This window comes from Trachurus japonicus, chromosome 21, assembly GCF_045865225.1.
Source record: "Trachurus japonicus isolate A0001 chromosome 21, Traja_1.0".
NCBI lineage: Eukaryota > Metazoa > Chordata > Actinopteri > Carangiformes > Carangidae > Trachurus > Trachurus japonicus.
In genome coordinates, this window is record NC_140927.1 from 23,797,304 (window position 1) to 23,941,482 (window position 144,179).

At 40.5% G+C, this 144,179-nt stretch overlaps 5 protein-coding genes across 9 annotated transcripts in view; 3 read left to right on the forward strand and 2 right to left on the reverse strand.

Moving 5' to 3' along the window:
• Positions 1-7,063: 7,063 nt before the first annotated feature.
• Positions 7,064-39,226, forward strand: itga4 (integrin alpha 4). The gene is made up of 29 exons (XM_085765445.1): positions 7,064-7,463; positions 8,564-8,764; positions 9,287-9,405; positions 10,240-10,337; positions 12,187-12,319; positions 12,726-12,793; positions 13,165-13,297; positions 14,809-14,894; positions 15,086-15,148; positions 15,559-15,699; positions 15,873-15,981; positions 17,530-17,624; positions 18,840-18,930; positions 19,023-19,068; positions 19,204-19,358; positions 19,508-19,662; positions 20,778-20,930; positions 22,061-22,137; positions 24,976-25,117; positions 25,239-25,340; positions 27,154-27,230; positions 27,438-27,527; positions 28,896-28,983; positions 30,568-30,675; positions 32,783-32,908; positions 34,433-34,558; positions 34,727-34,825; positions 35,114-35,233; positions 36,409-39,226. The coding sequence occupies exons 2-29, from the start codon at positions 8,577-8,579 to the stop codon at positions 36,508-36,510; spliced, it is 3,090 nt and encodes a 1,029-aa protein (XP_085621571.1). The 5' UTR covers positions 7,064-7,463; positions 8,564-8,576; the 3' UTR covers positions 36,511-39,226.
• A 9-nt stretch (positions 39,227-39,235) lies between these two features.
• Positions 39,236-72,767, reverse strand: cerkl (CERK like autophagy regulator). The gene is made up of 14 exons (XM_085765446.1): positions 72,559-72,767; positions 68,205-68,314; positions 60,456-60,686; positions 51,753-51,884; positions 50,998-51,061; positions 47,933-48,063; positions 47,415-47,489; positions 43,658-43,835; positions 43,422-43,487; positions 42,843-42,874; positions 42,613-42,721; positions 42,415-42,511; positions 40,242-40,438; positions 39,236-39,369 (listed from the first exon to the last, which is right to left on the reverse strand). The coding sequence occupies exons 1-14, from the start codon at positions 72,714-72,716 to the stop codon at positions 39,291-39,293; spliced, it is 1,659 nt and encodes a 552-aa protein (XP_085621572.1). The 5' UTR covers positions 72,717-72,767; the 3' UTR covers positions 39,236-39,290.
• Positions 72,768-76,759: 3,992 nt separating this feature from the next.
• Positions 76,760-82,591, reverse strand: neurod1 (neuronal differentiation 1). The gene is made up of 4 exons (XM_085765317.1): positions 82,472-82,591; positions 80,480-80,799; positions 78,744-78,973; positions 76,760-77,851 (listed from the first exon to the last, which is right to left on the reverse strand). Exons 2-4 carry the CDS (start codon positions 80,785-80,787, stop codon positions 77,289-77,291), a joined length of 1,101 nt encoding a protein of 366 aa, XP_085621443.1. The 5' UTR covers positions 80,788-80,799; positions 82,472-82,591; the 3' UTR covers positions 76,760-77,288.
• A 6,636-nt stretch (positions 82,592-89,227) lies between these two features.
• Positions 89,228-131,441, forward strand: itprid2 (ITPR interacting domain containing 2). Of its 5 annotated transcripts, XM_085764680.1 has the most exons (23): positions 89,228-89,403; positions 95,210-95,337; positions 96,171-96,335; positions 97,486-97,528; positions 99,885-99,934; positions 100,147-100,200; positions 104,322-104,361; positions 104,808-104,903; positions 106,616-106,675; positions 106,791-106,938; positions 107,533-107,593; positions 116,636-116,743; positions 118,159-118,528; positions 119,729-119,933; positions 121,275-121,326; positions 123,612-123,694; positions 124,240-126,102; positions 126,866-126,925; positions 127,213-127,337; positions 127,448-127,559; positions 128,752-128,817; positions 128,909-129,241; positions 130,952-131,257. In XM_085764680.1, the coding sequence occupies exons 2-23, from the start codon at positions 95,295-95,297 to the stop codon at positions 131,057-131,059; spliced, it is 4,245 nt and encodes a 1,414-aa protein (XP_085620806.1). In that variant the 5' UTR covers positions 89,228-89,403; positions 95,210-95,294; the 3' UTR covers positions 131,060-131,257. The 5 variants fall into 5 exon arrangements, with proteins under 5 accessions (XP_085620806.1, XP_085620802.1, XP_085620804.1 ...); XM_085764676.1 differs by lacking the exon at positions 106,616-106,675 and having other exon boundaries at positions 130,952-131,441; XM_085764678.1 differs by lacking the exon at positions 106,616-106,675 and having other exon boundaries at positions 119,741-119,933.
• Positions 131,442-138,980: 7,539 nt separating this feature from the next.
• Positions 138,981-144,179, forward strand: part of cwc22 (CWC22 spliceosome associated protein) — a 19,569-nt gene continuing 14,370 nt past the window's right edge. Inside the window, exons 1-7 of the mRNA XM_085766404.1 lie at positions 138,981-139,052; positions 140,181-140,237; positions 140,340-140,560; positions 141,362-141,603; positions 142,041-142,295; positions 143,417-143,545; positions 143,662-143,830. Coding sequence (XP_085622530.1) covers positions 140,183-140,237; positions 140,340-140,560; positions 141,362-141,603; positions 142,041-142,295; positions 143,417-143,545; positions 143,662-143,830 — 1,071 coding nt within the window. The 5' untranslated portion in view covers positions 138,981-139,052; positions 140,181-140,182. The remainder of the gene's footprint in view (positions 139,053-140,180; positions 140,238-140,339; positions 140,561-141,361; positions 141,604-142,040; positions 142,296-143,416; positions 143,546-143,661; positions 143,831-144,179) is intronic.

Consider the following 144,179-nt stretch of genomic DNA (forward strand, 5'->3'; position numbering starts at 1 on the left):
CAGAGGAAACGTCTAAATCTATTATTAAACTAAAAAAAAGTGGACAGAACCGTCCTGTGATTTGCTGAGTCTCGGTTGTATTAAATTACGAACACGTTCTCACTGTAGATTTCGTCATAATTGGACCACTCATGTGATGGCAGCTCATAAAAGCCTCTTGTTTACAAGGTCAACAGTAACTGACCGCTCACTGTTACCACTCCTCTGAACTGTAATCGTCACGTCGGATCGGATCGTTAAAGCTGTAATATATCATCGTAAAAACCAAAAACACAAGAGCAGAAATGCAGAAATGTAAAGAATCGATTTAGCACGCCCAGCTAACTAGATTACTAACTGCAGTTGTGACTGATCAGTACTTCACAGGCCATGGCGGACATCATTAACTAACTACATTAGCATGTGGGGCGCCAAGTTACTAAAAAAAAAAAAAAAAAAAACTAATCACAATGATAACGTCCACTGTGGTTCACATTAACAGCTCGATCCTGCTGTTTATTGGATTTGGGAAAGTTTACACCTCAGCAACTCCGACTAACGATACCAGAGATTTCCTACTGTACAGTACATCAGTCAAACACAGAAGAAAGTTTATGTCTGCTGCCAAAAAGATATTATAAATATTTAGTCCATGTTTCAGGTGATAAGGAACCACATTTGATTTGAACGACAGAAGCGTATCATGGCAACAAACCCCTTTGCCCACTTGTTTGTATAATGAGGTATCCTCCTTTTCTTTTCCTGGGACTTCCTCATTCCTTCTGATAGCACCAGCCAACTTTAAAACCAATATTATCCCCCATCCACATTACCATTTTCTATATGTCAACGTGCTGCCTGCATCTCATTGTATTTTTTCCATTATCTAATTCTTGAGTAATTACAGTGAACGAAAGTACTAGTCTAAAACCAAGTGTCCACCACCAAGACAGTTGTTGTAGTCTCCGCACCCATTTCCATTTTCCACAAATGCAAATGATTAATGCCTAATTACATTGAATTTCAAAGCAGAGCCTCAGAGAAAGTTTCCTATCTCGTCCCAGAAACTCTGTAGCTGCTTATTGTTTAATTATTGGTCCAGTATAAATCAAGTTAGTTGTCAAAATACAGAGTGTAACTGAATACTAGATGCCTCTTATTAACATTAGAGCAACAACTAAATTATCTACAGAAAGAAATCCTCTTAGGTGGTGGAGGAGAGATTGTTGAATTAAGGCCCTTACACATTACGTCGTGCCTTAAATCCGTCTATCGCACAAATACTCGTTGATTATCCCTCACGTATTCAAGCTATTCGGCGATGCTTCACAATGCATCGTCCTTCATTTCGTTGTCTTTCAAACGAGACAAGGCGGTGAGCATGGGCTATAATAGAAATGGTGGGAGACACAAGTTGTTAACATTGTTTTCATGGTGTTGTGATGTGGGATTGTGACGTACCTCCTTTTCACGCTACAGGGGTGGTTGATGCGTTTGTTCGCCAGGTGAAATATCAGAAAAATTTAAATGTCGAATTTGCCACGTAACATTCGTGGTTGGTGTGAAAGGACTTGTGATGAAAACCAGATATTGACACGTGAATTATTTGCACGAAAAATATGTCCCCAGTGTGAAAGGGTCTTAAAACTTTGCTAGCACTAATGCATACTGCCCCCAAGAGCCTGAGTGGCATGTCATTATATTACGCATTAATGTTTTTAGTTTTCTCTGAGCTACAGTGGTCAAATACAACTGTATAGACAAGTATAGTAACATGTTGCAGAATCCAACGGATACACTAGACAGAACTTAAAAACATGCATTATTCACAAGAAAATACTGTTTATTTTATCTGCAGTTTTGCACATTGTAACTTATTACAGCTATTAAAGTGGTGCAAATGGTCAAACATTGACAATAGCTTAGTGTATTGGTGGTGTCTCGGCAGTGGGGGGCAAATCAAACATCAAACACTTCCCAAGGCCCCATAAAGGCTCTGATCAGCCTCCATTATTCATCCTAGTTAGTGGACATGATTTAAAAGACAAAATGGACGACCAGGTGTCATGATAATGAGACAGTTACCAGCTGAGAGGAGGAAACACGTCCCTGCTTCATGTATTATTATTTTTTTTAAAACAATATAAGGACATTGAGTGTGTGGGAGTCTGGGAACGGTAGCTGGTCAGATTCCAACATAATAACTGCAGGGTCAGTAACAGGAAATACCAACAAACACCCAGCGAATGTGTATGTGTATATGTAGTGCAGAGTTCCTGTCCGACATTTACCCAAACAGTCTGTCTGCTCCACAACTGTCGCTCTGTCTGCATCTATTTTTTACCACTTTTGGGTAAAATCAGACTCATAGCTGATTCAGTAGTTGAGAATGAGAGATTCTTTAGATAACAAGTGTTTTTTTTGTTGTTTCTTTTAACCCACTCAAGAGTGTTGAAGTTTTAACAGAAATAATCCGCCTTGTTGTTTTTCTTGGTGTTGCTGGTTTATTTACTGATTGAATGTCTGGGATAACTCAAGGGGCTGTTTGAGTTCTTCACTGACTTTTTTTTTTTTTTTTTCCAGGACAAAGTTTACATCACCTCACAGTTCAAACGACATATAAAGCCACTGTTTATTGAGTCCAGTAACGTTGGGAGTAAACAGTCTGACTGTCTTCTTCTTATGAAGAGAATATATACAGCTCGAAAGATCGGTTTGGTTCATTAACACATTAAGTTTTTTTTTTTTTACATACTACAGTAGCTATCACTGATCTGTTCAGCTTAACACTCAATTATATAATCGTCTCACTTCCCCATTTTTCTTTCCTGTCTGTTGAACTTTCTTGAGCGCTTTTTTTTTCTTTTTTGCTTTGGTAACCAACTGACAAAACAACACAACTGACAGTCTATTGTACATGCTGGTGGCCATGAGGCTGTACATGCTTGAGGTTCGGCTAAATGAGGAGGTTTGTGGTGCATCCTTTTATTTAGTTAATGAGGGAAACCCATGAGATCAGAGTGAGATCAAGAACACACTCAAACAAACCTGACACTGACAAATACATACAATCAACATGGCATCATAAACGGCCACTGACATTGGTAACTACATGCTGATGTTTAAAGGGATAGTTCAACATTTTGGTAAATTGGCCCATTGCCATAATCCCTATAGTCATAGCAGTAGGTTTGTTTCCTTTAATTGTCATTAACAGAACGTTATGAGCCAGAGTTGTTTTAGAGGTAAAGTCATGCAAAACTGCTGATGCACGTTCCCGTCAGGCGCAGTTTTTCAGCAAGCAAGTCTCCGCATTTGCCTCTAAAACAACTCCGTCTCGTAACGTTCTGTTATTATCTCATAGCGTGGTGAATGTGCAGGTCACAACTTGTCCGCGAGAGTGTGTTGGAGTTGAGCTCTGAGCAGCTCGCGGCTCTGCTCCGCCATTCTAAAAATAGCTTGCACTGACAATTAAAGGTAACGAACCTACTGCTAAAACTACCGGGATTATGGCAATGGGCCAATTTGCCAAAATGTTGAACTATCCCTTTAACACATTCACCATTGCAGCTTGGACACAGTTAAACAATTTGATTTCCACTGGTATCTCAAACTACCGCCCTCAAGCACATTGTTACACAATGGAATAAGAGGATCTATTGTATAAACATTTTACTATGTAGCCCACTATTATTGTTTCAATCTGTCAATGATTTAAAAGTAATAAATGCAATGATTTTTATAAGCGTGATGATGCAAAATGACAGTTGTCCATACATAACGTCTCTCAAGTCTGTCCAAGCTTTTACTGTACGTTCAGATATCTCTTGGATGACTTGGGTGTTTTTATTTTCTGTGTCTTTGATGTTCTGTGCGTTGCTAACGATGGTCTGACCACCGCAGCCTTTCTTATACTTTGTGCCGCCACAAGTGTGACTTCAGATGACCGGCGTTAAGGTGACCACATGACAGCTGTGACGTCACATGTCCTCATGACCTCCTAATTTATGATCCGGTAGTGATGTACTCGGATGTATGTGCTTGTAATAAACAATGCTTCTAAACAAGTAATCACTTTAGATATTGATTTGCCTTGCTTTGCCTTTATGATTGGTTTTCAAAGTAACAATTTTATTATTTTACAATTGGATACAGTGATTATTGTCCTCTGCTCAGGGTGCAATGAAGTGGTAAATTAAGTTTTATTTTTTCAGTGTGAGCTCTAACAGATTGAAATCCTTTGGTAGCACTAGCATTAGTTAAAGTCATCATTTATAAAGCATTCCTCAAACATAATCTATAAACACTGTTATAAACGTTTAACTCTTATCTATAAACTCATCTATAATGTGTTTAACAATTGTATTTTTATACTTGCAAATGATGGATTCAGCATTTATAAACCCTGTCACGTACAAACCAGTTATTTAGAAGATGTCAGTGGTTCACAAGATGATTTTTGAAGTGTAAATAAAGGATAAACAAACTTTTTAATCGTATATTTGTGCTACACTTTTATATAGCCTACAGTGATTAAGACATGTACTAACTAATGGTTAATGTTGATCTATGTTTTATGATTAATGAGTGTATAAATCGAGAGTTAAACATCTATAACTGTTTATAAGTGACAATAATTGGTACCAATGTAGGAAGAATGCGTTATAAATGATACAATAAGCAGAAGCGATCCGGTGGTTTTGGCTAACTTCCTGTCAGCCGATGGAGTTAGCAGTCCCCGCCCTCGTCCCTACGTCACCACATTCACGCGCATCCCTCGGCTGCACACACAGAGAGGACTGCCCCTTTATGCCGTTCTCTCTCCTCATTGGATAAAGGTTGTAGGATACAAGGAAAGTTTTCTCCTGGGCTCAGAGCAGAGTGACTGACAGACCCGTGTTTCGGACCAAATACTCTATGTAAGTGATTGCTGTCGGAAGATATAACTATTTAAAGCAGATATCAGTGGAATGTTTTTGTTAATATAAGTCCTAAATAGTCCTATTTTCCGTCAGCAATCACTTACATGAAGTATTTCAGCCTAAACACGAGTCTCTCCGTCACTCTGCTCTGCTGTAATGAAAATTTTCCTTGTGGGATACAAGTGTTATCCAATGAGGGGAGAGAACGGCATGAAGGGCTGTGTGTGCAGCCAAGGGATGCGCGTGAATGTGGTGACGTAGCACGAGGACCAATTGATGCCTGACAAGGGCGGGGGCTGCTAACTCATGGTGCGTTCAAGGAAACTCGTACTTTGTGTTTTTCCTTCCTGTGAAGTCATACCAGTTCGATCTGGTACGAGTTCACGGGTCGGAAGTTACGAGTGGCCGTTATAGCAAAGACGGTTTATAAACCAAGACCTTTCATGACGAGTCAGCTTCCTGTATGCATGTCACGTGGGCTTCTGCACGGCCACGCCCCTTTAGAGAGACCAGAGGCAGTTTGGAGTGTATTGATTCCTATGGGACAATTTAATGTGAACACCGATTATGATCGGGCCTTTCTCCCCACGGTCACTGAAGCAAATTTTGGACTCATTTTTCACAAGCCACATCTCTTCTGAACAGTTTGACACCAAAATGGTAATTTTCAGACGGGGAGATCCGGAGAAAATCCACTTTGTTCAAGACCTGTCTCTGTCTCTACGACACACTCTCGCGAGATTTGGCACAGATCTCCTAGGCAACGTCAAACAAACGGCCGCGAAATCCCGTGAAAATGATTTAAATTATTTTTGGCATGCTAAATATTACTGTTAGTAGTGTAAATATTTAATGTTATCATAAGAAAATATAAATATCTCACTTTCATCTACCTAAAAATTGTATAAATCCACACACGCGTTCACAGACGAGGTGGGGTGACGGTTGGCCACGCCCATTTAGAGAGACAGGAAGTGTATACCATTTCATATCATTGGAGCAGCCGCTCATGGAGTATCTTTCCATTTATTGAATATCTTTGGTTATAGGGAACTTTCACAGACAACAGGACGGTAAAAACACGAGCTACGGGTTACCTGGAACGCTACCAAGTCGTAGTTGTGACTTGAAGCTGTAACTTACGGTTTCAAAAGCCTGCCTTGAACACAGCATTAGCCGAAACGGCCGTGCCGATGATATCTGCTTTAAGACTTATATTAAAGCAGAAGTAAGTGGTCCGGTCGTTTTCGCTAATGCTGCGTTCCAGGCAGGCTTTTGAAATCGTAAATTACAGCTTCAAGTCACAACTTACGACTTTGTAGCGTTTCAGGCAACCCACTCGTGTTTTTCTGACCTGTTTTACCGGTGAAAGTCACTATAACGGCCACTCGTAACCTCCGACCGGTGAACTCGTACCAGATCGAACTGGTACGACTTCACGGTCGGAAAAATACGAGTTTCCTTGAACGCACCATAACAGTCCTCGTCCCTACGTCACCACATTCACGGCGTCCCTTGGCTGCACACACAGCCCTGCATGCCGTTCTCTCTCCTCATTGGATAAAAACTGTAGGATACGATAAATGTTTTCTCCTCGGCTCAGAGCAGAGTAGAGGGACTGACAGACCCGTGTTTCAGACCAAACACTCTATGTAAGTGATTGCTGTCGGAAGATATAACTATTTAAGACTTATATTAACACAAATATATCGCTTACTTCTGCTATAACTATGCTCAATAGTTACTTTAAAGTGTCACCACTTTACAAAAACGGTAGAGAGGGGTCTGCTGAGACTTGATAATACAGGACCTAGATGTTTGTGCCACACCTTACCCTACCCACTATTTATTTATTTGTGATGCTGCTGCTGCTTGTCTTGTTGTGTAGTTGTTTGTGAAGTGGTGTGTGTGTGTGTGTCCTGTGGTCGTTGAGCGTGTCTCTTGTCTGTCTCCGTGCGCAGACAGTAAAATCAGATTACAGACATGAGCTCCATTCACACTCAAGTGATAACTGAAGAGGAAACACCCCGAACACACACACTCAGCCGCGTGCACACCTTCGCGCGCTTAGTTAGGTCGAAGAGGAAACACACAGACTCACATGTAGAGACACACGCGCGCACACACACACAGGGGGAGGGAGGTGCTCCGCGCGCTCTTCTCAGTTGACTACATCTCAAACTCGATGAAAGTTAAGTTTCTTCTCCCGAGTTACTTTGATTTTTTTTTTATTTTTAAACTTACGTCACTTGTCAAGTCACTCGGAGGATCCCGGAGCCTCGTGCGCTGCCGCTCGCGATGATGGAAGAGCCGGTCCACGCGCATTATTAACGGACCCAGAGGGGGAGCAGAGCAACAGGAGATATTTCAAGACCACCACCAACAAGTGACACCGGGACTGAAGAGGAGGAAGAGGATTTAACACGACTTTTTCTTCTGAGATAAAAAACAAACAAACAAACAAAAAACTGCGGCTGTTTTGTTTCCGTGAGTCCGGTTCTGTGTCCACTCCACATCTGCCCGGTACCGACTGGATCAACAGCTGGATCTGCTGTCCTGACGGTACCGTTACGTTTACTCCCTGGCTGCTGGCAAACCTCTTACTAGAGAGTTTAGTCGGATAATAAGAAGTCATGAAAAGTTTCCCAAGTTAACATTTTCTTCTGTTTTCGTCCGTTTCTGTCCTGTTCAATAGTTAAAAAGTTTATATTTAGTGTTATTGTACTCATTTAAAAGGCTGAAACATTGAATGATTAATCGAAATAATCAGTTAAATGAACAGATAATTAATAATCTTTTCTCTCACTATGTAAAAATGCTCAATATCCAGAAAACCTATTCTTAGTAGACTTTCACTACTTTTAAAAATACTTTCTTACACTGCCCTACCCAAAAACTATGGGTGACACTATTGTGACAGAGTGAATCTGTCTGGATTAATTTAAACGCATGTTGAGAATATTGACCTGAAAGAAACACATAAATATGCACTAATTAGATACTTTTAGATTCAACTCTTTAGCTTTGTACCCTAAATTTAAACTTTTACTGATAATAATGTAATAATAATAACTCACTTTGTGTTACATCTATCATGCTCGGAAGTTATTCTAAAAGTCGGCACAAGACAATAAATGATTGATAATAATAATAAACAAATGGCAATTGATAAAATGTTTATCAAAGTTAAGCAATACTGAAACATTTTGATGGTGTTATCTATGAATAGAGCATGGCCAACTGTTTCCACCCTAAGTTTAACCTAATTGGCTGCTGATGTTAGCTTCATGTTGGTGTACCCATTTCAGCGTGGTGTCAGTCTTGAAAGAAGCTTTTTGTATTATTTAGAATTATCACTAATGCTAAAACAAAAATAAAATGCTCGCTGTTATTCCTTACATTAAGAGATTTGTTCAAATACTTTCCCAACAGTCTAAAACTCCAGTTGACACTCATCAACGACAAAGAAACTTGTCAAATACTCACATGTAAGGATATGGAACAACTAAACATTGGTCATTTTTGCGTGAATGGGACTGACATACAACTTCATGCACTGTCACAAATGTTGATGAGCAATTTTGGAGAAGTAGATGCTTCTTGTTCTTCCATTGGATCTACAGTTTTCAGTTTTTGATTTTTGTCTCTTTGGTGTCCCACAGTTTGACCTCCATCATGTTTCCCTCTGCGGTCACCGTCTGTGGGCGTCGCAGTCTCGTACCGGTCCTTGTTCTGGTCCTGGCTCTTCTCTGTTCTGCAGCTGGATACAATTTGGATCAAGACCACAGTCTGGACTTCAGGGGCTCGCCCTCCTCCATGTTTGGATACTCAGTGGTGATGCATCGCCACGGAAATCATAACTGGTGTGGATATTTTCTGTTTCATCTGATAACGATCTGTAATTGATCCATCGTTGATCTCTAGTTCTTCCACCACTGATCCTCCTCCCTGTTAGATCTGCTAGGAATAGATTTTTGGATCTTTTTTAATCAGCTTTTTGTTCCTTTGATATGAATACTACATCTCTTGTTTCCTTGGATGGCAGGAATTGCTCCATAGCATCTTAAAGTTGACATGGTGGTCTCTAAAACAGGGGCATTTGAACATATATAATAGCAATAATATATAATATTATGTTATCATAATGGGATGATGTACATTTCAGAGTATTATGGGTGTTTATAGTGTCGTTGTTGAGCCTCCTCATGATTTTTGACCTTGAAAACCCTGTGCATGTGTGTGCATGCTAATTATGCTGTTTTTGTTTGTGACAGACGCTCTTTGAGGCTTCAACACACAGATCCCATTCAGACGCTGAACAGACAGACAGATCCTCTAACTCACTCTCTGTCTAACACACATCTCTCCTCTCCTCTCCCCTTCAGGTTGGTGGTTGGAGCTCCAGTAGAAAACTCAACCTCCAATCCGTCGATCCAATCGCCAGGAGCTGTTTATCGCTGCAACATCAGTGCTGTGTCCCGACGCTGCCACCGGATGTCCGCTGGTGTGTTTCAATTCAAACGCTGTGTTTTCTGTGTTGTTTAAATCATTTCTTTAGCATCTATGGTGTTCAATCAAGGTTCATTTATTGTCATTCAACTTCATGTTGCACATGACAGCATGAAATGTGTTCTCAAGAAAGTACAACAGATAAAAAGATAAAAAGTAAACAGATCTTAAAACAGGCACAATCTAAAAAAGAGGACAATCTAAGAACAGACACATAAAAAAATACATTCACCTAAAATGACAAGGGGTCAGTGCAAGATAAGTCAAAAACTAATGTCCACAAGATGACAGCGGATAGCAGCAGAGCTATAAAGTGCATGCAGGATGTGAAGTGCAGCATATATGTGATGTCATGATCATTATAAATAACATTAGTTCTCTGTGGGGGAAAAAACCGCCACCTCCTCACTGCCATTTATTTAATGGAGCTAAAGGTTGTCTGACAAAAAGGTCAGTTCTTATCTGTCATTGGAGATGTGTGGTTTTGGGGAAACAGTGTTAAAATGACAACATAGATAGACAGATGGATAAACAGTTAATAACCACGCAGTCCTAAAGATGAAAGATGATTTGACTGTTGCTGAAGTACTTTTCTTGATCTTAGGGGATTTTATAAAGCGATGTGTCCACACACCACAAACCCTTTTGAGTTCGTTGGAAACAGTGTTGTTGTTGGTCTGACAACGACTAAGTTCTTCCTATGAGCTGTATCCACGGAAGCTGCCTGCCATGTATCACTATCAGCTGGTCACTGAACAACCTGTGAGAGCTGCATCTGTGAAACTTTGCAAACAATTGAAATAATTTCTGTGTTTGTGTGTGTGTGCAGATGTGCCGTACTGTGGGAAGACATGTGAACCAGAGAGTGATCACCAGTGGCTGGGAGTCAGTCTGTCCAGGCAGCCTGGAGACAATGGAGGTGTCATGGTAAGACACACACACCCACACACACACAAACCTCCAGATGAGTAAAAGTGTGACAGACAGACAGACAGAGAGAGAGATTACGATTGAATTGGTTCGTCCATCGGTCCATCTGTCTCGTTCTCCTGAACTTGATAGCTCAGTGAGACCATAAAGGAATTTCCTCTTGGCACAAACATTCACTTGGACTCAAGAAGGACGACCTGACCTGGTGGTTAAAGGTCACTGTGGCTTTTTGGGGAATTCATCCTGCTCCTTTTTTTTTATTTTGTTGACATTGACAAGCAGCTATTCTGTGTCACATCACTGTCAAGAAGAGCTTCCTTATTTTTGTTCTAATGAAGATACACAGAGTCATTTGAGCGGTACAAAGTCTGTGTGGGTGGGCACCAATAATGGTTTGTAATCGAGTGCCAATAAGACATTTTATACAATCGTTAATGCAAAACTCAGGCTCCAATAGTGTTAGATGACTTTCAGACAACTGTCAGTTCATCCTGTTGTTGCTTGTGGTTCTGCAGGTTGAACAGGTGTGTTTTCTGTTTTTTTACTTGCAAAGTTAGATAGATAGATAGATAGATAGATAGATAGATAGATAGATAGATAGATAGATAGATAGATAGATAGATAGATAGATAGATAGATAGATAGATAGATAGATAGATAGATAGATAGATAATACTTTATTAATCTCCTATTGCAACTAACCACAAGTGTGATTCATAGTTTCCTTTGACTTGATGTCTGAGGTCTAGATGTTAACTGTGACTTCTGATTATTCGGCTAATGTTACCACTAATAATAATAATAACTTCAATTTATATAGCGCTTTTCAAGAAACCCAGTGTCGCATTTCAGTGAAAAATAAATAAATGAATAAAGGCGAGAACTAAATGATTAATTTGGAAAGGCCATGGAGAAAAGGTGAGTCTTGAGGGCTGATGTGAAAGTGTCGAGGGTTGGGGCGTCTCTGGTCCCATTGATGCCTCAGTGGGTCATGACTCTTATAGAAACACAGACCTCTTAACCTCAAACGGGGTTATCATGTTCTCCATCAGTAGAGCAGCATAAAAACAACACCAGTCCTTAAATGTCAGTCGACCATAGGAAGAGAAAATACCAGAAGCTTCATGCATCGATGCAGTTGCTACTAATGTGCCCAAAAATGGTTTTATTGTCCTTCATACCAAAACACAAAACAAGAAAAACAAGAATAAATCTTTAATGTGAATTTATAAATAGGCCAAAGAAGACAAACCTGTGAGAGAACTGAGATGTTTTCTTCCTTCTTACTCACATGTTACAACTCAGTGACACTGCATATATTTCACACTGTCCATACTGCTCCCGCCTTGTGTGATAAACGTATTATTGACGTCTTCATATAACAGAGAGTTTATGTTTTACAGCCCAAAAGGCAAAAGCCTGAGATGTTTAAGATTTCCATCTCTGAGAAGGAGGCCTGGCGCTTTTTAATTTAGTGATTGTCTGCAGCTCCAACTCCAGCCTCCTCGGTGTGATTGTCTCTAATACTCAGTGAGTGAGAAATTACTGCAGGGGTAAAATAAATAGACAACAGGGCGGATGTTCAACACACACACACACACACACACACACACACGCACACACACACACACACACACACACACGCACACGCTCCCTCACACAGAGAGTCTGTGTCATGGGAACAACGACAGTCTGCTGCTAACTTGTGATTGTGTTATTGACAGTAATGAGTTCATGTCACATGTTGTTTGTGTGTTGTGTGCTGTGTGTGTGTGTGTGTGTGTGTGTGTGTGTGTGTGTGTGTGTGTGTGTGTGTGTGTGTGTGTGTGTGTGTGTGTCTGTTCAGGCATGTGCACACCGCTGGAAGAACGTCTTCTACTCAAAGAAAGACAGTCAGAACCACAAACTGCCTGTGGGAATCTGCTACCACTACGGCAACGACCTGAGTTACGGCCGACCCCTAATCCCCTGTTATGCAGGTACGCACACACGCGCACACACGCACACACACAGTACAATAAATATGATTTAATATTATATATCTACTGTGTTGTTCTTGCTGCTGTTGACACTGAAGCTGTGAACATGTAAACAGCTGCTAGTTCTCTGTTGCTTCATCACCACTTCACTTTAGGAAACCCCCTCAACATTGTCACGTGACTCACTGTTATTATTATATAAAATATTATATTATATTATATTATATTATACTTTGTTAACTATTCAGTCCCTGGAGAATGCAAAAATAGTCCTCACTTTTTTTTTACATCTGTGGGAAAGTAGCAGCTGTTGAGCTGCAGGAGGAAATCATTTTGGGTTTATCTTTGTATTTGTTTGTTCACCTTCACCTCTCAACATATCTGTCTGCCTGTCTGTCTGTTGCAGACCACCAGCGGAAGTTCGGTGAGGATTACGGTTCATGTCAGGCCGGTATTTCCAATTTCCAGACAGAGGTCAGTAACACAAAAGCAACAAACCTCTTTAAAAGCCTGTCTTGTTCCCTGTTTGTGTTGTCACCGCTGCCTAATTTATAGCTCCAGAAGTCGTGTATTATGTTTTTTAACGGTTGGACCCTTCAGAGGACACGTGCACTTTCCTTGTTCCCCCTAATGTTGTCAAAACAAAGTGTGGAAATTCATTTTGACCACTGTAGAGAAAAGAGAACAAGACCTGTCAGTTCCCTGTGTCTAAAATTAAGCAACATGTGACAAAAAACTTGAGTGTGTGATGTGTTGGACACAATGTCACAGTGATAAAAAGCTTAAGTAGAGATGTGAGGCTCGTTGTGGTGATGGAGACTCTGAAATCTGCCTTTGTCTCTTAGGATCTGATGATCATGGGGGCCCCGGGGACGTCGTACTGGATGGGCTCAATTCTGGTTTACGACCCGACCAAAAAAATGATGTCAGTGTACATTGAGGATGACAAGGGATCAGTCACCTTCGGAAGCTACCTTGGTAAATGACACACCTACTATTTCTACTACTATACTACTGTATTTGTCCTTCTTTTTTACTGGTACTGCAAAATACTGTGTAGTTACCAACCCTCGCACCAAAATGCAGCCAAAACCTATGTATAAAAAAAATGCTGTGGTTGCAGCTGGATGAAGGGATGGTGGGATTTCTTCAGGTGGTTGCAGCAGTTCATAACACTGTCAGGCATTTAACCACAGTGATTGTGAAGCAGCCAAAAGACTCCTGAACCCTGTACAGTCAAGTTTTGATACAGCTCAGCTCCACAAACCGTAGCAACGTTGGTTTTTCCCTTCACTTCACTTGACCGTATTTTCAACCAGAGCCTATATATATAGTATATATATGAGTCATGGTGCAAGGAGAGGATAGAAATGAGAACAGAAAGAACAGGGTCTTTCTTACTGTGCAATGTGCATGAGTTAGCCTACTTATCTCAGTTTCAATCGAAACCTCTGGCTTTATGGGAAGTCATTTTTAGAAACAGCTGCAGCTGCAATATATATATTAATAACAGGGTTCCTATGCAAGTATGGAAAGTATGGAATTTGATTTTATACTTTTTGAATTGCAATTTTGAAATGTCAAATGTGTAGGAACCCTGTAATAAGTTAATCCATCCATTCATTTTGTACTGCTTATATAGATTAATGAACAGAGCAGAAACCTTGCCTATAAACTGATATAGTATGAAGCTTCAACTTGTCAGTGTTTGTTCCAAGGAGCAGGAAACTGAGCAGAGGTGTGATGTTCTCATGCTCAACAACACGTTTGAGACTTTCTGCCTCTGCTGAAAAAAACATTTGGCGGCACGTCTGAAACTGACTCTGAAAATCAGATACAGCAACAGCACATGAAGCTGCATGGTAGTTTAAAGCTTTAACCATGTGTGTGTGTGCGTGTGTGTGTGTGTCTGTGTGTGTGTGAGAGAGTGAGATCAACCAAACCAAAGTTTGGGTTTCATGAAAGCTGTGGTTGTGTTGTGCTACTTTCCCTCATAACCACATCGTCTTCATTTCCTGGCAACTTAACCTAACCATATCTGCCTCACATCAAACCCTTTAACCTATTAACAAACCAAGTTAGCCACACTTTAGCAGTTTCCAGTTGGATGTCCAGTACTAGAGTGAAACCTGTGTGATCTGTTCTCACACTTTGCATCCATCATAATGCAATTTTTTTTAATTTGATTGATTCATTTGGGTTGCATTCACTTATGTGCTCAAAGCTGATTCACTTTCTTGCTGTTTCATGTTTGTGTGTAAGCAGTGTTTCATGTCTGTGCAGTAAATAAAAAGCTACTATTAGCAGCAGGTTAGCTTGGCTCTGTTGAAGGGTGAAAGTTCACCTTATGTGTTAGATCCTGTTTGTTTATTCATACATTTATTCTTAAATATAAGAATGAGAAACTCTATTTTTTGTGAGGAGCTATGGTCACGATTATAATACATATACACTGCGTAAGTCTGACGATGCATCTCTCTGTTGATCAGGTTACTCTGTTGGAGCCGGTCACTTCATGAGTCCTGAAACTACGGAGGTGGTGGGTGGAGCTCCACAGTACAACCAGAGAGGGAAGGTGAGACCTGTTCACCTGTCTGACTGTTTACTAACTGGACTTAAAGTGCACTCTGACTTGCAGACAGTTTTGCAATTTCCAGATTCCTTACTTGTGATAAAAGCTGTTATTGAGTTTGTTGTGATATCGTGTGTTATGTAATTGTTATACTTGAGCTCCGTGTCTGTCTGTCTGTGTGTGTGTCTGTTCAGGTCTTCATCTTCACAGTGGTCGAGAAGTTGTTGCATGTCGTCTCTGAAGTGTCTGGAAAAGAGGTAAGAAACCACTTAGTGTTTGCTGTAAATAACACATATATACATATATTTATACAGTATTCATTATTTATTATTTATCTCATTGAAATTCTACCTCACTGTTTCTACCTTTAATCCACCGGCCACTTTACTTGATTATATTTGTACTTATATGTGTTCTCCGTTGTATTGTGTTATTGCTCAGTTGTTGGCGTCCTCATTCTGTGCGTCTTTATACATATACATATACAGTTATGTGTGTACAAGCGAGTGGATAAACCGGAGTCAGATTCCTAGTCTGTCTGCACATACTTGGAAAATAAATGTGATTCTGATTCTGATTGTTTCCGCCATTCAAAACAGTGCAATACTTAGCCTTTAATGTGTGTGTGTGTGTGTGTGTGTGTGTGTGTGTGTGTGTGTGTGTGTAGCTGGGATCTTACTTTGGCTCCAGTCTGTGTTCGGTGGATCTGAATGCAGATGGTCTGTCAGATCTGTTGGTGGGTGCTCCCATGACAACAGGCGTCACCAGGGAGGAGGGACGAGTTCATGTGTACATCAACCAGGGCCAGGTGAGTGGTACCAGTGGGCCGGCAACACCAGGGCTGTGAAACCTTAAAAGCAGCTGAACAGACTGTGCAGCTGCTGCCATTGAAGCCGCTCAACATCTGTGATTATTCCCACATGTGAAATGTCAACAACGTTTCCTCTGGCGTTCTCTCTGAAAACTTCACTCTTGTCTCAGGCGAGGATGTTGGAGGCAGAGTTTCAGCTGACTGGCAGCGATGCCTATGCTGCACGCTTTGGAGAGACCATTGCTGACTTGGGAGACCTGGACGACGACGGTTACCATGGTAGCAATCACACCTGCACAGCCCGACCTTATCAGCTTTTTTAATTTAGTGGCAATTTAGTGCAATTAATAGTAGGTCTCCAGACAGCCCCTATGCAGGCATTTTGCCCCCAAATTTTGAGACAGTGCAAGTAAGTTTGTTATCTTCTTGCACATGTGCAACCAGTAAATTTGCAAAAATATACAGTGTATGTATATATATTGTAACAAAGACTCTGGAATCGGTCATTACAGAGGATCATGAATGAAAGGGAAATGTGAACATTTCCTTTGCAAGTCGATTTACACCCCTAAATTTTCTACTTGTGCTCATAAAATTTTAAGTTTGAGGGGAAACTGTGTTCCTAGTAAAAAAAAAGTTAGTCTGGAGCCCTGAATAGCCTATAACTACTGCTGATACCACTTGCCAATACCTGCTATCGCTTCTGCTAACTGATTGTTACTGCTGCTAAAACGTGAATAAAACATGAATAATACTAAAACTCCCATAATACTTGCATGACTGCTACTGCACTGAACAACTGAAAACAGATAGCCCGTCAGTACAACCCACTCAGGACCGACAGTAACTGCCACTTTATGATAAACGAGTAACTGTGACTACCCGTCGCCCTCACATAACGAGACCCCTCAGTCTGTCTGTGTGTGTGTGGTGTGAGGGGTGGAGGGTGTTATTAAGTCCATTAAAGCTGTAATGACAAACTCTTGTCACTGTTTAACCGAAGCCTGAACCTACCCTCTAATCTGCCACGGCTAGATAAAGGACTGTGTGTGTGTGTGTGTGTGCGCGTGTGTGCGTATGTTCCAGTAGCTCGCCCCTTTGAAAAAAACTAAAATTTACTTTCAGACCTTCACATCTTCAAAGGCTTTTAGGTTAAATATTAAAGGACAATGCCGGTGTTTTCCTGGCGTTATGTACTTATCCTGAGCACTTTCATCCTGCTGAACGTTTTCCAACAGGGTGGAGACACAGTTTTAGGAGCACATGGTCTTTAAACCATCAGGTCTTTAGATTTCATTATTAACTTGTTGATTTATTTTTATTTTATTGCACTCACTTAACTGCGCTAAATTTGTCCTTAGATATAAAATACATATAAAACTAATAACATTCTCATCAGTTTTTTGTATTTTTGGTGCTAAGATGCTAAATTAAGATGCTGACAATGGTAAATATTGTTAAAGTACAAAACAAAGCTGCTTTACAGGTCTTGAAAAGTAAAGAAGTGAATTAGTAGAAAGAAAAAAATTAGCAGCATCTCCGGAAGCATGCTTATGTGCTTTCTTTCCACAAGTTAGATGAGAAACTTGATAACACTTTGATGTCTGCATGCAAACCATGAAACCACAGCCATGAGACGGTTATCTTAATTTACCATAAAGACTGCAAACATAAACAATCAGGCCTTTTAGATCTGGTCATGAATGCAAGTAAAAAAAAAACGATTTACGAAAGAAGGAAGTCAGTTTGTATGTTAAAGGTTGAGGTGTGGTCGACGGGTTGCTCAAGAGTCCTCACTGATACAGAAACCTGCGTCTGTGTTTGTAGATGTGGCGATCGGTGCACCACAGGAAGACGACCTGAAAGGAGCCGTGTACATCTATAATGGCAGGAAGGAAGGCATCTCACCAACTCCATCTCAGGTACACACACTGACACTGAAGACATGTACATGCCAGTAATATGAGTAATACAAGGCTACTTGTATCCAACAATAATGATAATAACAACATCATTTTAAGATCGAAGCAGTTTAGTACAACTTATTTCCGTTTCTTTCATTCAGTTCTAATTTAGGACAAAGAAAAGCCACAAATGAAATGTTTGGTAAATTACTAAATCAGTGTGTTTACATGGACTTCAGTATCCTGGTTTTGATGGTTATCCTGATTTTGATCAAATTCAGTATATGGTGTTTACATTAAAGCAGATATCAGTGGAATGTTTTTGTTAATATAAGTCCTAAATAGTCCTATTTTCCGTCAGCAATCACTTACATGAAGTATTTCAGCCTAAACACGAGTCTCTCCGTCACTCTGCTCTGCTGTAACCCGAGGAGAAAATTTTCCTTGTGGGATACAAGTGTTATCCAATGAGGGGAGAGAACGGCATGAAGGGCTGTGTGTGCAGCCAAGGGATGCGCGTGAATGTGGTGACGTAGCACGAGGACCAATTGATGCCTGACAAGGGCGGGGGCTGCTAACTCATGGTGCGTTCAAGGAAACTCGTACTTTGTGTTTTTCCTTCCTGTGAAGTCATACCAGTTCGATCTGGTACGAGTTCACGGGTCGGAAGTTACGAGTGGCCGTTATAGGGAACTTTCACAGACAACAGGACGGTAAAAACACGAGCTACGGGTTACCTGGAACGCTACCAAGTCGTAGTTGTGACTTGAAGCTGTAACTTACGGTTTCAAAAGCCTGCCTTGAACACAGCATTAGCCGAAACGGCCGTGCCGCTGTTATCTGCTTTAACTTGGAGAAACCTGGTTATTCAGTATCCCCGTATACATGATAAATACCAATATCCCGGTTTCTGATTACTGCGTCTTGTGTGCGCATGCGCGTTTAATGTTTATTATTTACAGGAAGCGCGGCAAATTGGAAATCTTGGAAATTTTTCTGCAAGCATTCTCTGCATTTGCCTCGAAAACAACTCGTTCTGTTATTATCTCATAGCGTGGTGAATGTGCAGGTCACAACTTGTCCACCAGAGCGTTTTGGAGTTGTTGGATTGTGTATTTGATGAGTCATTAATGAGGGAAACCAAGAAATCCCATGAGCCACTTTAACATGCGCTTTAATATGTTCCACCAGTGGTTCAGACATTTCCAACATGGTGTACATGTGTGTTTTCAGAGAATTACTGGATCCACCTTGGGTCATAACCTCAAGATGTTCGGTCAGTCACTGAGCTCTGGCATTGACATCGACGATAACGGCTACCAAGGTGACCCCATCTCACATAACTACTTTCTGTGCCCATATTGTTTATCTCTGCACACACAAGAGCTGTTTTAAACTCTCTCTCTCTCTCTACAGATGTTGCAGTTGGAGCATTCCTCTCCGACTCGGCCGTGGTTCTCAGGTAAAATGATGCTAAAAGCTTAAAAACAAGAAAGAAATGTTCAAGCCGTACTGTGCGTCACCTTCCCCGTCCAGTCACGATGCTGTACAGTACAGTGATAACTTTTTTGAACACGTCTTGTCATGTTCGCTGCAGGACACGTCCAGTGATTCAGGTGAAGGCGTTTCTGTCTCTGCCTGAGCAGATCGACCAGCGACTGGCGCTGTGTGAGGAACACAAGACGCCGACCGTCTGCCTCAACGTCACCGTCTGCTTCAGTGTCAAGTCGAGACGGTACACAGGAGTCATAGGTACGGTCACCTGTTGAGTATGAGACTGATCTTACACCTGCTCATGTTTAACAGTAACGGCCGCTCACAGTTGATCTGAATGGTCAGTTATGTATAAACGTGCATGATTGTCCCTCTGATATTTAACTTTTTTTTTCTCTCTATTTCAGAGCTTCAATATAATTTGACCTCCGACCTTCTCCATAAACCATCCTTCCCTCATCGCTTCTACTTCCATGGCAACGGGTCGTCCAATAGCACAAAGGGGCGTGTGAGAGCGCGACAAGGCCATCTCACTTGTACAACACACGTGGCTTATCAAAGGGTAACATATACAAAACACACACAAAAAAATCCATGCAACAATTAAATAGATTTTCATTCATTTCACTGTTTATTTCACACCAGACCACAGCAACCAGACAGAACAAACTACAGACACCAACATACCAATACAACAACAGCACAGTTAGAAAACAACAACACCTGGTGTGAAAAGGGGATGGACGAAGCATAGCTTTTAAATTTCCATCCCCCACATAAAGACACCATCGAGACATACATAACAACAACAAAAAAAAAAAAACAAAAAAAAAACAAGCGAGCAAACAAACAAAAAGCATTGAAGTAAGAGCATTGCGAGCTCCCTCAACAGTCCTACATTTGTCCTATATTATTTATGTATTTATTTAATCAATTTAATTTAGTTTAATTTAACCACCACCGTCTTCCCTACTGTACACATCAAACATCTGCTGTTTAAACTTTCTTTTAAACTCACTCAGGCTTTTACTATTTCTAATGTTTTCAGCCAAACCATTCCACATAATTACTCCACAAACTGAGACACACATAGATTTAAGGGTTGTTCTTGTGAGCTGCTGTGCCAGTTTATGTTTACCCCGAAGATCATATCTCTTGGCACTTTCCCTTTCACAGAAGAGACCTTGTATAGTATCAGGTAATTGATTATGTTTGGCCATACAGGCAATTTGTACAGTTTTTAGTTTAATCAGGTCCAGGAATTTCAATACTGCTGCCCTCAAGAACAAGTCATTTGTATGATCATTGTACTTTACATTACAAACATTACGAATAGCTCTTTTCTGTAGAATAATCAATGGGTGCAAATTAGTGTTGTATGTATTGCCCCAGACCTCCACACAGTAGTTCAGATAAGGAAAAACAAAAGCATAATATAGTGAAAGTAAAGACTTATGATTTAGTATATACTTAACTCTTCGGATGACACCCACACTCCTTGCAACTTTAGAACAAACATGTTTTATCTGAGGTTTCCAGCACATTTTTTCATGAATGATCACTCCAAGAAATGTAGTTTCTTCTACTTTTTCAATTATTACATTATCAATTTTAATTTGAACTGGGACATTTGATACAGGTCAGATAACAATATGTACCTTTTGCTTCCTTCTACAGAAAGACGTGAGGGACATTTTTACCCCGGTCCAGTTTGAGGTTTCCTACGGTCTTAGAGAAACAAAATCACACAGAACGTCGCCCAAATCCTTCCCTCCGTTAAAACCCATCCTGCAGCAGAGAGGTGGACAACAGAACGTCATCACGAACCAGGTACCGACTCTTTAAACAATTATCTAGATGAAACACATGGACATATTATCAATGGCAAGATTTTTTAACAATAAGTGCAGCAAACACTGGCTTGCAACACACTGGTCAATGTGCTCAACATGATTGTGATTTGTTATTGCGTTAACATAGATAGAAACACTCCTCAGTCTGCTTTCTCTCTGCATACGTTACATCAGTGAAGATCCAGTGAAAGAAAAGTGTCGTAATGCTGTAAAAGTGTACAGTAATTAGCTCTTTGATTTGATTTTGATTTTGATTTTGATTTTATTTAGGGACATTGTTAATCATTTTAAAAAACGAAAAGATGGGTGCACCAGATTTAACACAGAGCTAATTTCCGTCTGTAGTCCATAAAACATAAAGTACACACAATGTTTTGTACATTCACACTCATCACATAATATACACTATCCTATATATCTATATTTATTTAAGAAATCTACTAATTACATGTGCAAATAGCATCAAAATTGCACTGAAGACTAGTATAGTAATTGAAATATGTATCATAGTTTTAATATGACAAATTATACAAGTAAGTGCCTCAATTAACAATTAATCAATTAACACACAAAAAAAAGAACAAACGAACAATAAGAAAAAAAAATCTAACTAGATTTAACTTTTACTTTTTTATTTATATTAATATATACAACTATAAGTGAGACACAGTATCTGTCAGTTTCCTGTCAGAGCAGCTTCGTTGTGAAACCTGTCTGTCCATCACCAGGCCAATCTGTGTTAAAGGGAAGGAAACAGCTAATCTGATGTCAGCTCCGCCACACACACACACACACGCACACGCACACACACACACACGCACACACACACACACTCATGATGACTTCCTGCTATTCCAGATGTGTTTACAGCTGCAACACATTAACCAACATCGGTCCACTCATCCCGCGTCCACACACCAACGTCCCACTGGCTCATGAAAAACAGAGCGGAGCAAGTTAACATGTAGGAATTTACAGCTGGAGTTAGTCATGAGGGAAATGTTAATCATCTGGTAATCATCCGTCTGGGGGTCAAAGGTCACCGACGACTCCCCCTCCTCTTCATTAGTATCTTCCTCTCCTCACCTCTTTCTCTCTCTCTTTCAGACTTGGTTTGCTCGTTCCTGTTCTCTGGTGAACTGTTCAACCAACATGCAGCTGTCGGCTCAACTAGTGCTGCCACAGTAAGAACACACACTCACACACACTCACACACACACACACACACACACACACACACACACACACAGTAGGGAGTTGTGAATCACAAAGAAATAGTCAGAGAGAGAGAGAGACTGTTTGAAACAACAGCAATTTTGTTTTCTTAATGATTCAGTCGGTCGTTCAGTCTGTTATAATAGCTGGGTTCACATGGAGCCAAATATTCAGATTAGAATCGGTTTAGATGTTCAAAACCAAAACCGACTGGAAATGCTGCATATAAACAGCTCAATCAGAATAAACAAGCCCAAAACAGAGGTGGAAGAAACCTTTTCTTCAACCGAAAGAAATGAAAATTGACCTATGGCTAAGCCCCGCCCCCTCCACTCACTCGGACAAACAGTCAACATTCAGTGACAGTTGCTATGGCAGCTGTCACAGTAGGAGACATTTCACAGGAGGCAATTGATGATTTTTGGAGACAGAAAGATTAAATATCATCTCGAAGTCACCAAAACTTAACTTAACTTTACTGCTATGGCTGCCGTTTGCCGCGAAACGCCGATAGCGACGGGCTAACTTATGTTAGCCTGTCTATGGAGTTTTGCATTATACGTTAGCATTAAGCTAGCGGGCTTTATGCTTAGTTGTGATGCTGGCTAACATCCAAACATCTCTCACAATATGTTGCCTCAAATACGTTGTTGACTTAACTTAGAACAGATGTAGACATCCTTGTTAAGTTTATCCACGTTTAGTTGGTGTTGTGGTCTACTGCATAACTTTATCCAGAGCAGACACTTCTCTTGGTTGAGATGTGGCTTGGGAAAGGGTTAAAAAAATCCACCCCGTCGCCCAGCCTCTCGGGATACCTAGTGTCGGAGTTGCATGTACCCCATGCACACCGTTTGACCATTTTAAACTGAAAATGTCAAGAAAAAACATAAAAACGAATGAAAACTGACTAACTGCAATGCATTTCAATTGACGTGGAAGCAGAGAATGTCCGAGTGTATGGGCTAGCTATGCGCACTGTGATTGGCTCATCGTGTTTGGGGGCGTGGCTTAGCCATAGGTCAATTGTGTCATGTAAACGGTGAAACCATAGACTGTAAAAGGAATGGACGTAGCGTCCGTGACGTCACCCATTGGTTTTGGGGAGTCGTTTTTGTGACTCAAATATGGCGGCCTGAACAGCGCCATGTTGGATTGGCCGGCCGAGTTCCCGCCCACTGGCCTCGAAGCAGCTGTCCACGGAGCTGCTCAGACCTGTCACTCAACGTTTCCGCGCCCTGATTGGCCAGAATTTTAACCTAATAACAGTAAAACTGTAGAGTTAAAAAAAAATTCACCCCCCTCAGAGTGTGTGCGGGGGTAGAAACTATCGATTGAGACGAAAAAACGTTCTGACACCAGGCTTTTAACATGTTTACTGAGGATGTAAAGTCGGCGATTTTAACACGGGGGTCTATGGGGAATGCTCCCTTCTGACACCAGCCCCCACAGGAATCCGAGGGGATTGCAGTTTTTTGAACGCGGAAGTGAGCTTCACTTCTCAGACCGACAACTGCCCCCTTGGGTGAAACTGAATGTCGTCTGGTTACGTTCTTTCTTTTCCGTGTCGACGTAAATGCGTAGTGACGTTTCTTCACTTGCAAATGCTTGAATGAAAGTGTCAAAACAATGAACAACTACTGCACTGATCAGACCATAGATATCCATCTTTGATTAGTTGCAGGATGTTTTGATCTTTAGAGTTCTCAACAAACGTGAAAATTGGCTCACTGGCATTTATAGCTGGACACGACCAAAAGAAAGAGGAAAAATGACCCGGGTCATTTCTATATAATTTCGACAGGCCCGTTACGCTCGGCACGTGTCACGCGGCTGTAAAACATCCGCTCTGAATAAATGCAGTGGCTCATGTAAACATCCGATTGGATTAGATCATATCACATGGAAACAGCGTTGTAAACAATGAGTCTTTCGGGTTACGAAAGACTCATTGGGAATGAATTCAGTCAGAACGAGGAAAAAGTGTTCATGTAAACCCACCTAGTGATGATGATGACCTTTATTAAACCGTGTTTTAGTGTAAAAATAACATAGAGGTTGTTCCGATCAGATGATGCTAATTAGCTTCTGGCTAATTCAGGAGTATTCATTCAGCACAACATCTGTCAGCAGCAGCAGCGCTTTTATCTTGGTTCTACTTGGACCTGCTGTTGTTTTGTTCTTCTGTAATACTGCAGTAACATGATACTGATATATCAATATATAAATTGGGTCGACTGTTTGACACTGTTTTGCAAATATATGCTTATTCAGTTTTCTTGGCCAACGTGAGATGAGAAGACTGATACCACTCGTGTCTGTGTTGCTTGTACAGAGGATGTGGTTTAGCCTAACTTGGTATAAACAATGAAAACGTAGGAAACAGCTGTTTTCACCCTTCACAAACCTGTAGATATTTCTTTTTTACATTTCATTTCCATGTCTCGGTCCAACAGATATAATATAATTTGTTAACTTGTTCTTGCTAGACTAACCATGCAGCGTAATGTTGAACATACAGAGATTAGAATTATATCAATATATTTGTGTTTATTCCATAATATCTCGCACTTATCGTACTTATCACTATCTCAGATTTTCAGATTTCACTGTATTGTCATTTTTATGTAAGGGCATAAACACGACATACTGTGCAGCGATTCAAAAACAGTTTAAGAGAAACAGAGCAGCAATAGAAATAAGTCAAATTGTCAAAAAGATGTACTAGTAAGTGGTTAAATCCACATCTATGTTTCAATATTGGCTGTGACTGGAACAGTGCTGATGTTGTTGTTTCCTCTCCTCAGTCAGCAGCAGTACTTCGCTCTCGGCTCCGGACAGACAATCACATTAAAAACCTCGCTGCTGAATTCTGGAGACGACGCCTTCTTGCCGCGTCTGACGCTGCGGTTCCCAAACAACATCCACTACATCAAAGTACTGCAGAATGTGAGTTTAACAGAACGATCATCGGGGTTTCGAGCACAAAAGTCTCTGACATACAGTATATTAAAATGTGATTTAATCTATATATGTCATCCTATGTCATTTGCCGTTGATCTGTGTGCAGGAGGACAACGTCGTCAGCTGTGACGTCACCGAGGAAGTCAACAGCACAATGGTGACTGTCGACTGCGGCGTCACCAGCCTCGTCCTCCCGGCCCGCAACCAGGTGAGCATCAGTCAGTCACACGTTGACTGAAGATGTTGTATGACAAGACCAATCAGCCGTGTTCGCTGCTCTGTCAGCCTGCACTCATAGATGGTTGTGCTTTGAGCTAAATGCTAATGTCAGCATAGTAATAGAAGACGTACTGTAAGACTTTTTATTGATCTCATGAGCGGGAAATTCACTTGCAACGGTAGTAGAGAAATACAGGATACGTAAAGAAAATATAAAGAAGGAATTCACTATGTACAAAACTATATATAAAAAACAAAGGGTAAAACTTTATAATAAATACACACTATTAAGCATTAGTTAAGCATTAATAAATACTGAATTCTTAATTTATAACGCATGAATACTCATATGTAGTTTATAAATACAGTTAGTGCTTATCAATGATGAGAAAAACATTTTTAACTGTTTATACTGTAAACTACATACTCATGAGTATTCATGTGTTATAAATGATGAATTCAGTATTGATTAATGCTTAACTGATTCTCAATAATGTGTACTTATTATAAAGTGTTACCAAACAAACATATGTACTGTTACGTAAGAAAATACTACAGTATATACAACTGTATTATATACAGTACACGTTGTTTGGTCTGAGATATTGCACAGTGTGGGTGGACATGGAAAAATAAATAAATGTACTTATATTTACTACACTTGTATGAATGAGCAAGGTAAAAAGAATGATCATCTACATTAATGATTTGGGAGCTGTGAGTGTTTGTACAAGATTTCCCATTGAATCCCTTGATCATCCCCTGAACCACGGCACTAATGGTTCGTTAGCACCGGACCTCAGCTTAGTCTTAGATCAAACTGTCTTTAGGTCAGGAGTGACTGTACTTTCTGTTCTCCGGCTTTTGTCTCATCAGCAGATACTTGCTGTATTTCCTTTGTCTCGTTTTCTTTTATTTTTATCGTGAATATTGCGAAAGACGCTGTTGAAATGTCTGAGTTTCCCCAGAATTGCACACCCTGCACATTCACCACGCTATGAGATAATAACAGAACGTTACGAGACCGAGTTGTTTTTGAGGTAAATTCATGCAAAACCGCTGATGCACGTTCCTGTCAGGGGCAGTTTTTCAGCAAGCAGACTCTGCATTTACCTCGAAAAAACGTTCCGTTATTATCTCATAGCGTGGTGAATGTGCAGGTCACAACTTGTCCACCAGAGCGTTTTGGAGTTGTTGGATTGTGTATTTGATGAGTTTGATGAGGGAAACCAAGAAATCCCATGAGCCTCTGTAGCGTAGCTCTGAGCAGCTCGCGGCTCTGCTCCGCTGTTCTAAAAAGAGCTTGCACCGACAATTAAAGGTAACGAACCTACTGCTATGACTATAGGGATTGTGGCAATGGGCCAATTTACCAAAATGTTGAACTATCCCTTTAAAGATACTGTTATCGATTCATGAACTCCTTAGATCGATCTTTTGACACGCCATTACACTGTTGCACTGTTTACTTCTGGAGTGTGCATTAATGTAACTGCTTTTCAGTCAATTTAATGTAAACATGAATATTTTTGATAATCCACCAGGTTAGAGAGTTCCGACTTTGTACTGTACAATTTGCAACATTAGTTTTGTGAAAATCTCTTTCATAACCAAGCAAATTGGTATTAAAACTGAAATATCTCTAAATGAATCAATATCGACTCGTAGTGTAGTGATACCCAGCCCCAATTAACAAGAATGCAACAGTTGAACTTAATTGGAGACAAGACAATAAAAAATAGACTTGAGTTGAGAGTGAAGGAGTGAAGTGAGTGATCACAGACATTTCCTGTTTCTTATAGATGAATATCAGCTTCCTGTTGGATGTGAACCACAACAGCACACCTGCCAACATCAGCATCCACGTCAACACCAGCAGGTAAAGGACACACACAACCTGGGTATCAAAGGCTTTTCATCCATAGTGTCACATTATTGATCCAGTTTAGTTAAGCAGCAGACTGATTATTACAAAACATTACAGTAACGTGAGCTCTCCAAAGTGGCACAGTAAGTTCTGTAAGTTTAAGATTACATGTTTACACGTTAGTTATGTATTAATGTGTTTAATCCGTTTTCTGTTCAGCGACAACTACGAGAGAGTGGAGTATCTCCATGACAACGCCCACAGTCTCCTCCTTCCTCTTAAATATGGCGTCAACATCAACATCCATGGGTGAGTCACATTAGCACACCTTACTATTGCTCTCTTAGAATTAATAATAATTATGACAATAAAAACAATTGAACTATAAATAATAACAATAATCCATGTATTAAAACAAATATAGCTTGTGCATTTTCATTCTGTAATAAAATATTATTATTAGTTCATTATTAGTATTTAACTCATTGAGTGCCAACCACGTAATTTCTCGTTTTTCGTTCCCATGCGTTGAGTGCCAAAAACGTTTTTTGCTTTTTTTTTAAATTATGAAAATAGACACTTTAATACACATTATATGTAAATTTGGGGACTCTACGACGAGGAGAACTGAAATAGATGACGATCAAAGTCACATGACAGCTCATGATCTGGAAGTTTTTATCATAACTCAGCTTCTGCAAACGGAGTTCTGCATGTGGATGCAGCAGCTGCTCCGCTGCTGCTCCGCTCTCACCCGCGAGGCTGCAGCAGCTGGGAGCGGAACCAGGAAGCTCTCAGCCGACAGTCCCGCCCGGTCTTCATCTGGAGCAACACCGTGTCCTCCCCAAAGTCCTCCCGCGGTAAAATCTGATGGTCTCTGGACCAAAGCAGACAGGCACCACCGACCCGTACCACAGACGGACCGCGACCACCGGCGGGACCGGTGTTCGCGAGCCGCTGTGGCCGGCAGAGCCTCACGTTCCGCGGCGAGAGGCTGTGACACGGCACGGTGCGTCTGTGTTATTGCTGTTTAGTGGCGCCCCCCCGCCCCCGATGGTGGTTTTGTGAATAGAACAACAATTGTTGTGTATATTTATCTTATACGAGCCCTTTGATCCAGAAATGCGAGTGTCTGAAGAGCGACAGACACAAACAGCGCACCTTTCATAAAAGACGCTCTATCTCCTTTTCTAGAAAAAAAGGAGGGATTTTGGTGAAACCCAGCCATGTTTAGCTTGACTTTTCTCAGGAACGGAGGCACGTAGAAACAAACGGTTTGTGGCCATTTGAAGGATAAAGTTAAACCTTTCAAATGAGCTACAGTATGTGTTGGTGGCAATAATATAGAATACACTATGGCTCTAAAATAAAAAGTCAAATATGGTCTAATTTGCCGGTACACTTGACTAAAACTTTGGAAAGGAGCGCGGCACTCAATGAGTTAAAAAAACATCCAATCTACTCCTTATTTATATTGCACATTTCCAAAACATAAAAGTTTACCAAAGTGCTGCACAGTGATTTACATACAGGACGTAGAGCACAAAATGGTTAAGAAAAACGTAATGAAAATTAAAAGTAAAGATAAAAAAGAATTTAAAAAAGAATAAATAGGAACATTAGACATGTTTGACACGATCTAGATGCTAAAACTGTAACTTTTCTATCTCTCTTCAGTTTTGTGACTCCAACCTCTTTTGTGTTTGGAGATGAAGACCTGACTCCAGTCGACTGCTACAGTGAAAGATTCAACTACACATACAAGGTAAACATCAGTCAAGGTTCCCACACGTCCTTTAAAATCCTGGAAAATCCAGTCCTGGAAAATGTTAAATGTCCTGGAAAAGCCTGAGTTGTACCGGAATATTATTTATCACACTTTTTCAGACCCACCAAGGATTTATTTTCCAAAGAAGAGACTAGTGAGAAAACTAGAGAGTTTGTGTTGATAGTGTTGCCAATGTTGGACCCGGAGCATGAGGGTTTTCTCTCCCGCAGCAGCAGAGAGGTGTGGGCGTGGATTAAAAACAAAAACAACATGTTTGCGTTGTTCTATGATAAATTTGTCATAATTTCTAAGCAGCATGTAAGATATTATTTCATAAGTTAGAGCCACAGACTGCACATCTTTAAACCAGACTTCTGGGAGAGGAATAAACATAGAAACAAAGTGGCTAAATGTAAACTTCTCCAAAGCATGAATGGGATGGGGGATGAATTTATTAGTGTATGGCGTAAAAACTAATGTCCGTAATACAGTAGCAGCTGAAAATGTCCTGGAAAAGAGTGGGAACCCTGATCAGTGTGGGCTTGAGGAGTTTCTCCAGGTGTGTTTGGACAGAGAACCAACTTCTACATTTACATTTACAGTTACAATTAGTCATTTGGCAGACGCTGTCATCCAGAGCAGCTTACAAGTGAGTAACATCAGTGACCTGCTGAACTGGGAGTGACCTGGGTGTGCTCCCCGGTCACTCCCAGGTCGGCAGGTCACTCCTTTGCTGTTAATAACAACCTGACAAGATCCTGCCTCCACTGAGTTCTCTGTTTTTCTTAAAACCTCCGAGGGCGACGGGAGGGGCCTCCGAGGTCTCTTGAACTCCTTTAAGTTTTTGCCTCTAGTTCAACCTGAGCTGGAGAGGGGAGTTATTTACTTGTTTTAATCGGCCGCCGCCCCACAGAAGCTGCAACAATAATCTTTCATAAATCCACTCATACGATGGGAAATGGGATTGTGGCAACAGAGAGCCTTGTTATTTATATATAATTTCACCTTTGTTTTTGCTGCTGTTGTTGTTTTCTTTTCTTTTCTTTTTGTTGTCCTCCTTTTTGTTTTAATTTTGAATTTATTTATTCAGGATAGCCCCTTGAGATGAATCGTCTCGTTTTCAAGAGGGTCCTTCCACAAAATGATACAAATAATACAAAGTTGAGGGGAAAAAAAGAAATACAGTGAAACACATTACAGGATTTATACACACACTCTCTCCTCTCCTAACCCCAGCTAATCCACAGACAGCCAAATCTCAATTTACTAATCAACTTAGTGATATCCATGCTTACAAATGGGAAAAAAGAGAGTCACAAAAATTTCGGTTTATACCATAAATATATAAGATGCAACAAAAATATGAACGAGAAATCGAATCAGAAACAAGAACAAGGAGTTCTATTGTGCATGTATACCACGATTATATATATTTACTTACATAACTATGGATTTGTATTTATGATTTAGTGATTTTGTGAAAATAAAATAAAAAAAAGTTTTCTTCAGTATAAAGATGATTGAGTGCGCTGCTTCTATCTGATTTCTGGCTTTTATATGTGTTGTTCTGTTTGTCTGCAGGTTTTAAACTCTGGTCCCAGCAAGTCAGTAGATACTGTGGTCGACATTGCGCTACCGAAGATGCTCGTTCCGTACCCACACCGGCTGCTGCAGGTGGTCGACGTGCAGGTACGTGAACCAACCAACAGCGATGCAGGAGTGTGAGAAGAAGCAGAAACAGCACGGACGGTATAAAACCTGTCGGCGGTGTCTGTGGAGGTTTTTCACAGGTTTCTGAATATAGATTTCAAATGTGGGTGTCTGTGTTTACCGCTTGCCGCCACACTTCTCAGTTACAGGGGCCAGAGAAATGTAGTTTAGGGAGGTGTGAGCATGAGGTGACAGCTGAGTGTTATACTGTAGGTAGACGCCTCTAGCTAAATACCTCCTATAAAGTTTGAATATCATCTTCATGGTACAGTGGTTCTCCGCTCAGGCGCACGTTAGAGGAAATAACTTAACCAACTGAAACCTGAAGTAGTTGTAGAACAAAATGTACTCACGTTCTATGTGTCTACAGAGACGCTGGGGGATCTTTCCATTTACATATTGTAGATTTTTTTGCCACAGCATCTAGTGGCCATGAGAGGAACAGCTTCTCTAAAAGGTCGTTGAACTCCAGACGGAGGGAATCAACAGTTGACAGACGGTACAGGAGATAGAAACAGGTACAGGTAAATAGAAATAATACATATATTATATGCATCACTTACTATACATATTAAAATTATATATAACAATAAAATTAAAACAAAACAGATTAATAAATTGATGGATTGATGGATTTTGGGGAAAAAATGGTATAATACATAAATAAATCAAAAATAGTCCTTATGGGTTTTTAAATTATAGACAATACAGGTTCATATAAATAACACCAAAATAAGTGACGTCTAATTTCTCTGTATAACTAAAGGAAGGTTTCGATATGGCATAAAATGTTTGAGTACATCCTCTTGTAGAATAGCGAATCTTTGGTAATCCTTTAATTTACAGGCCGTTAACTGCATCATAATGTCTAGAAATAGACTAGAAGTAACGGTCAATTGCAAGGACTTGGTGGAGAAAAATTTTTGCCTCTCCCAAACAAGCATGAAAAGCATCTTTATGAAAAACATGACTTTGCTCTGAAATTGGCCGTTATTTTTAGGCGACTTCTTGACATTATCACATAATTAACGGCCTGTAAATTAAAGGGTTACCCGAATCTTCTGTGTAGAAGGTCATTGATCCACATCTTATGCCCTCTACACACTGTGCGATTTTAGCAGTCTTATAAGACTGTTGCATGACACACTATGCGACGTGGAATTTACAATCTTTGCTACGACGTCAAGTTTGACGTGTGCAGACTGTACGATGATCGTTCTACTGAATCGCAGGTCGCCCGCTCCCCCTCCTCCCGTCCTCCCCCTCCTCCCGTCCTCCCCCCCTCCCTCCCTCTCTCCCTCCTCACACACAGACACAAGTCACCGGCACCAGTGGAGCAGTAGCTACCGCCAGTTGTCCGTTATTTAAAAATGAAATCACGGCCTGTATTGGCAGAGAACATCACAGCAGTACCGTCACGTAATGAGAGCACATCTAAACGAGGACGAAGTCACCTCTCCCGGCGTAAACACCTCAATATTCTCCGGTAGGCGACCGCTTCTCATCATAGTCCGCACATGGGTTTTTTTTTTTTTTGGACAGAGTTTCACACACAACTTTTCTGATGGCTGTATGAGTCTGTCCATGTTCCTCCTCTTTCTGCGACAGTAAAAAGGAATATACACCTCTCCAGTCATGACAAGATAAACTAGGCTATTCGTTTTTTAATTTAATGACTATTTACTCGAAAATCAGTGCTCGTCCCTGTCACCTGCGCCACTGATAGACGTCCATCAGCTGATTAGTAGACGTAGGTCGTAGCAGTTTTCTGACACTGTCAGAATTTAATTGCAGGTCGTCTTTGGTCGCAAGACGCTGACAACGGCCGTCGTAGAACCTGTCTCACTGTGCGACGTAAGACGGCCGATTTAGAGCTACGACCAAAGATTTCGCCACGATTCTCCTACGATCGGCCGTCTTTCGTCTGCGACGGCCAAAATCGCACTGTGTGTACAGGGCATTAAAGGTTGGGGGGAGTTTCTCCTTCCACTGAAAGATTATTAATCACATTATCACAGTAATAATAAACATCAGTGTTAGAACAGTATGTGTTTAATGTTAATATGTTTTTATTCTCTGTGTGCAGACGTCTCATGGTGTGTGTTCGATCAGCGGTGAGACGGTTTCAGTCAACGACGACTGTGACGTCCCCGATGCTTCCTTCATCAAACAACTCATCTTCTTCTTCTCCTCCACCTCCTCCCGCAGAATGGTACACACAACCACACAAACACACACATGAACATACACACTAAACCTAATCTAAACTTACTTCTTCACATAGAGTAGTAAATCTAGTAGTCAGGTGCAAATATGACTTGACCCTAAAAAAATTCTAACAAAAGGTTTCTCAGTTGTTTTTTATAGTATTAGATGTCCTTAATAACATACTAAAAGTTTACCAAAATTTGACCACTAGAAAGGCGTTATTTTCAAGATGGCGTCCAAGATGGATAGGAAGCCTGAGGAGACACCACAGGTGAATAGGGTAAAATTTTTAACTAACAGATATCACCATGAAACTTCCCAAGTTTATCACTTACATTAAGACAAATATTTTTTGTATTACAAGTTTTGTCAAATTGTATGTTTAAATATGTAAATGAGGCAATATCTCATTAAATATGCGCTAATTTGCATACATTTCCAGAACTAGAGTCAGAAGTTTTTACAGAGGGGATTTTGGATATCTCTCTTTATCACTCTGTAAATGAGAAAATACTGTCACCAGCCCTAAAAATTCAAGTTGGTCGTGTTTTTAGGAGTTAAATGTTGTATAAATCAGGCTATGAATGATATATCAACAATCCCCTCTGTAAAAACCTTCAGAATATAGAAAGGGATCAAACTGGAAGGTTTGGTGTCTGTAAGTGCTGCTGAAGTGGAGATTTCGGGCTCTTATACAACATTTTACTCCGAAAAACACGACGATAATTGAATTTTTAGGGCTGGTGACAGTATTTTCTCATTTACAGAGTGATAAAGAGATATATCCAAAATCCCCTCTGTAAAAACTTCTGACTCTAGTATGTCAACAATATAAAACAAGAATTTTGAAAGTGGCTTTTATCCATTGTTCAGATTTCGGTTCTGGAAATGTATGCAAATTAGCGCATATTTAATGAGATATTGCCTAATTTACATATTTAAACATACAATTTGACAAAACTTGTAGTACAAAAAATATTTGTCTTAATGTAAGTGATAAACTTGGGAAGTTTCATGGTGATATCTGTTAGTTAAAAATTTTACCCTATTCACCTGTGGTGTCTCCTCAGGCTTCCTATCCATCTTGGACGCCATCTTGAAAATAGCACCTTTCTAGTGGTCAAACTTTGGTAAACTTTTAGTATGTTATTAAGGACATCTAATACTATAAAAAACAGCTGAGAAACCTTTTGTTAGAATTTTTTTAGGGTTAGGTGTTTTTTTTTCATATATGCACCCGCCTATAGTTCTATTTTCATTATATTACGCATTATTCCCCCGAAATGTTCACTGCCAGTTAAATCATCACACACTGAGCCTGAAAGTCCCAGAGAGCATTGCTGCAGGAAACCAGCCAATCAGAGAGCAGCTTTAAATTATGTGACCATACACCAGTTCTTATATTATAGAATTTAATGGAGGTGTTGAGAAACGTCCATTCACCAACCTCATCGTGTCAGTAGGTTCACATTTCTGGTGCCCACTGTATAGAGCTGGTAAGATATTTTCATTTTGCATGTGTGCGCAGTTTTGTGGCCGCGGTGATAAGCTGTGTGAGCGGCTGGTGTGTCGTCTTGGCAACCTGGAGGCAGGGAGAGACGCCACCATCCAACTGGAGACCAGACTGAACCCTGCTGTACTACTGCAAGCTCCGGTAACACACACACACACACACGAAAAATACACTTAAGCAACAGTGTGAAGTGTAAATGGATTTTCAATCAGTTTGTGTCAACTGTATTTGATGAAACAGAACCATTATTTAAACATTTAATCATCGGGACGTACTGTACGTGTGTGTTTGTTTGTTTGTGTGTTTCAGGGTCGTCACAGCATCATGATGTTGGAGAGCGCAGCGATGATATCGTCCCCCAGAGACGATCCTCACACCATCCTCCTCCAGAAACAACCTCTAGCACAGGTACAGTCACTTTAGAGTGTATGCAAGAACAGTTTTGAGGTAACTTGATGCTAATTTTTTTTTTTTTTAAACTCTGCTACCTTAAAGGGATAGTTCAACTTTTTTTTTTTTACTATTGCCATAATCCCTATAGTCATAGCAGTAGGTTCATTACCTTTAATTGTTGGTGCAAGAGACAAATCAAAGTCTTATGGGAGTTGGAAGTGACCTCAGTGACATTTGCTGTACTGTATGTTCTATGTGTGAGAAATAATCCTATATATATTTTATACTGTGTTGCGTTTCCAGGTGGTTGTTGAAGCTCATTTTACCCAGAAACCTTCAACGTTAGTGAAAACCTTCATCATCGTCAGCAGTTTAGTTGTGGGTCTTCTGATCCTCTCCGCTCTCATCTGGTGTCTCTGGATGGTAAATTATTATTATTATTTAACACAAACAACTCTGTTACTCACTGTCCTACATGAACACATGACAATGGACCGTGCACTATTACACTGTTCATTTTGCTTTTGAAATAACATCACATGTCACACTTCTACTCATGAACTACAAGGTCTTGTACTTAAAGCAGATATCAGTGGAATGTTTTTGTTAATATAAGTCCTAAATAGTCCTATTTTCCGTCAGCAATCACTTACATGAAGTATTTCAGCCTAAACACGAGTCTCTCCGTCACTCTGCTCTGCTGTAACCCGAGGAGAAAATTTTCCTTGTGGGATACAAGTGTTATCCAATGAGGGGAGAGAACGGCATGAAGGGCTGTGTGTGCAGCCAAGGGATGCGCGTGAATGTGGTGACGTAGCACGAGGACCAATTGATGCCTGACAAGGGCGGGGGCTGCTAACTCATGGTGCGTTCAAGGAAACTCGTACTTTGTGTTTTTCCTTCCTGTGAAGTCATACCAGTTCGATCTGGTACGAGTTCACGGGTCGGAAGTTACGAGTGGCCGTTATAGGGAACTTTCACAGACAACAGGACGGTAAAAACACGAGCTACGGGTTACCTGGAACGCTACCAAGTCGTAGTTGTGACTTGAAGCTGTAACTTACGGTTTCAAAAGCCTGCCTTGAACACAGCATTAGCCGAAACGGCCGTGCCACTGATATCTGCTTTAAGTAGTAAACTGCAGTATTTTACTATTTAAAGTGCTGACAAGCTGCAGTATATAAAAATACAACGGCACTGATGAACTGCACTATGTTGCAAGAGTACTATACTGATGAACTGCTGTGTATGGCAAAATATTTAAGCAATATATCACGACAGGCCGTGGTATACACTCATTATACCACGGCTAAGGGGCACCTACAACAACTACTGTATATCACAATAAAATGATTAATTTAAGTATATCCCAATGTAATACTGTATATATATTGACAGTAATCTACAGAAAAACCACAATATAATGCAATAAGATACGGCAAAACTGTTTTATGTCACAAGACAATGGTACTTACAAACAGCAGCATATCACAATATAATGTGACGGGTGACGAACTGTAGTACGGTATATCCCAATGTTACTGTTGTCATGGTGACACCAGCTTCCTGTTTTCACCGTGTCTCCGTCCGTCTCTCAGGCCGGTTTCTTCAAGAGGGACCTCAAGAAGAAGGAGGAGGAGTTCAGGAGACACAGCTGGGACTACGTTCCTAAGAGCAGCGACAGGGAAAGCTTCTCCTAACCGGCCGTCGCCTCGACCTTTGACCTCTGACGACACGGCGGCGGTGCCCACATTGTGAGTACGCAGCAGAGTTTTGTGTTGTTTTGTGCCAACGGACGGACGGGCGATGAAATCTGTCCAGACGGCGTCAGAGGTTTGAAGTCGGAAGACGGACCTGTGTGGGTGTGGAGGCGGAGGACGTTTGACGACATGCGAACGCCTCCTGGACGCCGCACCCGACTGACTGACTGTGAGCTTTTTAAATTATTTTACCTGATGTGCCTTCACAAGAGCCGAGAGACTGTGAGACGTGTAAGAGACTGCAGCGACGGACGGACGGACGGACGGACGGACGGACGGACGGAGGATTTATTTTTATTTTTATTTTTAAAAAAGGGAAGTGAATCAATCATGAATCTATCATATCTGGACCAAGTGGAAAGTCTCAGCTTCCTGGGATCATGACGCTGTTGTTGACAGATTGACGGCTCTTTTTTTTTTTTTTTTTTCTTGACTCTTCTAAGATTAAACAAACCAAAGGTAGAGAGAGACCTTCAGTCTTGGGCGGGGGAGGGGGGTGGAAACCTGGCCTCTGATTGGCTCGTAACTCTCTGGAAGAAACTTCATCTTTGTCTGTACATCACCTTCTTACATCTTTGACCAACACTTTATGCACTGGAGACACACAAAGACCAGACTCAGACTCACTGATGTGAAGTGCTGGTGGCAGCGCTCGAGTTTGAGTGGATGCTGCGGAACATCTTAACTGCTTTTAGCACTTTTGTCTGTTTGTTTTTACATCCGCAGCAAAAATGTGGCAAAGTGGATTCACCCATGTGGTCAAGTTCAAAGTACAAGGAGAGGTTTGTATTTAACCCTCTTCTGTGGGAGGATGAACTGCTCCAGTGAAGAGGGGCAGCAGACCGCTCACCTTTCGCCTTAAATCATCATTGAGACAGGTCGTGTTTGTTTTTCAGCTTGTAGAGTTTTTTATTCCACTTGGATACGTTTTTTTTTTAAGGTTAGATGAAGAGCAATAATGAGACCAAAACACAGGTGTTGGGGTAAACAGAGCAGGGAAGATAGACAAGTTCAGAGAGCGAAGGTTGATTTTCACTCACTGGATAGAGGGATAGATACAAAAAACAAAACACTGTGTGGTGAAGAGCTGGTGGGTGATGACAGATATATGTTGGTGTCGGGGCTGAGGAGGATGTGAGTGAAGGAGCAGAGTGGAGGTGAAGAAGCAATAAAAACCAGATTTAAACGTCCAGATGTTGATCCACTAGGCTGTGAGAGTCCAGGTACAGTGAAGTCTGAAGCCTCTTTCAGCCCCTTTTTCAGTCGATGTTTTATAATTTAATGAAAATAACCATGACTTTATAGCTGCGATTTTCTCCCTAAATGAACAAAGCTGCACTTGGAAGATAAAATAAGATTATGTGACATTTATGTGGTGCAGCAGAAGAAAAAAAATCTGTCTCCTTCTGAAACTATCATGAGGATCCACGGATTCATGATTAATTTCTTGTTTTCTGATTTGTCGCCTGCTCGTGTCGTCCACTGTGTGACTGTTGCTGCCAGGAAAACAGTTGAGGGAAATGAATGCACCAGGAAACACCTCCTGTGAACACATATCAGCCCTTATTATTTATATATTTTATATGTTTAATCCATAGAGCACATTTAAAGATGCTTTATGTGACTTATTAAATAGGAAATACACAGTTGACTGATCTCAGACCAGGTAGATTTAGCAGTTTCTTGGTCGACACCTGGTTTGTATCATTCATAAAAGTAAAAAAACAAGCAGCCTGGACAACACAGAAACTGACACACACACATTGAGCCGCAGGTTTGAGCAAAGAAAGAAGACTACTTGAAAATCAGCATTTAAAAATGTTTTAGGTCTTAAAAAAGTATTAAAAAGTTGTGTTTTAACTGTCTCCATTCTGTGAATGAGGACAACTGAAATCTGTTTCCCTCCCCACTCTTTATCTATTTAGTACAAATGCACAGCACACAGAAGTTATAAATATTTTAATAAATTAGTTTGTTATTGTTGTGTTTTGTTTATGTGAACGTGTTCTGCACTGGAGAGTCTCACTGCTTTTATCAACACTTTTTCTATTAAAATGAAAGATTTTCTATTTAAACAACAACTCATGCGTGTTATTTCCTCATCGTCATCACAAATGTTTCTCTAAAAAAATCAGCATTAAAGAGCTGCAACGTAAAAACTGCCAACTTGGATACAAACTGTTCTGTTTCAAATATAAAAACTTTTATAATCCGCGGACACAGTGAAGTCTGTCTGTCTGGTTCTGCAGCAGTGAACCAGACACAAAAATAAAAAATATAGATATTATGATATTTTAAAAAAAGAAAGAAAAATGCCACAAATATTAAAAACATTTGAGAAAAGCTGGTTTTTAAAATATGGTAAAATGTAAACATTAATTTGAATATAAAATATTAATCTTAATTTTCATTTAATTCAGATAATAAACTAATAAAGCACGGTTAATTTGAAGTAACGGCAGTGTATACGTTCACGTTGTGGTTATTAAAACTGCAATAATCAATTAAGTGGAAAAAGTCCAAGTCAGTACATGCAGCAGAAACAGGAAGCTGCAAAACCTGCTGTTCTGTCTTTTCAGTTCCTTAAATGAAAGTTCAGTGTTTACATCACCGATGAATCTGTAGTGACCACCGATGAGTCATTTTGGTTACCACAGCGACACACACACACACACAGAGACACAGGCAGGGACACACACGGAGAGCGCCTCCAGCTGGACTCAGATGCAGCTGCAGGATGTTGTCGACTCGGCCTCGTCCACCTCCTCCCCGTACAGAGTGATGAGTCTCGGGTGAACCCTGAACACACACGCACACACACACACACACACACAGAGTCAGACGTTTGTTTAGAGGTTGGAAACAGGTGCAGTTTGAATCCTGTTCTCTCATTTTCAATATAAAAGACATAATGAGATGTAAAAATAACGTGACATCATCATCAGCATTATCTGAATTTCTTCTCTGTGAGGGACGGACAGAGTTTAGAGCAACATTTTCTAAGTGGCTCAGGAAAAACTTCTACAAAGTCTGAAGGGACGGATTTGAAAATTAATAAATAAATAAATAATGATAATTTAAATTAAAGAAGCAGAGAAACATATGTCCTGACTGTTCACACTTCAGGACTCAAAAACTGAGGCTGTTTGTTGTTTCTGGGAACTTGGTGTTGCTGTGCCGTCACGGCATACACTGTCATACCAAATCAGCAAAGAAGATAAATGTGGAATATGGAAGATAAATAACCACATATTAAATAATTATGAGCATTTAATTCATTTTCCTGTATATTAGTTCATTTATTTCAGTGTATACTTATGTATTTATAACATTTGAGTCTTTGCATGTTTCATTTTCTGTATATTTTAATATAATGCGTCCCAATATTCATACTGACTCTTATTCCCAGTGGTTCTACTTTTTCCTGTTGAGTTTTTTCTTCAATTTATTAATATACAATATTGTGCAATATGAAATTTTATAAGTGCTTTTTTACCATTTTCTGACCTGGGTCAGTAACTTGAATCTTGACCAAGAATCACATTAATGATTTATTAACTTAATGCTCAGTGTGACATTGTTAATAACTGTATTTTTTAATTTTAATTACATATTATAAAGTTATTATTAGATTTTTTTCTCCCGTTCAGGAGTCGTGGCCCTGATCGTACCTGACGAGCACTTCGTTAGCGATCTCCACCAGCTCTCCGTCGATGTTCCAGGGGAAGGCGGCTCCCTCCGATTGGATGATGGGCGTCGTTTTGGAGTTGCCCTCCTCCTCGCTCTCCTCCTCTGATTGGCTGATGGCGGAACACGGGCGGATCCTCACCGCTGACACGGCGTGCGTTTCCACGAAGGAGAAGCTGAACTGCAGACGGAAGATCAGACAGTCAAGACAGACAAACCGTGTGTGTGTGTGTGTGTGTGTGTGTGTGTGTGTGTGAGGGTCAAACAGAGCAGGTCAGAGAAGCTCGTTAAGATCCTGGTCGTTAAGCAGCTTGTTGTTGATCTGCAGCGGTGACTGAGTTTCTTCCTGTTTGTTGTCCTGTTTTCTCCACTCTGAGGTCATGAAGCTCCAACAGGGGGCAGCAGAGACACACGGACATGGACACACACACACACACGGTCTGTCCATCCTGTCTCCGTCCTGTCTCACTGCTCTACACCGACCTTGTGACCAAATTTCCAGTGTTGGATAACAGATACGCAAATAAACACAGTTGAGCACTGTCACTGTAGAAACCTGACGACCCAATTAACATGAGAACTTCCATTTTTTGGCACTTTTTACTTCTCCTGTATGTTCCTGAACACATCATACACGTTGTACTTCTTACTCCATCATAAAAACAACCGGAGGTATATAAAATCTGCTTCATTATGAACAATAATTAGTACCTACACATCATGGTTTCAAGTTTCTCGAGTGTTTTCTCATCTTTAATTACAGTGAACTGGTTCATTTTGAGGTTTGGACTGTGGACAAAATCAGGCAGCGATGGTTTCACTTCTCAGCTCTGGTAAGAAACCAAACTAACAAACCTATTAATTCCTATTTAAAACGATTATTACTCATATCCATTCTTAATATAGTTAAAGATAAATCTCATGTAGAAGCAGGAGTTCAGGAAATTAATCAACAATAACCAGAGAATACAGTTTACTAGATAAAACACTCTGCATTCAGTGTTTTTCTTTAAGTATATTTACTTGATGATACCTTTTTGGATATTTTTGCAGGTTGGTGATATTACTATGCTGCTAATTGAGTAAAATATCTAAAACAACATTATGGATTATTAAGGATTCTAATGAAACATAAGCGAAGACGTGTCTGAGTCTGGTTCTCACAATCATGCGGTTTTCTTTTTTTTTCCACACAGGACATTTTTTTCACCTGGTGAAACTGACTCGGGTGAGGCTCAGACGGTGGTTGCCACGGTTACGTGTTTCCTGCTCCACCAGGATGCCCTGTCCCTATCCTGTCGTGTTTGACGTTGAGCCGTCCGTCCAGATGTAGGTCGGTGAATAAACAGCCTGTTTACTCTGCAGGACGGTGAACGCCTCACCGTCAGTATATTTAGTAAGTGGGTTAGTGTGTGGTCTGCCAGGCCGGGCCGAACCAGGCTAATCTACTCATTAACTAGTTTGAGTTTAGGTCAAGAGTGAGAAATACGTTGTTACATGAGCTGCTGAAGGTGATTTTTAATTACTTTAATCTGCTGTGAGGTAACTCAGTTTCCCTCTGGGATCAATAAAGTCTGATCTCTTATAAAATGCTTTTCCGCTGTGTTGCTAACCCTCCTCGTGGCCATGTGCATTTGTTTTTAACGAAGCCGGCGAGAAATCAATCCATGGAGCAATGGATAACGTTATATATCATATAATGTTACAATGTGTATATTTGTGTAGTTTAATGTGTCATAACCAAGAGTTTACGGGTTACAGGGCGCGTTTGTGTGGCGGTGCCGCAGAGACGAGAGCTGGGACACGGTGTCAGAGGCGCTGATCTTACAAGGTGGGTTTTCAGCCAAGAGACGCTAGGTGGAAGGCAGAGAGCCTCCACTCTCCCTGGAACTAGTTACAAGTAATTTACTTACTTATACTACTTATATTATACTTTTGTACTTTATATATATATATATTACTCCAGTAAAAGTAAAAGGAACCCCAATTATTAATAATAATAGAAAGTGTTTTTTTTCTTCCACTTTCTATTGTCCCGTCATTGTGAGTTCATTTCATTTTTACTTTGCCACCTTGTGGACATTGAATTTTCCCCTGATTTGATTACGTTACTGTAACTTTGACCTGAAGTAAAGTTTGATTGACAGCTGCCCTCACCTGTCCACTGGAGCCGCTGTATCTCTTCAGGTGTTTGATGAACTCTGACCTGGAGGTGTTTCCCACGGCGATGAGCGCTGCGCTGCCATTGGCCAAACTGCCACAAACAGGAAGAAGAGGAGGAAGAGGAAGGTTACACTGGGATCACACAGCACAGGTGACATCATCACACATCGTCTCATCGTTACACCTGTGTACCTGGTGTTGGGGGCGAGTCCTCGCGGCGCATGTGGGCTCAGACAGGGGATGGACATGACGCTGACGCTCAGGTACAGACCCTGATTGGTCACCCAGGACTCCTCCCCCTCTGCATCAGCAAATCACAGAGAGATACAGTAGATCGTAAATACGGACGAGTTGATCACGAACAAAAAACCTGAAACGGCTTCGACTTTCTAACTAAAAACACTTTAACTACAGACGCTCACCTGAATCTGGGTCCTGGTCCTGATCCTGGCGTCTGAGAAACAAGATCAAACTTTGTTTTAATCTTCACTGAGAGACATAACTACAAGTGTGTAATACAACACTTTTATCTTTGTTTGACTGATCAACACGGAGCTGTAGACAAAAAACTGGCAACACCTCAGTTTTTGTATTGATTTAACAAAAGAGAGAAAGAGAAAATATGTTAATTAGTGAACTGGGCTGATTCCCTTTCATGTCTTTATGCTAAGCTAATCTAACTGGCTTCACCCTCAAGCTATATACTTACCGTACAAATGTCGGAGAGTTTGAACAGTTTAGTTTAGTTTATTATTTTTTCATTCACTGAAAAAAGAAAATAAAAATGGTTTAATACAAAAAATAATGCAACTCCTGAATGAAAGGGGGCAGAAAGAAGCAAACGTATGTAGTCTAACCCCTTTATTCCAAGAAATCCTTTTATAAATTAAATATCAAGGTAATCAAAGGAAAAGAAGAAAAAAATTTGAATAAAATAAATTTAAATAATGGCTGCAAATCAGCCATCAGCTCATCATCCTTGTAAATTTACAGTTTCTTACCGACGTTCAAACAGATTCTTGGCCGATTTCTTTGCTGGGAGGAAAGACAGCTGACAGTCCTCCGGTCTGAGAGAGACAGAAAAGGAATATGAATAAATTTTATTTTTTTTAAGTCAAAATCAAAATTAAAAAGCTGCTTTTTGAACCTGAATTCAGGTAAATCACTGATTTATTTAAGAAAAGCTTACAAATTAACTTATTGTAACTTTAGATGTGTCTGTGTGTGTGTGTGTCACCTTAGTCGAGCTAGCGTCTTCACCAGAGCGTATTCCCGTCTCCGTGACGATGGCATCCACCTCTTCTTCTCTGCCCGCGCTAAGCTCCGCCCACCGAAGCCGAACATGGCGGAGAAACCGAACCGCACCAACTGACCGAGAGACGAGAAGCTGCACATGTCGACCTGCTGTAGGTGACCTGTAGGGGGGGCGAAGAAGAAGAAGATCCTGGTGATGATGAATAATTATTAAAAACATTAGGATCACGCACACGCACACACACACACACACACACACACACACACACACACACAGGCACACACAAACACACAGCCTGTAAGGAGGCCAAGTGGTCTTATGGTGAGAAGCTCATTAATATTCATGAGAAGCAGCACTCCAAATACGGGCGACAGAAGGAGGTCAGGAATATGTGTGTGTGTGGTTGTGTGTGTGTGTGTGGTTGTGTGTGTGTGTGTGTGTTTGTATCCATATCCATAGACGTCCATCAGTGGACTCACATTGCAGGAGTGGGACCGGTCTCTGGCTGAACATCTGTCCAGTCCGACTCCGAGAACTCAGGCAACATTTCTGTCATTTATTATTATTTTTAGATATTTTCAAGATTTCTTTTGAATTTCCGTCGTTTCCGTTCTGATTTTCTCATGTGCAAAATCAAAAATATGCATAAAAACAGGTGGATGGAAACTGAGCTTTGTTTGTGTTGTTGTAACTCTTCACTAAACAGTTGGACAGATCTCAATTTGGCGGGAAATGTTTCTTTGCGTTTGACGAAATCAATAAATGTTCAGTTTACGTCTGTCCCATAGAAACATCATAGAACCAAGATTATGAATAAATAAATCAATAAATAGTGTTATGCAACATCGGAGATCGTTTTTTTTGTGACTTCTTGTTTACGTCACATGTTTCCGAGGGTTTCTGATTGGCTGTATTTCGTTACAGATTTTTAAATATGCGAGGATCAGTAAGAGAAGCTGTCTTCTCCTGCAGAGTTGAACTGTCTTTGTCTTTTTCTTTAACATGAAACACACTGTACTGTATGTAAAACACAGATGTTGGAGTCTCCAGGTTTAAACCTTTCACAGTCCATCACTTTCTCAAATATAGTTTATCTCATGGATCGCTCTGGATGAAACAGGGACGTCACGTCTCCTCACAGCTTTAATCACAAAGTTATAGAAGCAACAGGAATAAAAACAAACAAAAAATCAAACTTATTCCACCAATGAGATTTAACAAGATGTCTGATCAGCTTTCAGATGGACGACATACACTCTCTCTCACACACACACACACACACACACACACACACACACACACACTCTCTCTCTCTCTGTGCCATCTGGCCACATACCTGCTGTAACCTACTGAACTGCCGCCTTCCCACCTGTCTGTCTGTCTGTCTGTCTGACTGACTACCTGTCTGTCTCTCTGGATAGAATCTGATTTCCTCACCATATGGCCTGTTATCTCTCTCTCTCTCTCTCTCTCTCTCTCTCTCTCTGCGTGTGTGTGTGTTGTGGGGATTATAGCTGAGACGGTCAGTGTGTCAGTGAGATCAAACCTACAACGCTTCTTAAAGATGTAACCAATATACTGTGTATTTTGACAGTGAACTTCAGGGATCGATAGTTTTATACTGTCTGTCTGTTTCTCAACTGATCTGTTATTTATTTTACTTGTAAAATTGTCAATTTATAAACATTTTATTTTCTAACATGTCAGTCATTGAGCTTATTGGTTGTTTTATATTAGTGGACAGAGTCGGGCTGCTGCTGCTTCCACTTATTTCTTTGCTGTTTGTCTCATCACTGTCTCTAAAGCAATATTCACTATATAATCACTGATTTGTCCACTTCCAAAATAGTTCTGTCAACTTTTTTGTACGTAATTTTTAGCTCAGTATTTTGTTGAAGGGACTACGAGGAGTTTTGGAAAGCGAAGTGTTTTCTCACTACATTTCCCATGAGCCTCTGTGCACACGGTGAAATTCTTGGATCGGCGCAAGATCCGGTCGACCACTAAATAATAGTATCAAAATAACTATATAGACAAAACAATATATTTATCAAAAATGGACCCATTAACAAGTGTGGGTAACGTAGATTCATCCACATTAATATGAGACTCTTTTATAACCAAAAACAAACTCCTCGGGGTCTCTTTAAATTGTCCCCGTGTTGTAATGTCACTGTGAAACTGCTGAGTGTGTATGGACATAAATGACTTGCACATCTCCACAGGATGGATGGATGGATGGATGGATGGATGGATGGATGGATGGATGGATGGATGGATGGATGGATGGATGGATGGATGGATGGATGGATGGATGGATGGATGGATGGATAGATAGATAGATAGATAGATAGATAGATAGATAGATAGATAGATAGATAGATAGATAGATAGATAGATAGATAGATAGATAGATAGATAGATAGATAGATAGATAGATAGATAGATAGATTTATTGTCTGCCCCAAAGGGTAGCAGAAATTTGTCTTTGACAGGGCTCTTCACTTTACATACACTCATTGATTGATATCTTATTATCAATAGGTCATAACTGTTCGGGTATGTTCACCTGGTTGTGGCGTGAACACACCTGAACTCACCGTGGGAACGGCTTCGGCTTCCTGCCTGGGAATTTTTAAACTGTTTTCTATTGTTGAGGAATTAGTATTTTTTTTAAAGCCACTCATTACTCCCATCTGTCTCACACACACACACACACACACAGTATTAATTAATGTTAATGAACCCCCATCTCACTGGTCGGCAGGTTGTACCTGAGAGGGGGGGAGGGGAGGCGAGGCGAGGAGGGGGTGGGGATCAGTAAAGGGGGCGTGGCCACAGCGAGTAAAGCTGTGATTTAGAATGAAACTGATCCTGCTGTTAGACATCTGTCCTCACCCCCCAAACTTTTTTTTTCTTTTTTTCTTTTTCTGGGAAGCGTTTGTTTTCAAACTGCAAACCTGTCTGAGTGAGAGCGTTAGCCAGTCACATCAAAGATCAGCAAGGATGCAGGCCACTGATTGGCTCGCTGAGAGTTGGTTCAAGTAAACTGACTAGATAAATAATAGAACCCAGCCAACTATAGATCTGTAGCCAATAGAGTTGTTTCTACAGATTATTGTGTATTGTGTATGGATCCCCATTAGTCATCATCACCATAGTGAAGACTATTCTTCCTGGGGTTCATTTAAAAACAAGACAAATAACTTTATACAGTGAAACAGTCGAGCAATAAAGTCACAACACAAAAATATACAATAATAACAAAGATCACATGTACAATCAATACAAAAATAAGATAAAAACTACAAACTATTCGCAATTTTTTCGATAATCGGTATCAGCCGTTTTTTTCACTGATAACCAATAAAATAAAAATGTATTTTCTAAACGCACTCCTTTGGCTCTAGTGTAGCTGTCTCACTGCCTGAAGTCACGACTCTTAGCTGTATAACAATGTCCCACCCACTGATTCAAGATCTGTGTTGCGTTTTAAGTATTATTCTACAAAAATGTAAGGTCTTTTTATCACAGATTTCCACAGTGAACAAAAAGAAACAAACAGTTTACTATTCACTCTGATCCCTAAATTTTTACTGCAAATGAATATCATTCTATACATATTGGTTATCGGTTTCCTCGATTACAAATAATCAGTATCGTTATTGACCCTGATCCCTAACAAAAATCCTTTAAGAAAAAGAAAAATATAGTGTGATCTAGAACAAGCAGAACCTACCTAAGATGATGTGAAGAGCTGCAGTGACTGGATCTCTGACTCCATGAACAGAACAGGAAACCACGTCTGTGGAGCCTGTGAAGAAAGGTAGTTAATGTAAGAAAATTATGTTGGATCTAATAATTTATAATAATAATTTTATTGATAAAGCACTTCTCAAAACAATGTAACAAAGTGCTTTACAAGACAATGAAATAAATAACAAAGTAAGATAAAAAAAAACAACAAAGATCGTAGCAACCCGGTAAAACAGAACAAAGCAAAAACAATCCAAGTATAATGTAATGATGGCAAAACGAGAAGACGGAAAGAAAATAGAGGATGAAGTGATTATGTATCATACAGTAGAAGGCCATTCGATAAATGTGCGTTTTTAGAAGAGTTTTAAAAGCAGACACTGATTTGTCCAAGTCCAAGCTCCTCAGGAAGATTGTTCCAGAGTTGAGGAGCCCTATAATAGCAAAAGTCACAGTCACAGTCTAGTTCTACTGTGTGTCGACGTGTCTTCTCTCTCTCACCAGCAGGGATGATCCCCAGTGGCAGCGCTGGTTTCACTGGTTTCTCTGGAGAGTCCGCATCCAGCTGAGCTCTGAGGACCAGAGCGTGACACAGCTCTGCCACCGAGCCGTCGCCCCCGACACACACCACCCTGACGGACAGACGGGTGGAGACAGGACAGGTAGGAACAATACAAAGTCATCACACTAACAATCGCACCTTTCATACGTCATGGTCCTAAATAAAATGCATCTGTATCACAAACAACTGAAAATGGTCATCTTCAGATTTTTAATAAAAGTTTTGGTTGTTGAAGTTATATAACATGTGAAAACTGTGGTTTATTCTATTTAAACAGCGTTAGAAAACATGTTTATAAACCAACATGTCTGTCATTGGTTGGTCAAACGAGATGTATTGAAAAATTATTGATACCCAGCCCTATCAGTTGATGACTTAAATTTCACAATAATAAGACTAGAGCCCCAAAAACCACAGACCCAGGTTGAATTTGCCAGGATTTGTCCTTTGATTTTCTGAGCTCATGGGATGGATGTGTGAAATTATTTGGTTTTCTTTCCAGATTAAATACCGTGAAAATTCACAGGGAACTGGAGAAAATTAATTAATCATCCTTAACAAGAACAACATAGTTGACGGTGTAAATAACGACCTAATGAAAAGTTATGAGATTTTACAGGAATGAATCTTTGTTGTGACAGTTGTGATAAATTAAATATGAGACACTGTATTTTTTACATTATTGTTCGGGGAACAAAAACTAAAATTAAGAAATAATGAGTATGAAAGAAGTTAAGTCTTATGTTATGTTTTTGTTTGGTCGTAGCAAAGACAATAATATCACTCGTCATAACGCGGTTGTCTGACGGGTCTGTCCTTGTTTTCAGGCGCTCACTGAAAAGCGAGAAGGTTCCTCTGCACAGTTTTTACAGCGTTTGCTGTAAATGTGAGGTGAACAGGCTCCGCCCCCACCCCCTCTGCCCTCCCCCCTGTGTATGGGATTACCTGAAGCTCCGGTCGCCACGGTGACAGCCAGCCTAATTGGCAAATGTAGGTTTCAACCAAATCCTCGCCAGAGCAGCACACACACACACACACTCAGCAGCTAGCTTAGCAACGCTGAGCTAATCTTCTCTAAGCACATTAAGCTTTATGAGGGCTGAGCACAAAAGCTGCTTACACACACACACACTCACACACACACACACACACACACACACACGAACATGGACCCTCATGGAAAGAGTGATGGGAGTTTGATCAGTGTCTATGTGTTTGTTGTTATTTATTTTATTCAGATGAAATGTTAATTTCACTTTAATTAAATCGGTCGTTAGCTCGTTGATATTTAGTGTTTGACCTCACCTGATTCTGTGTGTGTGTGATGGGTGTTTGTGTTTGTGTGTGTGTCTGCTTGTGTAATGAGACGAGGTCAGTGTGTTTCAGTGTCAACCTCTGACAGTCAGCTGCTGTTTGATTATCTGGTTCAGTTCAGTTCAGTCTATTATTGGAGGATGATGTCACAGGTTTAACTTTTATTCAACCTAAACGTCCAACTTCGATGTAAGAATCAATCAGGTCTGTGTTTTACAAATAGAGCCTCTTTTGGCTTTAGTTGTAAATGTTAGACTTTATTCTACCCTGTCAAATTTAAGGGACCTTTTATCTAATTTTTGTCTAATTTTTTAAGTTTCCATCACTAATAATAACATTGGAAATGTTTTTGGGGAAGTTCACATTCAAGTGACCAAAGCCATTATCAGAGACTGTTTAGGTGTAGGTCTTTTCTCCTGTTGCATTAAAATGGGACATATCGATAATATCAATACAAACAGTAACACAAAGATCCAAACTGTGTTAACTAAAGTCTGATGTCACATTTTTCATCATAATATTTACATTATAAGCGCAAGACAAATCACTGCAGCTTTATATTGAAATAGAAGAACTCACTATGTGGATCATGAGCTGGTGAGGGCGCCAACATTTCAGCCTGGGAGATGTAACATTAGCCTCAGTCTTTTAGTGTCATCGCGTGCGGTCCTGATTAACAGGATTGTTGCTTTCAAACAAGTCAACAGGATACGTTGTTTTGACCGACTCAGGGTGAAGTTAATGTCAGTTCAATTAGCTCACTATAGCTATTTGAGTCAGTGTTGTTTCAGGCTACTGGCTACTAAAGCTGCTTTGGTTAAAAGTCTTTCTGAAAAAATCTAAAGAATCACTGTTTATAAAAAAAAATTAACCAAAAATGTCATAAGTACATCTGAATTATTAAATAAACTCTCTAATAAACATAAGTTTCTCTGTGCAGCTGAAGGAGATACAACTATCTGACTGAATATCCACTGTTTGCCTAAATCGGTCCATTTTCTTTGGGATGACACTTACAGTACTGAAGCTTTTCCCTAAACCACACTACTGCAAAAAACTAAATTGTCACTCTGAAAAACCTTTAATACATTAATACATCAGCTTCTTAGCTGCTCTCCTTTTGTTTACATTTCATGCCAGTAAAAGGAACTCATGAGATAATGGCATGTGGTTTTAAAGAGGAACTATGCAAGTGTGGTTGCTTTTCTGCTGTTTTGCTAACCCTCCTCTCGGCCATGTGCATTTGTAACGAAGCAGTCCAGATATCAATCAATAGAACGGTAAATAACAATATATATCATATACTGTACAATGTTACAATGTGTATATTTGTGTAGTTTAATCTGTCATAAACAAGAGGTTACGGGTTACGGGGTGCGTTTGTGATCTTGCAAAGTTGTTTTTCAGCCAAGAGACACTAGGTCGAAGGCAGAGAGCTGCCATTCTCCCTCGTAACAAGTTACATGTCATTTATTCAACCATCACAATTACTCCGAAGCTGTTTAGTTAAGGTAAAAATGTAGCATTGTTGAGCTAAAAATCCTGCATAGCTCCTTTAAAGAATAACAACTGAAAACTGAAAAAAAATGTAACAAAATTAACTTTGCTAAACTTAACATGTGGCCAGAAATCAGAATTTTTTAGAGGAAAAGACTGAAGTGTTAATTTTAATATCGCAGAAACAACTAACCCATCGTATTCATCCAGCTTGCATTCCTTCATCACTGAGAGAGCGTGACCCTTCCTCTCCGTCACTGGAGAGAGTGAGAGAGAGAGAGAGACAGGTAGAAAGAGGGAGAGGTAAACAGATGGAGAGACATTGAGACAGATAGACGGACAGAGAGTGTTCATGCATGTGTGTGGTCACATGTACACGAGTGTGTGTTCGGTGGCTGCCAAAAAAAAAAAAAAAAAGTCGGACAACGGATATCACACCATCTGCTGAGAGGAGGAGGAGGAGGAGGAGGAAACCAGGATCAGAGAGGAGAGAGGGAGAAGAGAGAGGATGAAAGGAGGAAAGAGAAGCAAACAAGAACAAAAGAAAGGACGCGGAGGGAGGAGGAGGAAAGGGGGGGGGCGAGGACACAAGGAAAGGAGGAGAGGAAGGAGGAGGAGAGGAAAGGAAACAAGGAGAGGAGCAGGTTGTCTCCCTGTGTCACAACAGATGGGCTAAGCTCCGCCCCCTGTATCAGGTTACCTAGCGACCAGAGACCGCCATTAACTGTGACCTTTGGACCTCCTCTACACACACACACAGATTTCACATCTTCTCTCATGTCGATGAAGACGGGATCAAACTGCTTTAACAGTTCTCCACAAAACTTACTTTATCAACTTTACAACTTTTAAAACGTAGTCTCAGTGTGACATTTGAAATAACAATCAATCAATAGTATTTATTGAAAAACTGATCGGTAGAAGAAGGAAACAAGTGGATGGACTGACCGGTGATGTCGGTGCGGACGTCCGCCATCTTGAATAACGGAGCCACGTGTTCTCTGTAGATGTGAACGGCCTCTTTCCTGTGGCTGCTGGGGTTGATGAACACCTTCACGTACCGGGGGCGACTGCTGAAGCCTACACACACACACACACACACACACACACACACACACACACACACACACACACACACTGTAAGCAGCTACAAAGACATAACACAGTTACTTTATGAAAATAAAACGTTTTGTTCACTTTTTATCCTGTAGGTCAACGTTTTGGTCCAGTCAGAAACATCTGAAACTTTTTGGTTTTGTACAGAAGATTTTGTTAATCCCCTTTAGCACCCTCTGATAATCAAACTTTAAATTCAAACAGTTCAATATTGGAAAATTCAGGACCAAAGTTTTGAGATCAAGACCATGGTAACAAGAACAAAACTTTAAAGGGATAGTTCAACATTTTGGCAAATTGGCCCATTGCCATAATCCCTATAGTTTTAGAAGTAGGTTCGTTACCTTTGATTGTCGGTGCAAGTTATTTTTAGAACGGCAGAGCAGAGCCGTGAGCTGCTCAGAGCTACGCTACGGAGGCTCATTATGGGATTTCTTGGTTTCCCTCATCAAACTCATCAAATACACAATCCAACAACTCCAAAACGCTCTGGTGGACAAGTTGTGACCTGCACATTCACCACGCTATGAGATAATAACAACATTACAAGAACATTACGAGACAGAGTTGTTTTCGAGGCAAATGCAGAGACTGCTTGCTGAAAAACAGCCCAAGACGGGAACGCGCATCACCGACAATTAAAGGTAACAAACTTACTCCTAAAACTATAGGGATTATGGCAATTTGCCAAAATGTTGAACTATCCCTTTAAACAAAACACAAGAAATGTGCTTCACACGAAAAAACACAAAAAATGGACATAAAACTCGTTAAAAGCACTGCTGTAAAATGAAAGACATTAAAATGAGATGGATTAATAATAAGATAAGTGGTAACATGAAGCATAGAATTGGTAGTTTTTCATATTTTCTTAGCGACAGACAGCATTTAAAAGATGTTCTTATTGATGAATCCTAACATCTGGAGATCCTACGACTTTTAATCCAGCGTGATAAATTTATATTTGGTTTGTAGCAAAAACAAAAAAAGCACTAAAACTAATCAAACTTTCTCCATATTTATTATATACAGTAGTCCAACACATTTACTCTTTTGTCCCTCAGAGTCAACATCAACAGAATAAAGAAGTGATGTCCATGACGTTATTTTCTGACTATTGAGTAAAATATCGAGTGTCAACTTAAGTAGTCGTTGAGTGAACAAGGAGTCACTCCTCTGCAGCTGTGAACACACTCCTCTATGTTTATTAATCCGCCTGTCTTCATGGTTGTTATTATTAATAATCATTATTAATCGGTTAGTTTAGAAAATGTTTTTAAAAAGTACTGAAAATGACTAAAATGATAGTAAACTCATTGCCTCCAGCTTCTTGAATTATTTTATTGTGCGATATAAAGTAAACATACTTGGGTTTTGGTCTGTTGTTCAGACCCTTTAATGTCTGTGAAACCATTAATGGATTAATTAGAACAATAATCAGCTGATTAACTAGTAATAATCCTGCCTGGAATAAACACAGATCACACTACACACTATTATTTTAAATTAACTACACACTTCTGCACATGACCTTAGTCTGGATTAACATAAATTCAGACGACTACAGGTCTGTATGAATGAATAGTAGATTATACTCAGAAGAGTAGACGCTCGTACACTTGTGTGTGTGTCAAAGTGTGTGTCAGTGTGTGTGTGTGTGGTTACGTGGTATCGACCCCGAACTACAGGCGCACACACACTCACACACTGAACCCCTGTACAGCTCATCATTAGACAGATTTAGAGACCGCATTATAAATCCCCATAGACCAGCACAGATCAATACACACACACACACACACACACACACACACACACCAGCTCCATTATCCAGCTCATTACAATAATCTGCTCCCAAAAGGCCGTGACCTCGCCCTGTTAATGACCCCACGCACACACACACACACACACACACACTGGGCGCCCCCTGCCATCGCTACACCCCACGGCTCTGACCAGCTCACACACACACACACACACGCACACACACACACACACACACACACACACACACACACACACACACACACACACACACACACACCTCCATTACCAGAAGCCTCAGAATAACTGAGGCCTGTCTGTGTTTCTAGTTTTAACAAAACCCTGCAGCAGTTACCGGACTAAATCTTCAAATTTTTCTAAAGTAAAACAGAAGATAGTTGCAGCCGCGATGGATGAGACTCAGGAAGCGTCCATCCAAGCGTTTCCATGGCAACACCAGGAGCCCAATGTGATTCTTAAAGGAATAGTTCACCTGATGAATACTCCGGAGTAGTTTTTTATTCCTCAAAGTGCATCTGGAGACCCGGCAGGGGGGTTCGTAGTCCAACGAAATCCTTATAAGAGAGTCAATAGGGCCCGACACAAAAAGGTCCATAAAACTATACAAAAACATTTAATATTCCTCCATACTGCTTGTCCGCTGCAATCCAAGTGTCCTAAAGGGATATAGTCCAGAGAAACGACGTCAATTATCAGAGCGTGCCCCAGGCAAATTTAATACAGGACTTTTTAGGCTGTAAAAATGTCCTGAATGACGTTGTTTTAAGTAAACTCTGGACTATATCCCTTCAGGACACTTGGATTGCAGCGGACGTTTATGGACGTTTTTGTGTCGGGTCCTATTGACTCTCATATAAGGACTATGAACAAGCCTCCCAGGTCTCCAGATAAAAAACTACTCCAGAGTATTCATCAGAATGAGGGTGAGTCAATAATGACTTGAGAATTTCCTTTTTTGGTGAACTATTCCTTTAAAAAAAACCCTGGTTATTAAGAACTTGATTTAATTAAAACTCCTAGAGTGAGAGCAGAGGGAGAGCAGCTTTTGTCTAAGTTGTAACTTTGTCCACTTAAATGCCTGACTCCACCGTAGGAAATCAGAGCACTGACAACACATGTGGTGCCACACCTCACTGTCGTAGAGCCCAAACAGTGTAGAGACTTTGTTTACACCTGTAAATCAATTTAATCTCTGATTCATTCAGTTAACGCAAGAAAAATAGTCATCTCTCCGCCCCCTCAGCCCCTCTCCCTCTCAGTCTCCCAGGAGATGATGTCATTCCCTATGTTGATGTTTCTCAAAGACGTACAGTACACCACCAGATAGATGCTGAGATGTAGAGAGAGAGGGAGAGAGAGATCAGGTATCCATCAGATCACCATCCCAGGCCTCTGCGGAGCGGCACGTTGCTATGGCGGCGCTTTAGCGTTACCATGGTAAACAATCCCGATGTTGTCAGGGAGAAGTGTTGAGTTTCTGACGGAGCGCTGAAGACTGAGCCGCCGAGTGTCGTTGACAAAAACAGATTATATTTAGGTTAAAACTCAGTGAGCAGCAGTGGCGGCTTTAAACAGCTCGTAATTAATCAGGTTATGTTTTTTTTTCTTATTCTTCAGTGAAAACTATGAACTCTCTTTGTTTTCCAGCTTCCCCAGTGAGGAGACTTAACATTAAAAACAAATAAAAGCATTAAACCAAACGTATAACTGGGGCTGAGGGGAAAGCTGAAGTATAAGGTTACATTTTAAGCTGATAATGACACTGAATGAGAAATTAAAGTCATTACAATTCATCCTGAGTGGAGCCTGAACATTTGGTGCAAACCTTCATGGCAGCTCCTCTGATACTATTACTAATAATAATACTAATATTTTACGCAAAACCACAGTCAGATTAACCTCTATTGAGCCTCTTTTAACTCACATTGCACATGGCCTTTATTCCCTCGAGAAAAAGGTAGAAAAGTCACGTTTCAGCTCCTAAAATCTGAATATTTTTTATTTTTCCAATTTGCTATACAATTCTCAAAAACCCAAATACTGTAAAACTCATTTGGTTTGTCAGCTGCCTCAGGGGCTTTTTTAATTATTATTATTTCCTAAACTGAACAAGAGAAGAAAAGAAGAAGAAAATTCATTGTCAGACCTATTGAAAATGAACACGTCATGTTTACATGAACTAAACACCAGGATCTTTATAACATTTTAATTGCCAGGTTGCTTTAAAATCAGTGTGTTAAAAACGGGGGAAATCCAGCAGAGTTCGACCACCTGTCAAATGAATTGTGTGTGTGTGTGTGTGTGTGTGTGTGTCTGAGGTACGAATGTTTGCTGCTGTACAATCAGGTTTCTTTTCCTGACAAACTAATAAAGCCTCTCTACCTGAATATGAACGAGCAACAGGTAGGCACGTTACTATGGATACAGAGGGTGACTTCATGGACACTAGTTAATATTTAACACACACACAAAAACACACAAAGGGCCATAAAGAGCCTCCGCAGACTGAAACGCTCTGTAAATTATAAAGGTGTTTGTTCCACATCCAACAGCTAAATAATAAGCAAAATAATAAGAAAACATAAATGAAACAGAATAACATTTTAATTTAATCAACCTCATAGTTTTAACTCATCGTTGTCACTTTGAAGTTTCAGTTGCTGCAGAATAAAGCAAAGATTTAATGAAGAATTTGATAAAAATCCGGTCAAACTTCGTTCCCGCCGGCCACACACTGTGCTGATGACATCATGTTGACCTTATGACCCCAACCTTTAACAGTGGCGGCGCCAACCGACCATCGCCGCCTCCCAGAGATTACACTTTGTCCCGTCGGACGCAGACGAACAGCTCTGTGAGCGAGCAGCAGACTCGACTGTTGGATTGACAAGACAATTGATCTGGGAGGAGTCGTGACGGCACCTGGCGACCAGGGCGAGCCCGGCCCGGGGACGTGTCGTGATCCCCGCCACCGCCTCTGCCGCCGCCGCCGCCGGCCTGTCAGTCTGTTGTGCTGTTAAACAACTGCAGTCAATCCATCCCAGCGTCTGACAGTGCGTATGGAAACGGACTCTATACACCGCCGACGCAGCTCGCCCTTTTGTCACTCTGACTGACTGCCATTCACTCTCTGCGCCGCCGCTCACTCTGCAGCTGCCTCGCAACGCCACAACGCCACAGAATTAAACAGCTCTGGAAACAGGAAGTGTCGCCATTGTGCGGCTGAATGTTCGGACCCGAAGGTTAAGAAGTGGCGGTCGGTGGACTGCCCGCTCCGCAACGCCACGACTCACAAGACAATACGCTTTTCACACTGACCTCTGGCTGGAAAATAGGCTTAATGTCCGCAGCAGCAGCAGCAGCAGCATGTGTGTTTACCTTCACACACACACACACACACACACACACACACACACACTCAGCTCCTCTCCTGCCGCGGTGTGTAAAGTCACAAAAGCCGTCACAGTTTGATGTGCAGTGTGACCACGCGAGCTGACACACGACCTGTCAGCCATTCATGTGTGTGTGTGTGTGTGTGTGAGAGAGAGAGAGAGAGAGAGAGAGGCGAAGCACAATCACTTAAAGAAGTTGTGACTTCGCTGCCGGGCCTCATGGGTAATCTGGTTTGACGGACGGACAGACAGACAGGTGACCAGCGATAACATGTCAGGCCGATGCCATGGTGACGGGGCGACGGCAGCGTGTGTGCGTGAACCTTCGACCTCTTCATTTATGCATAGCTTGTAACGTCTCTGTCGGAGCTGACGTCATAGAGGACCTGCAATGTAAAGACTGAGAGTGTGTGTGTGTGTGTGTGTGTGTGTGTGTCAGGGAGTTAAATCCATACAGTCAGAACTCACAACATTTCTATTGTGTATTAAGTGTCAGTCACGCTCCGCCCACTTCGCTGCACCTGGGAAAATCAGCGTCTGGGAACTTCAGGCTGCAGCAGCTACGACGTCCTGAACGCTGTTAACCAGATTGAAGCTGCTTGAATTCATACAACTTTATATATTTTTTACAGGAAACATGATGGTTAACACGATGAATCGGATTCATCGTCTTGTTTTTGTCTTGAGATACTGAAGCAGGATTTCTCTGCTCGATGCCAATTTCAGTATTGAAACAGTGGGTGCCTTTCCATTACCCCTAGAAATGCACAAAACCTAAATATCGCAATAAAAAACTGGTAATGGAAACACCTACATTTCGAAAAACCTCTCAAATAATAAATAATAATACTCTTTTGTTTATGACAGTTGTGACTACACAAATATACACGTCGTAGTATCATATTTGTTATATAACGTTATCCACTGCTCCATGTATTGACTTTTGGACGGCTTCGTCCTAAACAAATGCACATGGCGGGCGGAGGGTTAGCAAAACAGAGGAAAAAGTGACCAGACTTGCATAGTTCCTCTTTAAGAGAATTATGGGATATCGCAAGAGTTATGGCTCATTCGCAAAACACCTTTCAATGGAAACACCTACAAATAGCAATTGTACTTTTTCGAAATTTCAGAAGTATTGCTTTTATTTTGCGAAAACCTGTAATGGAAACCCAGCTATTGGTGTTCTGTTCATGTGTACACCTGTTTATCCACCTATTACTCCAGCAGACATGAGGCAACATTAGCACTCATATCATATCAGTCATATTTGTGACCATCTGATGAATCTAAGTCCAATACCCCGTCTCCTTTTAGCTCTAATTTGGTCTCCACCAGCTCCTGAGACAAATATATGACTGTAATTGTTAAATGTCAGCTGTTGATGCTGAGCAGGTAGGAGATTGATCACAACAACAGAGCATTGTAATTTCAAATCAGATATTCTTATTGCTGATCTAAGTCTTTTCATTTTCATAATTTGAAACTAACTCCAGTCCAGTTTGTTTGTCTGAGCGGGTCTGGGTCGCCTGCTGTAACTTTCCCTTTAACTCGTAGTTATTTAAGCACATATATGCACATGATTTTGAAACCAGATGCAGATACGTCACATACATATACACACATTAATGTTCACATATATGTGTCTTGAAGTGTGTATTAGCTCATGTCTGACGTCTCTAGAGACTTTCATGTTGAACTAAAATGAACTGGACATACGTTCACGTAGACGGTGCTGTAGCTAATCTCTCTCGCAGACAACACGATTCAAGTGCTGACGGCATGTAACTGAGTACTGCTGAATGTGTGTGTGCGTATGTGTGTGTGTGTCTAAGTGTAATCTGTGTGTCTTTGTTCTGGTGGATTAGCAGATTAGATCTCCTGTCTGATGTAACTCTGACTCACTTCATTAAACTGAGTGATGAACAAGCTGATAGAAAACAATGAAATTATAATCTGAGCATCTAGCACCCGCGTCTATCCGTCTAACTAGCTAATCCTCGAACACGAGACATGTGCACGTTTTGTCTCGTATCATGTCACCGGAGGCTTCGCACACAGGCACTTAAGACAAAGCTGAAAATTGAATGGAGTGAAAACAACAAGTGAGGACCAGATCTAAATGTATAATGTCTTTAACCTTTAGGAATCTGGTTGAAGAAGATTTGATCAAATCCAGCAAATTGCAATATTAGAATCACAACATACAGGTATACGAATATTAACACTGTTGATTTTTAATGCTAGACGTCTTATATGTTCTCTGTTTTACGTGGGAGTGGAGAGAAAACAATATTTAGTTTCCCCTCATGTTTTTACATGCTGTGGCATGACTATAAAGCCTCCTTGAATCCTTGAAAATCACCAAGGACAAAAACTGTGTTGTAGCTTAACTCAACTTTATCAGGAAGGTAATGTCAAATAGAGGAGATTCATGTCGATCATTTGAAATGAGCAAAGCCATTACTTTCGTTACAAGTGAAAAGACGTATTGCAGATAACATCAGATAATTAACAAGCCATGTCAACAAGTTTTCCTGTAATAACCACTACTAGACTGGTTCTCTTGACCTCCGGACACCAAGGATGTGATAAAGCTCTGGTCAACAGGGGGCGCTATCATATGAGATAAAGCGTGCAACAACTAGGCATCTAGTTTTTCTCTATTTAAACAATCAGTTTGCACCAGAGTGAAAACAAAGACCGACAAAGCTGTTCACTATGACTTTATCAAAGTGTGAACAGGGGCAGGAGCTATTATTATAAAATAAACACCTATTTAACACCTATATAAACAATCCAAATCTATTTTAGGGACAGGTTAATATATACAAAGACACTTACGGCTAATGACAGCACTATTAGTCACCAGTGTGTGTGTGTCTGTGTGTTTAATCGTCTTACTGTGTGATGCTCACACATGAATGAATCATGTTTCCAGTTTATCTCAGCTCTTATGTAACATGGAAAAACTCAGACTGGACGTGGGGCCAAGGAGCCTCCAAACTGGGAAAACACTGGTTTTAAAAGTCGATTTATCCAAATCACAAAACTATTTATTTTAAATTCTCTCTCTGTGCTGATCATTTAGATTTGAGTCAATGTTAATGGTACCAAATGCAAATTAAAATCATTAAAATCATTTGTCAAGGTATAGGAGGTGCAGCTTGTTTGAACTGGTGCTGATCTCAAGATATTTTAATGAGTTTCGACCAACGTCGACCAACGACCAAGGTCGACCAACGACTGTAGTTTTGTAAATATTATCTTATTTAGTGTGAAATACATCGCTGAGTTATGTCCTGATGACACATAATGATGGTGTGTGTGTGTGTGTGTGTGTGTGTGTGTGTGTTACCTGTGAGCAGCTCCTTCAGGGTGTTGTACCAGCTGTTGGTGTGTTCGGCGGAGGCGTTGTGGAGGTGCAGCGTGTCCTCCTCCAGCTTCCTCCCTCTCCTCCTGCAGCAGAACAGAGCCAGGCCGAGCACCGCTCCCCCCGACTCCTGACCCGCTGACCGCCGCCGCTTCACCTTGATGGCAAACACGTCCTGCAGCAGCATCATACCTGACTCTTCAACCAGCGCGTCACCTGCAGAAGAAGTAAAGGAGTTAACGCACAACACCTGAACACAACGTACACCTCACTTCACTGAGAATGTAGTTTTTATAGATAATTATTCACTATAGAGGGCTGAGTAGTTTGAAATGGTGTTGTGTTTATGTTACAGGTAGAAACTATGAATTATTATGAGTTAGGGATGAAAATAAGACCCCACTTCCTGTCTCATGCTCAGCCAGGCTAAACATGAACTGAAACTATTCTTATCAAATTAAAAACCAAGATAGATTTCATTTTATCCTGTAATAGATGCCAAAAAAGAAGGTTTCTAGTGTGTTTTAGACATAGAGAGTTCAGCATCAAACGTCATCCCTTTGCACACAGAAGGATGTCTCTCGTGGTGGGAAGCCAAGCAACACATCAACACAGACTGAAACCGATGATGTCGGAGGCATAAGCACGACAACAACATGAAGCAATTAAAAGCATTTATAAAGACAGGACGGTAAGGAATACAATAAAGATAAGAGGAAAGGAAAGAGAAAGGAAATAAAAGCAACACGAGGAAATTTATTGTGGAAGGAATTAAAGCAATCAGAAGAGTACAGGAGTACAGGACCAATGATTTTCTTTCGGTTTTCAGCTTTTGTCGATTGTTGTTTCTATTCTGTTACCTCATAGTTGGTGCTTATTTGTATATTTGTGTGTTTCCAAATCTGCATTTAGTATTTTGTTTTTTAACCTAAAAACATTATTATTATCAGTAATTCGAAAAATTTGTTTTGAATCATGTGTATATGTTTATCTGTTCGGGCAAAGACGAGGTGTTCACATTATTTTGCCCTCCCTCCTGGTCAGTCATAGTAAAAATATAAACGTAACCTTTTGCTGCTGGTGGTCATCTATGTTCACGTTACATAACATAATTATCTCTATTAATCACTAATCCATTGATCAGCAGAGCGTGCAGCACCGCCTGTCAATCAATCAGTTTAATCGGAGAGGAATTCTGAAATCTGATTGGTGCGTGTCCGATTAATCATCTAATCTTCTGAGGATAATGTCAGCAGAGCTCAGAGTTACATAACTCACACGTGCACATGCACACTGACACTTTATTCATAGTTTGTTAATGACTGAGCTCATACGGAGCAGAAGAGTCTCGGCTCAGCTCAGTCTGTCCTGGTGGCCGACTGCGGTACTGCAACTAAATAATTAACTAAAAAATTAAACTATGAGAACTGTCATCAGGACTTCTCCAACTGCAAACTGTAGCCTGTGACATTTCAGTATTTGTCAAATGCTCCCAGGGCCAAGAAAGTTTTAGTACAGTGTTGAATTAATCACTGGTAAAACCTGTCTCACTATTTTGACATAGAGATGAAGTCATGAGCCTCTGCTTCAACTCATGACAAGCTCACTTCTTTCATTAATGTTTATAAAAAATGCTGCCTGTTTTTCAGGTTTACTTGTTTTCCACAAAAAAATGTTGTTATAAGAAAATTAAACCTCAGATTTTTCTTTGTGAACACACACGAAAGAAAACTTCCAACTAACTAGTCTTTGTTGACTAAAGTCGTTCCCAGCCTTCCCAGCTCACGCTGTCCAGACACTTGGATGGAGGATGCTGCTCATTATAGGCCAATAAAAACATAAATATTTATAAATACACAAGATAATTTTTCAGAAAAGAACAATTTCTATCTAAATACTTGAAGTTATCATGGAGGCCTTGCTCCAGGGCTGGATTTCTAGTTATAAGTGTAGTGACAAATGATGAAGAAGGATGGTATGGCCATGACAGATTATTACAGCAAGCAAAATCTGTTTTGTAAACTTGAAAATATTATTAATAAATGTATTTAAAAGAAACAGTATGCATCTCAAACATAAATTCCCCCCTTTAATACCATATTATGGATTCAACCTACTTTGCACGACAGATCAGAACAAAGAAATAACACAAAGACCAACAGCACTATACGGAAATATATCAATAAAAATACTATTGTATATAGAATATCAGAGTCTGTGAATGCAGGGCTGAGGAGCTTTAAGCAAACTTTCAAAGTTGTTTTTTTAAAGTGCTGATCGAGTCAGTCAGGCTGTTCCACCGATTTGTGGCTGTTCCAGCTGATTGCCCATAAGCAAAATGGTATGGTGCAATCTCATATAGAGGATATACTGGAGGATCCAACAGATTTCACTCAGCGTACACACTAAATTGTGAATCCTATCCTTTAATCCTGTCCTGTAATTGAAAAAATAATCTACAAATTAATCAATGATTATATTAATCATTAATTATGGCACCACTTGTTTGTGTTTTGTTTTTGTTTTTCGACATGAGAAATGACTTTTATTTTGAAGCTCAAACCAGCTTCAGACGGACACATGTCATAGCAGGTGGACAAACATCTGTACATGAAAAAAATATAATATTAATCCACTGTAATCATCATAAATAATCAAATACGTCCAGTTCTTGAGGTTATTTATCAAATCCCAGCTATGGACAGGATACAGTATCACATACTGTATGTGATATGTGACAGACCCTGAGGTTGTAGCTGAAACCAATAACCTATTTTATGTTCACTTCGTAACAGCTATTTATAACCACAAACCTTTGTTGTTGCCTTCAGAGCTGATCCGCCCAGCATGTGTAATCTCATCTCAATCCTCTGAAGAAGCCTGGTCATTACTAATTTATTTTTTAATATTCAGAACTTGTTTGACCATTAAATTAACAGAACTGACTCAAAAAAGTGTAATTTTAAGTGAAGGTATTATTATTTTGTTCTTATTTTATATTGTATTATCATATTATCCCTTATTTGGCATTTATTATCATGTGAGGAACTCATTTTTGTATTCATTAGTTAACCTAAGTTTTAATATTGTACAGTATTCGTCAACAATTATAGGTTAATCAATCAAAAACATTTATTATAAGACCTGTAAAATATCAGAGGAGATTCACAGATTCATCAGGAAATAGATATATTTGATGCTATCTGATTAACCCCACCAGCCCCCACCCCCTCTCTATGAAATACCCTCCCGCTGTTATCAAATATCACATACCCCGAACCACCCGCCCCTCGCCCACACGGAGAGGCCAGCGTCCATATGTCGGGGTGACAGTGTGTGCTCATTTGACATTGTATTAACAGTTTATGACCAGTTTTTTTTTATCTGTGACTTCTAAAGCAGGACAGTGATGATAGTACAGAGCTATAAACACACCTGCAGGGCACTTTTCCATCTGGTTGACTTGAGTGTGTGACTTACAGTAGCCCTGAATGTCAACATGTTGGGTAGTAGTAAATCCAGGTCTCTCTTTTATTTTGAAAATCATTTGCTCAAGTTGTATAAATTTTAGCTCAAAAAATGGGTTTTAGTCCAGACCAAATCTGCGTTTTTCCTTTGCAGACGTTAATTTTGTGTTCTGTCGTATATTCAGTCGACTTTTTAACCAATGGCACTGCTTATAAAACTTGCTTTTATCTTTTGACTCGAAACGCACACTTTTTTTTTGTCTTAGCATTAGACACTTAAGCATTGTGTTGTATTGTTCACAAACTCAAGTTATTAACACACCTGTTTCAGTTCAAATGACATTTTAAAGTTGGGCCGATCAAAATAAAAACACAACACAGACTGTGTCAACATATGAGCAAACAGTTGCTTATTTACACATCCAGCAAAACACAGATTAACATCCATCCATATTGAGAAAATGATCATCCTACATGCTAATTTGAGCAGTTAATGCACAGTGGGTTTATCAGTGTTGTCCGCTACAGCTGGAAACAAGGTGGAGAAAAGGGATGGAAATAAACCAAAAAAATTCACGAGATAAAAAACCTAAGAAGATCTGTAAATCTGAGGCTTTGTCATTATTATTTAATTATTTTTTTCTCCTCTTTTTTTTTACTTGTTTGTTTTTGCGCTACACCATTTTGTACTGTACCATCCAAACATGGAAAATGAAACAGTGACAAGGAGAGAGACAGATTTTCCATCCACTCCAATAGAGATGAGTCTGATCTGAGCTGACAGAACCTACAGAGACGACACACACACACACACACACACACACACACACACACACACACACACACACACACACACACACTGTATCGCCCATCACAGGTAGTGTGCTACTTGGGTCCAGATGGAGATGAGTTTCCCATCATGCCCTCACCACACCAACCCACTGTGCCAACACACACACACACACACAAATGTTGGTGTGTAAGAGGACACATTGACATAAAGCATTTCCTAAACCGCTCACTGTAATCAACCCTGAAATATTTTGGTGCTCTATGAGCAGAAGCTGGAGTGGTTGTTTAATTTCAGTGTGTTTAAGAGACTAGTTTTATTTCTAAAGCCTGGAAAAGAAGACAGAAAAATGTGTTTAATTAATTTCTGATGATTTCCCTTGAACCTTGGCATTGTTTTCCTTTTCTTCTTTTTTTGGGATAATGGTTTTGAACCCCTGTTTGTTTTCTTATTTATTTGATGTGTTGATGATGTGCGCTGGTTCTGGTTTATACAGAAGTATGCATGACACAATAATATAAGTCATTAATTCATTCATATAATCATAATCATCATAACTAAATGCCAAAACCCTAAAATTAACTGTCAAACAAATGATCCTCACAGTACCAAACTAAAATGTGTCCCCACAGCTATAGAAAGACTGGTAACACACAAGCAACACACAAACAAACATAAATATATAAATAAATATAATAAATATATATAGTATATGATATATTGGTGTTATTATACCTACGAGGAGCGCGTATGAACTTCTGTTTGCTCCCTGGAGGTTTCACCTTCCTCTAATTTTAAACTCAAAAACAGAAACATGTCAAAACCCTAAAAATAAATTATTAGGCGTGTGGGGACAACACACACACACACACACACACACACACACACACACACACACACAGTGCCAGTGCCAGTCCAGTCTCATGGTGACCAGGCCATGTGGCTAACTGTGGGGAGTTATGGATCGTAATTTATACACACACACACACACAGGCTGCAGCGCTACATCACTGTGTTATTAACGACACCAATCATTTAAACTGCTCCAGTGCTCTGATATGGTTAAGTGATTATAAATTGATCAGTTATTGTTCCTTCGCTCCTAAAACCTCCAGAGATACTTCACTGACTGCAGGAAAGTAGAGCGTCCCAATTCCATACTAATAGCAAACCTGAGCTGGTTTTTGATGCAGACTTTTTACTTCACTGTCACTGGACATGAAGTTCCACATTAGCACACTACTCGAGGAAAAAATACAGCTGCTAAAAATATGTTTTTGCAAAAATATAATGTGGCAATTGCTTTTATCCATTTATACTATCATGAAAATCACCAAATCATTAGCCTGTACGTTAACACTTTATAATAAGGACACACTATTAAGCATTAGTTAAGCTTTAAATACTGAATTCATCATTTATAACACATGAATACTCATTAGTAGGTAGTTTATAAACACAGTTAAAGATGTTTTACTCATCACTGATAAGCACTAACTGTATATAAACATACTAATGAGTATTCATGCGTTATAAATTATGAATTCCGTATTTATTAATGCTTAACTAATGCTTAATAGTGTGTACTTATTAAAAAGTGTTGTCGCCTGTTGTATACAGTTCATGATTTAACATCAATACAAAACAGTACATACAGTAACAGCAAATTACTTGAAGCTGAGAGTAGGTGGGAATCCTTACATAGTGCTGCAGGTACAACACCTGAGGTTCAGCACTGATACACAACATTGTGTGTCTGTGTGACTGTCCTACAGACAGACAGACAGACAGACAGACAGACAGACAGACAGACAGACACACAAGCTGTAGGGTGAGACAGGGTAAATTCATGTGTAGAAATAAACAACAACAGCTGATCCATTTATACAGAAATATATAATCAACACACACACACAGCATGCTGACAGGCTGACTGTGTGTGTGCGTGTTTGTGTGTATGTGTGTGTGTGCTAATCTCCTCACACTGAGAGACTCTAATAACCCCCCACGGGCTGAACCAACTGCTCTCTACTACTGCCAACACATACACACACACACACACAATTCTGGCTTAATGACATTAGCTTGGATGAAATACAGCAAAACAGATTGGCTTCACACACACACACACACACACACACACACACACACACACACACACACACACACACACACACAGTATTTACACCTTCATCCTGCTCCACTAACCAGTTCTGTCTGAATGGATTTCAACCAAAAACTAACTCACAACAACACGCACAACGTTACCAAAACAATACAATAATATCAACACAACACGACCGAACCACAGACTGTTCAACATTTAGTTTGTCACACTATTATATCCGGTTTCATACGCGTGTCTTCTCCCAGAATAAACATTACATTTAAATCTGTATATTAACTGTAAATCTGTGTTTTTTTGTTTTGTTTTATCTTTGTATCTTCTGCTGTAACTTGTAGTCACAGAGAATGAAGTGTCTTTCTGGAGGCGTGTGCTGTGATCGGAGCTGCAGGAAGCCAACATGGATGAGATGCTGCATGATGGGATGGTGGTGTCGTGCTCCCACAGTGAGTCCAGGTTTTCCACATTTACATGTTCGCCAATTTATTATTAATGACGCATTGACTTACATAAATGTTTCTCTCCTTTTACATGATATTGAGTTGAAATCAAATGCTGTGGTATCGCCCAGTCCTAATATTAGCACAGCAAATGTGAATGGAGATGCAAGAAATTCACTTTTTTGTGTGTGTCATTGAGTTTAAAAGACTAAGCATGAAAAAAGGTTGTACTTAAAGTATCATTGTTCATGAAAAAAACCAAATTCAAGATACAAGCACAAATGAATTTACGATTTGATTTTCTTATTTTATCATCATTATTTTCCTCTCAGTTTCCATATCATCTCATTTCTATAGTATATCTATGTTGCACATATTGTTGTTTGTTGCTTATGAACAGCAGGTCTGATCGAGAAATAACGATAGGATCACATTAGATGACCTTCATATTCATGAAACTGAAGTATAGGAACCGCTGCTGTACTATTTTGTTGTTAATTTGTAGGTTTTCTAACACTAAAGTGCTTTAGAAACAGTACGATCGCGCACTCACTGAATCTGCTGCTGTAGGAAATGTATCAATTAAATTTTGTTTATAGAAATGCTTTAAAAAAAAAAGGGTTTTGACTTGTAACATGTAGGTTTTATTCATAAAGAGCTGAGAGCTATGGTGAACGTTCATAAAGAGCCCTGGGAAACGTTCGTATCGCGCCCCCGTGCAGTGGAAGCGTGTGTCCAGATGTCAAGTTTCAGGTGGTCTCAACATGACAGAACTTCTCCATTACAGCACCAGCTGCCTCCACATACACCCAGTCTGTCTATCCATCCGCCCGCTCGTCTGCCCGCCCGCCCTGACGAGGGGAGCGATCGCCATGACAACCTGTTTTACCACATTTACTGTAGTATACTGACCTGTGGGGTTCTCCGGGGTGATGGGCGTCCAGGTCAGCCTGGTTCGGGTGAGCAGCACGTCGTGACTCTTCTTCCCCAGTTTGAAGATCCCACGTAGCAAAACACACTCACTGACACACACACACACACACACACACACATAAAGACGAGAGGTCATTTCAACCAATCAGAGGTCATTTACATGTTTGATCATATTGATGCCTACAACTGCAATCAGCAATGTTTTTAATTATCAGTTCACCCACTTGTTATTTTCTCACTGAGCTGTTTGATCATTATGTTTATAAAATCAAATGTCAAGAAAAAGTGAAAAGGAGTTCATATGAGTCACAACGGCCTAAAGCAGGGCTGTCAAACGTGTGGCCTGTGGACCAAAACCGGCCCGCCAGAGGGTCCAGTCCAATCCGCGGGATGAATTTGCGAAGCGTGAAAATTACTTCTTAATAATGCGTTTTGTAAAAGAATAATTCATTAGCCGTAAACATCTTAATAACTAAAACAAAGAGAAAAGTTTAGAGTTCTCATTATTTATAGGTTATTACGATCTTATTTTACCGGTCCGGTGCACTTGAGATCATGTGGCCCCTGAACTAAAATGAGTTTGTCACCCCTGGCCTAAAGAGATGTTTAAAGATGCGAAACTCTCCTGCTGACTGTGAATGACACTTCATTTACCACTTAAACTTTTTCTTTCTTTCTTTCTTTTTTCCTTCTCTGATTGATTGCAGCGATGTCAACAGACAATCTAATCAGTTAACCAATATCACCTGCTAAGCTCCATCAAACAGATCCTAATGTCCCTGGTTTCTGCTGAGTGAATTAGTGTCTCTGCTTGTTTTCCCTGAAACGTACATTAACTTAATTATACCTGTAGCCCAAGTACAGCAACATATTTTAATACACAGATCCTGCTGTTTTTCTATAGTGTCAGTCAAAAGTTTGGACTTGATTTTATTTCATTATACACTGTTGCCCTTTTAAGTAGGAATAATTTTGTTTTTCAGACAAATTCCTCTTTTTTTTTCCTATTTATACACTTCAGTAATCACCTTTGACCAGGTGCAATGATTACTGAGTCCCTGTTACCCAGGTGAAATGAATTCATGCTTGTGGACAGTATGCTACAACACTGATCGGTGTTTGGATAAATGCACTCACTCAGTCACTAATACTCAATATTAGTGACCGAGTGATGTTTGAAAGATTCTTATGCATGAAATCCCCTCGAATGTGTTTCTGTTAAACTGACCAAGGTCGAAAAACTGAAACAAAGCCCTCAATCCTACTGTTCAATACCCCCAAATTTCTTTAAGCCTGAATATACAGTTTGCAAAGGTCAATTGTGGTTTAATTTTAATATTTAATGTTTGGAAGAGATGGATCAATAAAGTTTTGAGAAGATATACTCTTTATCTATCAAGAATAAACTACATTGTCAATCATTTCATGAGAAGAGGTAAAAAAACAACTTTATGGGCAACAGTGTATTTATAATTATATTAAAGGGGAACTATGCAAGTCTGGTCGCTGTTCTACTGTTTTGCTAACCCTCCTCCTGGCCTTGTGCATTTGTTTTCAACGATGCCAGTGAGAAATCAAACCATGGAGCGTTAGTTAACATACGATGTTAGGACACTCTAACTCTATTTAGTCTTATCTGTCATAAACAAGAGATCACGGGTTACGGAGCGCATTTGTGTCGCGGTGCTGCAGAGATGAGAGCTGGGACATCAGAGCATCGGCGCTGATCTTGTTACAAGTTACATGTCATTTATTTAACTTTGACAATACCTACAAAGCTTAATTAAGGTAAAAATGTAGCATAGTTAAGGTAAAAAAAAAATCCTGCATTGTTCCTCTTTAATAGTAAAGACAATCAGACCTATGTTTTGATAACAGCTTTACACACTGTTGGCTTTCCCCCAGCCAGCCTCATGGATGCTTTTCCAACAGAGCTCCCACATATGCTGAGCACTTATTGGCTGCTTTTCCTTCACATTATGGTCCAACTCAGATGTTATAGAGGCCAGATCGTCTGACGCAGCTCTCCATCACTCTCCTTTCTATAGTAAACAGGCCTTAAAGAGGAGCTATGCTACATACAACTACATTTTTACCTTAATTAAACAGCTTTGAAGTAACTGTGATGGTTAAATAAATGACTTGGCGCTCTAACTTCCACGTAGCATTTCTTGGCTGAAAAACAACTTTGCAAGATCAGCGCTGCCGCCCCGGTGTCCCAGCTCCCGTCTGTGCAACACCGCAACACAAACGCGCCCCGTAACCCGTAATCTCTTGTTTATGACAGATTAAACTACACAAACATATACACGTCGTAAAATCGTATACGTTAAATATCGTTATCTACCGCTCTATTGATTGCTTTTTCGCCGGCTTTGTTGTAAACAAATGCACATGGCTGAGAGGAGGACTTGCATAGTTCACCTTTAAATATACCCTGGAGGTGTGTTTGGGGTCATTATTGTTGAAAAACAAAGTGATGGTCCCATGAAGCACAAACCAGATGGACCGGTATGTCGCTCGCTGCAGTGGCCATGCTGCTTAAATGTGCCTTCGTTCTCAGTAAATTGCCAACAGTGTCACCAACAAAGCACCTACAATATCACACCTCCTCCTACTCCTCGATGCTTTACAGTGGGAGCCACACACACAGATACCATCCGTTCACCTTCTGTGCATGGCCAGGGTACAGCTCTATGCTGGTCTGATGTCCACTCCCTCTGTCTCTCTGCCCAATCAATCCTCATTTTCTTTACTGGTCTCTCAGTAGTAGTTTCTTTGCAGCGATTAAACCATGAAGGCCTGATTTACACAGTCTCCTCTCCTCTGAACTGTTTAAATAGGAAGTACAGTCTACATGGTGAACTTTGTGAAACATTGATGTGGACTCCAGTCTGATTCTTTTGCTTTGGGGAATCTGAAATATAATGTTTTGTGTTATCATTTAATTACAAATGTGTTATTTATAGTTTGATTTGAATCTTTGAATAAGAAGCTTTGCCCAAACTTTCAACTGTATTATGGAGTTGGTCGTTCTATATATCCGTCCAAAGCTTGTCGATCTAACATTTCAAGTTTTCTAACTAATGAAAGTTGCCACCCACACTATAACACCAGACAAACTTTTATTTTCTATTAATATCTGTTTATATTATCTGTTTGTACTAGTGTACTCTGTGTACTGCCCCCAAGCACTGAGAGTGAAAGTGAGCTATTGAAGTGAATTTGTTCTAGCTACATAGTATCTGCAATTCGCAATATAATGTATTTTTGTGTTTGAGTGTATTGGAGTGTTTGTTGTGTATCTGAAACAAGAGTACATCTGGGGAAAATTACAGAGGAAAATTTCCCATGATAAAGTGAAAGTAAGTCAGATTGATAGAGGTTGTTGTGATAACTCTGGTATTAGTTTATTATTAACTTCAGTCACAGGTTTTGCTTTTTGGTGGCTGTTTGTTGTATTGTTAGCTACTGTATTTCTGAACCCCAGATGTGTACTAACCAACACATCTGTCATATCGAGAGAGAGAGAACAATAATGTGACACAGTGATGCTTTCTTGGTTGGTCTTAAGAGTTGTTTTACATTACATTACTTAATCTTTATGTTGTATTTCTACGGATGTGTGTTATTAGCTACTTTACAAATGGATATAATAAAGGAGTGTAAAAAATGTTGGGGTTAGGTAAGGGAATACAATATATAGATTTCAGATATTACAAATCCCAACAAAAAACACAAGTATAACCCATCAATCAGTCAATCATATCAATTACATCCGGTTTGCCTGTCCACCTGCTGGCTTATACCAGCATCTCCTTCTTTTAGTTTTTTAGTATGTTTTTTATTTGAATTTGTATCATAAGTATTTTACTCTATTTATTGCACCCCACACTTTATTTCTCTCTCTTCTCTTGGATTTGTTTGCCTTTGTTACTGTTTTATTGTAGGCTATATTATGTAGGCCTATTGTGTATGGATGGTTTACATGGCAGCTGTCATAACTCCCTTGCCCAAAACAAATTTCCCCTGGTGGGACCATAGACTGTATGGGTGGGACAAATAAAGTTGATTTGATTTGATTTGATTTGATTTGATTTGATTTGATTTGGTATTGCAGAACCCATTTTTGTATTTTTAGTTTGGTAAAGTTTTGACGACAGGGCTTTTACTTTGAAAGAGTCACATGATTTTGTTTTTCTTCTTGATACTTTATTTTGAAGAGATTTATTTTAAGTATTTTGCTTCACTACAGTTAAACTTAGCTCTGGCTCTGTGTAGACCTTGTACCTGTAGGAACCTCAGAGGAACCACTCACCTGCGCTGCTGCTGCTCCTCCTCCTCCTCCTCTTCCTCCTCCTCCTCCACCTGCTGCTTTGCTGCTTCGCGCTTCTCCTTCTTCTTCAGCTTCTTCTTCTTCCCGCTGCGTTTCTCCTTCTTCTTTTTCTTCGTGCTCTCTCTCTGCTGCAGCTCCTCCTCGGGCTCCGACATGTTTATTTTCCGAAACAAACAAACAAACAAACAAACAATCAGTCAGTCAGAGTCTCTCTTTGATGAACACACCGACCGATAAACGTGTCGTAAGCTGATCAGCGACGGTCACTGTGGCTACGGTGTGTATTTCCGGGGTCTTGTCGCTATGGTGACGGGCATCAGCTTTTGGCTTTACGGCCTGGACTCCGCTCGGGCACGCGACAGAGCCGCTGGAGTGTCGTCATCATCAGCGGGCGGGCGCGCGCATAGCTGTTAGATAGAAGGGAGCGCGCACACAGACACAGTAGAGTTAACTCAGAGAAGCTGCTGCGTCTTTACGTAAATTCGTTTATTTACGGTTAGAAAACCTTAAATAGGTTTAAATGCTCATAGTCTGGATTAGATGCGACTGATTAAGGGAAAAAAACAACTCTGTATTTAGAAAAGAATAGAATAGAATAATTTATTAATCCTTTGCAGGAAATGATTGTGTCACAGCAGCTCCAATAGAATAAAGAAAAAATACAGATTCAATAATTAGAAGAAAAAAATAACTTGCTAGTAATAACATAAGGAAACAGTAACAAAATCTGTATAAAACATATTTACAGTAATTCAGTTAGTGCAGGATGAACAATTGTGCAATCTAATGTAATGTACAAGTGCAGGTGTGCAACTCTTTAATTATTATTTTTCAGTAGCCTATTAAAGAGTCTGATGGCTGCTGGCAGGAAAGACTTCCTGCTGCTTTCAAACTTGCACCTTGGCGGTAGCCTATCAGTCTGTGACTGAAGGTGCTCCACCGAAATGTGACATTTATGTGTGTGTGTGTGTGTGTGTGTGTGTGTGTGTGTGTGTGTGTGTGTGTGTGTGTGTGTGTGTGACAGCAAGTATGGCCATAGTTGTACAGTAGAAGACATTTGAACATAATAATGATAATACTGAGCAAAATGTACATGCACCACCAGCTTCCACAACTCAACATTAATGTATGTGTGTATATTGTGTTTACTATGGAAGAGAAAAAAATACTTTTTTTCTCAGAAATTCTGACTTTTTATCTCAGAATCTTTAAAAAAAATCTCCGTTGTTGGCCCTAATGCTCTTCCGTAGTTTACAAACCCAGACTCTAGTGCAGCCATGAACTAGTTTAAAGGGACAACGAGGAGTTTTGGAAAGCGAAGTGTTCTCACACTACATTTACCATGAGCCTCCGCGCGCACGGTGAAATTCTTGGACCGGCGCAAGACGGACGTCTTGTCAAGAATGTTTTCATTCATCAAGAATGAAAGTCAGAGGTTGGAAGACAATCATATACCGCCGTAGTTCCGACCATAAACGGCGATTCAGTGGCGTTATTCCCATGACCTGCCGGGCAGCGTCAGCGAAACCGAAAGTAAGGAAACGCTGGTCGGCTCACCCAGCATTTCCACCACTAATAATAATATAAAATAACGATTGAGACAAAACTACATATTTATCGAAAATGGGCCCATTAACAAGTGTGAGTAACGTAGATTCATCCACATTAATATGAGACTTTTTTATTGTCACAGAATATTTGGTTCTGCCGATGGAGAAACTCCTCGTTGTCCCTTTAAATTACAGCCAAAACATACTATCATCAAAAGTATCAAAATATACTAACAATAAACATGTATAGTTAAATTGAAAAGTTTAAATACAAAGTAGAAGAACAAAAAAAACAAAAGAGACTTCATATTTTGTTCCTTTTAAAATTGTCTGTCATGGTGCTCGTTAAGTTGAATTTAATGATGTATATGTGTGTTATAACAGGGTCAGTGAGTCTTTGTGTGGACATCCAGGAGTAAATTACTGTGCACCACATGAACAAAACAGCAAGATGTCTGTAATCAGTTTAAGTGGTGATCAGGTTAGTTTCAGGTTAACCACAAACCAGGTGTGAAGAGGCTGTTGTGTTGTTGTGTTGTGATTACCTGGAGGTTAATGCACCACACGAGCCCTGATTGTTATTATCTGTCGCCAGTGCTGTAAATGATTTTAATACACACCTGCCAACCAATCAGAACACAGGATGTGGCCTGACTGTGGAGTAAATACCTTATATGAGCTCCAAACACAGTGTGTGTGTGTGTGTGTGTGTGTGTGTGTGTGTGTGTGTGTGTGTGTGTGTGTGTGTTGATGACAGATGGCTGAGATTACGATGCATTAATCAGTGTTATGATCAGCCAACAGACTGAAATACAAAACCTCGCGCTCAAAGACTGCTGTTAATACTGCTATTAATACTGCTAATACTACTGCGGCTACTCTGTGTTCTCAGTGCAAAGAGAAATGTCTTTATTGATAACTTTAGTGTCTTGTTATTTATTTTAAAGCACATTTTTGTTATTCTTTTGCTCCAGATACCTTTAGTTTTATTATTATTTTACAGTATAATTATTTAAAACATGTTTTTAATAGATTCTGTTTCATTCGAAAACTGAAATCTGACTTTCTCTCATTATTATTCCACTTTTACAGGGAGGCTAAATGGTGGGATATGGCCACCATATTGTCCCTGTTGACTTACACACTTCAACACACACACACACACACACACACACACACACACACACACACACACACACACACACACAGAGACAAATACACACACAACGCAGCAGGACAGCAGTATGTATGGAGGGGGGCTCTCATGCATAAAGGAGATCATTTTCATAAATTAAAGTCTTGCCTGCAGAACGAACATCTGTGCCCTTCACACACACACACACACACACACACACACACACACACACACACACACACACACACACACACACACACACACAAATCCTGGTTTTGTCCTTCAGTCAGTGTGATAATGCTGTTACCGTGTTAACAGGGTTTTCTCTGTAAGGAGATATGTGTTTAGCGTCGTATACTCGGAGCTTGAATCTGCTTTAAAATAACACTGTTGTCACATAGAAACCTTGTATCTCCAAAACACTCAACCTCTCATCATGAAGTCGTGTTATTTTTAAATCATATAGCCTATCTGCAGGTTGCTCAATTTTCTTAAACTGAGAAAAAACCTATTTCTTTTATCTTGTAGCTATGTTGTGCCGTCTGACACTACAGTCAAACACTGTGACTTGATTCAAAGACGATGTCCATTACTACTAATTCCACATCCAATCATCCAATGGTGAGATTGTTTATTGTTTGGGCAATTAACTAGCTGATATGTTGGAAATTCACCTTCAGCGTTGGGATCAACAGATTCTGGTTTAATTAGGCATTTAGCTGCTCCTAAAGCAGGTTTCTGAAACGTATTATGTTTATTAAAGGTACCATCCCAGACGGCACAGTTTTGGCAAAATTATAAAAATCGGAGTATATCGGATAAGTATTAGACAGTAATCGATGACATAAGTATCAATGACAGTATTTGGTCGTCTGTGTTAAGGAGCAGGGGCCAAAATTTGTCCGACCAATCAAATTAGTCTCACACAACTTTGGTTGGACGACCCGTCTGTCAGTCAAACTGCCAAATCATGCAACCGCCATTTACGTTTACGGGACACGTTTGTGTCGCGGACTCACGGTGCCACAGAGACGAGAGCTGTGACACCGGCTCAGAGACTCTGATCGCAGGTTTGGTTTCCAGCAGCGGTCAGCGGTATCAGGTTAGTTTCAGGTTAACCACAAACCAGGTGTGAAGAGGCTGTTGTGTTGTTGTGTTGTTTGGTTGCAGGTTTGGTTTCCAGCAGCGGTGTGTAAGGTCACTCTCCCTGTAACAAGCTACAAGTCTTTTATCTAACATCACAATTAGTCTCAAGCCGTTTAATGACGGTAATAATGAAACAGGTAAATATCCTGCATAGTTCTTCTGCTCTGTGCTACTCCGATCAGAGCGGCGTCCCTAGCAATGGTCTGTTTCGGTCTATTTAACGGTTTTGGTGATTCCTGATTGGACGGAGGGGGTGGGTGCTTATCAGTTCAACTTTAAATGAAATTTGTTGTGTTTTATGTGTCTTCAGATCAGTAGACTGGACTAAAGTGAGGTGCTGATAAACAGAGTCTCTCAGATCGATCAATCACATTGAATTCCTTTTAATAAAAGGCCTTTATAAACATCTATCTTATAAAATATGAACAAGAGTCACATGAAATGTTAACAGAACGCTACAGGAATGTTATAAAAAGCATAAAGTAAAAACCACATGAACAACAGGAACACTCCCGGCCCAACACTTCCTCTCTGACACACTGACCCAAAAATAGAGAAATCTTTATTCTTTCAACATTTGGAATCATCAGCTGAGCGTCGCTCAGGTTTTAACAAAATTGCATAGTTTCTTCCAGATTATTGCTCATTGATTATTAATTATTTTTAAGTGATAATATTGATAATAACGAGACATTCAGAAAAAGCGTCTCCGCAGGATGAAGCGCTACAAAGATTACATCAACAACGTGATATCATCGCCAACACCACCGTCCTCGTGACCGTGGTCGCAGCCGGAGACAGACAGAAGAAAAGAAAGGACAGAAAGAGCGATGTATTATGGTCTGTCTGTCCGTCTCTGTCTCCATCAGTCTCTTAGTCCATCATCCTCCTCTCACTCAGGAGTCGTGGAAGATGGCGTTCAGCTGGGCGTTCATCAGTCGCTCGTGGTGCGTGTGTCCATCAAAGCTCATCAGGCCGTCAACCTGCATCTCCCCACACCGAGGGTTGGACCCCCCGCCGCCGTAGATGGCGGCGTGGCCCCCGGCCCCTCCTCCGCCGTAGTGCACGCTGAAGGAGAAGCTCTTGTCGTAGTCGGCGGCCGTGACGCCCTCGTGCTTGAAGGACGAGGAGAAGTTCCCGTTGATGCTGAGCGGCGGGCTGAGGGGCGGGTCGAAGGCCGGGCCGTCCGACACCAGGACGCCGTCGAAGAAGGGCTCCAGAGGGCCGTAGGGTTGACCTTTGACCTGGTGGAAGATGTGGGAGGGCTCCATGGTGCCGTACGGCGGGCTGGGCAGGCCGGCCGTCAGCCCCGGGCTCTGGTAGGAATAGTGTCCTGGATAGGCAGCGGGTCCGGCCGGGGGGAGGTGGGCCGGCAGGTCGGGCGTCTGCTCCGGCAGGAAAGTCCGAGGGTTCAGCTGCAGGCAGCCGGCGACCAGGTTGGTGGTCGGCTGAGACAGACCTGAGAACAGAGACAATAGCAATGATCAATACATTGGATACCTATCACTGGATCAATACTTTAAATTAGCACCAATACCCATTAGTAACTGTCAACAAATAAAATGAAGTCATGGGTCATCCTACTAATACCTGTATAATAAATGATTGTATTTTCAATTTTAAATATTTTTGAAATGTATATTATAAGTAAATCCCTTCATTATATTCATGTTATTGATAAAGTCAATTCCAAATATTTTCTCATAATTGAAATATGAACTGTAATTGTAACATGTTTGCCAAGCCTCATTTGAAATCCCATGCATGGGCGTCACAGCCCCAGTGTAATTGTCACAAAGGCGGTACACTTTAATGCTTAAAGAGTAACAAAGTCAGTTGTGCCCCAGTAATGATTAATAATCATTAATAATGAGCTTCAGCAACATGAGTTTGGATCGTCACAATCACATTAAATCACTTAACTGTGACAGAATAAACCATAGGATACAATATAATATCTAGGTATAGAGAATTGAAATATCTCTACATATGCGTAAATACTCTAAAATAGTATTGATGTTTATAAATATTGTAAAAATCGATAAAACTTTACTTTTTTCAATGTAATCTTATAAATGAGCTTCTTTTCTTGTTGTGGCTCTAACAATAATAAAAGTGTCGGTTTGTCCGTCCACCACTTCTCTCCTGACTGAAATACGCAATGGTTCATTCATTGACACTCATCTTGTTACACTCCCAGCTGTGAGACTAGGGGGCGCCGTTGTGTTTAAGTGACATGTCAATCTAAGAAACCAGGCCACACGCTCTTATCTTTCCCTTCATGTTTATTTCCATCCCATCCAACCTGACCTCCTGCTCCAGACCGACTGTGGCGTTAATCTGGCACTGACCTTTGCAGAGCGCCTGGACGAAGCTCATGAGGTCGGGCGCCTTGCCGGAGCGCAGCACCTCGCTCAGGGCCCAGATGTAGTTCTTGGCGAGGCGCAGCGTCTCGATCTTGGACAGTTTCTGGGTTTTGGAGTAACAGGGAACGACTTTCCGCAGACTCTCCAGAGCGTCGTTCAGCCCGTGCATACGGTTCCTCTCCCGGGCGTTAGCTTTCATCCGACGGACTTTAAACCTGCAGAAACACAAGTGGGCTCATCGTTAGCCTGGTTATCAATCATCATATTTGTAACATCCTGGTGGTGGAAACACAAATTTATGACACCATTTGTAGTTCGCACATTAGCCAACTTGGGCAACTGTTGTAGGCCAAAGTAGCTACAGCACGACAATAGCTACAATATAGGCTACTGAAGCGTAGAAATATCCTTTAGTTCTCAAGTCTGTCAAACATTTGAGACAAATGCTTTGAATGTGTACAGTAGGCTGTACATATTTAAATACACTTTAGTTAGCTTTAATTACCTGACATTAAACAATCAAAAAATAGTCAAATGTCCAATTTGCAGTAAAAAACTGGGTCGATCCAAGATTTCCCACTGCAGATAAAACAGATCTATTTACTGTGTTAAGGAGAATATTTTGATTACAAACTGTCAGGGCAGCGTGTACGTATGTTTGTAGCCAGAGAGACAGAGTTCAGGGTAAAGCCATTGCTCCTACCATAGGTGAGCAGCACTGATATGTTTTAATCAAATTCTCTTCTCCCAGTTTGATTATGAGTTAATCAAACTGTGAATGTGTTTGGCCCAGTGGGGAATCGCTCCCTGTGATGTGATCTAATACTAGTCTCATTTTACTGTGTCTGAGGACTTGAAGCAGCTGTTTGACAAAACACTGACCCAGAGTCTGTTCACTGTATGTTAGAAGTCACAAGTCTCAAGTGACCAACACATCGTTTAACCAACACATTAAATTTATTTTTTATGCTTTGAATTGATCAGTAGAAAAAATGTTACTTCATGAATAATAGTTCAAATATCAATATCTGCATCGGATCTACTGTTTATATGGTTACAGCTCTCAAATTTAAACCTGCTATAACTATTTTTAACCATATCATACCCACCACCACAGCATAAACATACAATATTATGACCTTTTAGACTTAAAGTGATTTTGTTTACTTGAGTTGTCTTTGTTTGCAACCCTGCAAATTCACCCTTTGTTTGCTCTGTTTTTGCTCTGTTTTTGGTCTCCACCGACTCCTGACTCCTCTGCAGCTACTAACTGCCCCGCTGTTTTCCCCGGCTGGTTGCTAACATGCTGAACAGGCAGAGCACTGTGGGTTTTAGAGCTATTTGCTGAAAACACTGTGGTCAGAAATTATGCTTTTACAGCAGTGATAATGAACCAAAAATGATGAAGGTTACAGCCCAGACGGCCGAACAATAAATAAATCTCCATGAAGCTGATAAGATTGCACATTTTAGGAGATTATTTCCCTTTGAAACGTGATGATTCTGTTTTTGCATGTTCAAGAAATAATTAATTGCTGCATCTTAGTAAAAATATCAGTTCAGATGTGATTTCATTACATTTGTTGATCATGTTCCTGCTCCTCAGAGGATGAACCTGCACATCTTAATGGCTAATAGGAGAAATTATTTTATCCTCTTTGTTCTTAAGCTGAAAACACACTTTAAACTCATAGATATAAAACAATCAAACTGATCTTCACCTTTGCATTCGCGCCTTCGTCATCTTCTTCTTCTTTGGTCCTCGCCTCTTGGGTTTGTTTTCACCATCTTCCTCCTCTTCTTCCTCCTCTTCCTCCTCGTCGTCCTCGTCGTCTTCCTCGTCCATATGGTGGAGGTGATTCTCCTCCTCCTCCTCCTCCTCCTCTCCTCCTATTCCTCCTATCCCTCCTATCCCTCCTATTCCTCCTATTCCTCCTCCCCTCTCTGGTTCTGCTCCTGTGGGGCTGCGAAGCTCCTGCTGCTCCTCCGACTCCACTGACGCCTGATCCTCGCGCACAGACCTGGTCATGATGCTGATTATCTGCAGAACAGAGGAAATATCTTCATTAGAAAACAATTAATAAGAACTCCAGCAGAGAGCTCATTATCACAGTAAACACCATGTTTATTAGTGCTCAGGCTGTTTTAAGGCTGTTAAGTGATCAATAAAATCTCTATTTGCTCATTTTTTCCCCCTATATTTTTAAGAATCGGTGGACTTTATTTTCATACTTCACATCAAATCCTATAAGACAGCATCATACATTTTATACATTAATTATATATATATATTTTAAATGCCAATAATCAATCCCCATTTTACTCCAAACTTTTGCTTTTTGAGAAAAAAAATTATAATTATTGATCTTGATTTTACTACTATAAATTGAGTTGAATCCACAGCTACTGTGTTTTTATTACAAATGTAATTAGTTAGTTCGTTTTTTTTTTTTAATTTGAAGCTGATTATAGTTAAGTTCTTTTTTTCAGTCCATGCTAAATACACTGAAATGTCCCTAAAGGCATAAACAAGGCTGTACCTTTGAGGTGAATTGAATAATGAAAAGTTTTATTCCCAGGAGGAGATCAGACTCGGTGTGTTTGGTTCATTTCTTTGTGTTAAACAAAATCAGCAGGTGTGCGAGACTCTAACCTTTAAAAAAAACATTAAAATAAGAACATCTTTTGTGGAAATCTCTCCATGTAAATCTAAATATATTTATTCGAATTCGAAAAAAACATAATTAACATATGTTTAACTGGTATATCCTCTAATCACATATTGATGGATGCAGCTTTTTCAATTCGTTACGGACCAAGAAACAGTAAACGGAAAAAAGAAAATCCACAACTCGATCTATTTAGGTCTGCAGGTCAAAATCTTATATAAAGACTGTTTCCAGCTTTGAACGCAGACTGAACCCGAATCTGTTTTTAATCTAAATCCAGTTTAGAAATGTATAAACTGTTGCATCTTTACTTTAGTCCAACAGTTTTAATCATGACATAATATCTAAGTCCCTTTCGACTTCATTTAAACCTATGTGACGATTTTTCTTATAGCTACACGGAAATGTATAAAAACTTGAATCAAAAGGTGAATTTGTCTAAAACACTGACACCGACACGCAGCAACGGCCTATTTTGGTTTAGATTATTTAAACTAGAAACTCTGGAGTCTGATCTTTTTTATTATTAGGCTATCATTAAAATATATGAATAAGAGAAATAAGAAATGACCCCATGCTGACAAATCAAATCCGTTATTCCCCGTTCACCGCCGACAGACAGGTGGAGGTGAGCGGCCGCAGAAGTATGAATTAACAAAATGAAACAGAACTAAGGAGAACAGCGATGATAAGGTACATTTACGGCAAGATAATTAAAGTCCGGGGAAGAAGAAACACGTTTTCAATATCTGCAAACAAACTGTGAGCAGAAAATTAAATGATAAAACATTAGAAAATCATAACAACAATCAATAAAAAATAGATAATAATCTTCTTCTTTTTTAATGGTGACTCTTGGTTTAACTTTGACCACGCGGGTCCAGATTAGATGTAAATGACTCTCAGTTAAATTACCTTCAATAAATAGATTGATAATATCAATTTGATATAAATGATCAGATTTATCATCCCGGAACAAAACCAGTCAGAGGAGGAATTGAAGAAGCAAGATATTGGTTATCAATCTGTTCATATAGATCCTACCTGTTGTAAGGATCCGCTGTCCGTTAGATCGCACTCATCCCCGTGCACTCTATGCGCGTGTCCGTGCGTAACCTGGTCTGAGCTGTCTGTGGTGTGTTTGTGGGATGATGCCGCTTTTATACCGGGTACACACACACACACACACACACACACACACACACACACACACACACACACACACACACACACACACACACACACACACACATTCATGCGGGAGTAGCCTTCACGGACGGGAGGGGGGCAATTAGCATTTCGGGGCCCCGCCCTCCCGGCACGCGCCATATGGTGCATACGTCATTAAAACGGCCCCGGGGATCACGTGACAAATCTTCCATTTGTACGAGCCAAAGACTCTCTCTCTCTCTCTCTCTCTCTCTCTCTCTCTCTCTCTCTCTCTCTCTCTCTTTGTGATGAAAGTTGACCATCTGTCCACCCACACACACAGGCATGCGCAATGTGTGTGTCATGTGTGATGATCGTATGATATTTAGAGTGTACAGATTCAATATTACTGTTGATTAAGATGAATGATTGATTAATTGATTGATTATATCATCTGTGACTGATCAAAAACATCAGAAACATTAAATCAGAGTCGACTCCAAGACCAAACTCTCAGGGGCCCGACTCGGCCCCTGGAGGGATGGACTGACCCAGAGAGAGAGAGATATTTAGAGAGAGATTATTATTAAATAATAATAATAATTTATTTATTTTACAAATTAATTTTTAAATTAATTTAATTAATTGGCCCTATATAAGAAGCCAGATGGTAATAGATTTTATATTTCCTATTTTGTTTCTGGAAAATGTCCTCAAAATCTTGAGAATATAAACTTTAGTTTTCCCAGGATGAAGACATAATTACTTAGAGATACGCCTGAGATTTACATCACACAGTAGGTGGTGGTTTGCTGAATGATCGGCATCTCTGTCATTATCCAGTAACCATGGAAATGCTGAGGACCTCAAAGCTCGTCAGCCTCTCAGACTCTTCTTAGATGATGCACACTAATGTGTTCATAGGTATATGAAGTTATTTCAGCCTTGGTTGAAGAGCTCTGATATGATATGATGATGCACTCAATACTTTCTTCCTCTGGCTGCTATACTGAATGATTGAATGATATCTAGCTGTATGTCTACTCTACATGATATGGCATCTTGTTGCTGTAGCGATTATGACAGCAGCAGAGGGGGAGGTGCAGTAAAGTAGTATAGCCTATGAGGAGCAACAAAGTCCAGTGAAGGATGATGTTGGGTTGACAAAAAACAACCTGTATGTTTGTTTTGGTCTGAGGACTTGTTGTGAAGCGTCCCAGGGCTCAGTACTTGGATGTGATCAATCACAGCAGTGTAATTTCCACTTCTACGCTGATGACACTCAGCTGTACAGTAGCTACACATAGAAGCTGATAGATGATCTCAAATTGTCAAATCAGTGGCCATCATGTCTGCTGTGAAAAGCTGAATGGATGTCACAAACATTTCGAGTCGACCTTTTCACTTTCAGAAGAACAAAGGTAAAATTTTGACAAGAAGCAACATTCAAGGCTGAAAAATGAAACTAACAGGAAGTAGGTTACGCAAAACCTGGCTGGCTCCAAAAGCGAATCAATCCCCATAGTAATAGTAAAATGACCAACTTTACAGCAGAACATGTAAAATAAAACTGTTTTGGACTTCATGACAACTGAACTGAGGTAGATTTCAGAAAAACCAACCCAATCATGTCCTATACCACCAATCATAAACTTACAGTAAACACTGGATCTTAATGTAGTCTAATCTTGTTGTAATTGTCGTGTCTTATCATTGTGATTTTCATTGTTGCTTTTGTGTCTTTAATAGTGTGAAACTGCATTGCTGTTTTTTTTAATGTTGTGAAATCTTGTTATTGTTGCCGTTGAAGATGTTGTTTTGTGTTTTTATGTTCTCTGTTTCCAGCCCAGGGACTACAGACGAAAATTAGCCTGAGCTAACTCCGGCACGGCTGAGAGCTGTGCACTGTCCCTGTCAAAACAGGACAAATACATTTCTATATAAGTCACTTGTTTAAATTTCATAATGGATTAAATTTCTGCATAATTGTAGGTGTGGCCTCTAAGCGACGAAAGGCTATCTCATCTTTATTCACAGTCTATAGGCTGAGTCTATAAAAGAAATAGAAATAGAAATAGTGTTTGATAAGGTGCACTATCATTTCCATGAAGAGACAAAGTCATGACATAACTTCCTGTCAAGCCTCTTTTTTTATTAACTCGCCTCAGTAATTCAGGGCAGTATCTTGGTCTATGATAATATCCGCCAAACATCAGCTTGGTTTCACCGATATCCATAAAACTCACCACTTCTCTCTCCTGCAGTCATTATTTTAACTCTCTGGTTGTTTCCTGACAGTAAAATGTTTGTAATAAAACTCATGACAACACCTGTCCACATGACTTCCTGTCCGCTCCCCATCAGCTCCAATCGACAGAAAAGAGGCCGTGGACTTTGGACCGGGCCGTTCTCCAGTGAAGAGGTCACTATGGTGACAGTGAACCAGTTGCTAAGACGTTACCAGGCAACATGAGAGGACCTGTGTGTCTGTCCATCAGTGTGGATCCTCTGACAGGTAATGGTTAACGCAAAAAATCAATCTCTGCTGTTCAGCTCAGGATTAACAAAAAAACAAAAAACAGAAACGTGTAAAAAGTCAAAAAGGAAATAAACTTTCTTATTTGAAGTTTTTGACACTTTTTAGTAAGGAATATGAATAAATATCTTCATTAAAAGTAGGCATTTGAATATCACCATTAAAGTACATCTCTATATCTCTGAATAAAAAAATAAAATAAAGTAAAAATAAAAATACATGAAAAGTACACAGTACCCAGTACACACCACAAGCATCGCACTGTTTCAGTTAAGAAATTCACATCATTTTGTTCAGCAGTCGCCAGTCGGACAGCAGAGTGAACAAAAGACCTGGACAGACGGTTTCTCCTACTCGCAGGCTGGGCAAAACGACGGCCCGAAGTTTTGACACTCTTTAGACTGCAAATAAAAAATCCTGCAACAGGCCACTTCACAGTTATCTTACTGTGTATCTACTGTTTTGTGCTGAGCAGGTCGTCTGCACGTTTCTTCACTTTAAACAGCTGCATCAGAGACTGAACCAGACTGGAAGAGACAGTAAAAGTGTTATATTTATATTATTATATTTTAATAGACCTTAACATTACACATAATACATTAATTTAATTGCAGCTTTAAACACATTATAGTTTGACTGAATTATACTTTTTGATGTGTAGCTATAATGTGTTGCCCACATCACTTCTGACTTTTTTTTAATTCATTAATTTGAACAAGACGGATGAAGAGTCTCAAGTGAAGCAACTTGATGTTGAATAAAAATTATAATTCTACACTGCAGTGTGTGTGTGCGTGTGTGTGTGTGTGTGTGTGTGTGTAGAGAGAGAGAAGGTCAGATTACCCTATTCATACAAAGAACCAGAGACACACTCTGTACAGCAGCCTTCACTCAGTGTCGACAGGAGGAGATAAAATGTTGACAAACACTTTGATAGTAAACACCTACAACTACATAGTATGTGAGAAATTGTCTCTTAGATTCATCTGAATTGCCAAAGATTTAAAGTGTCACTTTGTTAACCTATAATATTATCCAACTAAATGAGTAAAAGAGTGTTACAAGAAGTGTTAAGAGAATTTATAGAGCATTTTTTAATAATTATTTTTACAAACTATTTTAGCTGTGATACATTAAGAAGAGGTTGGTGTTTAAAGCCATTTTAATAGACGATGTTAATTGTTGGTTAAATAGATGTAATAAATAAGAATAATAAGGGAGGGCTCACAGGCAATCTATACAATCTGATTTGATCAACTTTATGCTTGATTAGACAAACCTTTAATGGCATCATTGAGATTTCACCAGTTGAGTTTTAGTCAGAGTTTACAGCCTCCAGACTGTTTACATGTGGATCATGTTTGACTCATGTTTGAATGGTGTCTGGTTGTATCTGTATCTGCCTCTGGATCAACAGATCAAACAGTCGCTGTGAAGATGACCATCAGTTTAATGGTGTTTGGTTTCCCTCTCGTGGTTAAATCAAGACACTGCAGGTCAAAGTAACAGCAGAGTGAATGAAATGCGTCATAGCCCTACAGCCATAACAAATAGGCTGTATTACATTGTATTGTATTGTGCCCTTATGGTTCAGAGACAACTTTCCACCTTTGTCTAATCTACAAAATGGTGACAGAATTAAATCTGTATTTGTTTATATAAATTCAATTCAAACATGATGCAGATGCACTTGTAAACCAAACCAAAGGGCTGGAGGCTGAACTGATGAAATCTCATTGATACTGTTCATGGTTTGTTCAATTCAGTAAAAGTTTGTCGAAGAGCGAGGAATATATTACTCCATCAAACTGAATCTTAAATATGGACTCACAGTTTATCTGTTATGATATAGGTCTGAAATATCACAAATAGATTAAATATAGATATAGAGATAGTCTACAATATACATAGACCAACATAATATACCCTGCAGATACACTTGTGGGTTTTTTTTGTTTTTTTTACCAACATTCTTTTTTATTGTTTTCACAACATAACAAAAAAATACAATTACATGCATTGAACAAACATGTCTGAATCAGAAAACACACACACAATGGGCAAAACCCTTCAATTCTCCTGCAAAATGAAACATTACAAAACAATGTTATTTCTTCTCTCCCCCCCCCCCAAAAAACTATGCTGCATCCTCTGTTTTCTTGTCTGTATACAACATCTATTGCACGTCTGTCCGTCCTGGGTGAGGGATCCCTCCTCTGTTGCTCACCCTGAGGTTTCTCTGATTTTTCCCTGTTAAAAGGGTTTTCCATGGAGTTTTTCCTCAGTCGATGTGAGGGTCTAAGGGCAGAGGATGTTGCTACGATGTCATGTGAAGCCCTTTGAGACAAACTGTTTGTAAAAACGGGCTATACAAATAAAATTGCCTTGCCTTGCCTCTCTTCCGTTTCGGTCCGGCCACAGCACCGCATCCACATCACATCATCATGTTGCCCTTCTATACTAAAGCTTTGATTGCTAATTGTAAAACTATGTGACAGCCGGTGTTTGCCCATGTGACGAGTCAGTGTGCATAGTAGGGCAATAGGCTTTATGCACAGCTCCACTACTTCCTGAACTTAAACAAGCTCCTTTGTTTCCTGTCTTACATTATTGGACAAACTGATTAATCCAGGTGTGTCTGACTCTGACCTCAGTAGTCACCATATATGAGTAGCCTAGTCACAACAATGGTCAGACACACTTGGATTAATCAGTTTGTCCAATAATGTAAGACAGGGAAGGCAAGGCAAGGCAAGGCAATTTTGTATAGCCCGTTTTTACAAACAGTTTGTCTCAAAGGGCTTTACATGGCATCGTAACAACATCCTCTGTCCTTAGACCGTCACCCTCACATCGACTGAGGAAAAACTCCATGGAAAACCCTTTTAACAGGGAAAAATCGGAAGTTCAGGAAGTAGTGGGGCTGTGCATAAAGCCTATTAACTTTTGAATTTTGAATGACAGTGTGCTCTTTGTGAAAACAAGAGATTTTCTTCATGAAAATTGTCCCAAATGCAGAGAATTGTGTGTAGTGTTTTGAAAAAAAGCAGGAAACGTGCTACTGCTATTGTGTCTCAAGTACCAGTAGGCCTCTTTGTGTGCAAACAATTGAGACTGAAACTGTAATATCATCTTTCATGCTTGTTTTCCTGTGTGGGTGTGGTGTAGTGTTGTGACGTTCACGAACGAACCGATTCTATTGAACGGCTCGTTAACATGAACGATGGGAACCGAGTCACAGCTGGGAACCGTTCTTAGTGGGATATCTAATTTTGTATTATTTTGTTCCAAATCTCACCCCATTATTTCCAAGATAAAATGAGTTACCACCAGGCTGGCTTCTTAAAACTTAAAGCAGATATCAGTGGCACGGCCGTTTCGGCTAATGCTGTGTGCAGGCTTTTGAAACCGTAAGTTACAGCTTCAAGTCACAACTACGACTTGGTAGCGTTCCAGGTAACCCGTAGCTCGTGTTTTTACCGTCCTGTTGTCTGTGAAAGTTCCCTATAACGGCCACTCGTAACTTCCGACCCGTGAACTCGTACCAGATCGAACTGGTATGACTTCACAGGAAGGAAAAACACAAAGTACGAGTTTCCTTGAACGCACCATGAGTTAGCAGCCCCCGCCCTTGTCAGGCATCAATTGGTCCTCGTGCTACGTCACCACATTCACGCGCATCCCTTGGCTGCACACACAGCCCTTCATGCCGTTCTCTCCCCTCATTGGATAACACTTGTATCCCACAAGGAAAATTTTCTCCTCGGGTTACAGCAGAGCAGAGTGACGGAGAGAGACTCGTGTTTAGGCTGAAATACTTCATGTAAGTGATTGCTGACGGAAAATAGGACTATTTAGGACTTATATTAACAAAAACATTCCACTGATATCTGCTTTAATAAATATTTAAAAAATCAGTCAAATGAGCCGGTTTTTTGAACGGCTCTTTGAAAGGAACGGCTCACCAAGATCCAGCTCCCCTCAAAGAGCCATAAATCCCATCTCTAGTGTGGTGGTGCTCTGTGTGCGCAGCCTCATCCCGGCAGGTGTCGCTGTTCCCCCGCTGCTGCAGGCCGCTGTGGACCCGCCTCCCTCCGCCTCCTCCTCTCCGTCCACGCTGCCGCCGCTGCCGCTGCCGCCGCCTCTACCGCCTCTACCGCCTCCACCGCTGCTGCTTCTGCCGCGGCTGATTTCAGGAAGCGGAAGCAGGAATGTTGGAGTGTTTTTAGAAAAGTTTGGACAAGTTGGACAGACTGGGCGCTTGAGACACAAACAGCGGAGAAACATGACGGTGAGTCGCGCTGGACCGCTCACGGTGCTGCTGACACGACGGTAGTGCTGGTTTTACTGGTGCAGGTGAGAGTAGAGCTGCTGCTGCTGCTGTTTGGAGTTGGAGACAGTTTTATGTACCTATACTACTACGACTATCTGCTGTCAGTGCTGTCCTGCGTGTCAAACAGCAGGAACAGCTCAACAGGACCAACGAGACAAGTGTGAGCTCAGACAGAGAAGAGACACAGGGACATGGATGAAACTTTACTTCTTTTTTATTACATCAGGGACCAAAGAGTTGGAGATATTTAAACATCCAGATGTGGCTTCACAGCATGTGTGTGTGTGAGTATGAGTGTGTGGTGGAAGAAGTCCTCAGATGTTTGACTGAACTAGGCCTAAAGTGTTGTAATACTACACATTACAGCAGTAAAGATACTGCATCAAAATACACTTTATTTCTGTACCAATTGTAAAAAACAACAACTACTCATTGTGCAGAAGTCTCATTACAAGACTTTATTTTACTGATTTACACTTGATGCATGAATGTGTAGCCTACATCACTTCCTTTACTTACGAGGAATGAGTAGTTTAAATACTTTAAATACATTTCCTGCTCATACTTAATGTTCTTTGATTTTACTTGTAAGTTTTATAAATGCATGTATGCCACTTTTAATGCATTATTATTATTATACACAGTCAAATTGCTACTTTTCAGAGCTAAACACATTATAATTTGACTGAATTATACTTTTTGATGTGTAGCTAAATGTGTTGCCCACATCACTTCTTTTCTTCTCTACTCTCTTACTGTATTTGCTTTTGAACCGTAGTGGAGTAGAAGTATAAAGTCACATTAAATAGGAAGTAAGGTACCTCTAAATTGTACTTGAGTAGCTGTACTACTTAGTTACTTTTTCCACTGGTCTGAGTGTGGGTTGTTGTTGCTGTTGTGTGTTGATAAACAAAGTGTTGGGCTGTGCAGAAAGAGGAAACCTTGGGTTGCTTCATTAGAGACAGTGAAGCTGGACAGAGTTGTGAAGTAACAAAGTTTAGCAGTTTCAGTGCTTCAGTACGTAAGTTTGAGATACTTGTTCGTCATCTGACTTTACTTTTCAGTTGCACTTTTTATTGCTATTTATTAAGTGTGATCTCACTGTATACAGTTAGTTATGCAACAGTTTATAGATTAAGATTAGTTCACTTGCAATATAAAATACCATAAAATGCTGGTTACTCGCTGTTAATATGGTTCCTATAAAAAGGTTGAAAGTCAGTGGATTATGTGGACTCAGTTATTTTTATAACCACTGGGTTATTTACCAAAAATAAAACACTGTTTTGTACTAAAATAACTTGAACACTGGGTCAAAATAACCCATTGTTTTGGGTTTGATTGTTTTTGGGTTTGGGTTAAATTAACTCACCACTGCATCTGTACAGTACTAATGTGGTACTAAAGTACTTTTACTTTAAATACTGCCTGTACATCTTACTGCTCTTTTATTTAACCAACATATTGAATGTCTTTTACTAATAATTCAATATTTGCTACGTACACAGTGATATTTGCTACTTTTACTACTTCAGAAAGAAGAAGTTTCCAGGAACGTTTACATTTTTATAAAAAAGATTAGGCCATAATTAAAAGATGATGCATTGTTAGTTAAAACTGCCCAGACAGAGCAAATGAAGAAGTTAAAAAAGTGTCAACTTGACCAGCAGCTACTAACTTACATTGAAGGATCAAGTTGCAGTATATCCATCATTATATAATGATATAATTTACATCATTATATAACAGTGACAGGGGCTATTCGTGATACATGATATATTTTTTTCTTCACAGTCCTGAATGTTTAGCTTTTAAATGCAGTACTTGTGCTTGATTTGGAGTCTGTGGATACTGCTACTATTTGACTAATTGACTCTTTCTACCACAGAATTTGGATGTTTTTCTGAGCGTGTTTCTGAATGTTATCTGTGTGTGTCGTTCAAACACCTGACAGCTTTGCTTTCACTTCACACCTATGATGCACTTTCATCATTGATTAATCTAACCCATTACTTATCAGTTAATACCACGAGGGAGGCAACTCATCCTCCTGTTATTGCACCACAGTGTAAAAATACATTACAGTGAGGTCTTGTGCGTAATGTGTGGCTTAACAAAACGTGCACAAGTATTATCAGCAAAATTTACTCGTTTAAATTTCACATTTTAATTAGATGGTTATCAATACATGTGGATGTGTTGTTTTATTGCTGCAGTTGGTTGAAATGGAGCTGATTTTAACTACTTCATGGGCACTTTGGTACATCATATTTAATAATCCACCATGCCTTTTTTTAATATTAGAAGTTTAAAGCTTCAAATTGACAAGAAACTTTTTAAGACCAATGCAGAAGTTTGTCTGAAGTAAGAAACAAAACAAAACAAAAAAACAGCCAGGTGCTAAATCGGAACATCAAAACAGCTTTTTCCTGTTTTAAACATTACGTCGCAGTCAGAGTTGTATTCATATTCAATAGTATAATTTCTATTCAAACCCAACTGGTCGACCAAGGTTTTCCTCTCCTCCAGTCATTCTCTGTGGGAACTGCTCAGTTCCCTCAGGTTTTGACCTCATCCTGTGAAGTGGCTTCAGACAATGCCTATTATGAATTGACATTATAAAAATAACATTGAATTGAAATTGAATTGAATATGACTAGACCTGCACCTCCTGATATTATTATTAGCGTTATTTTCTGTCATGTTATGTCATCTCTAATTTCCTGGAGTGCAACCTCTCCTAATGGTTTGAATATTTGAATACATTCAAATATGAATCAATTTACTGTCCTCTCTGAAAAAGTAAAGCATCAAATCATCACAATTAAGGAAGCTGAAATCAGACGATATGTGGTGACATTTTTTGTTTGAGGAATCACTGAATGAATCAATTAATTATTAAAATACAAGTCAAGGAAGACTGTTTGATTGATTACTCAACCTATTACAGCAGCTAAACCTGAGCTAAGTTTGTCCTTGGTGTAGTACAGTAACATTTCAGTGAATGAGCAGGTGAATTAGGCACCAGTTGAGGGAATCCTGCAGTAAAAGTGATATTAAAAGTACTTTTATAAGAATAACAAGTATCTAAAGTAGTCGTGAATGTAGTGAAACAACCCTATGACTATATATAACAGTATACACGAAACTATACTACCCTATATTCACCTTATAATTATTGTTTATGCTCATAGGCTATATGTTGGCAAACAGATCAACTATTTGATCTATCATTAAGCTCAATTTAAAGTTTTAACAGTGCATCATGCATTCCTCATGTTTTGTATGAGGAGTCTCTATTTGTAAAGCAGCTCAAGTTGAATAGAGTGAATATAATGGAGGGAAAGTAAAGTCCTTTTGTGGAGCAGAGATATAAAGTGGATCCTTTGTTCAGTTTCTCTCTGATCCTCTAGCGTGTCATCCCTCAGTTTGCTCTGACAGTGACGTAACGGTGATGCAAACAGACTGTGGCCCACTTTTCCCGTTGCTCTTGTCTTGAACTGTGTGTGTTTGCCCCGTGTCCTCCTCCTCAGTCAGCGATGAGAGGAGTTTCAAAGAGTGTTTGCTGTGCTCAGGAAACAGTCTGTGACAGTGGGATTTCATTCATAACGTCCGTGACCTGGGTGTCTGGTTTCTGTCTGAGCCGACAGGTCGACCCACAGACACACGGACACACAGTCAGTCAGTCAGTGGATCACAGTTTACAGTAACAGTAAACAGAGAAAAAAGAAAAACCCTCGTAGTAAAAGCTCTGGAAATAGGTTTACACCTGCTTATGTAATGTAGAGCTGCAACTAACAGGTCTAGTTCATGTGTAAAAAATTTGATAATCAAATAATTGAGCTAATGATTAAGAACAGTAACCGGTCGTTAAGAGAACAGGACAAACCGAAACATCACAAGGAAACTGCAACAGCCCCCCCCCCCCTTCCCACTATTTTCTGGGAATAAACAGAGGTGACAGAGGTGAACTGGTTTGCACTGTTGTCTCGGAGCGAGAAAGAGTTTTAAAATGTTCTCTCTGTGGTCTCGTGCGTTCGTCAGCTTCCTCCCTCCCATAGACCACACACACGCACATTTGTTTGATTGGCGGCTCTAAATTGTCCATAGATGTGATTGTGAATGTGAGTGTTTGAGTAAACAACAGTGAACTGGTTGTCAAGTCAACAAGATGCAGAAGCCTACGTGAAAATGTCAACGGGAAGCTGTGACACATTCATGCATCAATCAATCAATGGCACGGTGGACCAGTGGTTAGCTCTGTCCATCCCCCTGGTGTTGAGTTTGCATCTTGTTCCTCTTACACTCCAAAGATTGATTCATTGATTCGTGACTGATAACTCTAAACTGTCTATAGGTGTGTGTGTGTGTGTGTGTGTGTGTGAGGTTGTGTGTCTTTACATGTTGGCCCTGTGGTCGATTCCAGCCTCATCACTAGTATAATAGATGGATGGAAACAACTGATCCAACTCAAACAAGCAATTGAATTGATTTTAAAGATATTGTAAAAATAGAAATTATAATAATATCCACATAAAATAATAACTGATTACAACTGAACTGATTACAGCTGTTCCAATGCTGCACATAATGATTATTGTATTATTATAATTAGGTGTTAGTTGTGGCAGTATTCAGGACAACAGAGGCAGATGAAGTGTTAACTTCAGTGACCTTAAAACCGCAGCAACCAACAACATAAAAAATATTCAAAAATAGAGTCTAAGAATAGCTTAGTTAGGCCTATTTAAATCGGGAATTATTCAGGTAAAGAAAACAATAAACTTTCAGTAGTTAACAGCTAGACATGATGTCTAAATGTCTAAATGAGTCTCATCACTCTCCGCTGTGGAGGAGTCACTGTCCTCACTGTGTTTTGTTGTTTTCTGACATTCCAGTTTGTTTTGCATTTACAAGAGTAATCTAAAAATAAACCATCCCCTCCCTCGCTCCCCTTCTCTCTCTCTGTGTCTCTCTCTCGTACAGGAAGTTGTTCTGTTCTTCTTTCTAAACACTTGTTTCCTGTTTCACACGTTCTCATTTGGATTTGGCTGCACGCTCCTCTTTTTTGTGTGTGTGTGTGTGTTTGTTTGTGTGTACAGTATGTCCCTCTTCCTCTCCATCCTTTTTTTCTTTGTTCAGAAGCACTCGTATGTTTTGTATTTGCCTCCCTGCTTCAGCTTTGTCCCTTTCATCTCCTCATTTTCTCTTTTATTCACATGGAGATTCATTTCAGGGGGAAATGCCAAAAGACACTGAGAGGCTGCTAAGGCTGCTACTAACACTGCATTTTTATAAACAGTAAATGCATTGATTATGTTTAATATTAACCCATTAATTCTCCAAAATTCACTGAATACAGCTGCACACTATACTTTTTACATTGTCATTTGATGTGCAACATTGTTAAAAAAAAAAAGAAGAAGAAAAAGACCTATAATAGCTGCTTTGAATTCAGTGCTGATAGCTAAAGAATGATTTTCACAACATCCATGTTTCCAAATTTGTGTGTGTGTGTGTAATCTCAGCTGGTCTCCGTGTGGGTAACTTATAAATAATAAAATCCACTTCTCAACTTCTCATCTCACCACAAACTTGTCTTCACTCTGTTTCATCCCTCCAGCGTGGGAGACATAACTGTTTGTGTGGAGCTCGGCTTTGTGAGGGGACCTTAGAAAATCAATTGAAAATCAATGGATCATCCAGCTGTATGACTTTATAACATCTCTCTCTCTCTTCTCTCTGTCTCTCTGTCTCTCCTCAGGCCTGTTACCTGTTAGTGATGTTGCTGTAGAGTCGTCAGTCTTCTCTGACTGACTGACCCCAATCAGACACACAGACAGGTAGATATGGAGAGTGGAGCCATGGAAGTGGACACGACTGCTGCTCCAGGTGGGTTATCTTACCATTTTCAATTGTTTTTAACTGTAAAAATAAGTCACATCAACTAATGAATTGATGAAATAGTCGGCTCGATGTGATAAACATGTTGATATGTGAATTTATATATATTTTATACTATAATTTCTTCTTTATTTTGTCTTAATTTATATTTACTTATTATTGAATTTCAACAGGCCTACTTTTACTTTGTTAGCTATCCATCCCTTTGTTCTTTGCCCTATACACCAACTCATTGTAGGTGTGACAACTACTGGGCAATAAAAGCTGTTTTTATTCTGATTCTGATTGAAAAGATTTGCTAAAGTAACGAATAAAAAAAAACACCCTGCGTCAGTATGTAATATAAATACAAACTTGACTAAACAGACTATTCAGTTGTATGGAAGAAATATGCCTGTGTTTGTACTTGTACTGTAACACCCACCTTAAAGTGTGAATCACTGTTGTTTGGTGGTTGGTTGTTGTTTCGTGTGTTACAGTTCATTATAGTTGAGCTTCAGGTGACTTCCCCACATAGCCTTACCCGGCACAGTGTGTCTGCAAACATAGGCTACTGTATCAGAAATATAACGAAACACATCACATGGTCATGACTCATTAATGTTTGCTCGGTCATGTCTTTATTATTCCTTACCAAACAGGTGGCTGAAAAGAACAGTTAGCTGACCCAGATGCAGGGCGAGGACTGATGTGTGCTCTACTCTTGTGTTGTCTCACTGAATCAGTTGCAGTTTCTGTTTGTCAGGTTGAGGACCTGCCAAACCTGATTGATGACTTCACACTTGACAGGCTGACTGATTATTTGTTTGATTGATCCTCAGACACCAGCGAGGAGTCAGAGCGCAGCATAGCCTGTCTGAGGCGTCGGGCCTGGGCCCAGAGCAGAGACTCTGTCTGGCAAAAATCGGAACAAGAGCGCCATGGACCCCAGGAGCCCCAACAAAGCCAGAAAGATGGGGATGCACAGAGACCCTCTGAGGAACCAGGTTAGAAAGCGCTCACCAAAGCAGTGTTATGACCTGGGGATATTGTGAACGTCAACCGTATTATTTAAAAGAAAAATATTTTACTTCAAGTGGATCAGTATTCACAACAGACACCCAGTCCCCTCCTTAGCTGAGGGCCAGAGGCGGGGCTGAATGGGACCTATTGTCATGGTCTGCCTTTTGTTTTATCTTCATTGTAACCCTAACCCAACTCACTGTATAGATAACATGAAGTTGCCAGATAGAAAGTCCAGTTGAATGTTGCATTGTACTTGGAACTGAAAAGCAGTGTCCCCACATTACATTAGGCTATTTGTCCGGCAGAGAGCTTTTAATGTGAAAGTCTCCCATTTAGTGCATGTCTCAAGTCTTTAATGGCTTAATTTGAAGGATTGTTTTTAAAATATGTGCATTTAAAAAAATAAGCAGGTTTTACAGTCTGTAAAATATAGAGATCTACTCTTATCAACATTAGCATTGTAGCTAAAGTGGTGCCCTGGTGCTATAGTGCCCCAGGTAGTATGGGGTAAATACTACACTGACTGACCAATGTCCAAGGCAAAACCCTTGTTGTGCCATTGTAAATTGTATGTAAATATGGGTTGATGCAGAAATATGCTAAGCTTGCTTTTTTTTTTATTATTAGTGAAATATTACAATTGCCTGATTGGCTGTTTAAGGCGACCACCAAAGTTTTCAATTTAGTGCCACCATCTGGCCAAAATCATAGGCTAATGTCCGATACATGCACTGTAGGCTACTTTAATGTTTTTGGCTTTCTTTAATTACAAACAGCCTTTGGACACTGTATTAATCCTTTTCAAAAGTGAAGTGAAGATCTGCTGCTTTTCTTTCAAAACATTTAAAACATTTTGAAGGTGCCACCTACAACTCTTGAAAACTGCAATTGGCATTTTTTGCTGATCCATAATTTAAAAAAAAAAGAAAAAAGAAAAAAACCAGGATGTGGTTCGGGGTTATTATTCTAGTACATTGCTGTGGAATTGCAGCCTGCTGGTAGCATTTTGTGAGTAACGCACAGACTCTGGAAACGCTGTAATAGTTTTACAGCATGTTGTAATCACTGTTGCGTATAGCATCTGTTCGCTTATTACTTTAACTTGTTCGTTTGTCTCTCTCTGTCTGTCAGGGCGAGTCCCTAACAATATCACCAACTGGCTGATTGAATGCAGGTACAGTAACCATTATCTCTTGATTAAAGGACCAGTACCAATGTTTATAGATAGATAGATAGATAGATAGATAGCCTAGATAGATAGAAAAATATGATATTGTGTAAAAAATGTAATATAGCAGTGGTTCATTGTTTTGTTTACCTGGTGTCCAGTATTATGTGTATTTAGGAGCAGGGTTATCAGGTGCTGACGTAGAACCAACTCACAGCCAACGCCTAGACATATAACACACAGAACACACACACACACACACACACACACACACACACACACACACACACACACAGAAATATCAGACCAACGCCCAGAGATAGGGCACATAGAGCAGTGAAGGAGAAGAAAGAAAGAAAGAAAGAAAGAAAGGAAGAAGCTGACAGAAGACGGGAAGGAAGGCAGAAAAAAGAAAGGAGGGTAAACAGAGGAGGGGTTAGTCCTGCTGAGTCAACACTGTTATCACACACACACACACACACAGTACGAGCCGCTGTCGCTCACAACCCTCCAGCTCTGACGTGTCCTCAGCAACATCACCATGGTAACATGACCGGCAGAATCAGAATCACTTGTTGCTGTAGCAACCGGTGCCAGACACACGGGGCCGGGGGCCAACATGGCAGCCAGTGGAAAGTGGGTGGATCAGTGAGCACTGAGGCTGCGCACTGTTACACAACTAACTAACCGTGTGTGTGTGTGTGTGTGTGTGTGTGTGTGTGTTGAATGGTGTCATGAAGTTTGTCCCATTGATAAGAGCGACAGGTTGTGTAACTGCTCAGTGTTTCCAGCGACCTGGCTGCAGTTTGCAGCTCAGACCCGCTAGCTCACTGCTACTGTCAACTAGTCTGACCTGTCAGCTAGTTAGCCTGGGACAACCAGTCTGGTTAGTAAGTTAGAGCTCCTGGGATAGGTAGCTACCAAGGACGGGAGTTAGTGTGAGGTCTTGCCTATTTAGTCAACAGTAACTATAACAAAAAACCCTAGTCTGACTGGGAGTTAGTTAGCTAGATAGTTGACCACGTTTTTAGCTCTAACGGACAGTTAACTTAGCTTTCTTGAGTTTAGTCTGACAGACAGTTAGCCTGGGTACTTAAACTTAGTCTGACAGACAGTTAGCTCAGGTTACTTAAATTTAGTCTGACAGACAGTTAGCCGAGGTTACTTAAACTTAGTCTGACAGACGGTTAGCTCAGGTTACTTAAACTTAGTCTGACAGGCAGTTAGCTCAGGTTACTTAAACTTAGTCTGACAGACGGTTAGCCGAGGTTACTTAAACTTAGTCAGACAGGCAGTTAGCCGAGGTTACTTAAACTTAGTCTGACAGACAGTTAGCCGAGGTTACTTAAACTTAGTCTGACAGACGGTTAGCCGAGGTTACTTAAACTTAGTCAGACAGGCAGTTAGCCGAGGTTACATAAACTTAGTCAGACAGGCAGTTAGCCGAGGTTAGTCTGACAGTTAGCCTAAACTTAAGTCTGACAGAAAGTTAGCCTAGGTGAGGTTTACAGTAAGCCTAAAAATATGGGTCAATTAGTCTTTGCCCATAGGCAGTTAGCGATAGCCTGACATGCAGTTAGCACAAAGATATTGCTAGTACTGGAATTGTTGGCAGGCAGTTAGCCCTGGATTGCCGCACCCTAGCTCCCAGGAAGTGTGTTTGGATAATTATGAGATACTTTGCTATAGTTTAACAGGCAGTTGGCCTGGTATATTGTTTTCTTAGCCCAGATTACCTAGGTGGTACTGTAGCATAACTTAGCCTACTTAATATCCTTATTAGAAACTTACCCAAGATACTTTGCCTTTAGTCAGAGTGGGCGTCAGCCTCGCAACATTTTGCCAAGGATCAGCTCAAGCTGTGATAGTGTTGACCAGTCCTCTTTTGCTAACCAGGATTTAGCCTAATCCTGAGTGTCTTTGGATAGTTTCAAGGATGACAGTATCTTTTATCAATGAGGAATTACTTTAAGATAAGTTTTCAGGTTTTTGCATTGAATTATTTTGAAGGGTTCAGTCTGAGATGCTAGCCTTGCCTGGTTAAGACTGTGTTTTGTTGGGCTATTTCTCAGCCTGATGTAGACAACATTAGACAAGTGTATAATTTCTATGTAAACCAACTCGCACATTATTTCGAGATGACACTGTATGGCCATACACGTAGACTCTTGTCGACTCGTCACATGTGCGACATGTTGTACGATACGATGCCTAGTGATGCGGCCAAGTCATTTACACATGCAATTTGTGCAAACAGGAGCCGAGCAGACCTTACTGCTGTGTTGGATTTGTTTTGAATTGTCACTTTATGGTTTGGGTTGATGTGTAACTTTCCTTCTCTGTCACTTTGTTTCATGTCCAGGACTCCCCTTGCAGCCTCTCTAGATGATCAGAGTGCTTCTCCCAACAGAGGTAATCAACATTTTCTATAGGTTTCTTTTACAGTGGCCTGTTGAGGCATGTTTCTGGTTTTATTTGAGATCAGTCATGATATTGTAAAAGCCTGGTTCACCTCAGGTCTTACGTGTCAGAAGTGATTGAGAAATTCTTACGCTATATAGCTATAGCTACTTCACTGACAGGATTTCACAACTGCTCTGTGTGTACTGTGTGTGTGAGAACAGGAGCCCTGAGGAACGGCTGCAGCTTTGAAGATGACCTTTCACTGGGAGCTGAAGGTCAGTACATAAAAACACTCACAATACAAACGAGATTAGAGATTTCTGCTCATTGTTAAGGGTTTCCTCCTTTGTTGTACTAAATCTGTATTTTTGAGTGACACAACCGACTTGAGGGAGATTTTGTCATCGTTTAGTTCTCCATTTCACCTGTAGTTCAGATGAGAAGGTTGATTTTGACAGGGCTGCAAATCAAATATTAATCATTTAAATCACTATTGGAGAAGTCCCTCCCGAGTCTAATCTAATGTTTTCAGTTAAATCATTAACTGCAAACTTTGCTGAAATGGAAATAGAGAAGTGTGACAAGCCGTGTTTTAACCCTCACGTCTGCTTGTCACCTGCATGTTTTCAGCTTCAGTGCTGAATGGTTGTGAAGTCCTTTTTGGTCGTCATTCGTGTTGTCAGCAGTGAGTCAGGGGGAGAGGTCTGCATGGTAATAGAGGTAGAGTTAGACTATGGCTTATAAGACTTAAGATAGATATCTAAATTGTCCGTTGCACAAGACTAAGAGTCTTGTGGTGAATGCTAAAACACAGGTGGTGCTTTTGAAAACAGTAATAAAGGAGCAAACAGAGGGAGTGTTGAATGTATGTTTGTTTCGCTGGTATGTATGCCAGCTGACTGGTGATGGCGAACTACAGCTGTCTGACTGAAACAGCGAACAGGCTTCACTTCATAAAGTATTCACAGGATCACAGGGGACATTGCATTTAGATACAGGCAATAGATGATGTTTTTTGTGAGCTGATTGGATGCTTATTAACTTGCCCAACATCATAATACGTCCATTCATTTTTCATAAGTCTCACTTGACAAGACACATTTTGTGCAGCAACTGACTGATTGTGTTTGTTGGAGATCTAACTCTGCACTGAGAAGCCTGGGATTATTACTCTTTGCACACAAAAAATGAATTATATTCCTAAAGTCAGGATCAACACATTCCATATTTTTGTGAGTTTTTACAAGCTCTGCCAGTTTTGTCCTCCTTCTACCCCTGAAGATGTTTCGTTAATACGACTCCTGATGTCTGACAAACACAACAGTGTCAGCAGAATCAACAGAGCACCATGTGATTCACTGCTCCATCTTCATTCCTCAGTCCTGGTTCTTTATGAAGGAAAAGTAAACAGTCACAGAGGTGTGGAAACGCAATGAATGCTTGACTGGCTGTCTTCATGGTGTGTATGTGTGTTCTGATCATTCCTGTGATCTGCGGTGAATACGGGGGTAATGGTCCTGAAGCAAGAGGTTGTATTTGTTATTGAGTGAACAATAGACTGTAATGGCTTTATGTTGAGGAGCTGAACACTGACATGTTGTGGGGTCTGTGTGTGTGTGTGTGTGTGTGTGGTCGGGCGGGTCAGCTGCAGGAATTAGGGGGATGAATAGATGCTAATGATTTGAGGCTAAGAGGTCAGAAGTATCCTGTTCCTGAACTGGAGCTACAACATACAGTAGTACTGTAACTTTAGTTAATGTCGACAAATTTGATTAAAAACTTGCATAATAAAAAAGACAATAGCAGCTGCTCCACTGTTGACACCCATATAATGTGTTAAAACAATTGAGAGTTATTTACAATAACCCGTAATACTACTATGTCCCCAACCTGAACCTTTCAGCTAGTTAACTTCTACAGTCAGTGCAATCACTGTTACTTTGTCGCACTTCACAGCAAGTCTCTACAAGTTACTCTTCGATAAACATTAGAAGATGATAGATGGATTAATCACCAAAGACTTCTCAGCTATTTTACCAAAGTGCTGATTCTCAGGAAGACATAAAAGTTCAAAGTTAATTTTAGTTGTCTTGGCCTATGGTATGCCACATCTCGGCTTCTTTGCAATAAGAGCCAGCAGACTGACATAAAAACTGTCTAGACAGGTGTTTTGAATCAGTCCACAGAGATATTGAAGGACAGGATTTTATTAAATCGAAATCCAGTGTCAAATCCACTTATCAGATCTGAATCCTTTCAAATCCTTCATTGTATTTTTTCATTTTTCAACATACGTATGTGAGCAACTTGAAGCCAAACCGCAGTTTTTTAGTAGCAGTTTGATGAAATTTCTAAGTTCTAACCTGATACATGTGCAGTTTTTATTGAGATAATGGCCTGATCGCCTCTCAATCGAAGAGTCACCACTTTTCTTATCCCTGTTAACTACAAAACACAGTGAGGCCGATGATGTCTTTCACTCGCCATCCAAAATCACGAGTTAAGGACTATTGATGAGAGCCATTTTGATTAGATGATCACTTTGCAAAATTTAGAAAAGTTAGAAAGAAGTGTACAAAGCATTTTATGTTTTATTGCATATCAAAATCAAGAATAAGTTGTGGTATTTAGAGTGTGACTGAAAAACTGCTGGCATTGTATCAAAAATGTTTATGTCAGGTTTTATGAGTCTAAATCATGTGTTGTTAAAATGAGCTAATGGCTTTGTGTTAATGTGGGCAAGGCATGTGGATGAAAAGATAATTGTGCACTTTTAAAGTTTGTGTGAAGTATTTGTTGAAAACCTGAGCAGCCTCTTTAGTTGAGTGAATCTGTCTGCTTCCTGTGTTTGCCAGATTCTCACCTCGTGTTGTTATGGGCTTACCTTTACCGCCTTAATTATACTGAGTCATGTTGAGGTATGACAGAAGTGGCTTTTGTCTGTCTGTTTGAAATGTCATGTATGAACAGATTCTAATGGGCTGTAATGTTGTCATGACAGGACGGGAGGGGATTAAAGTGTTAAAGTGGGAATTAGAAGGAAGTGAATTAGTAAATTAAAAGGGTCGTGGAGAAAAGGATGGGAATGAATTAGTGAATTAGTGTAAGGAGGCATGCCACTGCCATTTTGGCTTCTTTAATCCAGCTGTCTGTCAGGGAAGAAACAACTGAACATTCAAAGAAGGTTGAATGAATTCAGATGAAATGGGGTGGAAAAGAAGGAGAGAGACGCACACACTCAGGTGACAAGTCTCAACAAGTTCATATTAACTGGAAAAGAAAATAACTGTCACACCTACAGCTGATGATGACTTCCACTTGTCTGAGAGACTGAGGGTCAACAACCGGCCTCAGCTATTTTATCTGCTGAAGCGAGCTAGCTAACAAAAAGAAAGCTTCATGTGTTGGCTGATTAGGGCTGCAACTATGATTATTTTCATTATCGATGAATCTGTCGATTATTTAAACGATTAATATATTAGTTGTTTGGTCAATAAAATGTTAAAAAATACTGAAAAATGTCAATCAGTGTTTCTCAAACCACAAGATGACGTCTTCAAATGTCTTATTTTGTCCACAAACCAAAGAGAGACTCAGTTTGTTGTCATAAAGGAACAAAGAAACCAGAAATATTCACATTTAAGAAGCAGAAATCAGAGAATTTAGACTTTTTTTTCTTCAAAAACTACCCAAACCGATTATTCGATAATCAAAATAGTTGACAATTAATTTAATAATCGATTATTGTGTGATTAATCGATTAATTGTTGCAGCTCTATGGCTGATTATTTTAAAATCCTTCTGGCTGTTAAATTTGAAAAATGTATTCTTAAAAAGAGGCTTGAATATGCTTTTCTGTCATTTCATGCATCAGAAATATGAAGCTAAAGTTAACAGATCCCAGCCAAGTTGGCATGTTGGACTGCAGTATATTACAAATAAAGTTGATGTTGTTGTTTTAACAAGACCCAATACAAGTTTGTATTATTCAGACATTATATTTTCACTTAAAATTTTTACAAATGACAGAGAAAAGGCTTCGAGGATGACTACCAGTGTGCTAACATATTAGCTAACTAATGGGACATAACCCAACAAACTAATGTAGTTAGCTATTCGACCATATTAATTATCGTTTGGTTAAATATTACACCCAGGAGATGCTGTAGCCTATGACTCACAGATAGGCACAGTATCATTCAGTTTTCTTTACAGTTTTTTTGTGTTTGTGTTGTGTGACAAACGGTTGATTCAGTCTGATTGTCAGGCTTGTTGATGTATATTAATTAAATTTAATTAATTAATTAAAAGACTTGACAGACTCCATGTAAATTTTATTGACAATAGTTGTTTTTATTGATTTGAGTAATATTTGTGTCTTTGTTTTTCTCCGCAGCCAACCATCTTCAGTCCAATAACAACAAAACTGAACCTCGGTGAGTTCACTTTTAAATGTTTTCTTTACATTCACACATGGCCAGATTAACCCTGCGAGAGGCCTGCAGAAAGAATTAATAGTCAGTAATTCTGATCATTGATTAATGGCCAGAAATACACTAATACTAGCTTCTTTAATGTACAGTATTTGCTAGATCCCAGTTTTCTGTGAGAGCAGTTTCATCATTTTTGGTTTCCATTGTAAAATGAATCAGTTATTAAGTAAAAATAACTGTCATACTTATGATAATATGACACGTGGTCCCTTTGTAATACTGGAGTCATAAAATGAAGGGAGGTGTTGCCAAAATAGTTTCTGACAAATTGGCTTCTGACGTCCTTCGATATATTAAATGAACAGTCCCAGATGGTTGATGCACCAGTTTGTCCTCTCTGCATGTGTGTTAATGTTCTGTGTGTGTGCATGTTAATGTGTTATGTGTAGTTTTGGTCTTGCGGCGGATCAGAAGAGGAGTCAGTATAAAGAGAGAGGAAGAAGTATGAACTCCACAGGATCTGGCAAGAGCAGCACAGTGTCCAGGTCAGTTCACCTCAGCGGTCTTCAGTCAGGCTCATGGAGATTTCTGCAGGAAGTAACACAGTGACCTCGAGTTTTAGCTTTAAACTTTTCCCTACAGTACCTCCTCTTTGAGCGCTGATGTTGTCAGTAAACTAATGATTATCAGTATCTTAATATGTAAGGTACGCTAGAAGATTTGTATTTGAAGGATTTACTATTGAACTAACTCTCCGTGGTGGATATTACTCTTTGGGAGGATGATTTAATGGCAGTGGGTGGGCATGGGTGTTGTTGATGGTGCCTGGTTTTGTGCATTGTTCCAGCAGTTGAAGGTGAAAGTGTGTGTGTGTGTGTGTGAATGTAATGGTTCATAATGGGCTGTGGGTGGTGCATAATGGGTAATCCATCCTCTGTTGTATGTGGTTGATACAAGGTTTGGGAGGTTTGTTTCTGTGTGAGTCAGGATGAAAAGCTAACAGTGCAGAGTGACGTATAAAAAAACATCATCAGACCTTCAGGGATCCACTTCAGAGATTATTGAAGAATAGGCTGACGATTATGAAGGTCTGGATCAACATTGAAACAGCTCTTGTTGACTGTAATTGATCCTCTTGTTCACATTGGCCATTGTAAGATCCCTTCCTAATGTGCCTTCGCTGGAAGTGGTGGGAGATACAAAATCACATCCCTCCATCAGTGCAAAAAATGTATTTTTCCTGTTTTCCTTATCTGGAGCTGACGTCAGGCTTCACTGACTCGTTTTGGATGATATCCAGTTGACCTGTTTGACTCAGACAACATGAAGTCTCACGTAAGCGTTGGATAAACTTTTGAATCCAGGAATATGTCTATTAATAACAAGTATGAACAAGAGTAGAAGTTACAGCAAGAAAAACCTGTTTCAAATTTCAAATTTCAAATTAGTTCATATTGTTTTAAATTAGATGTGAAACACTTTGGATTTGTCATGTAAATGTACATCTTCACTGTCAGTGGATGGCAACAAACAACTTGTCCCTTAAGGGTTCATCATGCAGTCCCTCCAGGAATCTGTGATTTTGTTATTAACAATTATTGCAAACAATGTTGGCCAATTTTACTAGTTTACTAGTTTTTTTTAAACTTTTTTTTTTAATGTTTATTTGCACCACTTTACCTTACCCTCAGCTGTGCTGCACTGACAACAACTGACTTTAATGGTATTATGGAGTCCCGTGGTGGCATTACATGACAAGACACAAAGCACAGTGGTTATTTTATTAAGTAAACTCAGGAGATAAACAAGTTACAAAGGCGTTACCTGGTTAGCTAACGTAACTGCAGGCTAGTGGCGACCAGCCCATAAAAAGCCCATGAACAGGATATTCCTGAGATTCTAAGATTATTTTTGCCTCTCATTACATGCTTTAATTGTCAGTAATGTGAAGCGCCAGCTATTTTTAGTGTTTGTGAAAGAAAGCTGTTGCAGAATGAGCTCCACTTAAACAAATTTCCGAGATCCTGGAGGGACTGATCGGATCGTCTGCTGCTGGTCAAGTTTCTACTCGTCTTTATCTTCTCTAGGTGGGGCTGTTGAGGAGCTTGGGAAGGGCAAAGCGTTGTTGCAATCTCCAGGGGGGAGCGGACGCATGACACTTACTAACTAAATAATGAACAATCTCACTAACAGACTAACCCACTAACAGAAAGCTGTGTGTGAGAATTACTAACGTCCTGTCTGTGTTTTTTAATAGTGTTTCAGAGGTGTTGGAGCAGTCAGAGGACGACCCAGAGGAGATCCTCCTGACCTTGTGGTTAGATTAACTAACTGACCAGCAGACTAACTAACTCAAGTAGCTAACTAAGTGACCCGACTGTTTAACTTTAGTAACTGAGAGAGGATATGTGTGTGTGTGTGTGTGTCTACAGTGTGTCAGAGCTGCTGGACCTGTACGAGGAGGACCCTGAGGAAATCCTGTTCAATCTTGGTTTTGGTCGAGAAGAACCCGACTTGGCCTCCAAGGTTCCTTCCAGGTTCTTCAACAACTCCTCCACAGCGCGAGGCATCGACATCAAGGTACCGACAACAGCAACTTTAAACACAAGTGTACCATGTTCTTAAATCTACTGCTATACAAATTATATAGTTATTATAGTAAACTAGAACTAAGACTAAAACTAAAACTAGCGGTGAAAAAATAATTTAGTAAACTGAAATAAAAATAAAAATGACAACTTTTCCAAAAACGAGAACTAAATAAAATCTACAATGAACAATGCAAAACTACCTAAAACTAAACTGAATTGCAGAAAACATCAGCTTAGTTTTAGTTTTCTTAGAGATGTTAAAGTTGCAAGAAAGAAAACGCCACAGAGCTCAATATGGGACGACTTTGAGGCGACCCGCAGGTAGATAAGAGTGAACGTAACGTGATGAGGACTGATGGGAACATTTCTCCTCGGCTTTCTCCTATGAAATGAATGAAATGTCCATTTACTTTTGCCCTGCTGCGGAGAAACACACACACGTTTGGCCATAAATGGTCATAATAAATTTCACCTGTAAGACCAGACCAGATCGACTTTTTTGGAGTCTGCTGCCTGGCTTGTCGGTGCCATTAATCACTGATACTGTTTTTTAATGACATCACTTCCTGTGGCTGACCTGCAGGTTTATCTGGGAGCTCAGCTGCAGCGCATGGAACTGGAAAACCCCAACTACGCTCTGACAAGTATGTACCACAATTTCAGTTCAAATGTTTAAGACTGTAGGATCTCCATCCTTAAAGGGATAGTTCAACATTTTGTCCAATTGGCCCATTGCCATAATCCCTATAGTCATAGCAGTAGATTCGTTACCTTTAATTGTCGGTGCAAGCTATTTTTAGAATGGTGGAGCAGAGCCGTGAGCTGCTCAGAGCTACGCTACGGAGGCTCATGGGATTTCTTGGTTTCCCTCATCAAACTGATCAAAAACACAATCAAACTCTCTCTCTCGTGGACAAGTTGTGACCTGCACATTCACCACGCTATGAGAATAAGATAAGAATGTAATAATGCCGAAAACCTGCCCCTGACAGGAACGTGCATCAGCAGTTTTGCACGAATTTACCTCTAAAACAACTCAGTCTCATAACGTTCTGTTATTATCTCATAGCGTGGTGAATGTGCAGGTCACAACTTGTCCACCAGAGTGTTTTGGAGTTGTTGGATTGTGTATTTGATGAGTTTGATGAGGGAAACCAAGAAATCCCATTAGCCTCCGTAGTGTAGCTCTGAGCAGCTTGTGGCTCTGCTCTGCCGTTCTAAAAATAGCTTGCACCGACAATTAAAGGTAACGAAGCTACTCCTAAGACTATAGCGATTATGGCAATGGGCCAATTTGATCCCTTTAACAACCCATCATCACCTCTGTATTGCAGTCATCTCAAGGAAATTTAAATCGAATGCAACTGGACTTGGTTATTTGTCTAGGAAGACGTTTCACCTCTCATCCAAGAGGCTTCATCAGTTCATGTATGCAACTGACCAGGCTGGGACTGGTCCAACTATCTGGTGTGGAGACCCAGGTATTAAACCTCTGTGGGGGCGTTCACAAGACCGATGGTGTCACTGGAGCCCTTTGTGCTCCATGTGCCAACGACAGTCGTTAGGGTGACAGTCGTTGGTGGAAAGTTGGTTTCTACTTCGTTAGTGCCCATTGTGTTATAATGACAGTCATTGGAGTCACAGGAGGCCAGTTGTGAACAGTTGTTTTTCTTTGAGGCTAGATTGATGAATCTCCTGGGAAGGGATGAAATGGCAGCATTGTAAATTGGAGATAGGCCACCTGTATGGCAGGTGTGTGTGTGTGTGTGGGGGGGGGGGGGCTTAACCCTGTTAATGATGTGAAGCTCAGTGTTTCATGTCCTGAAACTGTAGATAGAGGAAGTTCAAAGACTGTGTGTGTGTGTGTGTGTCCTGTTCCCAGTGTTATTGTGGTGTTTTGTGGGGTCCTTCAGCCATATTAGCTGTTCTGCCAATTGCCTGGACAACATCGCCAGCAAGGACAAAGATCTGTTTGTCCCAGACACACACACACACACACACACACACTGAGAAAGAGAGACATGCACAGAGAGGGAGAGGGAGAGCGGGAGGGAGGGAGACCTGCTCTGCTAACATCCTGGCCTCTTTTTGTTTTCAAAAGTTCGTTTGCATGAAGGTACTGGCTTGGTAATTAAACACACTGACACACACACACACACACACACATGGCTGATTCTCTTCTTCTTGACAGTTTTACAGCCATGCTGCTATAAAAAAAAAAAAAGAGCTCAACCAAGGATCCTCTGTGTGTGAGAGGATGAATCACTCCGTGGCTGAAAATACATCAGGTCTCTGTAAAAGTTTGATTTTACACCTCGTTGGCTGTTTATCTGGTTTTATCTTGACTCGTCTGAGATAAACAAGACAGTGAATGAGTGTTGTTCAGTCAATCGGTCTTAACACTTTAACACACTTAAACTTTTACTTCTGATTTGACTTTTTTTTTTATATCTGTTCTTTTCTGCTTGATTGGGGCTATTTCTGTTTTTCTGTTAGTTCCATCTCTATTTTTGTCTGTAAACTTTCAGTTGCTGTTGCTCTCTTTAGTGAATACATGTGAAAAATATTCACCCTGATTGGTTTACACAGCCTACTTAACATTTCTCACATGTCCACATTTCCGAGGAGGACATAAGGTCTGACATAACTGGTACAACTTAGTTTGTGTTACAGCAGCAGGTTGATGTTCATATGGATAAACCTTCACAGTTCATCATTTGTCTTGTCACTTATTTACATAATTTGCATTTGTCCATAAAATAACAGATTCAATCGTATTTCACTCAGCTATTTTGATCAATAGTAAACATGTGAATTAGAATATAATTTGCATTGATCAGCTTGTTACACAATAATCAAATGAGTCTTCACTATGGAGGTGTTGCACCTTTTGAACAGTGATAGTCAGACACGTCTGTTATGACAACATGTGATATACACACAATAAACCACAAATAGAAACACAGTCTGACCCGTCACCATGACTGTTGTTAACAGTGACATGACTGCAGCACTGCGAAGTAGGAACGACCTGAATTGCTCCACTACTGTACGTAAATGTATGACCTGTTTTTAACCTTTGAAAAATGGCACAATGAGGAACAGGAGACGTCTTTAGTTACATCTGTGTTTGTCAGACTGTTGTGAACGAATGTGTCTCAGTCTCCTTTCCTCCAGCTGTGGCTGCCTGTCACGCTGGTATATTTTATTGTGAAACTGGTTATATATTTGCTAAAATGCCAGCGCAGATCACATGCAGCAGATGTTCACTTACACAAAGCAACACATTCCCACCCATGGTGCGTGCAGGAAGTTCATACACAAAAACAACTGAGTTGGAGAATTTCCTTGTTACTGAAACGGCCAATAGATTCATTCTTTGATTATTTTGTCTAAAAGCTTAAATAGTGCCTTAAAAATCTAATAAATTCATCAGATGGTTCCCCATAAATAATTTCTGATCAACATGCAGGTTTTTCCAGTTGGTCAAAGTCCAGCAGAGGTACTGACTTGTATGATAAATGACTAAAGCAAACAATTTGACGCAATTCATTATGTACACTGTACACTGACAGCTCATAGCCAATATTCATACATATTGTTTCCAGCTTCTTATCGCAGTCGTAGCACGGTCTAATTTTCTTGTTATCTGCAGATAATGGCTAAATGAGTCACGAGCTGTTTGGTGGCATGCACACTGAGGCTCAGGAGAAGAGGGCCAGTGTTACAGTGGTACCATCTGATGGGCAGAGGAACAACTCATGATGACAAAAATATTAATGAACAAGTACTCATCAAAAGGCCCATTCAGAGAAAAAAAGAAAGAGGTAAAGAGGAGGAGTGGGTTTCACTGTCAGAATCCATCCATCAGTGTTCATTTATGGCGCCTCTCTGTGGTATTATAAAAAAAAAAGAAATTCTGCTGTGTTTGCCCGTTTGGTTAAATCTGTTTGGGCTGTGAAAGTCAGTCAAACTCCAGTCTTAGGTCATGGCCGACATTCAAATGGACTAAACCACAGATTTAAAATATAAACTGAGATAAAACGTGTATTTCATTGTTTACTAATGCTGATATTGTATTATAGATGAATACAATATTGCACTTCGGTGATCACTAATTAAGCTAGTGTCTAAAAACGAGCTACAAAATCAGTAAATTACCGAAATTACCGATGCACAATGAATCTTGGGATATGTTGAGGTATTAAGGATTCAACCAATGTAACCTTTGAGTTGACCACTAAAAGAAGGCTGCATTTGAAGAAACCTCTGAAATGGGACAGTGATCTGTCTGAATGTGGACGGAATCAGTATGTGAGTGCAACTGAGCTGTTATCTATAATCAATCACAAAATAATGAAAGGGAGTTAAACTGAGGTGTCTTGTTCTGTCTGTTTTGGCTGTTTCTCTCTTTAAAGCCCATTGAAACCACACCTTAACTTTCTAATATTAAGGTACTGTACATAGACACCTCTCTCCTAAACTCCCATCGGCAGAATAATTTAATCATACCTTATCTTGTGAAATTATGCAAATTATCTCCTCCCTTCTAAGTGGTTTCAGTCCAGTTCTTTAATCGTCACCAGAGTTTGACTAATGCCTTCACACAAGCCAAAAATGAGCAGTTTGAAACAAACTGAACAGGTTCAGTGTGTAAACACCCTCAGACGGAGCCAGTTTTCATCAGGATTATTTAATTTTTCTACCAATTAAAGCTTCAACAGAACTTTAAAGGTGGATCGTCAGGTCAGTTTAAGACATCATAGATTGCTCTCTATGATTAGATGTTACTTTAAACACTTGTGAAGTGCTCAAAGGTTTTAGGCATAAAGAGTAAGTAGCCTACAAAGCGCAGTAAACATTGAAAACCTAGGCCTATATCAGTGTATTAAGTGTGACCGTCCAATACAAGTTCTCCTCAGTACACACACACACACACACACACACACACATACTGTACAGTTTTTCAAGGTACTTGGTGGGTTGGTTATTCTGAGTATTTTAGAGAACTTAAAAGCTTCCTCAGTGTTTCGTGCGTCTTCATGTGATCCCAGATGATGTTGAGATCAGGGCCAGCCCATCTGTTGCAGGACGTGTCTCTGAAGACAGTTCTTTATGTTGGGGCTTGTTTTCCATTCTGCAGAGTGAATATGGGACCACCAGTCAGTCGGGACGGATGTCTCCCTGATCGCAGTGCGTGGTGGTGGATACAACAAGTAAACATGCATTGTGCTGTTTATTTTTATTAGAGGTGACGTGATGTGCACAAAAACAAATGGTAGTGTAGTGTGCTCATTGCCTTTTCTGAACAACCACACTTCAAGGTGGGATGAAAAGCCGGCTTTCATAGAGATGACCATTGAAGTGAGGATAATTGTGTATATTTTTGGACAGTCTCTCCATGGGGGCGTTCACTTGTGTGTGGCACTCCTTTGTTCTTACAAAGAGTGTGTGTGGAAACAGTTCAAAGCCTCTTTGCATCCTCACCTCTGCACACCTGTTCAAGCGCTGCATAACATGTTGGATTGTTATTTTTAGAAACTGATACTGAAAATGTTTTGGGAGAGGAGCGGAGAAAAGGTTTTAGATGCTGATTTGACAAGCACTTAATCTTTAAAGCTGATGCTGTAAATGTCTGGGTTTAAAGATAACTTCATGAAAAGCTGCGTTGCTTCGGATCAGAACCGGATCTGTTGTTTTTCTTTTTAAGCGAACTGCTCCTTTAACAGTCTCTGGTCTGTCTGTGGTTCCTGGAATCTTTCTTCTTTTCCAGTACATTCTCATACTGTCCCATCGTTTCCCTGGATCCCAGACACGTGTGTGTGTGTGTGCATGCGCGCGCATATGTGTGTGTGTGTGTGTTGTTGTTTGTTATGTAAGCCCAGTTCTCACCATCTGAAAGAATCTCTTGGGATGAGGAGTAGAAAAAAAGAGCGAGTACGTGTCGTTTTTCTCTTATTCCTCACTTCCTGTTTTAGGATCCTAAGAATGAGCATTAGTGCAGCGTCAGCAGTCGGCAGGAAACACACACACACAGTATTTCTGTTGTCACACAAGGCTGCTGTAATAAGAGGTTCATGTTCTGTAGTCATAGGCAGATGTGACTGGAGGCTACTACTGTCTCTTTGACTGGCTGATACAATCATTTATTAACTTTTTGATTTTTGATAGTTTTGTTTTTTTTGGAGCTTCTTTTAGAGTCGTTAAGCTGATTTTAAATGTACAATTATTGATTTTTGTGGCCATTTGGTGGCATCAGAATAAACATTTTAGCAGACAGTTGCCTTTCGATACATCCGGCAAACACAGAGCGACATTATCGTCGCACTGGAGTTGAGTTTGTGTCCACCTGCTAAATATTACTGCACAGTCAGTCACTCTACTCGTAGCTCTTCGCTGACTCTACTGTCTCAACCAGCTGTTTGCTAACTCGGTCTGTTTGCTGTTTGTTGTGTTTTGTCAAGAGCTTTTCTGAAAACAGCTGTGGATATGCTGATGGAAAGTAGGTTAATGGCAGGACTAAGATTGAACCATACAGGAAATATGTGATAAAATCAACAAAACAAGGAGCTGAAAAAGTGAAAAAGTGAAAAAGGCTCTGTAGGATTTCAGAGATGTTATGGACTCATTCGGTTACCCTGTGGTCCACAACTGGACAGCGTCAGTCTATGTCTTTTTTTTTGTTTTGCATATTTAGAAATTGGCAACAAAACTATGAGGAATTATGTGCATTTCCTGTTTGCATGCATCCCGTAAAAGTGGGATAATTCCCAACTTTTCTTTCAGAGATTTCTAAGAGTGTTTATGAATGATTTTGTCCAATGAATATTAGAGATAGTGCTTTGCGTTATGTAGTGTATGTGAAAGTAGACAGTCAGTGGCGCCACATCTAAAATTCGTATGTGTGCCTGTATCCAGGTGTGAGTTTTGATGTAGGTTGTGGCAGCCAGGTGCAAAATATTTTAAAGTGTCATGGTCCAGAGAGTTCACTCCTCCCAGCTAGTTTCTCATGTAGGATAGCTCTGTCTGTCTTTGATGTTTTGGGTAAAAGACCTTTTTGAATATCTTTCTAGAAATCAGCTCAAATCGTGCTGATTTTTGTTCGACCTGGTAGCCAGATGGTTAAAATGTATGTAATCAACATCCAATCTTCAGCACAGGCCGGGGATCTTCATTCTTTATGAATCCTTTGTTTACATTTTCACATGACGGCAGTGATGTAACCGGACAATAAAACTTTAAGGACCTACAGATGTGTTTTTATTCGCTTCGAGGACCTGATGGGGTCAGAGGTGAGACGTTAAGAGAGAGCAGGCCTGCGCTGGATTTCAGGTGATACTGTAGCATCAGAGCGAGTTATTGTATCGGGCCTTTACAGGGCCACGAAGAGAAGACTGAAGTCTGGGTTTCATAACAGACTGACAAGTATTTAGACACAGAGCGATGGAGAGGAGGAGGAGGGGAGGAAGGAAGGAAAGTATGCAAGTCATCATCCTGTTAAAGACGAGACTGACAGCTCGACTTACACAACTGTGGATGAAGGAGAAGAGAGGAGGGAGGAGCAGCAGCGTTGACGTCTGTGTTGAGTCCCAACATGAAGCTTTTTGTTTTTTCAGTCTTTTACTGCAGAAACTTAAAGAATCCACAAACTCTTTTTAAAAACAAACCTACGAGTCAGTCAGGGGCACAGAAGATATTTCACATGTTTCCAATAACAGTAATTTGTCGGTCAAGGACCAAGTGGTTTTCTCCTTTCTGGTGTATCTTACCCAGCAGTACAGTATATAAAATCTTTTTTTCCATTACTCCCAGTAAAATAAACACACTAAATGTTAAATATAGATTTAATGCACTTCATTTTGCAGATTTCCCTTCTCCTGTTTTATGCACATTTTCAACTAGTGTATTGAAAGAAACCTGTGCAGAAAAGCTGGCAATGACAGAATATTTGTTTTCCTATTGTTTGAGGTTGGACTGTCAAATTTCTTCTTTTTCCTCATTGTGCTTTATTCTTCTAAAGTGGTCTAATGGCTCTCAGATGGAGAATTAACACCACGGGCTGTTTATCCCGATGCACCCAACTCCTAATATTTACATAACACTGATGAATGGAAACACATTAAAGGTCCCATATTGCAGTGTTTTATGTGATGTGGTAATATCCATAAGAAAGATACTGTATATATTGGTGGTTTTCAGAACCAGTTTTACATCTCAACTTTCCTGCTTCTCTCTGGAGCTCAAGTAGGAAACAGGTTGGCGTCTCTCAACCAATCAGAGGAGAGGAGGCTCTGTGATTCTTTCTTATTGGCTGTCTGTTTTATAGATTTTAGCATAATACTAGGAGAAACTAAGGGTGCACTCACACTAGCCAAATAATCCGGACTTTAGGGGGCAAATGTGCTTGGGCACCGTACGATTGCCTAGTGTGAGTGCGCTCTAAACCCTGCAAGCTTACTGTAGGTGGTGGGTTCAGGTGGGCGGGACTTGGAGCATGTGACTGCTTTGTTATTACATCACAAAGTTACAGACACCCAGACGGCTCATTTATAAGACCCACTTTCTTAATACATGTTGTGTGTATTTCTCTGATACTTTCACAGTGTCAATATAGAACTCAGACCTGTTTTATAATAAATAAAACAAGACATGGGAATTTCCCTTTCTGCAATATGAGACCTTTAAGGAGCATCTGTGACGAGACGTATTTGTCTTCATAAGGGTGAACATGAGTCTTAGTGACCTTGTGAGATGGATGTTTTTTGGGGGAGTGATTTAAAAACAAGCTGACCTCCAACCAGCAGAGATGTGTGATGTGAGATGTGAGCTGGCTCAAAGAGGGAAGAGCTATATCTGGCTGCTGGATGTTGACATGTTCAGACTTTTAACTTATCTGCCTCCAGATCCACTCAGTGCCAGTTGTTACACTTAAAAAGAAGTCTCAACATTTCTGGAAATCCTTTGTTCTTGACCTTTTAGGCCTCAACTGTAAACATCTTTCACTGCTCAAAGGAGTTTCATTTGTTTCCATGAGGACAGAGGTTTTGCCTCACTAGACGTGGCACTAACAGATATATGAGGTTTTTTATTCCATCAGCGGTCGGCTTTTTAAACAAAGGCCGTGTTCAGACCTGACATTATAACATGGGTTTTCAGTGATCTGAAAGTAATAAGACATATTTGGTTCATTATGAAACTGGTGAGACAAATTAGACTGTGGTCGAGGAGGCAGTCCCTCCTCAGTATGTTCATTTGTTGTCACGCTCCTAAAGACAATGTCCACGTGTGGCCCAGACTCACCTGATCGGATCTCAAATACATCCACAGTGTAGCACACCTGTACCTGGAGCTTTCTACTTGGGACTGAATGCTTTTGATCTTCCAAGTTCCCATGGTCGAGCCTCGAACAACAAGTTATAAAACACAACACTTTATGCATCATGTGACAACGCTGTAACCTCACGTAATGGATTTCTTTCAACACTTTGGTTTCCTTGAAAAAACACGGTCATAAAATCAGCTTCTGTTGCTGTTTGATATGACTAGATAACCAAGCAGAGGAACAAAACATGGCAACACCCCACAATTAATAAGCTAATATTTAGTTTTTAACCTTTGTGTTGCATGATCCTGTTTCTACAGTATTGAACTCCGTTGTGACTCGTGTTGTTTTTTGTCTGTTGCAGGTCGTTTCCGTCAGATCGAGGTCTTGACCACAGTCGCTAACGAGTTCTTCCAACTTTACAGTCAGGTGTCTGGTCAGCCTGTCCAACGCATCAGCTCCAGGGATCAAGGTAAGCCGGGTAAAATGTCCTTCTCCCACAATGCACCTCACACATGGAACAATCTGCAGAAAATCTTACAGTTAGAATCTCTCCCATCAGTACAGCAGCTCAAAATCCTCGTCTCAAACCAGGTTTCACTGGATTGTAATTGTTTTAATTGTACTTGATAATGATTGTTTGACTGTGTCCATTGTTCTTAACTGTTTTCTAATATTGCATGTAAACTCTTGTTCTTCTTTGCTGTATTTGTTGTTCTCTCGACACCATTGTAAATGGTGTCGAGAGATAAATAAAGGATAAATAAAGGTTATAATGAACATGGCCGCTACTGTAAACACCGAAACTGTAAATTTATTATTTATTTACCACAATGGCAGAGAGGCCTTTATTTGGAACAGGTTAACAGATTTATAGCTACTTTATAAGCCTCTTTGTCAGTTTCAATCGCATTGCTTCCATGAGTCCCTTTAGGTTTTTAATAGATCTACTGTTTTCATTTACAGATTATATAACAGCCCTTCACATTTCTTTCTTCCTTTTTTAAAATTTTATTTGATAAGATAAGATCCAGGGAGTACAAGCAGTAGCTGTTTTTAGACATTAAGTTACTTCTCTGGCGACTATGATAGAGTTTTAATGTGACCGATCTCCAGGTATTGTTGAGTTTAATTGACAGCAAAATAACATTTACTGCAGGGAAAAGAAAGAAAGAAAGAAGAAGAAGAAGGAGAAATTAGAGATAAGTGGCAGATGAAACTGGTATTTCTGTTGCAGCTGATTGAATTAGTATTATGAAACGTCCACAGCTGGGGTTTGTTAGGAAACAATCTTTCTGTAACAATTTCATGAGAAGCAGTGCTTCGACCGGAGCTACTCTTTGTGTTTGCAGCTGTGAGAAGTTGGAAGGTACTAGACATGTTATTGAAAGGAGATGTTGGTACATCATATTGATTTCATCGTATTCTCAATTCTTTAACTTGTTAATTAGGTTTTTTTCCTCGTGATAACGGGTTAAAAATATTGTAAAAAATAAAAAGGGTTTCTGTAACCCTGTTGATAAACATCACAGTGCTGTGAGAGAGGTGCTGGACAGCTGGATTCAATGTTACTTGACGTGGTGGGCTCTAATTTTATTGAACTTAAGCTGAAACTGATTCAAGGTTATAAGCCACCAGACTGATTTTACTTTACTTTATTTGAAACAAAAGGACGTTTTAGCCCCTCCTTATTTGCCGACATGTGATTTTTCCTTTATTGCCAAAATCTATTTCAGCCAATTCTTTTGTTTTTTGTTTGATTAAATCTTTTTATCATTAATGTCTCATCTCCACCACTGACAAAAATGTAGTTGTCAGTTTGTTTATAAAATAAACTCTACTTCTGAGTGAGTTTTTCTTCTGATCTGTTTATCTCATCTCCCTCAGGAGGAGAAGTAGGAGAGGGAGGAGGTGACGAACCGATTCCTCCTCTGAAGAGGAACAACTCGGCTCTGAACGTCGCCAAATTCCTCAAGAAAACCATCAGCAAACACAACCTGCTCGCAAACGCCCCCGAGTCGCCTGAAGCGCACACAAAAAACCAGGTGAACGGACACGGGCCCTCCAATCACGCACACACCAACGGTCACGCACACGCCGCCGGGCCGGAGCAGCAGAACGGCACTGACCCGAACCACCAGGGGGAGACGGTCAGCCAGAAACACGTCCGCAAGAAGGAAAGCTGTCTCCTCCTGGCGACGGTTACCGAGGAATCCAACGGGGATGGAGAGACAGATCGGCTGTCAGACAACAACAGGTAGGCTACAAGCAGCTGGACAATTAAAGGTTGTTTATATTAGAGAGTTAGTTTTTACACACTCACTGACAGCTACTGCCCTCACAAAGGCCTTTTGTGATTGGTCAGAGAGGTGAGGTCATGTCTCTGCTCTGCTGCCAGGCTCTTGAATGACATGAGATATTTTTAAAGATATTTTTGGACCATATTTCAGACTAAAACATACCAGTCTGATAAAGCAGCAGGGCTGCGATACGACTAAAAGACCTGTTTCTAAAAAAAAAAAGACTCATGATTCAGATTCAGAAGAATGTAACGGAGTAAAATAATTAACATTTACCTATATCAGTAACATACAATGGAAAGTCAAAGTACAAGTACCTCAACCTGGAATAAGGCAAAGAAAATATACTTTAAAGGGATACTTCACCCAAAATCGATAACTCATCAATCATCTACTCACCGTCATGCCAAGGAAGGGTTTGGAGAACTTTAGGAGTTATCAAAATGCTTTTGTAGTTCCAGGGGGGGTCCGGCTGGCAACGGATTTTCATATAATGGCGGCAGATAGAATTCACTTTTGAATCGTCCAAAACACACACTATGAAACATCCAGATACCTCCATACTGCTCGTCCGTACTGACCCAAGTGTCCAGAAGCCGCCACATGAAAATTGGAAAAAATTTATTTGATCTCTGTTTTATCCTTGTTGTAGTAGCAGCTCCCAGTGGCTCTGTTGAAGTTTGTGCACATGCGTGAGATTTGCTGGAAGATGTTCGTTCGTCGTTGTAAACCATTGGATGTTTGATGTAAACACGGAAGAACATCTCGCAGCAAATCTCGCGCAGCCACTGGGAGCTACTGCTACAACAAGGCTAAAAACAGAGATGAAATAAATTTTTTCCCATCAACTTTTTCATGTGGCGGCTTCAGGACACTTGGGTCAGTACGGACGAGCAGTATGGAGGTAATATGGATGTTTCATAGTGTGTGTTTTGGACGATTCAAAAGTGAACTCTGTCCGCCGCCATTATATGAAAATCTGTTGCCAGCCGGACCCCCCCTGGAACTCCAAAAGCAGTTTGATGACTCTTCTTCTCCGAACCCTTCCTTGGCATAACGGCGAGTAGAAAATTAGTGAATTGTCGATTTTGGGTGAAGTATCCCTTTAAGCATGTGTGTATCAGCACTGTGTTGTAAACATTTCGACCTCCCATCAGTCCTGCACAGAGCGGCACTGGACCAGCATCCAATGGAGAGCCTCAAACAGAGTCAGCAGCCAATCACAGAACAGAGGAGGGAGCTCAGGTGGTCGAAGAGGAGAAGAACCTGACCTCGACCCCGGATAAAGGTCCTCCCACCCTGGCCCCGCCACAGCTCGCTCAGCTCCGCACTGAAAACGCCGACTCCTTCGACATGGAGGAGGTAAGGGATCTCTTTGGTTCATCATCGACCTTGATATTTGATAATTTCAGGGTCTCAAATAAAGTAAATCACCATCAATACAAAAATCCTGTGATATTCATAAAACCATCTCAACAACCCTGCACTGACAGCTGGTGGTGGGTAAAGCAGTAGTAAGTGGAATATATGTGTTAATATAAGTCTTAAAGCAGAAGTAAGTGGTCCGGTCGTTTTCGCTAATGCTGCGTTCCAGGCAGGCTTTTGAAATCGTAAATTACAGCTTCAAGTCACAACTTACGACTTTGTAGCGTTCCAGGCAACCCACTCGTGTTTTTCCGACCTGTTTTACCTGTGAAAGTCACTATAACGGCCACTCGTAACTTCCGACCGGTGAACTCGTACCAGATCGAACTGGTACCACTTCACGGTCGGAAAAATACGAGTTTCCTTGAACGCACCATAACAGTCCTCGTCCCTACGTCGCCACATTCACGGCGTTCCTTGGCTGCACACACAGCCCTGCATGCCGTTGTCTCTCCTCATTGGATAAAAACTGTAGGATACGATAAATGTTTTCTCCTCGGCTCAGAGCAGAGCAGAGTGACTGACAGACCCGTGTTTCAGACCAAACACTCTATGTAAGTGATTGCTGTTGGAAGATATAACTATTTAAGACTTATATTAACACAAATATATCACTTACTTCTGCTTTAAATAGTTAAATCTTCCGACAGCAATCACTTATACAGAGTGTTTGGTCTGAAACACAGGTCTGTCAGTCACTCTGCTCTGCTGTAAGCCGAGGAGAAAACTTTCCTTGTATCCTACAACCTTTGTTGCACCTGCACCTCTCTGTGTGTGCAGCCAAGGGATGCGCGTGAATGTGGTGACGTAGGGACGAGGGCGGGGGCTGCTAACTCCATCGGCTGACAGGAAGTTATCCAAAACCACCGGATCGCTTACTTCTGCTTTAATCTAGGTGTTGTTACAGTATGTGGGTGTGGTTTTGTTCTTGGTGCGTTCAGGTGTGATTTAAACAGATATTTGAAGGTTGGTCAACTTCTCTGACTTGACTGTCAGTGGAAAAACCACAGTGTAAACCTGTTTGACCATTGAGTTAAGAACACCAGCACCTTCAGGGCGATTGAACCTGCTGAGGGCCGTGATGAAGATCTGCTGCTCCTCCTGTAGCTACGGCAGGTGGTGGACAAGCATGTTGTTGACCCAGTGCATCTGCATACAGCTCCCCTGTGTTGTTGACAGAGTGACCAGTTAGTGAAAGCTTTCATGTGACGGTGACGGTGCTGTTCGTGTTTTTTTTAATTTAAATTTTTAAATCCACTCTGTTGTTTTGTCGTTCAGATCCAGAGTAACGATGACGAGGGTCTGCCATCCAGGACTTCCAGAGCCAGCGGTGAGTTTACTCTTGTGCAACACAGGCCCGAGGCTCAGGGTTGGCAACCTGTCAGAGTGGGAACTTGCCCAAGATCCCTGAGGTCCTTAGAGGCCCCAAATTCCCCCATATTTACTCTGTATCAGCTGCCTCGACTATGATGTGTCCTTAATCCTTGATCTTGTGGCTCTGGTCTGGTAGATGGAATGAAAATCTAATTTTAAGAGCTAAATTGTGTTTGGTTGTAATTTGCATTTTTTGTTTTGTTTTGTTGCAAAGCTGTATTTAATCCATTTTTGTATGTGTCAAATCATTTACACACAGAAAACCTAATGTACTAGGCTGCAATCAGCAGTTATTTTAATTATCAGTAGGGTTAATAGTTATCATCTGTCTATTTTCTATTGATTGTTTATTATATGAGAAAATAGTGGAGAAATACCTCTAATTACCTGCTAAAGCACAAATGAATGTCTTGTTGTGATGTTAATTTTTAAGATCACAGCAAACTGGGATAACATTCACATTGGAGACACATTTATTTATTTAGATGATTATGAAAATGATTGGCTGTTGTGGTTTTTACTGTCAATTAACTAATTAATGTATCAACAGCTTCAGCTTTACAGTAAATCATCTTTAATCCACTGGCTGGTCTTTGTGTGCCAGAGGAGATAACTAAAAACCGCCATGTAAAGAGTCAAGACCTCTGAAAAGTCTATTAAAAGTGTGTTAGATAAACTCTTATGTAAGGTTCAGTTCTGTGGCTGAACGGTAGAAAACAAAAATCAGCAGCTCATTATACAAAACCAGTTTTATCGAGATGACAAAAAAAAAAAAAAAAATTCACACTTTCTGTTGATGCACACAGTCTGTGCAGAGAGACGGTAGAAGTCAGGCTTGATCCGGTAATCCAGGCTCATACCATACTGTATCTTAGGAATCCACAAAGCAGAGCGAAACATGATATTTTCTCCACCACTAGAGCTAAAACTATGCGCATAAATCACTGAAATACCAAAGTAGTGTTATGTAATGATTTTATTAACTTAAGTCTGCCCGTACATCAGGGTTAGACCAGGCTACACAGCTCCCTCTGTTATACTTTGTTCAGACTGTCACACTGCGTCTCATTGATTCACTAATGTCAGTGATTATTTTGCTGCAGGGGGAAAAAATTAACTGTGTGTATTCTGGGATGGACTCAATGATAATATAGTTATAGAAGGAAGGACGGCGATGATGATGATGATGATATTCAATAAAGCCGAAGCCAAACGAGTGGGTTTCAAATCCTCAAATCAAATCTAAACCTGATATCAAAAACACATGAAAAAGATTGTTTTCTTTTTAAAAATACCAAACGACCCAGGATGGAGCGATGTGCCGGGCAAATTCTCTACACAGATTGCATCTTTCTACCAGCTTGACTGAACCCTTATGGTTCAATAAGTTTCATAATAAAATATTGAAGGGATTTATCTTTATAAATTTATATTTTTTGGTGTAAACATGGAAAAAGTGTTTTGATTTTGTGACGGATGTTAAATTCTAATAGTTATCCAACCACACCTGTTTTGTATGTTTATGTAGAAAATCTAAATCTAAACGTATGATGAGTCATAAATCATGAACAAGCCAAAGTTAGATTCTCACTAAGAAGTTTTGATACCTCTTTAATTAAAGTTGTTTCTTAATAGGACTGAAAATACTAAAAGAACTTCTCACTTTTTTTATGAAGGGAAAATGGTAAAAATCATATAAGAGTTTATAACTTACTGTACAGTAAAATATACAGGCCTCCAGTGCAGTGTCTTTTTAAACAGAGCAGTATCCTGAAAAAAACAAACAAAAAAACAGAGATGTAATTGTATTACAGGTTTTTTGGGCAGAGAACTATATAAGTAACTTGAAATAAAAGCATTTCAGCATCACTCAGAGTTAAATAATATGATAAAATTATGTTTTCTATGTTTCTTTAAATTGACAAATCAAATTTTGTCCTAAGCCTAAATCACACTGATCCGTTTAATTGGATTTAAATCTGTCTGTTGCTTCTCTCTCTCCGTTTTATACTGTCTGACTCTCTAATGAGGATCTGTTGAGTCTATTTATATATTTTATGACTTAAGTCTTTGTTGTCCCCTGCAGTTTTTGCATTATTAGACTTTATACTGTATATAAACATGTTTAATGAGTCTGTGCTGCCATCCACTGGACAGATGTGGTACTGCAGGAATAATCGTAATTTTTATTTATTTATTTATTTATTTTTTATGATTGTTATTGTCTGTTTCTTTTTGTAGATCTGTCACGGACGGTCAGTCAGCAGTCAGACAGCAGTGGCTTTGCCGAGGAGCCCTCAGCCGACTCCAACAGCTACCTCAAGGTGTGTGCGAGTGTTTTATTCAAAGTCTTCATCTGAGTTTAAGGCGACACTTTTTAACCTTTTATTAGGTTGTGTTAACTGACTTATTCAATCACAAAATGACATTATTTTACAATTTTCTGTGCTAATTAATGGCAGAATTACTAATCTCATGGTGAAATAAAATGCTGCTGCTACAGCCTAATTTAATTTTCCAAGAAGAAGAAGAAGAAGTTCATCTTACTTTATTAAATAATCACAAAACTTCTGATTTGAATTAACCATCACAGTGATGGGTCACTTATTGATTAATTGGGAATTAGTTGTTGAGTATTTTTTCATTTTATGGGACTTCACCACATTTGTCTTGTAACTGAAGTTCCTTTAAAGAGGAAAATTCAGATTTAAGATAATAGACAATGGACTTGGATTGGATATAATCATTGTTTGTGATTAAGATAAATTGATCGATAATGTGACCATGTCTTTGGTACTGAATACTAGTTTTCTTATCTTGATAGTTTTCTTCCATGACGAGTGATTAATCGATCCATAATTGTGATCAGGTGCAGGAAAGTAGTGACAGCTGTGACAGTGAGACCACTGTGACATCACACCCCTCACAGGACGTGGCCACGCCCCTCGCACTGGACCAGCCTGCGTTCAATTTGCCGGACGTCAGAGAGGAGGAGGCGCCGGCGGAGGGGCTGGGAGGCGCCACCGAGGCCGATGGGAGGGAAGGAGCAGAGCATGATGGGAGTTCAGCGGCGGAGCAGATCCCAGAGTACACGGCTCACCAGCTCCCCAAGAAGCAGCAGGAGGAGGAGGAGGAGGAGGAGGATGAGACCCGGAACGACGAGGAGCCAGCGGAGAACGCCGGCCGGACTGATCCTGAACCAGAACCAGAACCACAACTGGAAACTGAGAGTTCCCACAGCGCGTCTGAACAAGAATCACAGCAAACTCAGAACGCCGCCGACACAACGCCACCACCGACAGTGGGAGGGGAAGCCGAGGACGAGGCCCGAGAAGAAGACGCATCTTTGGACGGTTCTGAATCATCTGTTCCTCAGACTCCGTCCTCCCCGGTGCTGAGCGCTCTACACCGGGCCAAACAGTACCAGCTGAACCGGGTCGGGCTGCGGGGCGAGCTCCTGGTCAACGAGATGCCCCAGACCCCGGGCAGAGGACGGGGGAGACGTGGCGTCCCCTTACAGCGGTCGTCCTCGCTGCCGTCCTCGCTGCTCTCGCCCTCCAAGGTCGTTTCCTCCGTCAGGATCCAGTTCGGACGCGGCCGGTCGTCGTGCACGCAGCCCAAGTTCTCCTTCAAATACGACCCGGAGGACAGGAAAGAAGAAGAGGAGGAGGAGGAGGAGGAGGAGGAGGAGGAGGAGCAGGAGGAAGAGCAAAACAACTGCCTGTCCACTCTGATCATCAACCCGTCCTCCTCGTCCGGCGCCAACGTCCCGCCACCGAGGCTTCCCAAAGACTCTCCCGTCCCGCCCAAACCCATCCCGCGCTACCTGCTGCGGTCGTCCTGCTCGCTGCAGAGCCCCAGCCCTCCTCCTGATTGGTCGCCAGGAGGCCGCGTCCAATCCTGGAGCACACAGAGCGTCCCCGATCTGTCGTCCAATCAGCAGCAGCAGCAGCCGCCGCCGCTGCCGCCCGGTCAAAACCAGCAAAGTTGGAACCACGGGCCGACGATGGCGTTCTCTTATCCGAACCAGAATCCTGCAGATCAGTCGTTGAGCTTCAGCCCCAACCCGAGTCCCGGCCCGTTCCCCTACGGCGTGCAGCAGTACGCCCCGTCGCCGCTCCACCCGTACGCCAGCCTGCCCAACCTCCTCCACCACCACCACCAGCACCACCACTCCAGCCTGACCAGTCTCCACCAGCCTACGACTCCCATGATGCCTCAGCACGGCAGCCTCTCCAACCTGCATCATCAGCCCCAAACCGCCGCCGCAGCTCCTCATCACCACGGCAGCATGGGCAACCTGCACGGCGCCGGATCTCCCATAATGCACCACCATCAGCACCCCCACCACCAGCACCAGCAGGGCTACAGCCATCCCTATAATCACCAGTCACCTTACTATGCTGCTCCTCATCCCTACATGGGTTACCATGGCTACAGCATGAACCCAACCCCGGGGTTCCCGCATCCTGTCACGCTGATGGCGCCGGATCACGGCCTCCACCCGGGGCTCGCTGCTGCTGCTGCTGCTGCTGCTCCAGGTTTCCTCCCAGGCTTCAGCCAAGCTCACGGCCTCCACCCGGGGCTCGCTCCTCCTCCTCCTTCTCTTCCTCCTGCTGCGGCTCCAGGTCTCGGACCCGGCCACGGCCACGGCCACGGCCCATCCACCACGGAGATGCAGCTCCGGAGAGTCCTGCATGAGATCAGAGGAACAGTGCAGAGTCTGAGCCAGGTCAGTCCTCCTCTGCTCTTCATCACTTTCGCTGTAGTGTCAGGTTGTAAACGTACACTACAGCGCTGCTTGAAAGTTTGTGTGAAACCTCCAAACATGGTGCCTGTGAATGTGGCTCAATAATTCAATTTTATTAGGTTTATAGACGGTGTACACCGACATTAACAAAAGGATGTAAAGATGTGTGTAGCAGATTTAGCAGAAAGCTAAGTTCCATCTGTAGTCCATTACATAGAACATACAATCAGACATCCCAGACCCCAATACAATAAAAATAGTAATAAATAATAATAATAATAATATATATATTTTTTTATTTATAATGAGCTTTTACAAGTGTTCAAAGACGTAAAAGACATAAAAATATCAACACAATTAAGATACACAAACAGTGTAGAATGTTCAAAAATAGATATAAAATGAGATAGGATAAAAGAACAGAAATATAATATACAACATCTACACAGCATAAACAATTCATAGAACATAGACATTCCTACAGGCTACATCTGATGTAAAGGGCGAGGTAGAAATGTGCTTCGGTAAAGTGCTGATTTGTTTGCATATTTACAGTATACTATTGTAGTTAATGAAATGCGAAGAACTCTGAAAGCATGAGGTACAGATGTATCTGTGTGTATGTGTATAAGAGTCAGCAACACTTCAGCGCTTGGCCTCTTTGCCACTGGCTCCTGCTTCTTACTTTGTCAGATTAATTCATCATCTTTCTATCCTGACGTCACTGTCCTCTCTCTCCGTGCAGAGCCGAGTCAACACACCGGACACGTTCAGTGAGCACAGAGCCGGTCCATCCAGCCACCAGGTACCGTCTCCCCTCAGCACCCTCGTCATCTACATCCGTTACCTCGTCCTTCATGTTGCAAACACAGTCGTTAAAAGTTGTGGATGAGTCACTATTTATAGCTTTTTGTGTATTTCCATGACGTGAGCTGTGTTTGTGTAAAGAATTAACGTAATAACTTTGCATAAGCTAAAATTTACATACTGTACTGTTGGTTTCCAGAGCAGACGGTTGATGCTGTTATAAATAAAATGTGTTTCACTTTGTCCCTCTCTCTCTCTCTCTCTCTCTGTTCTCTCTGTTTTCAGTCCTTGGCAGAGTTTCAGCAGAAGAGGCGGAGTCTGAACTTGTTCCGCAGTCAGATGATGGATCTGGAGCTGTCAATCATCCGACAGCAAGCTCTGGTCTACAAACACCTGAGTCCTGCTGACAGGTGAGTCATGACGGAGAGCAGACACGTGTTTAACAGTCATCGGTGCAGTGTTGTTGACACTATGATTCAAAGCAAACTTTATTTGTGTGTGTGTGTGTGTGTGTGTGTAGGATGGAGGTGGAGCAGCTTCAGTCTCTGAGATCAGCAGTCAGAGAGGAACTGCAGGAGCTGGAGCAGCAGCTGGAGGACAGACTGTTGGAGCTGACAGACACACAGCATCGGGTACACAAGACATCATACACACACACACATACAACAAAGTGCATACACACAACACCAGGGTCCACAGCCCTGTTGAAATCATTTTCCAGGACTTTTTTTGGTCACAATCTAGCTGCTACAACATGACAGACAGGTTTTCATGTCATACACACAAACATCCCCCTGCCAAGATGTGCATTTAATCCAACTGAACTCCAACTAAAGATCCACTTACAGTGTCATGCAGAAGTTTGTGCACCCCTGGTCAAATTACCTGTTAATGTGAACAGTTCAGCAAGTGGAAGATTAAATGATCTCCAAAAGGCATGAAGTTACAGGTGACACATTTCTTATCAGTTTTACATTTTCAAAGTGACAGAAAGGGAAAAGGGCCTGCAGCAAAGGTTTGGCCACCCTGCATAGTTAGTACCTAGTTGAAACAATCACAGCATGTAAATAGTATTCTTCTGCAGGCTGCAGAAGAATATTCTTCATTCTTTTGCAGGCTGCTGCTTTGTTTCCCCTTTTCACTCTGAAATTGTAGAAAACAAAAATAATACACGGATATTGCTTTAAATATTGCAAAAGAGTGTTTCATGTTTAACTTTGATACCTTTTGGAGATCCATTCATCTTCCACTTCCACTGATCTGCTCACATTAACAGAAATGTTGACCAAGGGGGGCGGTGCGTGGCGCAGTGGTTAAGGCGGCCGCCCCATGTCGAGGCTACAGTCCTCAACGCAGGCGTCCCCGGTTCGAGTCCCGCGTCGGGCAGACCTTTCCTGCATGTCATTCCCCCTCTCTCTGCCTCCCCCTTTCCTGTCTATCTCACTGTCTATCAAATAAAGGCAAAAACGCCAAAAAAATATACTTAAAAAAAAAAAAAAAAAAAAGAAATGTTGACCAAGGGTGCCCAAACTTTTGCATGCTACTGTATTTATGCACTCTAACTGTAATACATTCAACACAGAGATCACACACCACGTGGTACAGTGTATATACACACAGGGCAGCTCGTGACTTATAGAGTTGGTATGTTTTTATTATTTACACACTTTATACACACAACTCTTAAGATTATAGAAGAAAAAAGCACAATAAACACTAAAAGTATACACAATACACACTATGTCCATTCACTTTATCAAAGCACCATGACCGCAGTAGGTTGTGTGTGAGTTTGGACTTAACTTTACCTTCTCTCCTCCTCAGGGTCTCCATAGAGACAGCAGTGTTGACAGCCTGTCCACTGCCTCTGCTCTGAGAGCCATGGAGCCGGTCAGCACACACACACACACACACAGACACACTTATGTTTTAAGCCGTTTGTCGACGTTTGTCTTGATGTAATGTTTACCTGACTGTCCAGGTGTCAGACCTCCTCAGAGAGCAGCTCTTCCTCCAATCAGAGCTCAGCTACGACGGCCGCGCCCCCTCCACCAACCCCTCCTCCCGGTCGTCCAGTCCAGTCCGAGGACGAGACGGCGACAGCAGACAAGGCGTGTACAAGGCGTCAATCAACATCACCCCTGCGCCTCCTCCTCGACCCAGCGCACACAAAGAGGGAGAGGGAGAGCAGGAGGAGGAAGAGGGAGAAAGGGACAGCATAGGAGGTGAAGAGGCACTAGCGGTAGAGGAGGAAGTAGCAGCAGCAGGAGGAGGAGGAGTCCGAGTGGAGAACCTGCAGCAGCTCATCAGAGAGGTAACAACATGTTGGCACTTTAACACAATCACACTTTTTTTCAAGCATAAAGTTTTTCATAATAAACTAATTATTTTCAAAATGTTCATCAAGTGCAGCACATATTCTGAATGAGCACAACCTCAGCAAACTATTTATATTATTCAATGAAGACTTCTGTTCAGTATAATAGCAGTTCACATCCCATAAGTAAAAAAAATACAATTAATGGACCTTGATTTTTTATGGATAAAAGCTGCGACATATTCAAGACGTTTTTTTTCCACCTCAGAAAGTTGCATTTATCTTTTTGGGTTGTTCTAGAGGTAATTTGAAGTTTCTGTCTTTTATCTTTTCATTAGTTTTGCTCGTTCTCTTGAGCAGGATTTATAGGCGTGTTTCTCTCTGCTCCTGGAAATAGTAGCCGCTAAGTCTCTGCATCAACTTATGTAACTCATCTGATCCTTTGGCTCGGCTCACTGTCTCTAAACTCACTCTTAAGTTCACAATAAAAAAAAATCACTACACCTATACAGTGTGAAGTGTGTAAAGCCAACACAGACTGACCACCTCACCCACTGCAGCAGATAGGAACGTCCAATAGGAGGTGAGGTGACTAAATGTCACTCAAAGATGGTATGGATCATAACTGATTGTAAACATACAGACAGAAGCAGAAATATGACAGAAAACTGCAATAAACTCACGTTAAATCTCCCCCAATGTTTACAGTTATTGTAGCAATTTAAAGGGATAGTTCAACATTTTGGCAAATTGGCCCATTGTCATAATCCCTATACTGTAGTCATAGCAGTAGGTCTGTTACCTTTAATTGTCGGTGCAAGCTGTTTTTAGATCGCCACGAGCTGCTCAGAGCTACGCTACGGAGGCTCATGGGATTTCTTGGTTTCCCTCATTAAACTCATCAAATACACAATCCAACAACTCCAAAACGCTCTCATGGACAAGTTGTGACCTGCACATCCACCACGCTATGAGATAATAATGTAATGTTACGAGACAGAGTTGTTTTCTAGGGAAATGCAGAGACTGCTTTCAGAAAAACTGCTCCTGACGGGAACACGCATCAGCTGTTTCGCATGAATTTATCTCGAAGACAACATTACATTATTATCTCATAGTGTGGTGAATGTGCAGGTCACAACTTGTCCACCAGAGCGTTTTGGAGTTGTTGGATTGTGTATTTGATGAGTTTGATGAAGGAAACCAAGAAATCCCAATAGCCTCCGTAGCATAGCTCTGAGCAGCTCGCGGCTCTGCTACGCCGTTCTAAAAATAGCTTGCACCGACAATTAAAGGTAACAAACCTACTGCTAAAACTATAGGGATTATGGCAGTGGGCCAATTTGCCAAAATGTTGAACTATCCCTTTAAGTCTGCTGCACACATGGACGTATTTGGGCTCAAAGTGCTGTGTTTGTAGTTTAAACAGAAAAAAAAAGAGGTCGCAGGCAGGGATATTTATTTGTACATAAAAGCTCAGGTCTGGGAGCGTTTCTGCTTCCCTGGGCCTCAGCAGGTTAACTTACCCAAGAAAATCGAAGTACATATAGACTAAAATCTTTGCCAGAAATTTGACAACCAAATCAGTAAACAAGCAGTTTAATAATTGAAGTCTTGTGTAAATGTTTAATGTTGTACCAAGGATAAACTTTCAGTCAGAAGTGTTTGTGGTGAAACAGTTTCACGAGCTCTGACTGTGTTTTCCAGATTCGAGAGAGCGTGGCTCAGGAGGTCCGACGGGAGATCTACGGCGAGCTGCTGGCTGCCGTGTCGCCTCGGCAGTCGCCCCTTCCCACCAGGCAACAGCGCCTGTAGTCACGGCAACAGCAGAGCACCACCACCCCTTTTCCCCCTTCGACCTTCAGCCCTAGTAACTACAACCTGAGCAGCACCACTGTCTTGTCTGTAACACTGTATAGCTGAGTAACACTGTCCGTGTGGAACAATATCTGTCTGTGACACTGTACGTCTGTAACACTGATGATGACATCATGAGCCCCGCCCACCTCACCCGTGGCCGAACGAGAGGGCGGAGGAGGAGTACGGGAGGCTGAGAGGACGTTCCCACTGTCTAGTTGTGAGAGTGAGACAGTGTGATGCATCCTGGGAAAGGCGGTCTGTCCACGCCTCCTCGTACAGCATCCATCATAAATGTGTTTTTTCTTTTTTTCTTTCTTTTTCCTAAAGTGTTATGATCAAAAACCTTAAAACGACCACTGCCACTAATACTATGACTACAATTACTAGTACTGCTGATAGTACTGCACCCATTGTCACCACTACTAATCCCATTCTGAGGGAGTTGCATCAAGTTCAAATTCATGTCCTGATATTTCTGTTTTCCCACATAATAAGTCCGTATAATAATGATAATAATAATAATAATAATAATAATAATAATAATAATAATAATAATAATAATGATTATATTAATAAAAATGATCAGCAACTCATAACTCAAAACATATTCATTGATGTTTTAGGACACTGTTTTACATTATCCACAGACTGATCAGACTGAGCTGTTTACTATAGTTCGAACTGCAGCGATTACAAACAGTTGGTTCAGTTGAATTACAAAATATATATATATATATATATATATATGTATTTTTATATTTTCTCTTGACACTTGTTCCACTTTAGAGATTTCTCTCTGCACCTCTATAGAATCAAGGAGAATTATGTTTACTGTTGTTCACAGGCATTAAAATTACATTTAAACTGCTGCTCCAACAGTTCAGGAGAAGAAATTCAAGTGAGAGTAGCTGAAAAACATTCAACGCTGCTGCTGTTGGATTCTTTAGTTGCAGTTTAGTTTGAGTTTCCCTTGTCTGCTTCGTTGTGTGAAGCAGCAGCTTAATAGGCCTTCAGCTCTGTCATGGAGAACGAACAGGAAAACAAACGATAAACAGAGAGGCTGAGATCAATAAAATGAGACGATACAAACAATTACTCTGGATCAAGTAAATGGTAGATAACAAAAGCCTAAAAAGTTAGTATTTATGCCTTTTTAGTGAGACGTTTCATTCATTAGTCTTTAATTATTAAGTGCTGAGGGTCAAACTGAGAGCTTATACATCTTAAAATCACTCAAACCCTTTGTAATTTAGCTAAACGTACAATGTTTCAGAAGGTTTTTAAGTGAAATTGAAATGCTCCAGCTGTTTCTTTCCTCACGATCGTCATCATCATCATCGTTGTCATTATGCTTCTCTTCGCCTCACTTCCTCCACAGCTGATTCTGTAACGATCAATTTCTGGTTGCTCAGTTCATCAATGACTCAATTCACCCATGTCAAAGTCACAATAACTTTAAGTTTTTCCACTTTTTAGAGTTAGCTCATACATTATCATGTGTCATTTATTGTAGTCTGCTGGCTAACAATTAGCTCCAATGCTAACTGCTGCTAAAACAACGTCTCACTTTTTTTTCTCAACATTTTATCTTAAGGAAACAAGACGCAAAATGTAAATCGGACAACGTTGCAGTTGTTGAAGAGTGAATAGTTTTTTTTTGTCTTGATTGATCTATGGCTAACAGTTTCCCTTCACTTCCAGTGTTTGTGCTAAGCTAGGCTAAACACGGACGTCTGTTCCTTTAACACTTGTTGGTTGTAACTGAGTAGGTGACGAGGTTAGTGTGTGATGTCGTGAGGTCCGGTGGAGGGCGGGCTTAGAGGACAGGTTACTCTATAGCAGCAGCAGGTTTTAGTAAGTTGTCATAGCAACAGTGATGATGATGATGATGATGATGTAGCTAATGACTTGGCAGTAGGAGGGGCTTAGTTAGTGGGCAGTGTAGCCCGATCCTTTCCTTAGCGCGTTATTTTCATCCGTGTGCAATACTATGAACATACAGTATATTCTGATTATTGGGATTATTGTTAATACATTTTCAATTAATCACTTCTAACATTTCAGATGCGATCAATCATCCTGCATAAACTAATGCAAATTCATCTGAGCTGATTGATCACTGAACAATTTATTAGCCTACCACTCATCAAATATCTGTTTCCTTCTGTGTGCTTGTGTGTGTTGTCTGCGTCGTCTCTCAAAGGTTTCTAGATCAGTTATTGACGACTGACTAACAAAACACACCTCTAAATACCTCTTCTTTTTTTTTGTTTTTAATCTTCTTAATGGAACAATGATTCTGAAAATGTCCACACAGACTCTTGTTAGAATAGATATTATCTACTGAAAGCTGAACTTTGTGTACGTTGATGTATCGTTCTTGATCTTTGGGAGCAATTTAAAGAGAATATATTGAAAAATCAGAGGATGGAGCTTTCGGTCTTCATTCAACAAGTGGAGCTAATAGGTGAACTTTCATTATTAACTTGACCTCTGACCGTCGATTCTCTTCATCGATTAATTGTGTTTATGGAAAACCTTTTTGTGTGTGTGTGTTTGTGGAAAAACCTTTGTTTTGTCATGTTTCACTGATCACATTCTCTGCTCTGCTGGACAAACACTCACTGTGAGCTGCGACGCTCTAAATGTTCTTTTATTTTTTTCTACTGATCAAGGATCCTTCACACACTTCTAATTACACTTTACTGGTTGACTGTTGGTGTCTATTAATTTCTGTCGATGTCTATTAATGATGATGTGTATTTTGTACTGATGTCTTGTCAGCGGGATGCAGGGAGGGATCACTCTGTAGAGAAAATAATAAAGATGTATTTATTTTCAGTACAAATGAGTGCTGCTTCATTTTTGACACCATTGTGTGTGTGTGTTTATTAGTGTGAATGCTGGAAGCATTCACACTATTGTTATTCGGTTCGGCCATTTTCTGCCTTTCTTCGTAATGTAACTAGTCCTTCATACTTTGTGCTATTTCAACAATTCAAATATCAAAATGTTCAGCCTTTTCGGGACAGGTGTGCTATGTCTTTTCTCTTTTCAACTATTCATACTTTTTGCAATATTCAACTATTTCTGATTTTTTTTTCCCCATAGAGAATGCATTGGAACAGTCTTGAAACTCTTCAAATCTTCTTACTTCTTTCAGCCTTTAAAGTGTCCACATACTTTCAGCTAGAGACTTCATTCAAATTCTGAGCTGTAGACAAACTTTTTAAGTATTCCTCTATGACTCAGCTTATTGATATCTTCAACAGTTTCTGATATTTGGCCGCTTTAAAATCATTAAGTTTTTTGACAAAATCCAGCTTTATAATGGGTGTGTGTTGCGTCTAACGAGCAGGGCTTAGAGTGAGTGACATCATCGCTAGAGTGAGAGGGATCGAAAAAACATTCAGGATTTTTTCTGGATAAATTGCCAGCACGGCCACAAATTAAACTCTAGACACATGATTTCCTCACTGGTTTGTAGCCACACTTGTCGTGTCTCATTTGATGTGTTCAAAACAGCAGACAGACTTACAGAATTGTCTCTATGAGCCTAATTGTGCAGCTAGACCCGCTCCAGTGGCTCATCCACTTCAATATAAAAGTAGGAGCTGTTTTTTTTAGAAAAACAGAAATGCCCCCCCTTTCTACCTTGCGACCCTGAGAAAAGTTTTTGCCCTACAAACATTTAATGCACATCAATGTGCTCAGGAAGGTCTCCTTGCCCCAGTAGTCATGGCCACATTCTGATAAGAGGTACGGTTCTCTTTTTCTGGGCTGTTTTCGGAAGCTGCTCAGAGCACAAATCTCTCTGCTCTGCTCTGCTCTGTGTGCAGTGGCCAGCTGTTGGGGCCAGCTCGTTATCAAAGTCTATAAATAGAACAGTGCAGGTGCAGCCTGGCCGCTCGTTAAAATCGCCTGTTTGGTTTTTGGTCATTTTCTCCAAAACCACCGGCCCGATTTCAACCAAACCTTCTGCGTTGGACTCCCCTCGGACCCCCAGATGATATATCCGAGTTTGGAGAAGAAATTTTAATTTTTGGTCAAAAAAAAAAAACGTAAGCCGCGCGCCTGTCGTCTTTTTAAAATCGCCTGTTTGGTTTTTGGTCATTTTCTCCAAAACCACCGGCCCGATTTCAACCAAACCTTCTGCGTTGGACTCCCCTCGGACCCCCAGATGATATATCCGAGTTTGGAGAAATTTAAATTTTTGGTCAAAAAAAAAAAACGTAAGCCGCGCGCCTGTCGTCTTTTTAAAATCGCCTGTTTGGTTTTTGGTCATTTTCTCCAAAACCACCGGCCCGATTTCAACCAAACCTTCTGCGTTGGACTCCCCTCGGACCCCCAGATGATATATCCGAGTTTGGAGAAATTTGAAGAAATTTAAATTTTTGGTCAAAAAAAAAAAACGTAAGCCGCGCGCCTGTCGTCTTTTTAAAATCGCCTGTTTGGTTTTTGGTCATTTTCTCCAAAACCACCGGCCCGATTTCAACCAAACCTTCTGCGTTGGACTCCCCTCGGACCCCCAGATGATATATCCGAGTTTGGAAAGGTCAAAAAAAAAAAAACGTAAGCCGCGCGCCTGTCGTCTTTTTAAAATCGCCTGTTTGGTTTTTGGTCATTTTCTCCAAAACCACCGGCCCGATTTCAACCAAACCTTCTGCGTCGGACCCCCAGATGATATATCCGAGTTTGGAGAAATTTTAATTTTTGGTCAAAAAAAAAAAACGTAAGCCGCGCGCCTGTCGTCTTTTTAAAATCGCCTGTTTGGGTTTTGGTCATTTTCTCCAAAACCACCGGCCCGATTTCAACCAAACCTTCTGCGTTGGACTCCCCTCGGACCCCCAGATGATATATCCGAGTTTGGAGAAATTTGAAGAAATTTTAATTTTTGGTCAAAAAAAAAAAAAAACGTAAGCCGCGCGCCTGTCGTCTTTTTAAAATCGCCTGTTTGGTTTTTGGTCATTTTCTCCAAAACCACCGGCCCGATTTCAACCAAACCTTCTGCGTTGGACTCCCCTCGGACCCCCAGATGATATATCCGAGTTTGGAGAAATTTTAATTTTTGGTCCAAAAAAAAAAAACGTAAGCCGCGCGCCTGTCGTCTTTTTAAAATCGCCTGTTTGGTTTTTGGTCATTTTCTCCAAAACCACCGGCCCGATTTCAACCAAACCTTCTGCGTTGGACTCCCCTCGGACCCCCAGATGATATATCCGAGTTTGGAGAAATTTTAATTTTTGATCAAAAAAAAAAAAACGTAAGCCGCGCGCCTGTCGTCTTTTTAAAATCGCCTGTTTGGTTTTTGGTCATTTTCTCCAAAACCACCGGCCCGATTTCAACCAAACCTTCTGCGTTGGACTCCCCTCGGACCCCCAGATGATATATCCGAGTTTGGAGAAGAAATTTTAATTTTTGGTCAAAAAAAAAAAAAACGTAAGCCGCGCGCCTGTCGTCTTTTTAAAATCGCCTGTTTGGTTTTTGGTCATTTTCTCCAAAACCACCGGCCCGATTTCAACCAAACCTTCTGCGTTGGACTCCCTTCGGACTCCCAGATGATATATCCGAGTTTGGAGAAATTTGAAGAAATTGTAATTTTTGGTCAAAAAAAAAAAAAACGTAAGCCGCGCGCCTGTCGTCTTTTTAAAATCGCCTGTTTGGTTTTTGGTCATTTTCTCCAAAACCACCGGCCCGATTTCAACCAAACCTTCTGCGTTGGACTCCCCTCGGACCCCCAGATGATATATCCGAGGTTGGAGAAATTTGAAGAAATTTTAATTTTTGGTCAAAAAAAAAAAAAACGTAAGCCGCGCGCCTGTTGTCTTTTTAAGATGTTTTTAAACACAGCCCCACACACACACACGATAAACCAGACTGACAGAGGATGTCCACGCACAAACACAGGCATCACACTCACACAGACAGACACACACAGACACTCACACACAGTCACACATGCACACATACACAAACAAACAAACACACAAACACAACACTGTTCCACACAGTAAAATGTAAGCATGGTAGTCGCCATGGTAACTTCTGAGGGCAGGCTGCCAATCAATCAGATCATTAGGGAGAGAGGAGTTCTGTGGCTTTCTGCACATGTACACGCAGACAGAGAGACCGTCAGACACACACACACACAGGTTTTCAGCTCACATTCATCAACCTCTCAATTATTTTATACTTTTGACGTAAACATCTGCAACAATTTATATTTTTCTCATGAATTTAAGTTCAGACGTTTAGTCTTTCCAACTCTATTAATAGTAGTACAATTACAGGTGGAGCCTGGGACATAGGACGCAGCTTTTAACATCTATCTATCTATCTATCTATCTATCTATCTATCTATCTATCTATCTATCTATCTATCTATCTATCTATCTATCTATCTATCTATCTATCTATCTATCTATCTATCTATAAACCCTTTGTGTCTTTTTTTCTCTCTTTTTCTTTCTTTCTTTTACTCCTTCATTTGTATTTTACATAACTTCTTTCTATCTTTCCCTCCCTATCCATCCATCCATCTACCTCTTTCTATCTATCATCCCCCTCTCTCTTTTTCTTCTTTCTTTCTTTCTTTCACCCCATTTCTTTTTACTTCTTTGTTTCTTTCTGTTTTTCTTTCTACTCCTTTTCTCTTTCTATGTTTCTACCCCATTTCTTTCTTTCTTTCTTTCTTTCTTTCTTTCTTTCTTTCTTTCTTTCTTTCTACTGCTCTCTGTATATCTCTCTCTTTCATTTATCCACCCCAATATCTTTCCTTCTTTCTTACTACTCCTCTGTCTCTTTCATTCATTCTCTATTCTCTTTATGTTCTATTATTCTGTTTTTCTTACCTTTTTCTTTCTCTATCTACCCTTCTCTCTGTGTCTTCTTTCTTTCTGTCCTTTTGTTCTTTCTTTCTTTCTTTCTTTCTTTCTTTCTTTCTTTCTTTCTCCATCTACCCTTCCCATTTTCTTTCTTTCCTTCTGTCCTTTTCTTCTTTCTTTCTTTCTTTCTTTCTTTCTTTCTTTCTTTCTTTCTTTCTTTCTTTCTTTCTTTCTTCAGCTCATTCAGCATTGTTTCAACAATTTCTTCAGCTCATTCAGCATTGCTTTCAGCATTCACACCATTTCCATTCTTGGAAATGTTTTTTCTAGTTTGTTTTAAATGTATTTTATTGAGAAAAAAGGGAAATCATACATCCTGTGCACCATTACATCAGTGCTTGTTTCAGAAAACTGCTTTAAAATGATATTGATTTACACATAAACAGACATATAAGTTTAGTTTAGTGAGTTAATTCAGTCTTTTGGAATCAAGTACACACATCAATAAACAACATTATGCACATATGATTGAAACATAAATAAACAACAAATTAATTTCTTTTTTTCCCTCAAAGTATAAATCCAATGCAAAACAAGACAAAACAAATCAAATGCACCTTGACCGAAAAGGTATTAGCCTACCCTTCTTACAGTAACGGTTTCCGTCAGCTCATTTTAGAAATTTAAAAAGAGAAAATCATGTGTATACACATGTTTTCCTCTTTTTAAATTTCTAAAATGTATGTATACATACAGAAGGCAATTTATAAGCACACATGACAACATATAGCAGGGAATAAAAACGTTTCAAATACAATGATGCTAAAAAAAAGAAAAGAAAACTAAAATGGAATAGAGAAAATAGAAATAAATGTGTTTGTAGAACTAACAAACTCATGGCCTAGAAACATAACATCCATGCAGGAGCTTTTTTTTTAAATTTTTTTATCACCGCCACTAGGGGACGATACAAAAAACATCCACCACCCTTCAACCCGCGGAGACTTTTATTGTGAAATCCGGAAGTTACAGATAACCCGGAAGCGTTGTCGGTTATTGTAGGAAGTTTTCCGCCAGAAAGGCGACGCTGGATTAACGCAGGGACGAAAAAGTTGGGAAGCTGAACGGTAAGAGATCATTGAAACATAAAGTAGAGACAGTGGAAATTGTTTAAAGAAATAAAAAGTCGCCTCGTTTGTTTGTTCCAGTTGGTAAACAAACATGAATTTAACCGAGGAGACAGGATGTAGCATTAGCAGCGGAGCTAGCTGCGGCTGATTCAAACACACATGGCGACAAAACTGAGACGTTTATGGAAAAGGTTTAAAAGCTACATCATATTATTTTGTTTTAATGTCTAGCCCAAGATAATCTGTAAATATGTAATTCACACTGGCTATATCCGGTCACTTAATAACGTTGGCTGTTCCTGTAGCATAAATAACCACAGGTGAATCTGAACTCCTGCAAAAGTCATAAACTTCACTGCCAAAGATGATTTGCGTGTGTTTCTGTGATTGTCTGTGTGTTTCTGAGCTGGAATTGAGTCATCGTTGAATAATGAAATTTGCAAATTACTGCTCAGTTATTTCCTGCATAAACTGATCATTTCATTCGATTTTCAATTATAATTATATTTAAAAAGATTGATTTCAGTGTTGATTTGAGCAAAGCATTGGTTTTTAATAAAATCCTGCAGGTACAATGTTGTCAAAACAACAAATGGTAAAACCTAACCTTTCAAAAGTAAAACTAATGGTGAGGAGATGTTAATATACAAATATGAATTAATCCAACACAGACACTTAGACATAGCTTTAAAAAATGACACTATCTGTGTGTCTTTTTTATTTTTATTTCTGAAAAATCTGTCTCTGTCAGAATATGTCCTTATCACAGACACAAGACAGCAGGCAGTAAGTATTGATAAACAGAGGAATATATTGTTGGATTTGGTCTTTTTGGTAAGAAAAGGATAGGTTATTGATGACAGAAATATTCTCCTTGTTGATCAAAGTTTTCTCCGTTCTGTCCTCCTGTGTGCGATGATATGTTGTTGCTATAGAGCTGAACAAGTTCAAACTGAATAGATAAATCACTATATTTACTTAAGGTGTGGGGAGGTTGTGATGGATGTCAGACCAATCAAACAGGAAAACTGTCAAAAAGTTCAATCATGAAAATAATCCTTTGCTCCCTCATGCAGCATGTTTTTGATGCCTGCCTGTCATAATGACATTATGTCTGTTTTTCAGGTATGGACTCTCCAAGCCGAAGTCGGAGCCCCAGTCCTGAGCAGAGAAAAGACAGTGGTGAGAAGATCCGGCTTTATTTTGTTGTAGAAACAGCGGCTGTACTACCACTAGGAGTAGTTTTAATACTCATCATCATCATCCACATGTGTTTTCCATCAGGACCTTCAGAGGACGAGTCCAGTCCGGCGGCAGAAAGGCCCCAACAGGCCGGCTCGGCCGAGAGAAGTCCCAAAGACGGACCGTCCCCTCAGGGCAGCCCAGCAGGCCGCAGCGCCTCTGGGAGCGCCGCCTCCAGCAGCTCGGACGACGACAGCAGCAGTGATGATGACGAGCATAATGGGGCGCTGAGGAAGATTAGGAGCAGCGTGGCTCAGATCAAAGTAAGCATGGACTAATGAGATTTATTCATTTAATTCACTGCACTTCAGTTATACAAGCCAAAATACTAGGTCTGCAGTTTTCTTATATTGATTGAAATTCTAAAGATATTTAAGTTATAATAATACAAAATTTTCAGTGCTGGATGGCTGCTCTCAAAATATCGACTGCATTTTGTCAGACGGAGAAGTCCTGGTTGGATTAGTTTCATCAGAAAGACCAGTGAAGAACGTCTCTGCAGAGTAAAGATGCAGCCTGATGATTGACAGAACCACAAATAGAAGAGAACTGTGTGTCCATTACCGTCGACTTAGACAGGAACTCCCCAGATACCCACGAGCTTTTAGTTAATGTAGAAACTGATTGAGACTGACTTAAAGTTGAGCTGGAGCTGCTGCCTCGTCTCTTCCACAGCTGAAGCCAGAGTTTCTATTTATTCTATTTGTGGTGGAGAGTAGGGGAAGGATTGTAATACCACATTTAATCATTACATAAAGTGTTATTTGATAATACTCTATATAAGGTATATGCTCCTCTGCAAATATTTAAATTAGAAAGTAGGTTGTGAAAAATAATGAATGTACCAGTACACGCGGCTCCATTGTTTGCCATTATGAAATGAATGGGACTGAACGAATCCACAGCTTAGATTGAATTAAATTTTTCCCACTTTAAGTCCTAAGAATATGTCCTATCAGTAGTAATCAATACGTGTCTACCAATTAACTCCATCCTGTATTGATCCACATCATTTTAACATGTGGAGACAGAGTCAAAAATGTTTTTTTGTTTCTTTATTCCAGAGGTCCAGGTCCAGGGAGCAAGACCGATCCAAGTCTAAAGAAAGAGATCGGTCCAGATCCAGGTCCCAATCCAGAGAACAAGACAGATCCAGATCCAGGTCCAGGTCCAGGTCCAGAGGAAGAGATAGATCAAGGTCCAGGGGGCGGGACAGGTCCAGATCCAGATCAAGGGGCCGAGACAGAGACAGATCCAGGTCCAGAGAGAGAGACTGGGGTCGATATGACAGAGGACGCTACGCCAGGTAACACACAGACGACAACAACACACACACACACGTATCACATCTCATCATGATTTATATTTATTTATATGTATTTTTGCATTTCTACTTGTAGGTATTTATTTGTTTATTGGGTGTTTATAGCTTAATTTTATATTTAAGTCTGCAATTTTTTAGATAGATCTATTTCTTATTTTTTGTTGCTGCAATGAATGACATGTGAATGCTGCTGTAACAATCATAATTTCCTGTGAAGGATTATTAAAGTATCTCCCTATCACTTTCTTATTAATTACTGAAACCGGGTCATTAAACCATTTTTTAATGTGAATATTCCCCAAGAAATACCCAACATGCAACATCTGACATCTGTCAAAACAATCACAGTCATAGTTTTATATTTGTATAATGTTCAGCCCTCGTTTCCTTATTTCCTCCTCTTCCTCTGCTCCGCCCAGAGATCGCTATGACGACCGCCGTGACGACAGAAACGGGCGTTTTGACCGGCGGCCCAATCGGGACGCAGAGTCTGATTACAGGAGGCGCGGCCGCTCTCCGTCCCCGCCAGCGGACAAGGAGCCGGCGGCGGGCGAAGAGCCGGCGGTCAAGAAGAAGAAGGAGGAGATCGACCCGATCCTGACGAGGACGGGCGGCGCCTACATCCCCCCCGCCAGGCTGCGCATGATGCAGCAGCAGATCACCGACAAGAGCAGGTGAGAGAAAAAATAGATTAATGTAAGAATCGCGATGCTTATCCTCTATGATTCTGGATCGATTCATAATCTTCAAAAATAGATTTTTATTCACATTTTAGCCGCCGCCGGCACTCAACAACCAATCACCGTGTTGAGCACCTTGAATTCGTGCACGAGAATTGACGTAATCCATAGCAACGGGGCGTCACCAGGGGCGTGACTCTTAGTTTGCTCTTAGTGATTTATCCTTAGTAAGAGTAGGTCTCAGCGGCTTTGTGAATAGCTTTTAAGAAAAAACTCCTACGTAAAAACTTTTAGTGCGAGTTAGGAGCACTCCTAGCGGTAAGATAAAAGGCTTTGTGAATACGGCCCCAGATTTAAATGCTATTGAATCTCTGTGATGACGAGGCTTGTGCCCATCAGCAACCCGACCCACCACCGTCGATTGAGGACGATCAATGTTTTTTTTTTTTAGCTGTTAAACACACAAGCTGCTAAAGCTGAGCAGCTACGTCCACTGAGCTCTGGATCAGCTGATCGGTGCGCAGGTGACGTTAGTTCTTCACATTTTGAACTCTTTTCATAAAAGTGCAGCCAAACACCAGGCTGAAGAGAGAGGAACAGCAGCAGCAGCTCCTCTGTGGCGCTGCAGGTGAACTTTTTTTTTAGCAGCGCCTTTATTACAGGTCATAGCTACATGTCTATGTGCATGTGCATATGAGAACTGAGTTTGAATCGAATAGAGACACCCAAAGATTCACATCCCTTTCAGTCCAGGCTTTTGAAAAGAGAGTAAAATGGTTCAAATATATTGCTGCTGAAAATCTGAAAACCTGACTAACATGTGATGTGCATTTTTGGGGGGTAAATATGGCTCCTGATATAATAGTCTGTAGACATCTCATCATCGTTCAACTTTTTCCCATGCTCCGGTGTTAAAAAAGCAAACTAAAAATCGAGAATCGATTTTGAATCGAATCGTGACCCTAAGAATCGGAATCGAATCGTGAGAGACCCAAAGATTCCCACCCCTAGTGTGTTTACTTAGCTGTTTTTAAGTTGTCTTGGTTAAGGGAAAGTGTTTTATTACATCTGAGTCTGTTTGTTGTGTTGTTGCTGATGCTCCGCCTCCTGTGCAGTCTGGCCTATCAGAGGATGAGCTGGGAGGCTCTGAAGAAGTCCATCAACGGTCTGATCAACAAGGTCAACGTGTCCAACATCGTCAACATTATCCAGGAGCTGCTGCAGGAGAACATCATCAGGGGGAGGTGAGCAACGACACACAGACACCAACACCTGCAAACTCACTTAATGTAAAACTCATGTTTAGGTTCATTTTGTTTTGTGTCCTCTAATTGTCATTTCATCTCGTGTTGTCCGTCAGGGGTCTGCTGGCTCGCTCCGTGCTCTCGGCTCAGGCGGCGTCTCCCATCTTCACTCACGTTTATGCCGCCGTCGTCGCCATCATCAACTCCAAGTTCCCTCAGATTGGAGAACTGATCCTCAAGCGTCTCATCCTGGCCTTCAGGAGGAGCTACCGCCGCAACCTCAAGGTACCTGTCCGAATTTTAGAAACGACTTCTGGTTTCTGATCGACATAGTGGAAAATAATGGGTGATGAATGAATGAGAGATGATGTTGATAATAAATAAGTTCTCAGTCACAAAAGAGATAAATAAACATACATTTGTGACTCTATTTTCCTGTTGGTGCAACAACTAATGCAAACAACCCTCTCGTAATATGATATAATATGTGTCAAATATGTGTGTATGTGTGTCAGAGGTTTATTCAGATGAGACAGGGCAAAGTTAGTCAGTTGTTTGTGCTGTGGTGAAATATTTGTCTTGGACTTAAAGAATAAATATCTCAGAACCACATCTCCACTGGCACAACAAGAGA

Coding starts and splice junctions, on each gene's coding strand:
- neurod1 (XM_085765317.1), bottom strand. CDS start 80,787: ATGACCAGGTCTGTGCGCGAGGATCAGGCGTCAGTGGAGTCGGAGGAG. Junction 78,974..80,479: donor ACGAAGGCGCGAATGCAAAG/GTGAAGATCAGT, acceptor GTGTTTCTGCAG/GTTTAAAGTCCGTCGGATGA. Junction 77,852..78,743: donor CGTCCAGGCGCTCTGCAAAG/GTCAGTGCCAGA, acceptor CTCTGTTCTCAG/GTCTGTCTCAGCCGACCACC.
- itprid2 (XM_085764680.1), top strand. CDS start 95,295: ATGGAGAGTGGAGCCATGGAAGTGGACACGACTGCTGCTCCAG. Junction 127,560..128,751: donor TGACAGACACACAGCATCGG/GTACACAAGACA, acceptor TCTCCTCCTCAG/GGTCTCCATAGAGACAGCAG. Junction 129,242..130,951: donor TGCAGCAGCTCATCAGAGAG/GTAACAACATGT, acceptor TGTGTTTTCCAG/ATTCGAGAGAGCGTGGCTCA.
- cerkl (XM_085765446.1), bottom strand. CDS start 72,716: ATGTCGGAGCCCGAGGAGGAGCTGCAGCAGAGAGAGAGCACGAAGAAA. Junction 47,490..47,932: donor ACTGGGGATCATCCCTGCTG/GTGAGAGAGAGA, acceptor CTTTCTTCACAG/GCTCCACAGACGTGGTTTCC. Junction 40,439..42,414: donor ACAGCGGCTCCAGTGGACAG/GTGAGGGCAGCT, acceptor TTCCGTCTGCAG/TTCAGCTTCTCCTTCGTGGA.
- itga4 (XM_085765445.1), top strand. CDS start 8,577: ATGTTTCCCTCTGCGGTCACCGTCTGTGGGCGTCGCAGTCTCGTACCG. Junction 15,982..17,529: donor GGACGACGACGGTTACCATG/GTAGCAATCACA, acceptor CTGTGTTTGTAG/ATGTGGCGATCGGTGCACCA. Junction 25,341..27,153: donor TCCTCCCGGCCCGCAACCAG/GTGAGCATCAGT, acceptor TGTTTCTTATAG/ATGAATATCAGCTTCCTGTT.